Source organism: Vipera berus, assembly GCF_964194415.1.
Source record: "Vipera berus genome assembly, chromosome: 7".
NCBI lineage: Eukaryota > Metazoa > Chordata > Lepidosauria > Squamata > Viperidae > Vipera > Vipera berus.
The window spans coordinates 46,792,644-46,936,822 of NC_138209.1; the positions used below are offsets into that span (position 1 = coordinate 46,792,644).

At 40.3% G+C, this 144,179-nt stretch overlaps 2 protein-coding genes across 6 annotated transcripts; one reads left to right on the forward strand and one right to left on the reverse strand.

Annotated features, from left to right (window-relative positions):
• Positions 1-9,431: 9,431 nt before the first annotated feature.
• On the reverse strand, positions 9,432-75,181 carry TRAPPC11 (trafficking protein particle complex subunit 11). Of its 3 annotated transcripts, XM_081332314.1 has the most exons (30): positions 75,002-75,181; positions 73,818-74,048; positions 73,115-73,284; positions 72,794-72,864; positions 70,446-70,560; positions 62,459-62,558; positions 61,717-61,790; positions 60,927-61,023; positions 60,425-60,558; positions 59,521-59,668; positions 58,644-58,737; positions 56,979-57,058; positions 56,825-56,903; positions 56,689-56,743; positions 55,423-55,568; positions 53,417-53,478; positions 53,186-53,318; positions 51,481-51,611; positions 49,123-49,278; positions 38,334-38,521; positions 36,854-37,002; positions 31,115-31,236; positions 30,597-30,716; positions 30,014-30,079; positions 29,776-29,932; positions 27,977-28,088; positions 13,952-14,043; positions 12,689-12,822; positions 12,126-12,293; positions 9,432-10,740 (listed from the first exon to the last, which is right to left on the reverse strand). In XM_081332314.1, exons 2-30 carry the CDS (start codon positions 74,019-74,021, stop codon positions 10,696-10,698), a joined length of 3,402 nt encoding a protein of 1,133 aa, XP_081188440.1. In that variant the 5' UTR covers positions 74,022-74,048; positions 75,002-75,181; the 3' UTR covers positions 9,432-10,695. The 3 variants fall into 3 exon arrangements, 2 of the variants coding, with proteins under 2 accessions (XP_081188440.1, XP_081188441.1); XR_014027057.1 differs by lacking the exons at positions 9,432-10,740; positions 27,977-28,088 and having other exon boundaries at positions 12,214-12,293; XM_081332315.1 differs by lacking the exons at positions 9,432-10,740; positions 12,126-12,293; positions 12,689-12,822; positions 13,952-14,043 and having other exon boundaries at positions 27,982-28,077.
• A 488-nt stretch (positions 75,182-75,669) lies between these two features.
• RWDD4 (RWD domain containing 4) lies at positions 75,670-84,405 on the forward strand. 3 transcript variants are annotated; one of them, XR_014027102.1, is made up of 7 exons: positions 75,670-75,831; positions 76,996-77,076; positions 78,003-78,112; positions 78,195-78,339; positions 78,657-78,774; positions 79,235-79,422; positions 83,020-84,405. XR_014027102.1 is itself a non-coding variant. In XM_081332670.1 (7 exons), the coding sequence occupies exons 1-7, from the start codon at positions 75,808-75,810 to the stop codon at positions 83,050-83,052; spliced, it is 564 nt and encodes a 187-aa protein (XP_081188796.1). In that variant the 5' UTR covers positions 75,670-75,807; the 3' UTR covers positions 83,053-84,405. The 3 variants fall into 3 exon arrangements, 2 of the variants coding, with proteins under 2 accessions (XP_081188796.1, XP_081188797.1); XM_081332670.1 differs by having other exon boundaries at positions 79,235-79,292; positions 83,025-84,405; XM_081332671.1 differs by having other exon boundaries at positions 79,235-79,284.
• The last annotated feature ends 59,774 nt before the right edge of the window (positions 84,406-144,179 follow it).

The window sequence follows — 144,179 nt, forward strand, 5'->3', positions numbered from 1 at the left end:
TCTAAAGACTTCATAAAAACAAGGTATAAATATAATGTCCACTTCCTGTTAGAATATCGAACTAGGTTCTAGCAAAAAAAAAAAAATTAGACCACCCCCCCAATAAGTTAATTCTTAGAAGCCAGACTGGAAAAGGTCATTACTATCAGGTGCAACACTGCAGAACTCCAAATTAAAGCATTTCCGTCTCCTCCATCTGAGCATAACCAAACAAGTGGACTCCAGCATCTAATTGATTCTTTCTCTTAACTGAAAACTCTGATTCATCTGGTTTTGGAGTTTATTCAAAGTATTCCTGACAATGCCTCAATCAATCTCAAGCTTCAGACCTGACCCTTACACCAGGGCTTTTCAACCGGTGGTACGCATACCACTGGTGGTACGTGAGCACCTGGCTGGTGGTACACGGCGTGGCCTTCTTCCCCCCCACCTCCTCCCCCTCTGGCCCTCTGCTCCTTCCCAGCTCACTTGCTGCCAAAAAGCATGCTGCTTGGCAGCGACCTGCATGAACCCTACAGAGGGCGCACACAGGCACAGAGTGAGGCCCCGCTCTCCCCAGGGACTCGTGTAGCAACCGTATTGAATTCTGATCAGCGCTTCTTCAGGGCACACATGGCCGGGAAGGCGTGTGGGAGTCCCAGGTACCGGTAAGGCAATCGGCCTACTCCTCCCCCATCGCCTGCCAGCCCTAGGAGAGCCCTGCGCGAGCGCCTCGCCGGCCACCAAACCCTGCCTTTCAAGCAGGAGCAGCCTTCCTCTGTTTGCCCTTGGCCGCCTCTGCGGGTGCCGCTCTAGCACGGAGAGGGGGAGTCTGGTCCCTGTTCGGCCCGCCAGCCCCGGGAGAGCCCCATGCGAGTGCCTCACTGGCCTCCAAACCCTGCCTTTCGAAAAGGAGCGGCTTTCAAGTCCCGGGCTCAACAATCAACCAAGGGGGGGATCCGCACAGTAACCCGGCTACCTGGCCTGGGAGCCCGGGGCTTGACAGCCGCTCCTGCTCAAAAGCTCCGGGTGCTCCCAGCTGACTGGCAGCACCGAGAGAAGGTTGCAGACGCTCTTGGCTGTTCAACGGCGTTGGAGCCGCCCGCTGGGACTTCGAGCTGGCTGGCAGCATCGGATCTGGAGTTCCAGCCTCCCAGCTGATCAGCGGTGCTCTCCTCTGGTCGGTGGCTCATATCCGGAGTCTCAGCCTTCCAGCTGATCGGCAGAGCAATGAGCGGCTGGCAAGCCAGGTAGCTGGGTTGCTGCGCGGATTCCCCCACCACCCAGTTGATTGTTGAGCCTGGGGCTTGATAGCGGCCTTGCCCTGTTTGCCCTTGGCTGGCACCATGAGCAGCTACCGCTGCCCACCCCACTTTTTGCAAGCCCTGTTATGCCACCACCGCAGGCTTCTAGCAGCAGGAGGCTCCGGGATGAGCTTTGGTGCATCTTCCATCCCTCCAGTGTGAAGGTCGCCTTCCTGCCCCTCGATCCACAGCAGCATTGTTGGTGTGCATGGATCGACTGAGAGAAAGCGAGGTGTTTCTGTTGCTGGAATAAAGCTTATTAAATGAGCTGGCAACCTCCGAGTATTGTTGATAGATCTTCCCCACCTTTCCTCTGGTGCTTCATAAAGAGTTAAGTGGGCATCAGGTTTCTTGGTAAAAATGGATAAGGAAGGAAGGAAGGAAGGAAGGAAGGAAGGAAGGAAGGAAGGAAGGAAGGAAGGAAGGAAATGACGGGAGGGAGGGAGGGAAGAAGGAAAGGACAAAGAGGGAGGGAAGGAAGGAAGGAAAGGACAATGGGAGAGAGGGAGGGAGAGAAATAGAGTAAGGGAGAGAGAGAGAACTAGAGGGAGAGAGGGAGAGAGGGAGAGAGAAGGAGAAAGAAAGGGAGGGGGAGAAAAATAGAGGGAGAGAGGGAAAGGGAGAGAGATGGAGAGAGAAATATAGGGAGAGAAACAGAGAGGGAGGGAGAGAAAGAGTGAGAGAGAAGGAGAGAGAGAGGGAGGGAGAAAAATGGAGAGAGAAAGAGGGGGGAGAGAGGGAGATTAAATTAGTAACATGGTGGTTAAGTGAATCTGGTTTCCCCACTAACTTTGCTTGTCAGAAGGTTGCAAAAGGCAATCACATGACCCTGGAACAATGTGACTATCATAAATATGAATCGGTTGCCAAGCATCGGAATGTAAATCACATGACCCTGTGGATGCTGCAATGGTCATAAGTGTGAAAAATGGTCATAAGTCAATTTTTTTCAGTGCCGTTGTAACTTTGAACAGTCACTAAGCGAATTGTTGTAAGTCGAGGACTACCTGTACTTTATCATTTTTTTCCTTTCTTTTTTTTTGGTCAAGTTTTTGACACCTTGCTGGGCGACTGGTGGTACTCGGACATTGCCTTATCCTAAAAGTGGTACAATGGGTGAAAAGTTTGAAAAGCCCTACCTTACACAACACACCTAGCAATAATTTACAAGCTGCAGTCATATAATGTCATGCATATTGACTGCAGCAGAACTGATGAAAGTGTAACACAGTCATATATTTCACTTAATAAGCACATCACTTAGCAATGTGATTGCCAGTCCCAATTGCAGTTGTTAAGTGAGATCTATCTGTTTTGTGGAAGAACTGAAATAGGAATTCTTAACTTTGTTTCTTATTACCCATTAGCCAATAATAAAAACTCTTGTTTATTATTCTTGCCATCTTTAACTCTATTGTTTCCTTTATGACCTGGCTCTTTTTATGTTTCCTGTATGTGTTCTCAGTGTCCATGAGTACACTGAACATACCTCCTAGTTCAGTGATGGCGAACCTTTTAGAGACCGAGTGTTCAAACTGCAACCCAAAGCCCAATTATGTATCGTCAGGAGCCGGGTGGGTGTGGCCCATTGGGTGGGTGTGGCTGCGGTGGTAACGGCAGACTGGGTGGACTAAAAAGTTCAATCAATTCCAACTTTGTGAGATCTTTTTTTTCCCCGTGAGAAGTTGAAATTGATTGATTGAACCTTTTTTTTTTTTTGCACATGGCAATGGAGGCCTAAAGTGAAAAGGTTTTTTGTTTTTTTTTATTGAAAAGTTTTATCATACATTTTATCTTTGACAATCCCCCCTACCCCTCCCCTGTCCCTCCCTCCTTACCCCTCCCCCCTCCCCACCCCCCCCCCCGACTTCCCGGAGCTAAGTACAAGGTATAAAAAAACAAAGAAAGAATCATAAACAACCATATGCTAACAACCATAGACTAAAATTTATCACTCTCTAGCTCACATAGGATAACTACAAACACTATTAATATAGAATATATAAAAAAACAGAAAAAAAAAGAAAGGAAGACTTATTCAAATACTACATGAAACTTCTTAGTCCCATATTTGTTCTGGATATACTCAATCCATTCCTCTTAACAGTTTAATAGCCTCCTTAGACTTCACAACCTCTAAATTCAAAATCAAAGCCTTTTCTTTTTCCTTTATTTCATTCTCCAATTCTTCCCTCCTAGCTTCCACAGCACATCTATGTTTATTGTTCATATATATCAACACCCCTCTCAAATAGGCCTTGCTAGCATCCCAAACCATATCCATAGAGGTGCCCTTATTCATATAAATTTCAAAAAAAACACCTTCATCCGCTGTTTACATTCTTCCACATTTCTCTGGTTTCTAAACAAATTCTCATTTACGCGCCACGAGCGCCTATCTCTATTCTCCTTATAAATCTCTAGCCAAACTGGGCTATGATCAGAAATAGTTCTTGCACATATCTTCACCTTCTTAATCCTTAAAAAAAAAGTCATTAGTCAACAAAATAAAATCGATCCTGAAAAAAGATTGATGTCTGTCAGGAAAAAAAAAGTATAATCCTTTTCATACGAATGTCTTTCACACCAAATATCTCGCAGTTCCAAGTCATCCTTCATTTCAAAATAGGATTTAGACAGTCTAGCATGACTTGGGCCGCGCTTAAAAGCTCCAGCCTTGTCCATCTGTACATCCAAAACACCATTCCAATCCCCCATAAAAATAAAAATTTTATAATCCAACTAGGTAAACTTTGTATGAAATAAACTAAAAAAAGTCAACTTGTTGTTGATTAGGAGCATATAATCCAACTAAAAGCATCTTTTGCTTAAATAGGACTATCTGTTTTAGGCCGTGCTCCTCCCACTACTTGGCTGTAAATACATTTTAGAAATTCCATAGACTTCTGCTGATCTTATTCTTTTATTTTTATTTTTTTGATCGTTTTAAAGCAGCACGCATCTCCCTCTGCTCTCTAGAATCATCCAAAGAAGTTGTAGCTTGATCTCCTCCAGCACCATTCTCCTCTGTCTGTCCATCTTCAGCCTCTTGGTGTTCTCCTTCTCCAGATCCCTTTGCAGCTTCCAAAAGTGATAGTGGGGTTGCTTTTAAAACGTTATTGTAAAAATCACGCGCCTGCATCACAGTAGCCAAACGGTACCTTTTACCTTCATGCATCACCATCAGCCCAACTGGAATCTCCCATCTGAACCTTATATCTCGTTGCTTGAGCTCTTGCACTACAAATGTAAAATCCTTCCTTCTCCTTAAAATCTTTGGAGGAATTTCTTTTAGAACCAAAACTTCTTGATCAGCAATCACGACTTTAGTACCATAAGCAGCTTGAATAACTTCGTCTCTAATTTCCCTCTTTGCAAAATAAACCACCACATCTCTAGGTAGCTTTCTCTGTCTGGCAATCCATGAATTCACACGAAACACTTTATCCATGCCTCCCTTTATTTCAGATGCTGGCTGCCTCAATACTACTTCCAAAGCCTCAGAAATCAGCTGCTTTAGATCTTCCTTAATATTCTCTTTTAAACCTCTGATTCTAACAGCGTACTGCATCTGGTAATATTGAGCAAGACTCAATTCTTTGTCCATTTTGTCTCTTAAATCTTCATTTTCCAGTACTTTTGCTTCTAATATGGCATTTTTTTGAGTCAAGTCTTCCACTTTTTCATCCAAATCTTCCACATATTCAGCCACTCTATACACTGAAGACAAAATGTCTACCTTCATCACTCTAAGCTTCTCTTCCATCCTCTCTTCTATTCTCTCCTCCAATTTCTCCAACTTCTCCTCCATCTTTGCAAATTTATCACCCATTGCTTCCAGAATTACCTGGGCAAATTTTCCAAGAGCATCTTGTAAATCCTTCGGTGTCAATACATCAGGAAGAAGCAACGCTTGCAATGATGACTGCTGCACCGGAGAAGTTCCAGCACTCCAAAGAGCTTTTGGGAGAGATTTAGCCGCCATCTTTACTTTCACTTACTACGCACTTTCACTTTTAAATTTATAAAATCCATTAAGCTAGAAAGCAGCAATAAAAATCCTCTTCACCTTTTCCTCCTGTACCGCTCTGCCTGCTCCTTTTATTCCATGGTCTTTCCTTCTGGCAGGGGTGGTCGCAAACGCCTGGCTCCGCTCCAGAAATCACGGAGCAGAGACGCTGACCAGCTGGGAGCAGCCCAGGCTACGGGGGAGTTCGATCCTTCAGCCGCCCAAGCTTTAAGCTCAGGCGGCCCCGGAGAACTCAACCCCTACCTGGGGGCTCACCCCCTCCTCTTCTCCCGAGGGGGCTTCAAATCCACCCGAACAGCTGATCGGCGCTGTTTCGGGTGGAAATAACACAGCTGAGCCGCGGGCAGCCCGAAAGGGCTGTCTCCGGCGCCGCGCCGCCACCGGAAGTCCCTAAAGTGAAAAGGTTTTATAAAACCCAGCTGAAGGGCTAGGACTGGGGCGAGGGTGCGCTTGCCCACAGAGGGCTCTGCGTGCCACTGGTTCACCACCACGGTCCTAGTTAGTTAGATGCAGGCAAGTAGTAGTATGTTGAAAAGAGGAACTGAAAAAATGCTATATTGTCTGAGAAAAAAACCTGAAGACACTCAATGGAGTATCTTTCATTCTTATTTTTCTGCAGCAATCATTGTCTTGTATGTATTTTCAATTTTTACAGTCAACAATTCCAGAATTACATGGTCTTTTTCCTCTAATTTTGATGGCTCCAGTATTTGAGGTTACGGTAAGTGAAGTAGTGATTGTCTTCAAAACATAGGCCAGATAAAATTAATTTTAAAAAGGTGTTTCAGTGGTGGTCTTGTTTAGCTTGAGTAAGAAACTGAAGTTATTAAATAGAAATGTTACATTTTAGTTGGATATTGATGAAAATAAAGTTGTACCATTTTTTCCATCCAGCTTCAGGGACTCTTTAAATTTATCCTTGCCTTACCCCCCACTTCAAGAGCTCTTGCAGGTCTTGGTATCTTTCCCATCTGTTCCTAATTGGTTTAAGCTATTGAGGTCTCCAAATTGCAGCTATTATTCTTTGTTACATCAGCACCAGTTGGAATTAAACCTAAGCCCTTCGTTTTCAGCTTTTCTATTTGCATTTGAAAATATTATTTTGTCAAGATTTTATAGTTTTGCAAGGATCACAATATAATGCCAACATTTTTATATTTTTTTGCTGAAACTAGCCTAAATTAATTGAAGAAACTAGGTGGCAAGAACATTTGAATAAACACTGAAATGTAATTGTAATTTTTAAAGGTAAAAAAATCCAAAATTTGTTTTTTGCTGAGGACAGTATTTCTTACATCTGAGGACAAGCTGACATACTTTGAGGACAGATACTACTTAATTCCAAATCTTTTTCTTATTTTCTTATTCCAAATCTTACCACTTATTTATGTATTCTATTTATATGGCCACCCATCTCACAAGAGTGTGACTATCATCTTTACTCAGCAAGATTTACTGTTAAATTCTTTGGAAATAGAATTCAGTGATATTCATCATCATTTCATTTTGTTCTGTCAGGAAATTTCTCTTTATTTCTCCTTGATTAGTTCCACCCATTTCTTCCTGTTCTGCCTTTATTTTTCTTCATTTCTAAAATTTCCTTCATTTAGATCAGTGTTTCTTAAGTGTGATGTAAGAAACCTCTGGGGTTCCCCCAAGACTCACTCAAAATCCACAGAATCAAAATATTTGCCAGAATACTGAAGATATTTCCAAAAATGTAATACAATTTCACTCTTCTCATTATGTTTTATTTATTAAAAAATATCATTTTTATCAACAATACTTAGTATCTAATGGGTTTAGTATTAATTTTACATTATTCGATAAAACATTGAATAAATGTGATTTAATTTTTAATATGGTAAATATTTATAAATAAAACCTGTACAACAAAAACTCTCTTTAAGATCCTCCATAATTGTTAAAAAGTGGTAAGATGTTCTAAGACCAAAAAGTTTAAGAAACAGATTTAGATTATTCATATGAACATTAGATTGCTCAGTTGTACATTTACAAGGATAATTAGTTGACATCATGCTTGAGCCTTGACTGAAGCTGTTCGTTCCACTGTGAGTTTTTAATATACTGGGTGGCTCCCCAGAATGCTGAAACATTAGCATTATAACATCAGCCGAAATGATGTCACCCCCACATATATGTTACTCATCTGTTCCATACAAAGCAAAACTAAATACGGACAAAATCTTCCTATATAATTTCATTCTTACAATAGTTATTAAAATAAATGCAAATTTAAAATGAAGAGATTAAAAATACTTACTGTTTCTCTAATCTATGAGGCTTGTGCCAACCATATTCTTTCTGGGCAAAAAATTAAGATTTAATCCTTTGCAAACTGAGCGAAAAAAGTAAGAGTGGGTGAGCACAAAGCAATGAATGCTTACATGTCATCTATTTCTAGACATATTCTTAAAGGAATTGGGAACTGAAGAATACAATCAGGAATGAGAAATCTGTGGTTTTCTAATGCCAAACTACAATACCTATTGCTGTACAATTAATATTCCTAAGATATATATATAGGATGGAGTAGGCAGCCTTGTCATTGGTCACATATTTTCAATTTCAACTTGCATTAGACCAGCCAATATGACCAAGTGCAAGGACTATAAGTCAGATCATCTGGAGAGCACTAAATTGCCTATCTTACCTTAAGTTAAGTGGTGAGGAAGTTATGATTTGTCTGAATACTGTAAAATATTAAGAATCAGGTATGATATTGTAGTATAGAGGTCTAAAATAATCCTTTGCTGATCCCCATTACATTAAAAAAATAGATGTACTTTAGATGTAAACTAAGTATGCAGATAGTACAAAAATATTTTTCAGATCAATCTATTAAGAAAATAATTTTGAAATACTTAGCATAAACTAAAGATGCAAAGAAAATTTAAAAAGCATTTCAAAAGTATGTTACATTTAAAATAAAGTTTTTTTAAAAAAATGCAAAAGAGAGCTAGAGCTAGGTGCCCTAATTGCTTTTCTTATAGTCTTTCACTGAAGATAGACAGCTCCATTGTACCAGTTTCTCAGGTCTGGACACATCCTATAACATCCTGCCATCACTCTGAGAAAAAAAGTGACATAACACAAACAAAATGGAAAAACCAAGTGTATCTTAATTCACTTTCTTAATAGCCATTTTTAAAAAAACGTTGCATATATTTTTAAATTAAGTATCACAAGTTTGCTCATACTTAACAAATTTTGAAAATCACCATTATGCCTAATAAAATCTCATCAGCTGTTTGAAAATTAATGATATATTTTTAACTTCAAATACCATTGCTTATTGTTCATTTTCAGATTTCCTTTTTTTACCCTTCCTTTGTACTAATAAATTCTTCAATATTTTTGTTTTCTTCTTTAATATTAATCGGACAGTCCTAGTACAGAACAGATGTCTAGTACAGAACAGAACAAATATTAAGAACAGACCTTTTGACCTTACAAATTTTAAAAAATGACAAGAAAATGGAGGCAAAACATAGGCAAGGTAAGCTTGTATTTCAATAATGGATAATGCCCAAGGCTTGAACAAAAAGATGATTTTTCTCAGAGAGGATTAGAACAGTTCTCAAATGGACTTCTGGGTATTAAGGGCCTCAACAGTGGAGTGCTATTTTCTCTAAGAAGGCTTTTGATGCCCTTCTTTTGAACCTTTTAAAAGCAAATTGACTGATTACTGCTAGACAGAATTATGTTGTATTCATTTGGCTATTTAAATATTAATTTAGACATATTTAAAAATTAAAGATGGGCCATTTCCATCTTTTTGTCCACATGCTTTTTTAATGAAATCCACCAAGTTCCACAAAAAATCCAAGATGATTTTCAGCATAATGATTGCTTGCACATGAATTATATCATTGTTAGTATTGGTAGATATTTATTTACTTATGCAATTGTAGGGCATCATCCGGTGACCTCAGTTGTAACTGTTTAGCAGTAACTAAATTTTTAGGACCTTACTCTTAATATTTAGATGGCATTTTGGATATGAAAATGATTTCCATTTAATATCCTAGCAGTTCTTCATAGACCTGGAACTTACTGTATTTCTTATGTGCATATTACAAAAAAGGAAAGAGAACCAATATACCATAACTTTATTTAAGATGGCACAGAAAGTTCGTTATTCTGAACTGGGATGAAATATCCCAGTTCATACAACCATTTGCATATACTATATCACTCTAGAAAAGGAGAAATGGCATGAGACCAGAAGCTAAAGCTTAAATTAATTTATTAAACAATAGAAGAGCATTCACAAAACAGGTATTTACATGATTTAATATGAATATTAAGAACACCATGCTATATTCACATTGATAGGATGAATTCTTATCTGATATTTGCATGTTCAAAAAACTAATAAAGGAATGGGTCCTGATTAAGCAAAAGTTTTACAACTAAATGATTGGTGGATATTCCTGTAGCATACAAAGCTTTTTTCTAAAATGGCCTGCAATTCATATTTAGCAGCCCATGTTTCTGAAATATTCCATGGTAGACTTGCTGTAAATTATTTTTAAAAAATATTGACAACTTCAGCCTACTCCAAAAAATCTACAATGGCAATGGCTTGATGGGACATTTCCACAAGGATGATAGGCATTTCTTATATACAAGTCATTTATAATAATATTTAATGATAACATATATGTTTCTTCCTATGGTAAACTTTATTATATTTTTTCTAAAGGACCATAAGCTTCTCAGTATTTTACGGAGTAATTTCTTTAAACTAAATAATATCACTCCCTCCTAATTATGAAAGAGAAAATGTGTCTAAAGCAGTTTCACCCAGAGCCAACAACTATTAACTGGCCTCTCAAAAGTACAAAATGACAATGCAGATAATTTAACATAGCAACTCATCATATGAATAGCCAGAGCCTACTAAAAGGGAAGAATGTGTATAAATGCTATTATTTATTTCAAATATATGAATATATTTGATATTCATAATATATAAAATTGGATTCTGCAAGCATAAAATGTCAATGCTAAAGTATTTGTGATGGTAGTGAAATCAGTAACTACAACAAAACCGTCAGACTTGGTTTTTTTAAGCCAACTTCATATTTTTTTAGTTATTTCACCCATGTTATCAAAATATTCCATTCACTTCCATTCACTTAATTTCAGGAAAGTCAATGATAAAGAAAACCCTTATTTTTTATATATTTATATATTTAATTATTACAATCAAGTCCACAGGACACTTAGTTCATTCCACATTTTTTACCAATCTAAATATAAAGCAATTTTATTTGTAGCTTAAGACAAAAGTTTTGGGGAAAAAGCTACTATAAATTCTGTGCAAAACTGCTTCCTTTGTGCATGAATCTTCAACTATGCAGCAGCAATAGATGCATCGTCCAATTGACGGCCCTGTGGCTTTGGAGAAATAAAGAGAATTATTTCATATATATGTTTTCCAACAGTTACATAGCGCTCTATACACTTACACAATCTCTGTGATGTATTAATTTCATATTATTTTAGGATCAGTACTGAGATTCAGCAATGATCCATAATATTCTATTGAAGTACCTGTAACAGCAAGCCAGCCCTATTAAGATTGGTAACACTGAATAATTCTTAATTAGACTAAGATGACAAAGTAATTATGAAATTTAATAATAATTTAATAATTTAATTTGTAATAATTTAATTTTATAATTTGTAATTATCATCTATTGATAGAAATTATAGAAAATGGCAAGTTGTTATACTTTTATTCCACTTAATCTATGTCTACCATTTTGGGAAACAACTATTATAGCAGAAAACATTGCTATCTATTCAGAAAAATTACAATACTGTACAGTACAAGGAAGATTTTAAGCACCAAGTGTCTAGATTTTAAGCATTTGAATTTTTTTATAAACTTAGAAAAAACAACCTGTACAACCTAGAAGATATTGCAGTTTACAAATATACTCATTCCTTCTTTCTGAAAAAAGAAGGCTTATGTCCCTAGCTAGCAGCAAATGTAAATGACTAATTTAAGAGGCATTCTGACTGTCAGAATTCCTGAGAAATACCCATCCTTTCTAGTTGTACTGTGATCAAATAGCCTACAAAGCCCTGTCACTATAAAGGGTGGATTAAGTTGGGTTTTACAATGTAATTGTAATTCACAAAAAGCACTTCACATTTTTTTCCAATATTTCATTTACTCTGCCTGGACAGGTTTCTTCCTACTTATTTTGATAATCCCTGCTGTGCAAAGTGGGGAGGAGGGAGAGAAAAGAGTCCTTCACTAACTTCTTGGTAGCTAAATAAATGTATTATCACATGCACAGTTCTTAGTACCATTATTGCTGCAATGTGGCATTACATTATTTCCAATTCCTTATTATTTGCATATATGGCTATGGTCATAATCCAGTGAGACTTATTATAGATTGAAAATCTGCTTCAGCTAATCATTTTCAAAACAGAACATGGAATGACATTTTCCTCCAGTGTTTAGAACAGTGAATTTAGGCAAAAGCTTTAGTGAAAATTTTTATTTCACACAATAGCTAGCTTATCATAATGCTTTCCTAGAAGCCAAATTACATTAAAAATACACTTGAGGAAAGTGGCTGAGTTAATTGCTGGTTGACTTATAGAATCCATTCATCTATTTTATTATTTTCAGTAGATGTTGCTACTGAAATCCATTCTGGCATTCCACTGAAAATCATTTTAAAATAACTTATTGCCTTTAAGAGCAAACCACATGTTGAAAGAATGCTAAATACTGTAGCTTTGATACCACTCTTATATGTTACCTTGACAAAGATGTGTGTTGGTATAAATTTTCTAAGCAGTTGGTTAGTAAACTGTGGAAATCGTAGCAGACTGATGTTGAGAGATGGCAGCTGCTGATATCCAGCCATAAGAGGATAGAAGTTGTATAACATTTCTTGTTCAGTGCCAGGAAGGATTCTCAGTCTTATCTAAGAGTACATCCCACAGTCAGTTCCTTAATTACATGTAGACTAACTGATAAAAGTTTTCTAAGTTTGTGAAACTTTTTCCAGTTTAAAGTTTTCAACCTTTTTACCAATCTGCAGCATTCTTTGAAACGTCAAAGGCCCAAATCAGAAGCATGTTCAATATCATTTCATATACAGTACCTTGACTCAGAAATAGTACTGATTCAATGGAAGTCACTTTTACTGCATTCAAGTCACTTTTAAAACTTCACTTCCTAGCTTATATTTAACAGGGCAGGCAGAATGCAAGTTTCTTTTGTAACACAAGTTAGCTGCATAATTTCTCTTAAATGACTTACAGTTCATTAACAGAATTAAATGAAGATTCAAAAATATAGATGCATCATGATCCATACCTGCTTAAGACCAGAAAACATGAAGGCATCACTAGGTTCCACTGTTACTTCTACATCTTGAACTAAATTAGTTTTATTCTGCAGATGAAATTTTACAGGTAAGGATTCTCTGACTCGACCAAATGATGGCAAATCTTGGAAAGAAAGCACAACAATAATTTCCATGACTTTCAATACATGGGATTTCTGATTTCTGTTTTAGTTCCACTGAAATACTATTTAGGATTACATACTCATAGACTAAAAGATTACAAGTTTTAAACATCATTTTAGAAGAGAGACTGAGAAAAACATAATTCTTTTTTCATACACTCAGCACTGAAAAGTGCTGAGAGGAAAATTCCACTGTTAATCATGTGTCAATCATCATTATGAGAAAGTGATTAAAACAATGGTATTGAGCTAGCCAACGGAATGTTTTCTTTTTGTATACTGAAAAGGCAGTAACAAATCAATGGAAAACAGTTGCCTGCTGGACATATTCACAACCTGTCAGACCAAATACTTTAAGCCTTTCCCATATCACAGTAACAGTAGCAATACTGGTGGGATGGAGGGTTTGTTGTCACTGTGTGTTGGGGGGAGAGAGCACAGGGGGAGGCTCAGCTAATCTCAATGTACACATGTTGTACTTTGACAATAAAGATTTTTTTATTTTATTTTTTAAAAAATATGAGCATAATACCAAAATATGAACCTGTATATCAAAAAAGCTAACCAAAAAGAATAACCAAGCCAAACAAAGGCAACCTTATCTTTGACGATAAGAGCAAGGTAGCAGTAACAAGAGCTTTCTGTTTGTATGATTAAAACCAGCTGCAGATTTTCGGTCACATGTTACTTTTACTCTCTGAAGAACAGAAGCTAAAGTACAAAATTAAAAACTTATTCAATGGGTAATCTCGCTACAGTAATAGTACAGACTGTAAAAGGGATAGTTATTCAATGAATAAACTGCAAAGCAGTCTTTTTCTAATGATGGCCAGTAACTAATCTGGCTGGGAAGACTGTAGTTACTAGTTTGAGGAAGGCTAAGGTAAATATTGAGAATGTGCTACTTTCTGCTAATTGTTTCTCTTTTCTTATATTTTAAAAAAGGAGAGTTTGAGAATACAAAGCCTTCAACAAAAATTATATGATTACTCTGAGAAAATATTTGTTTCCAAGTTAAAACGTTTTCTTGATTTTCTCCCACTTTTCTCTAACTATAATAAACTTTTTGAAAATTCTGTAAGTCATGTATAAATAAGTCATTAATATTACCTGCATTAACATGGAGTGGGACACCTTCAGTGATCACATGCGGCAGCGTGATCAAAGTATTAACAATAGGTATGTTCTCCGCAGCTGAGCTCCTTTAAAAAATATTAAATTTATTTATTTTTAATTATGGTACTCACTACAAAAATATCAGCAAATAAACCATTTAAGATAGGAAAATTATAAGAAATCCAAATTTGAAATGGGAGGATGTAATACAAAAAGACACAACCAGTCAGACAACTGAATTCTATAAATTTATTTCTAGTAATCGGCAAAATAGCAAATTAATGAAATATGAATGTGCAAAGAATACTGGAACAAAAACAAATGTGGCTCTCTCATTGATCAGTTTCTCCAACAGGTGGTTTCTTGATAGGCTAAAAGCACTGTTTTTTGATCTGAACTTAGTAAAATGTACAGAAAAAGCATATAGTTAAATATGGGTGAAATACAGAACAGAAACTTTAAAGACAGATTTTGTTTTGTGAATAAAACTCTTAATAGAAAATTATCAGCATATTTTCTGGGATTCTGCAGGCCTACTTATCACCAGCCTTATGAGGTATTTTCACAGAATACGAATTAAGTCTGGTTCCAAATATTTCAGGCTGCAAAGTGTCAGGATCATGGTTCTCTAACCATTGCAGACTCCATAGAAAAAGTATCTGGGATACTGAAGAAAGCCAGGTCAATTCATATCAAAACAGAAAAATTCATGGTCACATGGCTCTGCAATCATGTGTTTGGCACAGAAAGATTCACAGGAGAACTAAAAAGTCAAAAAAAGCCAGAGAATCAGCCCAATCCATGCTATGCACCTCGGTGGCCTTCAGGCATCAATATACCAAGAGGCCATAAACAGCCAGATTAAAAAAAACTCCCTCCTCAAAATAGTTAAGTGTATTCCACAAGATGGAGGGGGCCATCCGGAGCTCAACCGGCAAGCGGTTCCATAGGTCTGGCGCGCCCACAGAGAACGCTCTCCCCCTGGGGGCCACCAATCGGCATTCTTTGATCGGAGGCACCCTGAGGAGGCCCTCTCTGTGGGAGCGCACTGGACGGAGGGAAGTTGACGCCAGCCGCAGGTGTTGCCGTAGGTAATCCGGACCCATGCCATGTAGGGCTTTGTAAGTCATCACTAACACCTTGAACCTCACCTGGAGAGCAACCGGTAGCCAATGCAGCTCACGGAGCAAAGGTGTAACATGGGAGTATCGGGAAAACCCCAAGACAACTCGCGCGGCTGCATTCTGCACCAGTTGAAGTCTCCGGGTGGACCTCAAGGGTAGCCCCATGTAGAGAGCATTACAGTAGTCTAGACGAGAAGTCACGAGCGCATGAGTGACTGTACGCAAGGCATCCCGGTCTAGATAGGGTCGCAACTGGCGCACCAGGCAAACCTGGGCAAAGGCCCCCCTAGTCACAGCTCCAATATGCTCTTCCAAAGAGAGCTGTGAATCTAGAAGGACCCCCAAGTTGCGAGCCCTATCTACGGGGGGTAATAGCTCGCCCCCCATGACCAGAGATGGAATAATCGGAATTTCCCGGGATGCCGGCACGAACAGCCACTCAGTCTTGTCAGGGTTGAGTCGAAGCCTGTTCCTCCCCATCCAGACCCGGACCGCCTCCAGGCAGCGGGACATCACGTCGAGGGCATCACTGGGGTGGTTTGGGGTCGAAATAAAAAGCTGGGTATCATCAGCATATTGATGATACCCAACTCCAAAACCACGAATGATCTCACCTAGCGGCTTCATGTAGATGTTGAACAGGAGAGGCGAGAGAACCGATCTCTGAGGAACTCCACAAATGAGAGGTCTCAAGGTCGATCTCTGCCCCCCTGCCAACACCGACTGCGAACGTCCCAGAAGGTAAGAGGAGAACCACTGGAGAACTGTGCCTCCCACTCCTAACCCCCTGAGACGTCGCAGCAGGATACCATGGTCGATGGTATCAAAAGCTGCTGAGAGGTCTAAAAGGACTAGGACAGAGGAGCAGCCCCTGTCCCGAGCCCGCCAGAGATCATTCACCAGCGCGACCAATGCCGTCTCCGTGCTGTACCCGGGCCTGAAACCCGATTGGTACGGGTCTAGATAATCAGCTTCATCCAAGAACAAAGGGAGCTGTTGCGCCACCATGCTCTCAACAACCTTTGCCAGAAAGCGAAGGTTGGAGACCGGACGAAAGTTGTTTAATATTGCTGGGTCCAAGGCAGACTTCTTGAGGAGGGGTCTTACCACCACCTCCTTCAAGGCGGCGGGAAAGCTACCCTCGCTCAAAGAAGCAGTAATCACTGCCTGGAGCCAGCCTCGTGTCCCATCCCGAGCCGCAGAAGTCAGCCAGGAGGGACACGGGTCCAACAAACACAAATGCATTGCTAGAGAATGTCCTTGTCTTTTGGAAGTACGTGGTACACTTTGAAAGTATACAGTGGGTGCTTTTGCAAAGTGACTGCTCAGAGGTTTGCTAATTCACAAAATGGGTATTATTTGGAGCATAACCAGGTGCAAAGAACCAATTTACTGCAACCACCTACCTGGTTTTATTTTCTAACAAAGCTTATAAATTTTAGTTAGAGCCCACAGGCATTATCTTTTTTTTTTTTTGCCACGCCTCCTGGAAGATGGCCGCTCGCAGCTGATCGCGGAGATCAAAGGATGCGAGTTTGGCATGGAGCCCTGCAGGGGGCTGCTGTTCCCTAGCCCGGATGGGCGACAGGACCCTCCGAGGCTTTGGTGGAGCCCGTAATGAGCGCCAGTAGTAACAACGGGGCGGTATTGGAAAGGGATGGCGAAGCGGCAAGGAGGCAAGGCTCCCGGACTCGAAGGGGCCAAGCGGAACGGCTCGATCAGGCTGACGGCCGAATTACAACGGCCGAAAGCAACCGGCGGCACCCTACGGCAACCTGTAAAGCGGCCGAGGATGGTCGGGCTGCAACGTGCAGTTTGCAGCCTTTTCTGGCTCGCTCAAACCAGCAAAGAGCACATACTAGCCGGCAGCTGCCGATGGGATCTTGCGGCGGTCCCCAAATCAGCTGTTAAGCGGCCAGCTTGGATGCGAGTAACCGGCGGCACCCCGCGGCAGCCTGTAAAGCGGCCGGTGATGGGCGGGCTGCAACGCGCAGTTTCCAGCCTTTTCTGGCTCGTTCAGACCGGCAGAGAGCATATACTAGCCGGCAGCTGCCGGTGGGATCTTGCGGCGGCCTCCAAATCAGCTGTTAAGCGGCCTGCTTGGATGCGCGGCATGCGGAAGCCTGCAACGGACATACAACGACCTGATCGATCTCCCTTCGATAGACAAACGGTCCGGCCCTGCAGCCACCTGCGGAGGAGCTGTAACGACCTGGGGCTGCCTACAAAGGTAGCCTGGACGGCGAGGCTCCAGAATTGGTGGCTGCTGCCCCCCATCTGCCCATCTATAAGATCTTCGCGCTCCCCACCCACGACAGAGGTCTGTGGGATGATGGCCACCGTCTGTAGGCTAGAGCGCCATTTAAAACCCTCCTATATCTGGTCTGGAGGGCGGAATTCACCAGGGACCACCTGAAGCTTTATTTGGAGGTGGGATGTGCCGAAAGGCCCCCGAGATAGCAGTTATCCTCTCGGGATCATAACTTTATGTCCAGATAATCCCTCCTTCATTTTTTCACCGGAGACTGACTACAGCCCCTCGGTCGCGATGACATCTTAGGCATGGAGATAGATGAACTACCACCGCTCATCACCGGAGCTACGAAGTTATCCACCAACAGACTATGCTAGCATTCACCGGACTCTCTCTCCTCCTGCGACCTACCCGGAGCTGGATGGTGACCCCCTGAGATCCTGATCACTGTGAGAGGGTGACCATGTTCTCAGGAGCCACTACTTCAGCTCTGTGGTCTTGATATGCAGTTGTTCCTACCAGCTCGTCCTTTACTCCTATTTCCACCTCTGATGGCTTACACCAGAAGTGAGCTACTTGCCCTGAGAGCTTCCCCACTCTCTCAGAGATGGCCATCAGACCTACGCCGCCGTTTCCTTAATGACGGGTCCTGGGACCCCGAGAGGTGGCATGGCGCCAAGAAGAGGCTCTTGGGTTTTCTTTTAAAAATTTTTGAAGGGTTAGGGAGGGGGGAGGGTCAGGCCCAGCAAATCGAGGGGAAGATCCCACCGGACCTGTCTCAGCCTAAGTTGGCCAATGGTCGCGGCAATATGAGGGCCATGGAGAGTCTTGTAAACCAGGGGGATGGGACAGGGATACCGATCCCCACAGTAATTGGGAATGGCAGCAGATGGAGGAGCAGAGGGTCATATCGTATTCTGAGATCACGCCCACGCTATCTTCTTGCTGTGGCGCGCTCTGACCCTCTGGCTCCCGCTTGCTGCCCTGGGGAAGAGGGAGGTCTGACTCCTGAGCTCAGGCTGATCTATTTTAATGCCAGGTCTGTTGTGAATAAAGCTCCCCTCATCCATGACTTGATCGAGGAGGAAGGCGCAGACCTGGCATGCATCACGGAAACCTGGCTGGGCCCAGAGGGAGGGGTCCCTCTGACTGATTTATCCCCCCCAGGTTTCCGTGTGCTACATCAACCTCGAGCTCAGGGTAGGGGAGGTGGCGTGGCGATCGTTATCAGAGAGACCCTCCATCCGCGGGAGGCCACTGCCCCTCAGATAGACGGATGTGAATCCCTCCTCTTAAGGTGGGGTCCTGGTGGTCAGTTGGGCCTACTTCTGGTATACCTCTCTCCAAGCTGCACAGCAACGGTTCTACCCAAGCTACCTGACGCCATCTCAGGATTGGCGGTCGAATTTCCAAAGCTTATGGTACTGGGAGATTTTAATCTACCTTCCCTGGGCAGTGCATCAGAAGTGGCCCGAGAGTTCATGGCCTCCATGACGGCCATGGACCTTACTCAAATTACTCAGGACCCAACTCACGAGGGAGGAAACATGCCGGATCTAATTTTTGTCTCTGGGCAGTGGCTAAATGGGCTGGGTGGGGTTACTCCAACATCACAACCCCTGTCATGGACAGACCACTACCTCCTGCGGTTGGGCCTCCGTCACGTCACCCCCCGATGTCAGGAAGCGGAACCGACCAGGTGGTTCCGCCCCAGGCGCCTGATGGACCCAGATAAATTCCAGATGGCGCTTGGACCGATTCCCACCTCCCTCTCCCACAACCCGGCCGAGTCCTTAGTTAATGCCTGGCAACAGGCTGCTTCGGAGGCGCTCGACCGCGTTGTCCCTTTGCGGCCTCTGACCCGGCGCAAGTCCCGACTCGCTCCTTGGTTCTCCAAGGACCTGCGGGAGATGAAGCGCCAGAGAAGGGGCCTAGAGAGCATTTGGAGAGCCAGTCGGTCCGAGTCTGACCGAACACAGTTAAGATCCTTTTCTAGATCCTATCTTGTGGCAATGAGGGTGGCAAAGCGCGCCTACTTCACCACCCTCATTGCGTCCGCAGATAATCGCCCGGCCGCCCTATTTAGAGTGGTCCGCTCCCTTTTAAGTCAAGAGACGGGAGAGGACCCCCTACATGGACGGGCTGAGGAATTTAGTAAATATCTGGTGGACAAAATTGCTCAGATTCGGGCTGGTCTGGACTCTGACTGGGCAGTATCTAACGAGAGGAAAACGATGAAGTTGGCCAAGTACATTTGGGAAGAGTTCGATCCTGTGACTCCGGATGAAGTGGACAAGATCATGGGGAAACTAAGTGCCGCCACATGTTTGTTGGACCCGTGTCCCTCCTGGCTAGTCTATGCTTCTCGGGAGGTTACACGAGGCTGGCTCCTAGCAGTTATCAATGCCTCACTGAGTGAAGGGTACTTCCCTGCTGCCTTGAAAGAGGCGGTGGTAAGGCCCCTCCTCAAGAAACCGGCACTGGACCCAGCTGTTTTAAACAACTTCCGTCCTGTCTCCAACCTTCGCTTCCTTGCGAAGGTCGTTGAGAGCGTGGTGGCACGACAGCTCCCTTTGAACCTGGAGGAAGCTGAATATCTAGATCCGTACCAATCGGGTTTCAGACCGGGGCACAGCACGGAGACGGCATTGGTCGCGCTGGTGAATGATCTCTGGCGGGCCCGAGATAGAGGTTATTCTTCTGTCCTGGTCCTATTAGATCTATCAGCGGCTTTTGATACCATCGACCATGGTATCTTACTGCGTCGTCTTGAGGGGCTGGGAGTGGGAGGCACCGTTCTGCGTTGGTTCTCCTCCTACCTCTCGGACCGTTCGCAGACGGTGTTGGCAGGAGGGCAGAGGTCAAGCCCTAGGCCTCTTAATTGTGGAGTGCCTCAGGGTTCGGTGCTCTCGCCCCTCCTGTTCAACATCTATATGAAGCCGCTGGGAGAGATCATCCGTAGCTTCGGGGTGAAATATCATCAATATGCTGATGATACCCAGCTATTCATCTCCACCCCGAACCAACCCAGTGATGCCCTCGATGTGATGTCCCGTTGTCTGGAAGCGGTACAGATTTGGATGGGAGAAAACAGGCTTCGACTCAACCCGGCCAAGACTGAGTGGCTGTACATACCGTCATCTCGTTTAGTCCAAGAGGTTCCATCTCTGACTATAGGAGGAGAGATGTTACCTCCCATTGATAAAGCACGCAATCTGGGCGTCCTCCTAGATTCACGACTCAGTTTTGAAGATCACATGGGAACCGTGGCTAGGGGGGCATTTGCCCAGATTCGTCTTATATACCAATTACGCCCCTTTTTGGACCGAGATGCCCTACGTACAGTCACCCACGCACTCGTTACCTCCCGTATTGATTACTGTAATGCTCTCTACATGGGGCTGCCCTTAAAGACCACCCGGAGGCTTCAGCTGGTGCAGAATGCAGCTGCGCGGGTTGTGATGGGAGCTTCCCGATACTCCCATATTACACCCCTCCTGCGGGAGCTGCATTGGCTACCAGTTGCCCTCCGGGTGAGATTTAAGGTGCTGGTACTTACCTTTAAAGCCCTACATGGCTTAGGTCCGGGATACTTGCAGGACCATCTGCTGCCGGGAACAAATTCCCATCGTCCAGTACGCTCACACAGAGAAGGCCTCCTCAGGGTACCGTCAGCTAGGCAATGTAGGCTGGCGACCCCCAGGGGGAGGGCCTTCTCTGTGGGAGCACCAACCCTATGGAATCAGCTCCCCCCTGAGCTTCGGATAGCCCAAAACCTCCAATCCTTTCGCCGCGGCCTCAAAACACACCTGTTCCACCAAGCTGACCTAGACTGACAGGCATCTTAATTAATTTATATTTAGTATTTTTAATTCATTTTTAAATTCTCTAATTTTTTATTGCACTGATGTTCTCAATTTCATTTATCTTGATTTATGCACTTATTATATGTTTTATTGTGAGCCGCCCTGAGTCCTTCAGGAGATAGGGCGGGATATAAATCCCATCAATAAATAAATAAATAAATAAATTATTAGAGATAAAAAACATGCTGATACTTTGCTTTGCAGCATTCCATTTTAAAAAGTTAAGTTAGATTGGGACCTTGGCAAGGGAGGTGGAAATTTCAGGCTAATTTAAAAGAAGAGACAAATACCCTGGTCTGCTTTGAATAACTGGAGACAGAGATATTTGCTACCTTGAACATGCTCATAAATTTTTTTGGTTAACAGTTTTAAAGGGAGTGGCAGCAGATACCTAACTTGAAATGCTTGTTACTTTTCTTAAACAATAACGAATCTTGGCTAAAAAAGGCCAGGTGTCCAGATGTTTTCTGTTTTGCCTAAATGGCATAGAGGAATGTTTAAATTGTAATGTTAATGCCTTTAAAAATAGAATGTTAATCGACTAGGCCAGGGATTGGCAACCTGAAACAGCAAAAGAGCCACGCAGAACCAGTTCCATCACACACACAAAAAACTGGGAGCTGCAAAATGCGCGCGCTCATGCATGCACGCACAGAACAAGGCAAAATGTGCACCAGCCCTGCCCCCGTCCACCTCTGGTATGGACGGCTCTGCCGTCCTGGCTTTTCCTCCCCTAGAAAAGACTGCTCTAGAGAGACTTTCGGGTGGCTCTTCAGCGGCAAGGACAGTCGGATTCGACAGCCAGCCCTTCGATCCCGTTGAAGCGGTGGAATAGCCGACGATCAGCTGTTCCGCCGCTCAAAAACCCCTCTCCTTGGGCGAAGAGGGGAGGGGGAGCTTCCAGGTAGGGGTAGAGCTCCCCTAATGGCCCAGAACATTTGTTCTGGGGCATGAAGGGTGAGAGCCCCCCCGAAGCCTGGGAATGCTCTGGAACGAAGGACTCTTCTGCTTAGGCAGAACAAGACGCTGAATCCACTCCTGCCGGATCTGATTGTCATCTTGAGTTACCGTAGCAGCAGAGCTTATGCAGGAGTAGTATAAATAGCAAGTACAAAGCTTTAACTCTGAAACTCAAACTCTCTTCCTACTTCGATTGTTTTAAAGAAGGGGAAGATGGCGCCTGACGGACTTTTTTTTCTAACAAGAAGTGAAAGTGTTTTTCTTTAAAGTAAAGTGACTGCTTGAACTGAGTGGGAATACGTAAAATGGACTATCAAACTTTAAAAGAGCTTGCTATAATTTGGAGGTGCTAAAAAGTTATTTTCAAGATCTGGTTATTTCACAGTTTAACTACAAAGTAATAAATGGACTAGAAAGTGAAAGTGTGTACTGAAAGTCATTAGTCGCAAAAATGGCTCCCAAACCGCATAGACCCGTTTTTAAAAGTGCGGAGGCATTGCTTGTTCAGCAGTCTGGAACGCAGCCTTTGAAGTTACCCCCCGAAGCTGCTGCATCTGTATTGACTTTAAAAGATTTACAATATGCTTTAAACGATGCCTTAAAAATCCAGTCTGAAAAAATATTTGAGAAGGTGGCAGAATTTATTGAAAAGGAATGCAAGAAAATAAGGGAGGATACTTTGATGGCACTTCAAGTGTTCTCAGGCTGTATTGAGAACCTGGATGAACATGTGGAAGAAGTGAAACAAAATAATCTGATGCTGGAAGCTAAAATAGGTGAAGTGGAGAATAAAATGGAAAAGCTTGAAGATGAAATGATGATAATGCAATATAGAGATATGGAATTCGCCTTGAGGATCAAAGGTTTGAAAGAGAACCCGCAGGAGAATCTGGAAGAGACGTTGGTGGATGCTTTGGCGCCTATTTTGGGGTTTCAACCTGAAGATTTTTTTGGGAAGATAGATAAAGTATTTCGTGTTAATTCTTGGATTGCTAAACAAAGGAAACTGCCAAGGGATGTGGTTGTGTATTTTACAAAGAGAAAATTAGAAATGAGATCATTCAAATCTCTTATAATAAAAGACTTAAAGTGGCTAATCAGGAGGTTTTGATTCTGAAAGAGATTCCTCCAAGAATTTTGAGAAAAAGGAAAGATTTTTTGTTTCTGGCAGATGAATTAAAGAAACAACAGCTTCGGTTCAGGTGGGAGATACCAGTGGGGATTGTGGTGAATCATTCTGGAGAAATATATTGCCTTAATACAGTAGGGAAGACACGTGATTTTTATTCTAATGTATTGAAAGCAGGCTCACCATCATCCTCAGAAGATAAAAAAGGAAAGGAAGAAGAGTGACAATTACAAGAAATAGTTTCAGAAGCTGTGCAATCCTTGGTTTTATTTAAAGATCTTAAGATTCAAAGAATGACATGGGCTGCATCTAGATTCAAGGAATAACAATAACAGTAGAGATTAAAGTCAAGTGTATGTAAGGAGGGCATTGATAGAAACAAGATTTAGTAATGGAATTTGTTAAAGATAGTAGGATAATCAAGAACTAATAATGGTGGATATTTGGGGATGGTATTTGCAGTAGATTTTAAAAATTAGTATGTATGTATTTAAATTGCTAGTCTAAATGTTGGAGATGTGGTTGTGATGATGCAATGTATTATTATGTATGGTTGAATTGTACAAGATTACAATTTTAAAAGTTAAAGTAATTTAGTGGAATATGTAAGATTTTTAAGAAAAAGATTTTTTTTCTCTTTTTTTTCTTTGTATAACTATTTTTGTAGGGTACTATTATAGATTGTATTGTTATAGAAATTAAATTTAATAATTATAGTAGAATTTTTGATACTGTTATATTGGAAGAAGGCTGATTTGTTTATTATAGAAGAATAGATTTTGAAAGTTTTCAATTAGGTAGAAAAGGAAGAATTTGGAATATGTGAAGAATATTTGTAATGGAGATATATTGTGATGTTTAAAGAGAGTTAAAGCGAGATTGGATTTAAAGTGTAATTATAGTTTGTTAGAATATTTTAGATTAAGATTGTGAAAATAATACCCTGTATTCAGCTTTGGGAAGTCGGGGGTGTGTGCGTGTGGGGGTGGTAGGGGTATTGGGTGGGTTAGGGTATGGGGTAGGGGGATGGGGGGATGGGGTTTATGCTTTCTTAAAAAATGTATTTTGAAACATTTTAATAAAAAGAAAAGACTGCTCTCCCCCCCCCCCCCGCCCTGCGCTCTCTCTCTCTGGGACTTTCTTATTTCCACCTTTTGTGAAGGTCCCAAAGAAGCGGAGGAGGAGGCCGACGGGGAGAAGAATCTTCCGAGGCTTTGCGAAAGAGGAAGGCGGTGGTGGAATTAAAATAAAATAGGCGGGGGGAGGTTGAGGAAACCCAGCAGAAGCCTACATCAGAGGACGAGCAAGTAAGGCAAGATTGGGGAGAGGAAGAAAGCTTTCAGGGTTTGCCTAGCAGGCAGCTACTCCCCGCTCTGAGGAAATCGCCACGGCAGGAGTGGAAACAAGCGGGGGAACGCCTCTCTCCCCAGTCTACCAAGCAAATAAAAGTTGAATGCAGCGGCTGGCAGGCAGGGACCGCGAGGAGCAGCCAGGATTGGAGGAGCAGAAGTCAACATTGCCAAAGAGGAGGAAGGGAAGGAAAAGTTGGGGTCTTTAAATAGTCACGCCCACTTTCACCCCTTTTTATCCTATTTTTTGCAACAACCGGTTGCAGATATCCACGTGTATGCTTGTCAGGTTTGAAAGCCTCCGTTTAAGTCTGTGCGTGTGCACAGACATAGGCTGACTCGTCTCCTGCCCTTGCTGCCTCTCGTCTCTCTGCCACTTAAAGCCATCCTGCACTTAAAGCCAGACACCCGCCTTCTTTCCCCTTTCCCCCCCCTCTCTCTCTCTCTCTGTGTGTGTGTGTGTATGTGAGAGAGAGAAAGAGAGAGACCAAGTCCGTTGATTTTCCACTGAGCTACCGCTGCATCTCCTGCCCTTGCTGCCTCTCCTGTGGAGGCGTGTTTGCGTCTCTCTGTGTCTCTCTCTGCCACTCGAAGCCATCCTGCAGCAGTTTCAATCGGCCCCAATTGCCAAGCGTCCCCATGGAAGTCAATGGAGGTCTACCGGCAAGCCACCACCACCTGCATCTCCGCACCACCTTCTTTCACTCTGAACCGCAGCCCGCAAGGATTCCTCTCCCTACAGCTGCTACACCGGTTCATCCCTCGCCCTGTTGGTGCTGCAAGCCACGAGGATGCCTCGCCCCGGCGGCGTCGTTGGCCTGCCTCCGCTGGCTCCTCTGTGCTCCGGCTGTGCTGACGATGTCAGAACCGCGCTAAGCCGCTCGTTGACTCTGGCAAGATCCGGGAGTTGGCCCGGCCTCGGCGATGGGCCACAGTCCGCATGGTCTGCTCATTGGGCTGCCCGGCTTCCTGGCAGCATATCCCGCAGGGGAGGTCTACTAGGGAGGCGGCGGTCCACCATTGTTTCCCTCCTCTTGCGTGTGTGTGTTTGTGTCAGATCCGGGGGAATGGCTGGAAGAGGCAGCCAGCATTCTGGCATTGTTTCCCCCCCTCATATTTTTTTTATTTATTTATTTTAATTCCATTTATATCCCGCCCTTCTCCGAAGACTCAGGGCGGCTTACAAGCTTAGCAGTAGCCTTCATTCTATGTATATGCCTGCTTATTAGGGCCTTCACACACACCCCAAGCGGCATTATTACAAAGTCAGCTTAATTGCCCCAAACAATCTGGGTCCTCATTTTACCTACCTCAGAAGGATGGAAGGCTGAGTCAACCTTGAGCCTGGTGGGATGCGAACCTGCACTAAATTGCAGGCAGCTGGTGTTACTTAAGGAGGCATTAGCCCACTGCTCCACCAAGGCTCTTATGTTTGTATGTGTGTGTCAGACTGCGCGGGAACAGCTGGAAGAGGCAACCGGCAATCCAGCGTTGTTTCCCCCTTGTACGTTTGTATGTGTGTGTCAGACCCGTGGGAATGGCTGGAAGAGGCAGTCCAGCGTTTCCCCCGCTCGTGCATGTGTGTATGTGTGTCAGACCTGCGGGAATGGCTAGAAGAGGCAATCGGCAATCCGGCGTTGTTTCCCCCCCTCCTTGTACGTTTGTATGTGTGTGTCAGACCCGCGGGAATGGCTGGAAGAGGCAGCCAGAATTCCGGCGTTGTTTCCCCCCCTCGTATGTTTGTATGTGTGTCAGTCCAGGGAACGGCTGGTAGGGAGGCGGCGTTCCGGTGTTCCCCCCCTCCTGTGTGTTGGGCCCATGGGCTCCACACACAGAGAAGCACAAACGCCGGACTGCCGGCTGCTTCTTCCAGCCCTTCCTGCGGGTCTGACACATACAAACGTACGAGGGGGGGGGAAACAATGGCGAACTGCCAACTGCCTCTTCCAGCCATTCCCGCGGGTCTGACACAAACACGCACGAGGGGGGAAACAATGCCAGACTGCCGGCTGCCTCTTCCAGCCGTTCCTGCGGGTCTGACACACACACACATATGCACGAGGGGGAGAAACAACACCAGGCTGCCTCTTCCAGACGTTCCCGGTGGTCTCACACACACACACACACACACACACATGCATGAGGGGGAGAAACACTGCCGGCTGCCTCTTCTAGAGGTTCACGCGGGTCAGACACACATACAAATGTACGAGGGGGGGAAACAATGCCAAACTGCCAGCTGCCTCTTCCAGACGTTCCCGCGGGTCTGACACAAACACACACATGAGGGGGGAAAACAACACTGGACTGCTGGCACCTCCACCAGCTGTTCCCGTAGGTCTCACACACACACACGCACGAGGGGGGAAACAATGCCGGACCGCCGCCTCCCTAGCAGACCTTTCCTGCAGGATGTGCTGCCAGGAAGCGAGGTGGCCCGATGAGCACAGAGGAGCCAGCGGAGGTGGGCCAGCGACGCCGCCGGGGTGAGGCCTCCCCGCGGCTCGCACCACCAACAGGGCGAGGCATGAACCGGCGTAGCAGCTGTGGGGAGAGGAATCCTCGCGGGCTGCGGTTCAGAGTGAAAAGGTGTTGCGGAGCTGCAGGAGGCGGTGGCTTGCCAGTAAAACCAACACACTGTCACTTGGAGGTGCCGCGGCTGGCCTTTTGAGGCACCGCAGACCTCCATTGACTTCCATGGGGACGCTTGGCAATTGGGGCCGATTGAAACTGCTGCAGGATGGCTTTGAGTGGCAGAAAGATACACAGAGAGATGAAAACGCGTCTCCAAGGGAGAGGCAGCAAGGGAAGGAGATGAGGCAGCGGTAGCTCAGTGGAAAATAAACAGACTTGGTCTCTCTCTCTCTCTCTCACACACACACACACACACAGAGAGAGAGAGAGAGAGAGAAAAGGGGGGAAAGAAGGAGGGGGTCTGGCAGCCTCCAAGACTCCATATGCTGCTCAGAAACACCACCCCCACCCCCACACACCCTATCTGACCGACCCACTCACCTTTCCAGCAGGCCTCCCATCTCTTCCTCCGCTGCCGCCACGTGCAGTCTGAAGAAGAGGTTTGTGGGCAGTCCCACAAACCAAAGAAAACCAATCAATTCAAACTTCACAAGTTTTTTTTCCCATGAGAAGTTTGAATTGATTGGTTGAACTTTTTTAGTCCCACTTTTTTTTTCTGGACTGCACATGGCGGCGGCGGAGGACTGGGAGCCGCAGGTGACGGCTGAAAGAGCCGCATGCAGCTCCGGAGCTGCGGGTTGCCGACCCATGGACTAGGTGAACAATACATCAGAATACTTGAAAGTAAATAAGTAGCAGCTACCTTTTCCAGGAGATTACATAACATCCAGTAGCAACTCCACCTTGACCAGTAGTAACTGGTGGACAACGAAGGCAAAAGCATTCACTAGCACTTTCACCTGTCTGTAAAACAACTAAAAGAAAAGTCAGGTTAAGTCTAAAAAGTTGAAAAAAATAAGAAATGTTGGGTAAATTTAAAAGCCTATTTCATGCATTTATTATATACAGTATTATGCACATACAAAGCAAACATAGCAAGAAGAATGAGAATAAAAACATGCAGACAGAAGTACAACTCCATTTTGGGTTTTTTTCTCTTGTGGGGAAAAAAGGAGGGAACTCTATATAGAAGGAATCAAATGATGCACTCATTTCATCACTTCACTTTACTAAGGCTTTCCAGTTTATCGAATTTAACCTAAGCTGTCTCTGATAGAGGAAGTGAGAAGAACATTATACCACATACATTCACTAATAAAGAGGTCAAGATATTTACGTAGCTGAGAAAGAGAAGAACTTCCAAGCAAGTATGTGGTAGAAGAGAATGTACTACTCTGCTCTTAAAAAAGGCAGTGTTAAAACTGCTTGATTGGCATGGCTGCTGTTGGGCAGAAACAGCTCCTCACTTCCCAAAAATATACTGGGGAAAAAGTCAACTAGTTCAGTTTATATTTTCCCGCCAAACAGGGATAAGAGTGGAAATCTGGACAAGGGGTTCTGCCAGGAAACCTAACCTACTTTGGACACAACTTGGCCTGGTCAAGGACATCTACAGCTAGCCAAGTTAGCTCACTTTGCCACACCCTAGCCCTCAGCATCAAAAGGAAAACTAAGCAAAAGTGTGTGAGGGTGCCTGGGAAAAGGAAGAAAGAAAAGCAGAAAGTGACGTCTGAGCAATTTAGTACCAACAGGCATTGCACAAGACTGACATCCAGCTGCTAGAGCCAAAAGTCGCAACTCTCCTTAAAATCCTGCCTGAAGCTTTGCTTTGACACCTAGCACCAGTTCAGCTTAGAGCTCATCCATGGAGCAAAAGACCCCATGGCATCCAAACTAATGTTGTATCAGACTGGGCAATTAACTTGAAGAGGGAAACAGGCACTAAGTCCTGCTTTAATCTATGAGAAAAAGGGCCAGAAAGGGGATGAATGAGCTGAAGTCAAAAATCTCGTTACTTGCTAAGTTGGGCAATGATAACAGGGTTAGCCAATTCAAACAAGCCACAAGTCTAAAAGAAAATCGGCAAAAGAGGACCCCTGGATAAATTTTGAAACTTTTGTAACAAACTATCATCCAGCCTACTGTCAAAAACACTCGTAATCAAAAGAACCACCCATAGCAAGATTAGTTAATTATTTGAACTAAGCATGTTTCTGGATATTTCTCAGGGATCAAGAAGGGTTAATTGTTAAAGAAGTAATTCACCTAAATTATGCTACCAAAGAAAAACTTTGTGTACACATAGAAAATATTGTGGACCTTCAAAGACTGCTGAACTCTAGCAATATCTAGAAGGTTAAATGTTCCGCAACCTTGGCTTTCACAACGTTACAGTAGCAATGATTTGGAAGTTTCAACTTTTTGTACTTAAATTCTGGGCCAGAATTTTTATCTTTGATGTACTTTATACCAGGTTGTAGAGAAAGATTCTTAGAATTCCAGCAAAAAACAAAACAGTGACTATAAGCTTAATCTCAGTTTAAAATGTACCTCATACAAGATTTATGTAACTTAAATAATGAAATTAATGTACTTTTTCAACAATCAGTAATTTTTGCCATCCCAGAAGCGGATTATCTAAAAATAAACAGTTTGTCTCACCATTTTCCACACAGGACTCTAGTTGGTCCACTGGAACCACTGAAGAAGCAAGCTGCAACTGGCTGGTTACAAGACTAAGAGCCCAGGGTGAAGCACTGAGGATATCTGTCATCAGTAAAAATGGTACGTCGATGAAGACTTTATCTAAGTGCTCAAACTGTAAGGAAGAGAAACAGTGTTATTCTACTGTTCATGTTGTTTATGAGGCTATGCTTTATTTCAGTATTTCTCTACATACCTTAGTTGAGACAAATTTAACAGCTACATCAAAAGGGAATACTGTCTCTATAGTAACTGTCTCATCCTGCATTAAAAAAAGAGACAATTATTTTCTTTTTCTGATTCTGACAGATTGTCACCTGATAGCAAATGTTTTTAAAATTTCTTTAATACTGCTATTACCCTCCCCGTAAAAAGACTGCAGAAATAGCAGTAATGTCCAGCATGCCCCTCCCCCAAAGAAAAGCACAATTAGCAGGTTTCAAAATGTTTACTTATGCTGAGCACCATCCCCCCAAAACATGTAAATATTATATTATAAATATATGTTTCCAATATCTTATTTATTTAATTAGAAACATTTATAAGCCCCCTCTTCCTAACACTTGGCTTCACAGAGAAATTTAATACAGAAGTGTATGTATATGTATATGTATGTGTATATATATCTATACACATACACACACACAAATAGGGAAATGAATATTCTGGTACCAATTCAATATTATTGAAACCTTAATTTTCAGCAATGTTTATATGATACCCAATCAAGTGCAAGCTGATGGTCTTGAAGCACACTTAGCTTAGATTTTCCAACATACCCTGTGACACCTGCAAAGAATTTCTTTTCTTTCAATGACTGCATTCACCAGGTAAGAAACATACACAAGAAACATCCTAGTACCAACTGTTCCACAATGAATATATATATTTTTTTCCAACTGTAAAACAAACAAACAGACTAGTTATAAAATAAAAAGCAGTTAATGTAGTTCTTCAGTAGTCATACTTTAAAATACTGCTCTATTTAAAAACGCACATAGATTTTAAAAAAATTCCTGGGTTCTGGGTACAAGTTAATCCAACCTTTTTTTCTAATTTGCTTCTAATGGTACTATGGGAAAGGGGCAGATTATGGTTTGTTATTTGAAGCTAACATTCTGAAATTGCTTTCTATTTTAATAGCTTGCTTATTCACAGGTCTTCATCCTAAGAACAATATACAGAATTAATCCTGTCATCTTAGAAGAATTATAAGACTAAACAGATTTTGTACCGGGGTTACTGTCTCCAAAATACTCAGTTTTACATATGTCATACTGATAACATAGCACACTACCTTTTCACCTGGCTGCAGGTCTCCCAGAGGGATATCAGGAAGCAAGGCAGGGTAGGAATCATCACACATTTCTGTTCCATTCAGAGTTACGTGTGTTTTTTGAGTCAAATTTGCATCTTGGCCTATGAGAAAAGAATGTGTATAAATATATGGGAAGAATATATGTATATCTTTATATGTATTTGTGTGTCTTTCTTGTAAATATTTATTTAGAGAAAGACCAATGCATTTATCAAGATAATGAAGATTTTGTTTAGTATGAATGTAATAAGTTTTAATATGAATTATGGCCAGTAAACAAATGAAATGCATGTGAGCTTTAAGAATTTCATACACATATTTATGTGCTTTAGCTTTAACCTATTTTAAATAACATTTTGCAAGATTTCAGACAATTGCCATTATGTTTACAGCAAGTTCTCTAATTTTCAACCCAGGATGGCCATTTCAAGGCAATTCTAGAAATATAAAAATTATCAATGAAGAAAATTATTTCAGTTATGAACTTTAGTTGTTCATGACTGTCACTTAGTGACATTGCATTCTGAAAATTCCTGACTTTGCTTTGCTAGTGAAGGAATAGGCAAGTCAAGATATAATGTAATCTACACTTAAATGTTGCAATGTCCTAAAGCCTGCCTCCCCCCAACTAATGTCCTAAGAAGTGGCAGATTATGTCAACTGGGGGTACTGATAGTAGCACAAAACATAAATAGTCTAGGTACAATAGTCTTTTATCTCTAAGCATTGCTTGGTAGTATAACCTCCAGTCCTGGAGTCCAAATCCTCCACTGTCTTTTGCTTCTTGTAGCATTTTCACTTTATTTCTAGCTTTTTTCCCCTTGCCAGATAAATATCAGTATTATTGTATTCAGTTCATAAAAAAAGGTTTTTCCCAGCCTTACAGGGATTGTTTGAAATAAAAAGAGTATTTTTGGTAAGATATTCATTTTCACTGTTGCTATTCTCCCCAACATTGAAAGTTGGAAATTTTTCCACTTTTCCAAATACAATATTGTTTTGGCAGTCTTACATAGTTATCTTCTTTTAGTGTTACACATCTTGCTGTTAGATAAATTCCCAAGTACTTGACTTTTTTAACTATTTGAAGATTTTTTTGTTAGCTGATTTGTTTTTCTGTTAAATTCTTTGTTAGCACTTTAGTCTTGTTTATTGGTCAACCCTGTCACTTCTCCAAATTTTTCTATTTTCTCTAAAAGTTTAGTGCTTGTTTCCAATGGATCTTCCAATATAAAAACCAAGTCATCTGCAAATGCTGGTAATTTGTATTTTTCATCTTTTATCTCCAGTCCTTTAATTTCTATATCTTGTCTAATGTTTCTATTCAGTACTTCCAGTGTTAGTATAAATAGTAATGGAGATAGTGGGCATCCCTGTCTTGTGCCCTTTTTAATATTGAGGTTTTCTGCAAGATCTCCATTTACAATTATTTTGGCAGTCTGTCTACAATAGATTGTTTTGATTACATTTATAAAGTTTTTTCCAAAGTCCATTTCTGCAAATTGCTGAAACATAAATTGTCAGTTTACGTTGTCAAACCCTTTCTGTGCATCAAGGAATATTAAAGCCATCTGTTTCCCTGAATGAATTTCATAATACTCTAACACATCAAGAATCATTGTTAGATTATTTTTTATCTGTCTTTTAGGTAAGAAACCATTTTGATCTGTATGTATAAATTTGATCAAAAATTTATTTAGTCTTTCTGCCATTATTGAAGCAAAGATTTTGTAGTCTACATTTAATAACGATATTGATCTATACTTTTTTATTTGTATCAAATCAGAGTCTTCTTTAGCTATTAAAGTAATATTGGCTTCAGTCCATGTATTTGGTATTTTAGCCTCCAGGAGAATTTCATTACACTGTTCTTTCAAAATCGGACTTAATACATCTTGTAGTGATTTATAAAACTCTGTAGGTAATCCATCTGGGCGCGGAGTCTTATTCCTTTTTTGCCTTTTTATAGCCTCTATAATCTCCATCATTGATATTTTCCCATTTAGTATGTTTCGGATGTTCTCTGGAATTTTTGGAAAGCCTGCTTTTTCTGAGTACTGCTGTATTTTTTCTTTTGGAATTTCCTCTGCCTTATAAAGTGTTTCATAGTAATCTTTAATAATTTTTTTGATTGTATCATTTTGAAACTGTAATTCACCTTTTGGACCTTGTAGCTTATCAATTTTTTCTCTCTTTTTTCAGTCTATATGCTAACCATTCCCCCGGCTTGTTGGCATTTTCAAAGAAATTCTGTTTAGCCCTTTTAATCTGTTGAGCCATTATTTCCATCTCAGCTAAATTTATGTTTTATTACCTCCATTTGTTTCTTAAGTATTTTTTATGTGGCTCTATTTGTAATTCCGATTCTAGCTTTCTGAGTTCTTCCTTCAACTTTAACTTAGTTGTTTCTTTTGTTTATTCTTTTTAGCGATATAAGTTATAGCCAACCCTATGAAATATGCTTTAGCCGTATCCCACACATTTTGAAGTGATGTTTCTTCTTTCTTGTTTATTTTAAAGAAAAAGTCCATTTCTTTTGTCACTAGTTGTAAGAATTCTTTTTCTTTCAATATAGATTTATTCAAGGACCATTTAATTTTTTCTTAGTTCCTTTCCAAGTCATCTTTATTGGGTTATGGTCTGCCCAAACATTAGTTTCTATCTCACCTTCTTGTATCATTGTTTTAAGTTCCAAATATGTCCATATCATATCAGCTCTAGACCATGATTTATGTCTATTTGAGTAAAATGTATATTGTAATTTCTTTGGATTTTTCTCTCTCCATATATCTTGTATACAGAGTTCTTCCATCATTTTTAAAAACGCTTTCCTCCTTTTCTCCCTTGTTTAGCGCTTTTGTAGTCCAAAGTTCCATCTGTTACTGCATTAAAATCTTCCATTATACAAAGATTATATAGTTTTTGATAAAATTGTTCTTGTCATTTGGTTCGTATATTGCTACATCAGTATCTGTTTTTGATCCATCATTATTTCCACCATTAATATTCTCCCCTCTTCATCCGCATAAATTTGTTTGAGATTCATCGTTTCTTTAATATATAGAGCTACTCTTTTCTTTTGAAGTGCTAATGCAAAATAAAGTTTACCAATTTTCGGTTGTTCTAACAATTTATAATGTTGTCTCTTAATGTGTTTCTTGAAGACAAATTATATCCATTTTTAATTTTTGTAGTTGTATAAAGATTCTTCTCCTTTTTGAAGGAGAATTTAGTCCATTTATATTCATTGACAAAATCCCACTGTCTTCCATCTCTTTCAGTTATATCTAGGTCTTAATCTTCTAGTCGATCTTATCTGTCTCTGATCTCTTGGTCTTGCTCCTTCTTCTGCATATGTATTCTTAATTTCTTCCTCCTCTTTCTGTTTGACTGCTCCTTCTACCCCCATTTCTTCTTGTTTCTTTGGTTCAGTCACCTCTTTCCAAAAGTGCTCTGTGGTTGTTGAAGAATTCCATTACTTTAAGTGGCGTGTCCAGTCTATAGCTTTTCGTATCCCAATAAATTAAAATTCCTTCTGGAATCAGCCATCTGAAATTCACTCCTTTTTCAATTAATTTCCTGGTTAGAAACTGATAATTCTCTTCAGGATTCTCTTATTCTCCTAGGAATTTGTTTCAGGACTACAATTTCTTTTTCTTTGTATTTCAAAGGTTCATCTCCCCTGGGGACTATTTCTTCTAGCATAGTTTGAGTTGACTTGACAGATCTGGTCTAATTCTCCTTCCATTTGCTGTTTCCCAGTTCCTAATGCGTCTGCCAATAATTCAGTTATTAAGCCTAGGAGATCCTCTTCCTTATTTTCCAATATATTTTGAAACCTTAAAAAGTATGAGCCTTTTCCCATCTCTATCCCCGTTATCGAGTTTTCTAGTTCTTCATTTATTTGGATCAGCTTCTGATTTTCATCTTGTACAACGTCTAGTTTCTGGTCAACCTCAGTTAATTTATCTTCTATTCTTGATTATCTGTGATCATCTGTTTAAAATTTTCAAATTGAGAATCCATATTGTTAATTTCTTTATTCATTTTATCAAAATCACTTTTCAACTCCTCATGGTTTTTCAATGTGACCGTCATGTGAGTGGTGACCTACAAATTGGTTGGCATAGCTTTCTGTGGTATGGAAAGAATAAAATACATAGATACTTTCAAAACCATTTTATAAGGAATGCACTCCTTTCAGAATGGGAAAAAATAAAAGAAAAAATTTATATTAAGATACCTGAATGTCTTTCAACAATGGAAGCTTTTGCTTATGCAAATTTAATTAACTATGATAAAGTTGTGACTTATAAAGTTATTTTGGACAATGAAGGCAAACTGAAGGACAGACAAGATTTACAAGAACAAGGTATTGATCTAGCATGATGGCCATATCTGCAAATTCAAACGAGATACGAAAAAGATGTTAAAACAATGGGATTTTATAAAGAACAGAAAGAATTTGATCAGATACTGCTAAAACAGATGAAAAGTTGATTAAGAAATTCTATAGATTTCTGTTAAACTTAAAGATGGAAGAAGAACAAGTAAAAGAAACAATGATAATATGGGCAAAGAATTTTGGATATAATATAGAATTAGAAGATTGGCAAAAGCTATGGGAAAGAAATATTAAATTAACTAAAGCAGTGTCGTATAAAGAAAACCTATATAAAATGTTTTACAGATGGCATATGACACCAATGAGATTAGCAAAAATGTTTAAAAATACTTCAAACAACTGTTGGAAATGCAAACAAAGACCTAGGCACTTATTATCATATCTGGTGGACATGACCCAAAGCAAAAAGATTTTGGGTTAAGATACATTTATGGTTGGAGAAAATGACTAAAAAACAAATAGACTTTAAACCAGAATTATTTTTGTTAGGAATAATAAGAGCTAATTATAAGAAAGATAGATAGATAGATAGATAGATAGATAGATAGATAGATAGATAGATAGATAGTGTAGATATCTAACACTACACATATTAATGGCAGAAGAATTGTATTTGCTCAACATTGGAAAAATGAAAACTTACCAACTGAAGAGGTATTAATTAAGAGAATTTTAGAGTGTGCAGAAATGGATAGATTGACTTTAAAGATTAAAGAGAAAGAAGACTCTGTTATTTTAGAACATGGGATAATTTCTATTAATGGCTAGAAAAACGAGTCAGAGAGAAAGGAATGTGATATGTAATTTTGAATATATATTAGTATTAACATATTATGATAATTAACTATATCTATTATTGCTAGTTAAATACATGCACCCAGACATTATGCTGTTTGCTAAATATTGAAAATGTTATTTGGAAAAACCCCAACCCCAACCCTAACCCTAACCCAAATCCCGACCCCACCTTATCCCCAACCCTATAAAGACTAATAAAATCTATAAAATGTAAATAAGCACTATGTTGAGGAAGATTCTGCTAAAGTAAAACTATACCAGCTTATATAAATGAATGTTACATTTCAAAGCCATCAAACATTTAAATTAGCATATCCAAATAATATAAACAGCAGCACTTCATGAAATCTAGCTAACTATTAAATGGCCTTTTCATTTATCTTGTACTATCTAATTGTTGAATTACTCACTTGCCCAATTAATAAAAGAAAAGGGAGTGGTTTAAACCTCTCCACAATGAGAAGTTCCTTGAGGATTGTGAGTGAGCCAGTAGTATCATGTTGCATAATAAATACCTGGTTTTAAGCCAGCTGTGAGCTTTACATCTTTGGCAACTGTCTTCTCATGCGACTCGATTGTCACACTCAAACAATACATTTCATTCATTAGGACAGGAGGTTCATGACTAAGCTGGACAGAAATGTTAGGCACTCTAGAAATGATCCTTGAATAAAAACAAGAAACAAGTCATCTGCTTGCTGTAACTTTATCTTCTTCCTTAGTTGAGCTGTTGTTCTACAAGCCTCTGCATGTGTAGTAATAGCAATTCTCTAGGCATGGCAAGTAAGATTAAACTACCTGTATTGCACATACTTTTCAAACTCTTCTTGTTTTTACTCTTTTCTCATATGTTCTTTACAATGTACAAGCAAGTGTAAATGGTACCCCTGTAGCTATTTTAAGGGCCACAAAATGCTTTGATTTAGGTAAAATCATCTCTTAACTATTAAAGTAAAAATGGTTGTAAAATCAGATCTGGTCATGTCATGACTCACTTAAGGACCACATCATTTAGCAACAGAAATTCTGGTCCCAATTGTGGTAAATTGAGGACAAGCTGTACTTAAAACTTTTCTAAATGCCTTTCATCATAAAGAAGCATTCCCAGAGCTTCTTGCAATACTGATAATAAATTATCTTGAACAACATCATTAGAATGTGAAAGCCCTACAGAACATATTTGCCACTGTTGTCACAGAACCTGGGAATCCTAACTTACAAAGTCATAATCCTCATAGACTAGCGGTTCCCAAAGTTTTCTATACCCTGCACCCTGAGAACACTTCTGATACATTCTCGCACCTCTTACAAAAGTTCGAAATAACGGCAACGAATTATGCATATACACTAAAATTTTGAAAACCCAAGTTTTCCCACCCACTGGAATATCGTCTCGCACCCCCACAGGGTGCAAGCACCTCTGATTGGGAACCCCTGTCTTATGACAGTGGAATATTTTCAGTCTCCAATATTGCCTAGCACCGTGGTGGCGAACCTATGGCACATGTGCCACAGGTGGCACGCAGAGCCCTCTCTCTGGGCACGCGTGCTGTCATCCCAGTCTTAGGCCTTTAGCTGGGTTTTATAAAACCTTTTTGCTTTAGGCCTCCGCTGCTGTATGCAAAAAAAAAGGTTCAATCAATCAATCAATTTCAACTTCTCGCGGGGAAAAAAAAGAACTCGCAAAGTTGGAATTGACTGATTGAACTTTTTAGTCCCACCCAGTCTGCTGTTACCACCACAGCCACGCCCACCCAATGGGCCACGCCCACCCAATGGGCCATGCCCACCCGGCACCCGACGATACATAAGTGGGTTTTGGGTTGCAGTTTGGGCACTTGGTCTCTAAAAGGTTTGCCATCACTAGCCGAGCAATTTCTGATGGAACTTTTTGTTGAAAGGTAGAACAGTGAAAGCAACTACTTGTTTTATTCTATTCTCAAATCTCAAACATTCATAAAATGATTTATCTCCATGGAATCCATTCATACTTACATAGTGCTTGCCTGAATTGTAAGGCTATCCCAGTGAACCTCATTATCTGGAAGTTTGGGTCGTCTTTTGAAGGAACGAGCTGCCAGCACTGCTTCTCGAGAAGCAGCAGCATCACCCCCTCCTCCATGCCAGTTCAAGACCACACACCTGCCATTTTCACTACCCAGAATTAAGTCCACTGAAGTAATCTGAAAAGAAAAAAGATTATGTTTGGATTTCTCATCTTTTGCTTCATTTAAAGTGTTATAATACAGAGTAAATTACTACTTTTAGTCTGAACTGTAAGCATTTATAGCCACCATAGTCCAGATAGCCGGGTGTGAGTCCCTCCTCCTGAGATGCGGTCCCAGAGCTCAGTTGGGCTTGCTGCTGGTGTATGTTTCACCTAGACACGTGGCAGCAGCCCTGCCTGAGCTTCTCGATATCCTCTCAGGGTTGGTGGTTGAGTTCCCCAAACTTATAGTTTTGGGTGACTTCAACCTACCATCCCTGGGGGGATCATCTGAGTTAGCTCGGGAGTTCATGGCTTCCATGACGGCCATGGACCTGAAGCAGGTTATTCTGGGCCCAACTCACGGGGGGGGGTCACACGCTCGATCTGGTTTTTCTATCCGGACGGTGGTTAGATGATCTTGGGGGGGGTTCCCCAATTAATTCACCCGTCATGGACCGATCATCATCTCCTGCGGATGGTCTTCCGTTTTGCCACTCCCTGTCGTGGGGTAGCTGAGCCAATAAGATGGTTCCGCCCTAGACGCCTTATGGACCCTGAGCGGTTCCAAACGGCGCTTGGGCCCCCACCTGCCTCCTTTGCTCACAGCTCGGTCGATGCCCTAGTGGAAGCCTGGGAAAGGGCAGCCACAGAGGCACTCGACCAAGTTGTACCCATGCGGCCCTTGACCCGACGCAGATCCCAACGGGCCCCATGGTTCTCCATGGAGCTCCGCGAGATGAAGCGTCGGAGACGGGGCCTAGAGAGCTGTTGGAGGTCCAGCCGATCCGAATCCGACCGGTTACGACTAAGGTCGTTTACGAGAACTTATCTTGCAGCATTGAGGGTGGCTAGGTCTAACCACTTTGCCACCCTCATTGCGTCCGCAGATAATCGCCCGGCCGCCCTGTTTAGGGTAACTCGCTCTCTCCTTAATCAGGAGGTGAGGGAGGAACCCTTGCAGGGTCGAGCCGAGGAGTTTAGTCGATTTCTGTCGGACAAAATCGCTCGGATCCGGACCGGTTTGGACTCCGACTGGGCAGAGTCTGACGAAGAGGATACGGGCGGTCTTGTCGATTTAATCTGGGAAGAGTTCGATCCTGTGACTCCTGAAGAAGTGGACAAGATCATGGGGAAGCTGAGCTCCACCACGTGTTTGTTGGACCCGTGCCCCTCCTGGCTGACTTATGCAGCCCGGGATGGGACACGAGGCTGGCTCCAGGCAGTGATTACTGCTTCTTTGAGTCAGGGTAGTTTTCCCGCCGCCTTGAAGGAGGCGGTGGTGAGACCCCTCCTCAAGAAGCCTGCCTTGGACCCAGCAATTTTAAACAACTATCATCCGGTCTCCAACCTTCGCTTTTTGGCGAAGGTTGTTGAGAGCGTGGTGGCGCATCAGCTCCCTTTGTTCTTGGATGAAGCTGACTACCTAGACCCGTACCAATCGGGTTTCAGGCCCGGGTACAGCACGGAGACGGCATTGGTCGCGCTGGTGAATGATCTCTGGCGGGCTCGGGACAGGGGTTGTTCCTCTGTCCTAGTCCTTTTAGACCTCTCAGCGGCTTTTGATACCATCGACCATGGTATCCTGCTGCGACGTCTCAGGGGGTTAGGAGTGGGAGGCACAGTTCTCCAGTGGTTCTCCTCTTACCTCCTGGGACGTTCGCAGTCGGTGTTAGCAGGGGGGCAGAGATCGACCCTGAGACCTCTCATTTGTGGAGTTCCTCAGGGATCGGTTCTCTCGCCTCTCCTGTTCAACATCTATATGAAGCCGCTAGGTGAGATCATTCGTGGTTTTGGAGTTGGGTATCACCAATATGCTGATGATACCCAGCTTTTTATTTCGACCCCAAACCACCCCAGTGATGCCCTCGACGTGATGTCCCGTTGCCTGGAGGCGGTCCGGGTCTGGATGGGGAGGAACAGGCTTCGACTCAACCCTGACAAGACTGAGTGGCTGTTCGTGCCGGCATCCCGGGAAATTCCGATTATTCCATCATTGGCCATGGGGGGGTGAGCTATTACCTCGTAGATAGGGCCCGCAACTTGGGGGTCCTTCTAGACTCACAGCTCTCTTTGGAAGAGCATATTGGAGCTGTGACTAGGGGGGCCTTTGCCCAGGTTCGCCTGGTGCGCCAGTTGCGGCCCTATCTAGACCGGGATGCCTTGCGCACAGTCACTCATGCGCTCGTGACCTCTCGTCTAGACTACTGTAATGCTCTCTACATGGGGCTGCCCTTGAGGTCCACCTGGAGACTCCAGCTGGTGCAGAATGCAGCCGCGCAAGTCGTCTTGGGAGTTTCCTGATACTCCCATGTTACACCTTTGCTCCGCGAGCTGCATTGGCTACCGGTTGCTCTCCGGGTGAGGTTCAAGGTGTTAGTTATGACTTACAAAGCCCTTCATGGCATGGGTCCGGATTACCTACGGCAACACCTGCGACCGGCGTCAACTTCCCTCCATCCAGTGCGCTCCCACAGAGAGGGCCTCCTCAGGGTGCCGCCGATCAAAGAATGCCGATTGGTGACCCCCAGGGGGAGAGCGTTCTCTGTGGGCGCGCCAGACCTCTGGAACCGCTTACCGGTTGAGCTCCGGACGGCCCCCGACCTTCGCTCCTTCCGGCGCGATCTTAAAACATTCTTTTTCGAACAAGCTGGCCTGGTCTGACGGGATGGGGTTGGGTTTTTAAAACTAGTTTTAACTTTAATATGTATTGATTTTATGGGCATGATGTTTAATGGTTTTTTAATTTTTGTATTCGATTTTTATTGTGTATTGCCCTGTTCACCGCCCTGAGTCCTTCGGGAGAAGGGCGGTATAGAAATCAAATTATTAAATTAAATTATTAAATTAAATTTATAAATGAGTCCTAGCCACTACTTATTTGTTTCTAGCGGAATCCTACAAAAATATATCAATTCTCTGAAATCTCTGAGCTCCGGTTGTCCTTTTACAAAGAAGCATTTGCCTATTTTATGCTCTTCTTAATATAATTTGTGCACTCTTAAAACATGTCACTATTTTTTTATGGCCATATCAGTCTCCCTTTAATTCTTTGTTAGCAATCCAAAAAATTTACACACACACACACACACACACACACACACATATTCAAAAGCCAATTCATTTCAGCTGCATTCCTCCTGTTTTAATTTAGATTTTAAAAATATTTTATTAGTTTAAAACAATAAGCTAAAAAAGAAACAAGAAAAAGCTTAATAACATACAAATGAATAAATCAGATTTAGAATTATCTAGAGGTGATAGCATTCTAATATATGATATTAATTTCATCATTATAACTTTTCCAAAGATTAAACTCCACAATCCCTTTTTTATTGCAACACTGTTGTGATTCAGGGTCAGCCTGTGGGTCCGGCAGCCGGGTCGGATGACTCGGATGACTCAGACGAGGGGGAGGAGGAGGGTGTTGAAGACGAACTTGCTGATGATGGCTTGGAGGCTTCGCAGAGCCCCCAGCCAGGCCCCTCTTCTCAGCTGCGCGAGCCCGACAGTGCGGATGATGATGACCCACAGCTGGCCCTGTTCAAGGACGCCCGACGCAGGAGGCAGTCAAGCAGGAGCAAGCAGAGAAAGGCTGTGGGACTCCTCGGAAGGAGGCACAGGGAGGCCACGCCCTGAACTCTAATAAAGGGAGTGTTTGGGGTAGGGCTGGTTGCTGAAAGCAACCGCTCCGTTTGAGGATCAAAGTTCCGGTATCTTGTTTCATGTTTTGTTGCTTGTTTGTATAATAAATCTTGGCAGACGTTTTCCAGCCTCAGACGCTCTCCAGCCTCTGCCGTTTGTACAGGGGTTGCCTTTCTGCAAGGCCGGTAGCAGGCTGGTACGGAACAGTTTGCTTTCAGCCTCCCACCCCTTACAACTATTATGGAGCAGCTTCGTGCCGAGAATGCTCAGCTCACTCAACAACTCACTTTGCTGGCAGCTCAGGTGGCTCAACTGCAAGCGCAGGTTCATGCTGCACCCCCACCCAGGAGAAAATGCCAGATAGCAATGCCGGACAAATTTACAGGTATTCCTGAACTGTTTCCTGCTTTCCTGGGACAATGCCAGCTCTTTATCAGCGTGAGAGCGGCTGATTTCCCCACTGACCGGGATAAGGTGGGGTTTGTGTTAAGCCTTCTTTCGGGGGATGCAGCTCGTTGGGGCACGCCTCTGCTGGCTCAACCTAGCCCATTGTTGGACAACTTTGTGGGGTTTTGTGACCATATGCGTCTAATGTACGAGGACCCAATTAAGACGCAGACTGCCACCCGACGCCTGAAAGCTCTGAGGCAGGGTCAACAGGCCTATATCAGCGACTTCCGGCTGCTTAGCCAGGATTCCGCCTGGAATGAGGCTGCGCTCGTGGATGCCTTCCAGGACGGATTGTCGGAGGAGATGTTGGATGAGCTGGCCCGTGTGGACATTCCCTCAGACCTGAATGGGCTGATCCATCTTTGCCTGCGGATCGATGCCCGGTTGCAGCAGCGAAAGAGTCGCCGTGCCACCCCACAGACCCCTGCCGCCCCTGTTGTGCGTGAGCCCCCAGTCCAAAGGGAGGAGCCAATGGAGCTGGGTGCCGCCAGGTCTCGTCTATCGGTGACGGAAATGAACAGACGACGATCGGGGGGGTTGTGTTTTTACTGTGGGGACCCTGGACATTTGGCTGCTTCTTGCCCAAAGAAGCGTCAGCGGGCATCAGTGACCAAGTCTGCCCCGAGACAGTCCCCTACTTTGCTGTCGGGAAACGCCCCGAGCCCGATCTAGACGGTGTGAGAGATCGGGCGTCCCACAACAACACCGAGCGACGCCGTTCCGATGGTGCCTGTGAACCTCCACGGCATTTGATTTTGGAGGCACGTCTGATCCTTCCTGGCAAGCCAGAGGGGATTCCAGTCCATGCCTTAATTGACTCTGGGGCTACCACAAACTTTATGGACTCAGCCTTTGTGGCCAAATGGGCTGTTCCCCAGTGTCCGGTGGATCCGCCCATGTTAGTGGAGACTATCGATGGTCGAGTGCTCCTGTCCGGGCCTATTACGGCCGCCACGCAACCAGTATGTATGGCCATCAGTTCCCATGTGGAGGCCATCCAGTTCTACATCACTTCGGATCTGCACTTCCCCGTGGTCTTGGGACTGGCGTGGCTCCGGGCGCATGACCCACAGATCTATTGGTCACAGAACTTGGTCACCTTCCCAAGCTTGCAGTGCGTGGACCACTCCCGCCATATCTGTGCCGGTCAGGTGGAGGGTTCCCCAGGGGTTTCCTTGCCTCCCGAACTGTCCGACTTTGCTGATGTGTTCAGCGAGTCAGAGGCGGATCAATTACCCCCGCACAGGCCCTATGACTGCTCCATTGACTTAGTCCCTGATGCGCCTCTCCCAGTGGGGCGTTTGTACTCCATGTCGGAGCCCGAGTTGGCTGCATTGCGGGACTTCCTGGAGAAGAATTTGGCTCGCGGTTTCATCCGGCCCTCGTCCTCGCCAGTGTCTGCACCCGTGCTCTTCGTCAAAAAGAAGTCGGGCGAATTACGGCTTTGCTGCGACTACCGGAAACTCAACGCCATCACGGTGCGCAACCGTTACCCGCTGCCCCTCATCCCCGAGCTCTTGGACCGACTCCGGGAGGCTAAGATCTTCACGAAACTGGACCTGCGTGGAGCTTATAACCTCGTCAGAGTTCGGTCGGGTGATGAGTGGAAGACGGCGTTTGGTACTCGCTATGGACATTTCGAGTACACGGTGATGCCGTTTGGCCTGACCAACGCCCCCGCTGTGTTTCAGCATTTTATGAACGACATCTTCCGGGATTTGTTGGACCAGTTTGTCGTGATCTACCTGGACGACATCCTGATCTACTCCCCGTCGCGTGAAGTGCATCATCAGCATCTCCGTCAGGTCTTGCAGCGACTCCGAGAACATTGGCTGTTTGCCAAGTTGGAGAAGTGCCAGTTCTACCAGGTGACCATCGATTTCCTGGGTCACCGCATTTCTCCTGAGGGCATCGCCATGGAGCCGAGTAAGGTGGAGTCGTTGCAGAGTTGGCAACCCCCGCGTCGCGTGAAGGATGTTCAGCGACTTCTTGGATTTGCCAACTACTACCGAACATTCATCCCTGGCTTTGCTGCCTTGACAGCCCCCCTCACCCGGCTCCTGCAGAAGAAGACTCGGTTCCAGTGGAACGCACCAGAACAACAGGCGTTCCAGGCTTTGAAGGACGCCTTTATGAAGGAGCCCATCTTGAAGCATCCTGACCCGCAACGGCCGTTTGTCGTGGAGGCGGACGCCTCCGACATTGCCATTGGGGCAGTGTTACTCCAGGCAACGACGCCCAGCGGTACCCTTTTCCCTTGCGTGTATCACTCTCGAAAATTGAACCCCTCGGAGCGCAACTATACCATCTGGGAGAAGGAGCTGCTGGCCATCAAAGCGGCGTTCGAGGCCTGGAGGCATCATCTGGAGGGAGCGCGGCATCAAATCGAGGTCCGGACGGACCATAAGAATCTGGAAAGCCTGCAGACCGCTCGGAATTTGAACCAACGCCAGATCCGGTGGTCTCTTTTCTTTGCGAGGTTTGACTTCCGGGTTCGGTACATACCAAGCGGGCACAATCAGAGAGCGGATGCTCTGTCCAGGAAGCCCGAATATACCCGAGTGGAAGACAAGCTTCTGCCCAGGACAGTGATCCCCGTCGAGTCTTTTGCTGCGGTGCGGGAGCCGGTTGATATACGGGCTCGGATCCGGGAGGCACAGCAGCAGGAGGCGTGGGTGGCTCAGCGGAAGGAGGAGGTGGGGCCAGATTCGCCTTGGACGGTCACGGATGGACTCTTGTATTATCGTGACCGGCTCTATGTTCCGGGAGGGCCACTCAGGGGACTCGTCCTCAGCCAGTGTCATGATAACCCGGCAGCGGGGCATTTTGGCCTGTTCAGGACTCTGAACCTGGTCTCCCGTACCTTCTGGTGGCCCCGAGTCCGACACGACGTCCAGTCTTATGTCACCTCCTGCATCCCATGCAGGCAGGCCAAGTCAGCGACAGGGGCCCCGCCTGGATTACTGCAGCCTTTGCCAACACCCAAGAGACCCTGGGGGGCTGTGTCCATGGACTTTCTGACGGATTTACCCCCATCCTCTGGTTTCACAAGTGTTTGTGGTGGTGGACATGCTGACCAAGATGGCGCACTTCATCCCCTGTCGCGGCTTACCGTCAGCTTGCGCCACTAGTCGTATGTTTATCCAACAGGTGTTTCGGCTGCACGGCCTCCCCGATAGAGTCGTCTCCGATAGGGGGGCCCAGTTTACAGCCCGCTTCTGGCAGGAGTTGATGCATGCGTTGGACATCAAGGTTTGCCTCTCGTCCGCGCATCATCCTCAGACTGACGGGGGAACCGAGAAGGTCATCGGTATCCTGGAACAGTATCTGCGCTGCTACGTCAACCTGCAGCAGAACAATTGGGTGGACTATCTGGCTATAGCTGAATTTGCCTTTAACAACTCGCAGCACACCTCCACACAGATGACACCGTTCTTGGCCAATGTGGGTTATCACCCCCGGTTTTTCCCCCTTTCTCCCGTGGACTCACCGGAGCCGGCAGCGAACGACTTCATGGCAGAGTTACAGGCGATCCATCGATTGGTGCGACGGCAGTTGGAGAAGGCCAAGGCCGATTACAAAAGGTTTGCTGATCGGTCAAGACGGGATACGCCTCCACTATCGGTGGGGGATCGGGTCTGGCTGTCCACCAGGAACTTACCGTCCACACGGCCGGCGAGGAAGTTAGACCACCGATATTTAGGACCGTTCCCAGTCGAGGCTGTCATCAATCCGGTCGCCTATCGCTTAACTCTGCCACGTTCCCTGCGCGTGCACCCCGTCTTCCATCGGTCTCTGTTGGTTCCCGAGCAACCGGCTTGTCCACTCCGCCAAGCGGAACCTCCCCCATCAGGACCTCGTGATGGAGGCAGCACCCCCGAGTACGAGGTCGCCAGCATCAGGGATTCCCGTTGGCTGAAAGGTCGTTTTCAGTACCTGATCGAGTGGAAAGGGTACGGGCCGGAGGACTTCACCTGGGAAGACGCGACTGCCGTTCATGCCCCTGCATTGGTGACTGCTTTTCACGAACAATTCCCATCCCGACCGCATCCGGATCGGCAGCCCCGGGGGAAGGGCCCTGCGGTGCGGGATAGTGTTGTGATTCAGGGTCAGCCTGTGGGTCCGGCAGCCGGGTCGGATGACTCGGATGACTCAGACGAGGGGGAGGAGGAGGGTGTTGAAGACGAACTTGCTGATGATGGCTTGGAGGCTTCGCAGAGCCCCCAGCCAGGCCCCTCTTCTCAGCTGCGCGAGCCCGACAGTGCGGATGATGATGACCCACAGCTGGCCCTGTTCAAGGACGCCCGACGCAGGAGGCAGTCAAGCAGGAGCAAGCAGAGAAAGGCTGTGGGACTCCTCGGAAGGAGGCACAGGGAGGCCACGCCCTGAACTCTAATAAAGGGAGTGTTTGGGGTAGGGCTGGTTGCTGAAAGCAACCGCTCCATTTGAGGATCAAAGTTCCGGTATCTTGTTTCATGTTTTGTTGCTTGTTTGTATAATAAATCTTGGCAGACGTTTTCCAGCCTCAGACGCTCTCCAGCCTCTGCCGTTTGTACAGGGGTTGCCTTTCTGCAAGGCCGGTAGCAGGCTGGTACAGAACAAACACCATAAAGTTGTCCTGAACTATATACTGGTGTGCTGGTCTTGGCTCCAGTTATCTTCTTTTTCACAAAAGGCACCGTACTATAGTAGCTGATTAGTGTTCACACATTCCTGAACTACAATAAAACAATATCATTAATATTTTATAAGTTTAATTACTTCGCTGCCCTCATCACGTCCGCAGATAATCGCCCGGCTGCTCTCTCCTTAATCAGGAGATGAGGGAGGAGCCCTTACAGGGGCGGGCCGAGGAGTTTAGTCATCATCTGGCGGACAAAATCACTCAGATCTGGGCCGGTTTGGACTCTGACTGGGCAGAGCCTGACGTGGAGGAATCGAGCGGTCTTGAGCATGTTATCTGGACTGAGTTTGATCCTGTGACCCCCGATGATGTGGACAGGATCATGAGGAGACTGAGCTCCACCACTTGTTTATTGGACCCGTGCCCCTCCTGGCTGGTTTATGCGGCCCGGGAGGAGACACGAGGCTGGTTCCAGGCAGTAATAACTGCTTCTTTGAGGACCAATCGGGCTTCAGGCCCGGGTACAGCACGGAGACAGCATTAGTTGCACTGGTGAATGATCTTTGGCAGGCTCGGGACAGGGGATGTTCCTCTGCCCTAGTCCTATTAGACCTCTCAGCGGCTTTTGATACCATCGACCATGGTATCCTACTGCGGCGTCTCAGGGGGCTGGGAGTGGGAGGCACTGTTTTACAGTGGTTCTCCTCCTATCTCCTGGGCCATTCGCAGTCGGTGTTGACGGGAGGGCAGAGGTCCGCCCCACGGTCTCTCATTTGTGGAGTCCCTCAGGGGTCAGTCCTCTCTCCCCTCTTGTTCAACATCTATATGAAGCTGCTGGGCAAGCTCGTGGTTTCGGGGTGGGGTATCATCAGTATGATGATGATACCCAACTTTCCACCCCGAACCAACCCAGTGATGCCCTCGATGTGATGTCCCGTTGCCTGGAGGCAGTCCGGGTTTGGATGGGGAGAAACAGGCTTCGTCTTAATCCTGCCAAGACTGAGTGGCTGTGCATACCAGCATCTCGGGTTAACCAGTTTCTTCCATCGTTAATGATGGGGGGTGAGGTGTTACCCCCCATTGATAGGACTCGCAACTTGGGCGTCCAGGTTCGCCTGGTGTGCCAGTTGTGGCCCTATCTGGACCGAGATGCCCTACGCAGTCACCCATGTGCTCGTGACCTCCCGGCTAGACTACTGCAACACTCTCTACATGGGGCTGCCCTTGAGGACCACTCGGAGGCTTCAGCTGGTGCAGAATGCAGCTGCGCGAATTGTGATGGGAGTCCCCCGATACTCCCGTGTAACACCTCTTCTCCACGAGCTGCATTGGCTTCCAGTTGCCCTCCGGGTGAGATTCAAGGTGCTGGTGATGACCTATAAAGCCCTAAATAAATGGCTTGGGTCCGGATTATCTGAGGGAACACCTGCTGCCGACATTAACTCCCCATCGTCCTGTGTGCTCCCACAGGGAGGGCCTTCTTAGGGTACCGCCGGTGAAGGATTGCCGGCGGGTGACTCCCAGAGAGTCCTTTCTCTGTGGGTGCGCCTGCCCTTTGGAACCAACTTCCTATGGAACTTAGGACTGCCCCCGACCTCCGTTCATTTCGCCAGGACCTAAAAACTTGGCTCTTTGAGCTGTCTGGCCTAGACTGAGGGGTTTTTAATTGGGTTTTAAAGTTTTAACTCTTGGGCTTAAATTTAATTAATTGTTTTAAATTTATTTTAACTTTTGTATTGTATGGTTTTAATTGCCCTGTAAAGCACCCTGAGTCCTATGGGAATAGGGTGGTATATAAGTGAAATAAATAAATAAATAAATAAATAAATAAATAAATAAAAAAACTCTGAAGAACATACCTCAATTTTTTTCCCCACGTCTTCTGTTTTTGCCACAAATTTGAAAGTGAACTTTTTTGTCTTACCAGGGATAAGACACAATGTTCCCTGTGTAGATGGTTCTAGGATGTCACATTTTGGATAGTTTTCTTCCACCACGCAATACTGATTGTATTCCTATGGTAAGAGAAAAATAGGCAGAAGTAGACACTGCAAAAAATAAGTAAGATTTATCTGAATTACTGTGATAATCCACTATGCTATTTAATACTAAGAAATATACCATGTAGTTTAGATCATAGTCATTCACACATTTATTTATATACCATTAATGTTATTAAAGAAATTTAAGTGCATGCCTTTTGAAGCAATTAAATGTAAGCATTTATAATATGTTTCAAGCTGTTCAATTTAGATTGGAAATTACATGCATGATTATTTAGGGAGAACTTCTCCCAAAGAACTCACAATGAGATTTATAAATAAAGAAGTGCTGCAGATGTGCATAGATTAGATTAGATTGGATTAGATTAGAATAGAATAGAGCTGGAAGGGACCTTGGAGGTCTTGTAGTCCAGCCTCCTGCTCAAACAGGAGAACCTATACCATTTCAGATAAGTGACTGTCGAGTCTCTTCTTAAAAGCCTCCAGTGATGGAGCACCCACAGTTTCTGGAGGCAAGCTGTTCCACTGGTTAACTGTCCTCACTGTTAGGAACTTTCTCCTTAATTCCAGGTTGCTTCTCTCTTTGATCAGTTTCCAATTACTGTTTCTTGTCCGCCCTCTGGTGCTTTGTATATGTATATACATATACATATAAATGTATACATGCAACACAATACATTTCAAATAGATTAAGCATTTTACTTTTGTCCAATCTACTTAGTTTCAAATATATTTGAGACAAACTATTCTCATCATGGCTCTGCTAGATGGCAACATATGGAGTTTTGGCATCATATATTTGAAATTAAGACTGTGTAGGACAGACTGAATAAAAGGTGCATTTTGTTCACTTTACCAATTTATATATATATATATATATCTGTTGGACTTTCAGATGAATATGTGGACTCTTTCTATATAGAAAGCAAAATATAGAGAAAGTTTGAAAACAAGCCAGAAAGCCTTGTGATTTATTTCAATAACATTTTTCAGTCAACAAATAAGAAAATAATGAAAGAATAAAGGAAGGAAGAAAGAAAAACTTTGAGGAGTATTACAATTTACATATATAAAGTGAAGGACTGCTCAAATTGTTTTGAAAGGAATTTATTGCCATAAGGAATTCCAGACTGATTCATCACGTTCAAAATATTCTTTCCATTTAATCATACCTTATCTGTGGCTGCCCTATTCCTTGAAATGACCCTCTCCCAATATATGCCAGGATCCAATTCTTCTCACCTTTAAGAACGCCATTAAGACCTGGCTGTTCCAACAGGTTTTAGGGAACAGTTGAGTGGGGGTCCCCTTCTGATTGTTTAGTTATGTGCTTGACTGCCATTTTAAATGTGATATTTATATATTCTATTTATTGTTATGTGAAGTTTTTCTTTTATTTATGTTTTTATGCTGAATGCCACCCCAAATCACACTGGTTAAGCTGGGTGGCCTTAGAATCAAATAAATAAATAAATGAGATTTTCAAGAAAGTCTGCTCTGCTTGATCTGAGAATTTTGAAGAATGCTGAGGAAATTTTTGATTTTAATTTTTTTTCTTTAAATTTTTTTATTGTCAAAATAGTTCCAATCTGTCAAACAGAAAAATAAATTATTGGAGATTTGTCTCAATTGAAACTGACCGGATTATGTAAACAGTAAACATACATAGTGATGGGACACCTATCTTCACAAAATTACTATTGGCTTAAAACCTGGCAATTGGAAAGAAAGGAGCCAGAACTTGCTCTTCACTTTTTACAGATGTCTAAACCAAATTTTAGATATGGATTTGTAATACCAAATATTAATGTCTCAATATTGAAAAGAAACAATATTTTCCTCAAAATAAGTTGATCCAATGGATACAATTTGTATTCAGTAAAATTCATGCTTTTATATCCTTTTATGATATTTTATCAGGTTTTATATTTTTGGGCGTGGACAATATAGCAAACTATTTACTTATTAAATTTAGAGAACTGCGCATCTAACAAAACAAGTGACTCTGGGCAGTGTATAACAAACTATATAAAGCCTCTGAGTTGCTCCTATTGTATAATGCAAAGGATCATTCCTATTAGACTTTATGGGCTAATATATCATAATTTGAATGAGTTTATTTTATAATACTAAAATAGCCAGTGTAATATGATAACTACCCCCATCCCATTAAGCACATATGAATCATAAAAGCAGTATTTTTAAAAAAATTACCTGATTACTGAAATTGACGCACAACTTAGAAAACTGGAGAGGATGCAGGCAGTCAGCTTTCAAATATACATCAAACTGAATTGGTACATCAACATGAAAACTTGGAGCAAGAAATTTAGCTTTACACTGCACTACATTTTGAAACAAAACAAAATCAGACGACACAGCATGTTACCAAAAACAATGGAATATTTTATATTTAACAATTTGGGCTAAATTTCTATCTTGTACAGGTAATTCTCGACTCACAACCACAATTGAGCCCCAAATTTCTTTTGCTCAGCAAGGCAGTTGTTAAATGATTTGCACCCCCTTTTCTGCCACAGTTGTTAAGTGAATTACTGCAGTTAAGTGAATCATGTAGTCATTAAGCAAATATGGCTTCCCCCATCAAGTTAGCTTGTTGGAAATCACCTGGGAAGGTTGCAAATGATGATCACATGACCCTGGGACAGTGTAATTGTCATAAATACACGCCAGTTGCCAATTGCCTGAATTTTGATCACGTGACCATGGGGATGCTGCAAAGGTTTTAAGTGTGAAAACTGGTCACAAGTCTGTTTTGTTGTAAGTCGAAGACTACCTTTATTGGATGCAGGTTGACAGAACTTTAAAATTCAGACATAAGCAGAAAGAGGTGCTTTTGAACGTAGCAGATCCTCTACTGAAAGTACTTTCTAGATATAAGCCATTTTTTCTCATACTAAGCACTGTTACTGCAACTACCTAGTTCCATTCCCTTATCTGTATTTTTGTATGCAGATGTGCACATGCACAACTAGTCCTGCTGTCCAGAATACAGATTGAAGAATAGTCTATTTCAAAGGTACAGATTTTAATTTGAACATGTAGTTGCGAAGTCGTGTCCAACCCATCGCGACCCCATGCACAACGTTCCTCCAGGCCTTCCTGTCCTCTACCATCTTCTGGAGTCCATTCAGGCTCACACCTACTGCTTCAGTGATTCCATCCAGCCACTTCATTCTCTGTCATCCCCTTCTTTTATTGCCCTCAACCTTTCCCAGCATTTGGCTCTTCTCCAGTGAGTCCTTCCTTCTCATTAGGTGGCCAAAGTATTTGAGTTTCAATTTGAACATATTGCTACATAAAAGGATCGCTAATGTGCAAGAAATTTACATACAATGGTAAGATTGCCCACATTGTAATTTAGCAGGAAATTAAAAGCAAATATGAAAATTTGGGTATTGTTTTGTTTCTAAATCAATGACCCATGTCAAAAGAATTGATATATACATATATATGCTTTGGAATAGAAGTATTTACAGGGCAGCCTAGGATGCAGTTTAAAAAACTATTAGAGGTGCCTGAGAGGGCCTTTGGCAGGTGACTGGCTACCAGAAATTATATTTTATTTGGATGATAAGTTCTGCATCACATTTCATGTTTTTATAATGTAAACTGCTTGGAATTGTTTTTGTTGTATATAAAAATACAGTAAATCAACAATAAGAAATATCTGGCTTTTAAAAAATGTTTACAGCATTCCTCAACAATATATTAATGCATTTCAGGTATTTTTTAAAAATTATACTACTCTTCGAGTTCTCATTTTGTATCTAATATGGACTTCATTTCATAAGCAAAGGGAATATAGAAGTATTTATGGACTACTGTTTTTCCTTCCACCCTTACCATTGGTTAATATAGGTGCTACTTTTTTGTTGTAAAAAGTTTTAATACATACCAAAAGGAACAAAATCTTGTACTTCTATTGTAAAAATGTTGTTGCCTCCCAGGGATACTCTATCGGCCCACAATTTCTGTGCAGTTTTTACAGAAGTAGCATCACAGTCAGATTCAGGATCTGGATTCTCATTCTAAGTTCAAAACAAGATTATTTAAACTGACCAAATCTACGCACAGAGTTAGTAAACTCTGCAGATTATTTCACAGAAATTTGTTTCTTTCTACTGACCATAAGAACTTTGATCAGATTCTTTTCTATTCGAGATTTCTGATCTTCTTTCAAAGTAGAAGCTTCAATAAAACACATATTAAAATGAATAAATAACATGTCCTCTAAATGTTTGGAAGAGGAATTATATCCAATATGTTATCTATATATTCTAAAACAGGGCTTTTCAACCAGTGGTACAGGTACCACCTGTGGTAAATTGGCACCTAGCAGGTGGTACGCGACCATCCTAGAAAAGTGGTAGCGGGGGAGGGGAATGAGCTGAACAGGTGGCAGCACCGCACAAGCCTGAGTGAGACACGGCTGGAGCTGCAGGGCTGTCAGGGCTCAGCAGAAGCGCCAGGATCAGCGCCAGGCTCCAGCTGGAATGTTGCAGCATCTCCAGTGTCTTGTGATTTACATTCAGATGCTTGGCAACTGATTCATATTTATGACGGTCACAGTGTCCCAGGGTCATGTGAAGTGACCCAAACCTGCTGCAACCACCCAGCAGATGGGGGGGGGGAAATAAAAACCAAACACCCCCCCACCCCACCCCCACTGCCAATCCTCAACAGAAATGCTCACAACAATGAAAACCTCGGACAGGAGGAAGAGTGCCACCGGGCGGGCAGGCAGGTGTCTTACTCGGCTGTGGCTTGGGGGGCACTTTTTTCAGTGCCATTGTAACTTCGAACAGTCACTAAGCGAACTGTTTTAAGTTGAGGACTACCTGTACATCACTTTTTTCCTTTTTTTTTTGGTCATCAAGTTTTTGACACCTTGCTAGGCGACTGGTGGTACCTGGATGTTGCCATATGCTAAAAGTGGTACAATGGGTGAAAAGGTTGAAAAGCCCTGTTCTAAAAAACTGAGCAACAATTAGGTGAAGAAATCACAACATCAGGTAAAAATACAAGCAGTAACCATATTTAGGTGAAGTCAGAAGCCATAATTAATCATTACATGAAAATGTTCTAATGTAATTTGAGCTCACATGGTTGCTGCTCTCTTCCTTGAAAACAGGCATGAAAAAAATCAAAAGCTTCCACTTTAAACTACAGCTGAATCTCATTCAAATCATAAACTCTATTTAAATTTTAGTATGGTTAACATAAAGCAAAATTCTATAATTTTTCAATCACCTTATTTCCACTAGCCCTAATTAAGAAGAATCTCAGTTTTTATGAATAATGATAATTAGTCTAAGAAGATTAATAGAATAACAGAGTTGGAATGGACCTTGGAGGTTTTCTAGTCCAACCCCCTGCTCAAGCAGGAAACTCTATACCATTTCAGACAAATCGTTGTCCAATCTCTTTTTAAAAACCTCCAGTGTTGGGGCACTCTCAACTTTTGGAGGCAAGTCGTTCCATTGATTGTTCTAGCTGTCAGGAAATTTCTGCTTAGTTGCTTCTTTCCTTGATTAGTTTCCATCTATTTCTTCTTGGTACTTTGGAGAATAAAACCTTCCAAATTCTCCCAATCATACAAGAGGGAGACATGGATCTTGGCAGTTTGTTATATTTATTTTCTGAGTATTAAACTATGATATAGTGTAACATCAAATCCCAACTCTTGTAAGAGATGTTACTTTAAACCTGCTATATTTATATCCATATCAGCATTCCATCAGAAGTAAACTGGACACCTGCCCTACATCTGAACCTGTTTAAGCATTTTAAGTTTACCATATTTTCTTCCAGGCTTCAAATCTCTGGACAGCATTCAAAGAATAAATGGTGTCCTTCATGAGAAAACATAAAAGCACAAAATGGTTTGATTTTTATTACAGAGGACAGCTTTATGCCTGAACAACAAAAATTCACAATAAATTTACTGGGAGTTCAACGAATAAAAACATAACAAGAAAGCATGCCTTATTGATCCTTCACATTTTTCTGGGCTCATCCATTCTTTACCATAAAATAATATCTTCTCACACACAATTCCAAATGCCTGTCAACTTGCCCACACTTGCTGTTAAAAACTCTCAGATTGAAACAGAATTAAAATGCCTTGCTTACCTCTGCCCAGAAGCTCTAATGAGTATGTAATATAATCTTTTATTTGGGCCATTAGATAGGAACATTTAAGAGCAGTGGACAGTATAGAAGTCAGGAGAGTCCACCATCCTTCACTACGATAATCACATAAAACATAGTCAAGGAGCCTAGAAGACAGAATATTTAACTAACTTAATATACGTAATACTTTCTATAAAGTGGAAAGTCAGTCTAAATTAGTAGTTAGGGCACCAGGCTAATAACCAGAAAACTATGATTTCTAGTTCCACTTTAGACACAAAAGCTGGGGACCTTGGCCAGTCATTGGTTCTCAGTCCATGATGTCACTTCACTATTTAGACTACTGCAACTTTAAAGCTGCTTCAGAATTGCAGTTAATTCAACATCTTGCATCAATCCCTGCATCAGTTACCAAGGAATTTCAGGATCAATTTCAAAGTGGTGGCTTTAAATTATAAAGCCCTATGGTTCAGGTTTGAGTATTCAGAAATCTCTTTCAACTAGAATTGGCCCAATCTGTGAGTTCATTCTTGGGATTGGGAATGTTTAAGGTTCCCATCCTATGTGACATTAAAAGATAATCCTTCACAATGGTGGACGCACCATTATGAACATTTTTGTGGCCTGAACTTATTTGCAATACAAAAGGCTCTTGTATTGGCAAACCTATGAATGCTAGCGGTTTTATTGTCAGGCTACCTTCAAGGCCTTTTTTTAATGGTTTGTTTTCTCTGAGCTAATTGTTTTTATTATATTTGATTTTATGGACTGTGGGAAGTGAGGGAATTTTTGAGGTTTATATTATTTTGTTGTAAATTATTTGGAATATTTCTATTCCAAATAGTTTTCAAGAAAACAATACAAAGTTCTCCCACAATCTGTGGCAGTGTGCATATTTGTGTATAAAAAAATAACTATATCTTCCTGATGACCTGATGGTGATCAGGGTTTGCTTAACATATACATTTAGGAAATACTTTTGAGTTGGCCAACAATCTGGTGCTGTTAGGATTAGGATAGGTATAGCCATGAATCCTGAAAAGGGAAAGCTGAAAAACAGTTATCATATAAGTGGTCCTACTTAAGAAAAAACAAATATTGAGGATCAAGGCTACATTATATATACCGGGAGTTTGTATTTTTTTAATAATTTGGATCACATATTTTCACCATATTGATGAGACAGAAAAGTCTAATTCTCATAGTTTCTAGATATATTAAGGTATTCAAAACTATGCCATAGGACATATATAAAGTCACACTTACTTCAAAGCTTTGGTGTAATCTTTAGCATAATAATATTCTTCACCCATCTGAACCACTGAAAAGAAAATTGAGATTATTTCCAATACTTTAACTCATTTAAACATCTTTTAAACATTTGTTTGAAAATGAAACTTACTCAAGTGACTTTTCATTCTCGGACACTTGTATCTCTTGAATTGCGTAACTGCGTTACTCAACAAGGTGATTATTAGCTCCTAATAAATAAAAAATTATAGCAGTTATATTTGGACATACAAAAACTAGAAACTATAAATGGAAATCAAACTTACAGAATGGAGAACTTTCTTCTCTTTCAGTTGCAGTGCCAAGATTCCCACTTTCTCCTTTTCTGGATCATTAAGATCAAAACCTGCGTAAGACAATGAAAAATCCATTTTAATGAGTTTTACTCCAAGAAGGGTACTTTATTATTACAACTGTAAGATTCGTGCTTAGTTCCAAGCTAGGAGTACATAGATTCCAAACACTTCCGTAACTTAGGAGAAAGAATGTGTGGAATTCTATTAGATTCTTAAGTTCTTTTGATAAGACTGGTCTAAAAGAATCCCTGAAGGAATTAAATGTATCTGGAGTACATTCAAAGAGTTCTGGCAAGAAAACAATATTTAAAAAACCCTCACCCTAAAACCTCTTAATTGTTTCTTAGCAACAGATAATTTTACTGAACCATTTCTAATAAGCAATGTTCATTTGATGCTGTTTTGCAGATTGCAAATAGTAATGCAGGTCTTGTGTCACATATTTGCCATATGGCATTTATCTCATTTTTTTAATCTTTACATTCTCTTATGAGTAAAATTTAAGACCAGACATTGAAACAGTATCTCTCCAAATATTTGCATATGCAATGAAGTATACACATAGTGTTTCCATGCACTCTCTGATTCATTTCAATATGCAGATCTATTTTCTTCACTAACATCAGTGTAAGGAATATTAATAATGCAAGGTGAGTAGGGTAATATATGAATGGAGCCAAAATTTTGCAATATCTCTTGGATTTTGGCAAAAAAATGTATTTTAGCTGTTATGCCTATTTTAGGGCCTACACCACATTTCCCAGATGTTGCCCATTTCAAAACTGTGCAAAACCATGATAGCAATTTTCAGGCATCTCAATCAGAGAGGGACCAGAAGCAGTCATCAATGGCTTCGGGGAAACTGTTTTTATAAAGTATCTACTGGAAAAAATCAGCTAAGTCAGAGATGCCCAACCTTTCTCGGTTGGCGGACCGGAGGGAAAGAGGGGAAACATTTTATGCACGCATGCAAAAACAGGGCCACAAGCATGGGTATGACACAAATGGAGCAGCGCTAGCACCCACATGACACTTGCTAACTCTGCCTTGTTTTGTTGCGTGGGCGCTAGCGCTACCTTGTTTTCACCGCATGGCACCATTTTCACCATGTGGGCAATAACGCCATCCCATTTTTACCGCGCAGCGCCTCACTTAGGCCACGCAGCCCCATTTTCACTGTGCAGTGCCCAATTTAGGTTGTGCAGTGTCCCGTTCAGGATGCACGGTGCCCCATTCACCATGCAGTTGCAGCGCTAGTGCAAGTGGATGTGAGTGTGCGCACACACTGGACAGCCTGTCCCGCAGCCCAGTGGCCACGGTCCAGTAGTGCCCATGGCTCACAGGTTGGGGATCCCTGAGCTAAGTCATATTCTGCTGTTGCAGTAAGTTGTTAAATATTTAGGAAATACATATTAGGGTATTCCTGATATATTTATCAAGCATGTTGGGTTTTATGCCTGCCCTACAAAACCAATTAATTCATTCAAAAGAACACAAACAAGTCCTGACCTGAACAAGGAAGCAGATTTCTGTTACCATTTCTGATCAGTTTATAAGAGCTACACATTTCTCTTCAGACTAAGATAAATGATTATTAAGTTATTTTTTAATTAAGAAATAAAAAAATATATTTACTTAGTATTCCCTGCCTCCATGGTCTTTGTCCATAGAAGTCAAGCATTCCAGTTGGTGTTTCTAATGGATCCGGATTAGGATATATCACAGAAGACTGTAAATTCAGCAATTTTTTTCTTTACACTTGATTTTTAATGTATGATCAAAGCAATAATGAAATCACAAATCAAGGAAGAACGTTTAAAATGAGATCATAGAAGAGCAACCCTGCACCAACACAATATCTCAGAGAGCAAAAATATCAATTGAATCTTAAGATAATAAACTAAATCCAAGTATATGCTTCAGATAACTAAATATCAATGATATTGATAATAAATATTTGAGCATAGGAGCCATAATTCAAGGAAAAAAGTATATGTTTTGTCCAGGAATCTGAACAGCTATACTAAACATCTTTTTCTTAGAAAACTTTCAGTGGAAATATGTATAATATTTCTGTATAATCATTCTATCATTTAATGTAGAATGGCCAATTAAAAATTACACACAGGTCTGTAGCTCAAATCTTTCATTTAGTAAAACAGTGGATTGGGACATTAAAAACATTAAATTTTGACTATCCAACATTTATTTGCATTTACTATAGGTTCCACATTCAAGATTTATATTGATCATGGAAAATGCGTACAACTCAGATAAGATAGATGATTCTTTAGCACACACACACATTAGTGTCAACTTGCGAAGGAGAATTATTTGATATACATCTATAAGGTATTCTTTATATGAAATTCATTCAGGTTACTTAATGTATGTCCAGCCTTATTTTAGGACCTTATATACTTGGTGTGATGTGCAGACTAAATTTAATACTTAAATAAATAAGCTTCATAGCCATAAACAAAAGTGAGCTGTAAAATAATCTATGACTCACCTCATGATTGCAGAGAACATTTGCCAATTGCTTCCGTTCTTGTGCATAATATGCTGCCTGCTGATAATAGAAACCTGGGTTTTGTGTTTGAATAGCTGTCAACCCTAGCTTAATAGCTTCATCAAATAGATCTCCAAAAGCCTGAAATCTGTTAAGAAACCACAAACACAAACTTTAAATATTTTACCAAAAGTTGAGCTGAAAATAAAAGTAGTGACAAGAGGAAATTCATGAACATGTAAGATCCTAAGAATCTAAATTTAAGGAAGCACCCCAAATTTTCTAGCTTTCATAATTATATGAAAAAACCCAAAACAATGTGTTATGTGTCACAAAATGTAAAAATAAGAAATAAATTGATTTACACATTTCTTTCTATTGCTTTCCTAGGCTCCTTTGCAGTGTTGCACTCAGAATACATCAGTTATTCATGATAATTTTAAAAAGGAAACTTATTAGTACTAATAAGTTTTTATGATGATTGCTAATTGCTCTAGAAATTAACAAGGTTCACTAGATGACTTTCTCAGCCAAGTCTGTTTTTTTATATTATGCACACACACACACATACGTTTGTGTGTGTATCCCACCTTATGTTTACAAATAACTCAAGGCGCTGAACATACCCAACACACCTTCCTCATCCTAGACCAAACTGGCTCTTATCTCACAGATTGTCACTGTGAGAATTAAATTATAGGAGAAACCTCCCCCCCCCCCGCATACTTTGAGTTCAAAGAAAAATTAGGATATAAAGTCAACAAATAAGACATTATTTCATTATTTCAAGCTGAGTAAGACAGCCTTCACATGATATTAATGTAGGCAAAAAAGAACATTTTCCAGCTTGAAATACCTAATTAATTAACCAACTATTATACTAAAAAATACTTTAAAAACATACTGTTTTGACATCCAGGCAGCATGCTCAAAAGCCAACTCTGCACTTCCTATTTTTTTCTTGCATAGATCTATATGTTTCCTAAACTGTTCAATTGCATCCAGTGGTGTATTATGCTGAAAACACAGGCGACAGATCTAAAAATATGAGAAATTAGAACACTTTATAAAGGTTAGAAACTCAAATTCAATATAATGAAATTGTATATTCGTGTACCAAAAAGCCATACAACTTTTATGCTTTTATATGAATCTTTCTATATCCAACCCTTAAATACCTTCATATTTACTGGCATGTGGTCAGCAATACACTGCTTACTACATATCAACCTTAAGGATAAAAATGTTCTTGTCATACATATGTCATACAAAATTTAATTAAAATAAATAAATAAATAAATATGTTTCTAGATATCATCAACCACAAAATTTTAATATATGTATACATTGGTATTATTCTACCTTTAAACTAAAAATTGTACAAGTAAAAATAATATAGTTGTTACCTTGTAATTTATAAATCCTGCCATAGTCTTGATTTCCAGCATGTTTGTTTCATGAGCTCTCAATTCATGTACAAGATTAAAGGCAGTTTTGTAGTTTCTAAACATAAAATATTCATTTGGAATATAAAATTCTGTTAAACCAGCGGTTCCCAACCTTTTCTATACCCCGTACCCCTAGAACGCTTTTGATATATTCTCGCACCCCTTACAAAAGTTCAAAATAACGGCAACAAATTATGCATATACACTATAATTTTGAAACTTCTAAAACCAAGTTTTCGCACCGCTTGGAATATCCTCTCACACCCCCAGTTGGGAACCCCTGAGTTAAACAATCCCAAAGTTTAAATGACAAACATGGTAACCTTAACCCTAACCCTTTCCTCAGTCAACAATTTTTCTAAGAAGCAGTTCCTCACATCTTTCAAGTACTCCCACCATTTAATTATTGCCATCAAATTGGTGTCAAGTCTTAAGTACATTTTCTCTAGGATGACTCCCACTGCCTTTTGATTTATTTAAGAAATTAACCCAGTGGGGTGGCTAAGAGTTATGCTCATCGTGTTGAAATGAATCAATATTTCTGATATTAGACCATAAGGCAGTTACTATATTTGAGTGAAGTTATTTGATGGGAAGAACATGCAGTATGTACTTAACCCTGGAAAACTGCAGCAGGTGATTTAACACCTGCCATACAAAATCTTTCTACTCTTCTACCACCCATTCCCTGCCTTTGATGAACAGAGACCTCCACTTACTACTTCAATATTTGAATAAAAATACTTACTTTAGAGCATTTAATGTGTCTTGCTTCAACTCACTGAAGAATGCTATTTTGAACTGGTGTCTAACAAACAAAAGCTGCAACATAACCAATTGACAACATTTTAAACTATGTTATTTTTAATTTATAAACTTTTTAATGTAGGCAACATTAAATGTGGATCAATATCTCTTCATTCTTAGCTAAACAGTAAGTCTGACACATTTTCAGTGGGTTTCAATTAATTTTGTTCACTAGCATAAGTTTTATTTTTGCTGCTAGATTGCACTTTGTAATTTGCTTTTATAGGGCTTCTAAAATTTGCGTTCTGATATTTTAGGATTATGTTTTATAATCTCTAGGCAATTTTAGTAAAACAGCAGGATATAAATAATTTTCCCAAACTGCTTTTCGTTTCTTTTTTCTTTTTCTGATACACAAATAGATATACATATGCAAACACACGTCATTCGTTCTTCCACTTTTCCATATGATGAAACATTAATTTTCTAATCAAAATAACAGTAATAGTATTACTTGTTAACAGGAATTATTAAATGACAGTACTGAAATATCACAAGAATGCCTCGGTGAATACACTTTATTTTAATGGTGGATTACCTACTGAAATCTCAATAAAGAAAAAATTATATAGGCAACTCTTATACTAACATTACCTTTAGTAACATTATATGTTTGTATTCTATATGTTCTTACTTCTAATGCTTCATCAATGCTAGTTTACTTTATCTAATCTTAATAATACCTGATGTGTTGTTTTGTTCAAATATTCTTTATGAGATTTTACTTTTCGTATTTCTGTATAGTAATAGGTCTGAGCATGTTCATAGAAAGCATTTTCTAACCTGTGAAAGAAAATCACAGTTTTTTTAGAAACAAAAACAGAGACATATTTCAGAATATGCATAACATTATAGTTAGGGAAAGTCCTATACAGACTGATAATGTTTCTAAGAAAGCATTAAAATTATATTTATAATTTGCATTAAAATCCTTCTAACTATTTAAACCCCTTCATGGATTACTGCCTTGTCGTGGCGAAGGGGCTTGCGTAATTCAATGAAGCTATGAGCTATGCCGTGCAGGGCCACCCAAGACGGACAGGTCATAGCCGAGAGTTCTGACAAAACGTGATCCACTGGAGAAGGAAATGGCAACCCACTCCAGTATCTTTGCCATGAAAACCCTATGGACAGTACCAAAAGGCAAAACGATATGACGCTGGAAGATGAGCCCCTCAGGTCGGAAGGCGTCCAATATGCTACTGGGGAAGAGCAGAGGGCTAGTACTAGTAGCGCCAGAAAGAATGAAGCGACTGGGCCAAAGCCGAAAGGACGCTCAGCTGTGGATGTGTCTGGTGGTGAAAGGAAAGTCCGATGCTGTAAAGATTTTTTCTCCATAGGAACCTGGAATGTAAGATCCATGAATCAAGGAAAACTGGACGTGGTCAAACAAGAGATGACAAGACTGAACATCGACATCTTAGGTATCAGCGAACTAAAATGGAGAGGAATGGGTGAATTTAATTCAGATGACCACCAGGTATACTACTGCGGGCAAGAATCCCTCAGAAGAAATGGAGTAGCCTTCATAGTCAATAAAAGAGTAGGAAAAGCAATACTGGGATACAATCCTCAAAATGACAGAATGATCTCAGTTCGAATCCAAGGCAAACCATTCAATATCACAGTAGTCCAAGTCTATGCCCCAACCACCAGTGCTGAAGAGGATGAAATTGACCGGTTCTATGAAGCCCTACAGCACCTTATAGAACTAACACCAAAAAATGATGTCCTTATCATCATGGGGGATTGGAATGCTAAAGTAGGAAGCCAAAAGATAACCGGAATAACAGGCAAGTTTGGCCTTGGAGTACAAAATGAAGCAGGGCACAGGCTGATAGAATTTTGTCAAGAGAATACGATGGTCATAGCAAACACTCTTTTCCAACAACCCAAGAGACGGCTCTACACATGGACATCACCAGACGGTCATCACAGAAATCAGATTGACTATATGCTCTGCAGCCAAAGATGGAGAAGCTCTATACAGTCAGTAAAAACAAGACCAGGAGCTGACTGTGGCTCAGACCATGAGCTTCTCCTTGCAAAGTTTAAGCTTAAACTGAAGAAAGTAGGGAAAAGCACTAGGCCACTCAGGTATGAATTAAATCATATCCCTGTTGAATATACAGTAGAGGTGACAAATAGATTTAAGGAATTAGATCTGATAGACAGAGTGCCTGAAGAACTATGGACAGAGGTTCGCGACATTGTACAACAGGTAGCAACCAAAACCATCCCAAAGAAAAAGAAATGCAAGAAAGCAAAATGGCTGTCTGAGGAAGCTTTGCAAATAGCTGAGGAAAGGAGGGAAGCGAAAGGCAAGGGAGAAAAAGAAAGATACACCCAATTGAATGCAGAATTCCAGAGAATAGCTAGAAGAGATAAGAATGCCTTCTTAAACAAACAGTGCAAAGAAATAGAAGAAAACAATAGAATAGGGAGGACCAGAGATCTTTTCAAGAAAATTGGAGAGATGAAGGGAACGTTTAATGCAAAAATGGGCATGATAAAGGACCAAAATGGCAGGGACCTAACAGAGGCAGAAGAGATTAAGAAGAGGTGGCAAAATTACACAGAAGAACTATACAAGAATGAGCTTAATGTCCCTGATAATCACAATGAGGTGGTCACTGACCTCGAGCCAGACATCCTAGAATGTGAAGTGAAGTGGGCCTTAGAAAAGCTGAGCAACAACAAAGCTAGTGGAGGTGACAGTATTCCAGCTGAGCTATTCAAAATCTTAAAAGACCATGCAGTAATAGTGCTACACTCAATTTGCCAGCAAATTTGGAAAACTCAACAGTGGCCACAGGATTGGAAAAGATCAGTTTACATTCCAATTCCAAAGAAAGGCAGTGCCAAAGAATGTTCAAACTATCGCACCATTGCACTCATTTCTCATGCTAGTAAAGTCATGCTTAAAATCCTACAAGGTAGACTTCAGCAGTATGTGGATCGAGAACTACCAGAAGTACAGGCAGGATTTCGAAGAGGCAGAGGAACTAGAGATCAAATTGCCAACATACGCTGGATCATGGAGAAAGCTAGGGAGTTCCAGAAAAACATCTACTTCTGCTTCATTGACTATGCTAAAGCCTTTGATTGTGTGGATCATAACAAACTGTGGCAAGTTCTTAAAGAGATGGGAGTACCAGACCATCTTATTTGTCTCTTGAGAAACCTATATGCGGGTCAAGAAGCAACAGTGAGAACTGGACATGGAACCACTGATTGGTTCAAAATTGGGAAAGGAGTCCGGCAAGGCTGTATACTGTCGCCCTGCCTATTTAACTTATATGCAGAGCACATCATGAGAAAGGCAGGGCTAGATGAATCAAAAGTTGGAATTAAGATTGCCGGAAGAAATATCAACAACCTAAGATACGCAGATGATACCACTCTAATGGCAGAAAGTGAAGAAGAACTAAAGAGCCTCTTGTTGCGGGTGAAGAAGGAGAGTGCAAAACTTGGGTTGAAACTTAACATTAAGAAAACCAAGATCATGGCATCTGGCCCTCTCAATTCCTGGCAAATAGATGGGGAAGAAATGGAGGTAGTGACAGATTTTATTTTCCTGGGCTCCAAGATCACTGCAGATGGGGACTGTAGCCAAGAAATTAAAAGACGCTTGCTCCTGGGGAGGAAAGCCATGACAAATCTAGACAGCACACTAAAAAGCAGAGACATCACCCTGTCAACAAAAGTGCGTATAGTCAAGGCTATGGTCTTCCCAGTTGCAATGTATGGCAGTGAAAGTTGGACCATAAGAAAGGCTGAGCGCCAAAGAATTGAGGCCTTTGAACTATGGTGCTGGAGAAGACTCCTGCGAGTCCCTTGGACTGCAAGGCGATCAAACCGGTCAGTCCTAGAGGAGATCAATCCTGACTGCTCTTTAGAAGGCCAGATCCTGAAGCTAAAACTCAAATACTTTGGCCACCTAATGAGAAGGAAGGACTCACTGGAGAAAAGCCTAATGCTGGGAAAGATCGAGGGCAATAGAAGAAGGGGACGACAGAGAATGAGGTGGCTGGATGGAGTCACTGAAGCAGTAGGCGTGAGCTTAAATGGACTCCAGAAGATGGTAGAGGACAGAAAGGCCTGGAGGAATGTTGTCCATAGGGTCGCGATGGGTCGGACACGACTTCGCAGCTAACAACAACAAAACTATTTAAAAGATTGTAAAAGAAAAATCTATATTAACCATCCTTACAGTTACTATTTATTTAATGGCAATAATTTCACCTGTCTTTCTCAACTATCACATGCCTTGTTTTGGGAGGATAACTTCTTCTTCCCACTACTTAATCATTCTCACAAATATTTATTTAAAACTTTGTTGAAAAGTTCTCAGAAATCCAAACAGGAAAAGATAAAGAATGGCAAATTACCACAACAAACTAGGATTATATGCATACTTAAGAATTTAGAAAATGCCTGTTTTAATCTGACATCCCAAAAGACAATAAAACGCATACCTAATGAACTTGTCTATGAAGGTTTTAATTGCTGAATCACTGAAAAACAGGTATTTGGATGGGGGGGGAGGGGCAGATTACTAAACAACCTTAAAAACACAACTTAGTGTATTTGCTAGTGCTGTAGAGCAGTCCAAGGAACTTTTAACAGGTAGGATTGTTAAATAATTTATATAAATAAGTTAAATAATATACAAAAAATATTTTCAAACACTTTATATTTCTGGGCTACCTTACAACTACCTACAGGTACCCCAGATCAAAATATTAGTGTCTGCCACCTCAGTTTTATTAAAATTAATACAATTAATTAAAAAATTAAAATTAAAAAATTAATGAATGGAAAGCTGACCTACTGTAAAGCAGTTGATAGCCTCCAACATCAGCTTGTTTTGTAAAAGTTTCTGGGCTACACTTTGTTCTTAAAAGGAATTTTGGGGAAAATGAAAACAATGCGATTGCTGTAGCTCAGTACTTTGCTAAGAAAAAGAAGATAAAAGGAAGCTGGATATAGCAGGGAAGATTCAGAAGAGTACTAGGGATGGCAGACATGGATAAAATGAAAATGACAGGTAATCCCCGAGTTACGAGCGTTCACTTAACGCTCGTTCAAAGTTATGTGATGAGCGCCTCCTAGTGCTTACGAGCAACTCCCGAAATTGCCAGTACTGCAGCAACACAGCAGTCGTTCGTCCTTATGAGTGACTGCAGTGGCTCTACAACATTCACCCTGTTTATTCCCTCACTCCCCACCCCCACCCGGGTCTCCCTGGAAACCAGGCCTTTCAATATTCACCCTGCAAAGATGGAGATCCTTCACTTTCTCGGCTGCTCCAGGCCTTCGGTGTGTTTGCAAAGAATAGAGGTCTAAGATTGACGCAAGATCAGTGGAGCGAGACCTCACACTACTGATCTCGCATGATCTCATGGTATTTTAGGCCTCTGTTCTTTGCAAGAGAACCAAATCGAAGTCGGGGACACTTCGACATGCCTCCGGAAGCTGGATCGGCCTCTGCCGCCCGGATCTATGGCTGCAGAGTGATTTCGTGCCCCTCCCTGTGGCCGATCCAGGCTCCGGGGGCCTGGAAAAGACGTCTGCTTCCTGGATCTATGGCCGCAAAGTGATTTTGCGGCCTCCCAGCAGCCCAATTCGGGCTCCGGAGGCCTTTTCCAAGCCTCTGGAGACCGGATCCACGGCCGTGGAGCGATTTCACGCCCCTCCAACAGCCGATCCAGGCTCCGGAGGACTGGAAAAGACCTCTGCTGCCCGGATCTATGGCCGCGGAGTGATTTTGCGCCTCCCCACCCCCGCAGCCTGATCCGGGCTCCGGAGGCTTGGAAAAGGCCTCCAGAACCTGGATCAGGGCACAGGGCCTACAAAATCACTCCGCGGCCATGGATCCAGTCTCTGGAGGCTTGGAAAGGGCTTCCAGAGCCTGGATCGCCCGCGGGGGGAGGGTGCAAAATCGCTTTGTGGCTATAGATCCGGGCGGCAGAGGTCTTCTCCAGGTGGCAGGAAGGGAGGGGGAAGCATGAGGTATCTTAGTGGTTCGGGGAGGCCTTGGGAGCCTGTTCCCTCACTAGGCCCTCCATGGCCTTCCCCACCCTGAAATACCTCATGTTTACATTTATGTGCATTTTAATGAGCAAGAGAGTGATCTCGCTAAAGGAACGAGATTCACTCTACGAGTTTTTGAGTTACAAGTGGAACGGGCAGGCTCCATTACACTCGTAATTCGAGGACTACCTGTATGTGGTTTCTGGTATGGTTTGTATCAATAATTTTGTAAATCTGCAAAACTTCCTTCAAGGTAGCCATTTTATTCATTTTTTTAATCCAGCCTTTATTACTTTATAAATTAGTCAAGGCAGCAAACACAGTAATATTCTCCTCCTCCTATTTTCCCCATAACAATTACTCCATGAGGTGCCCTGGGCAGAGAGAGAGCGACTGGCTCAAAGTCACGCAGCCAGATTTCATTCCTAAAGTGGGACTAAAACTCATCATTTCCTGGCTTCTAGGCAAGTAGCTAACCTACCAAACTGGCTCTCACTTAATGGAATTTCACAATCCAAAACCCAGGAACAATGTTTTTGTCAGACTACCACCAATATCCTCTCAATGTTTCATAAATACAATGTTTTTTTTTCTTTTTGTCCCCTTTGATATATCATTCTGGGCAACCTCTGTTCCCTCCATGTGGAGCACGAAATGCTTTTGGGAAGAACTTTTATTTATTTCAATATTAGGCTCTCACCACAAGATTTATGTACTTTTTGAACTTTGCAAAATATTTGGAGTTTTTTTAAAAAATTTCTTTTAATCTTGGATTGAAATATACCAAAACATTGAGAAAACATCCCTTTGACTACCTTCTGCTTCAATGTTCTTTGTTCTTAGATCAAATTTCAGACTAGAACAGGGGTGTCAAACTGCTGGCCCGTGGGCCGGACATGTCATCCAGAAGCCGCGCCCACCCCATTGCCAACAATGGCGAAAATGCTGATACATTCCGCGACGTCACGTGATGTCGTGAGTTTGACATGTCTGGACTAGAGAATGGCTGAACAATGGCTGAAACCTAAGAAATGATGCTTGAGTAGTATGCAGCTTCTAGCTGAAAGCTTGATGAGACAATAAAGATCTTGCAAAATATGCAGGGGAATGTAACTTTGTATAAAGATACACAAAAAGACTTGAATCCAGTTCCAAACCAAAGAGATACTCTCATTACTGAAGCATTAACTGAATTAAATCCATCTGTTTCTCTGAAGTTTAAGTCTGTGTATTCCTACAATATTAGGACTCTCATTGAATGGAGAAGAGACAAATTCCTTTTTCTTGCAAAGATTGAGGGAGACTGGATGGATTTATTACACCTAACTGGAAATCAATTCTATTTGGACTTTGATGGGAAGACAGACTTATTGTGGAGATGGAATCTATTATATTTAATTAGACAACAATTGGAAAGATATGGCAATAAGAAATAAACGTGGACATTTGATCCAGGGTGAATTATTTTTAACTTTTGGTATGATTTGGGATAGATAAGATGCCATGGTAAATTTTCTACGAGTGGATTATAATAATAATTTGTTAACAGAGTTTTGAAACTTTAATTTTGTTCTGCTTTAGTATCATTATTCTTCCTATTAACTATTTTGTCACTAATATAATATAAAGAAGACAGGTCAATAATTTGCGTATAGATTTAGTAGTTTAAAAATGTGGGATGGTGATATTTCGCAAGGGGTGGGAACCAATTTTGTAGTAATGTATTAATCAGTATTCAATTGGGGGATAATATATGTATATAGTATGTTGCTGTTTTGTGTGCCTTTTTCTTTTTTAATGTCATCTTGTGTTTTTTCCTTTTTATTTTTTGGAGTTGTGTATTTTAACCTTTACTTGAATAAAATAAAAATAGATAATAAATATTAATAAAAATCATAAATACTTCTAGCTGAAAATGTTTTGGATCCAAATATACTTTTGGCAAGGAATTCATCCTTTTTTTCCTTCAATCTCTGGGGGACTTAGGGGTTTAATGGTAATAACATAAATGTGTGCAAACTTGAAGATGGCTTTTTATAGGATTGAGAAAAAATAAAAATAACAGCAACCTAACGCATCTGCTTTAGTTTTTCCCTTAACAAAATTAAATCATCCAAAAAATGGGATGTGGACTTTTTTCCTACTTAATTTTGATGGAATAATCTTGGGGCTCTGAAATTGCTAGTCCCACTTTATGTCAAAAGATAAAATAATTGGGAAAAGTAGAAAGTGATTTTAAATTGTGAAAGGCATTGTTATACCAATTACTTTAAAGCAGTGTTTTTCAACCTTTTTTGGGCAAAGGCACACTTGTTTCATGAAAAAAATCACGAGGCACTCCACCATTAGAAAATGTTAAAAAATTTAACTCTGTGCCTATATTGACTATATATAAAGTAATTCTCTTGAATAGGAATCAAATAAACACAAAGAAAGTATTTTATAATTACTTTTCAATTTTTCCCACGGCACACCAGGCAACATCTCGCGGCACACTAGTGTGCCACGGAACAGTGGTTGAAAAACACTGCTTTAAAGTAAATCTCACCAGCATGCTTTTAAGGGTATCAACACAAGACTTCTGCCTCTAAAGAAGTAGTGTGGAAAAGCCTATATTTTGCATTATCTGCTTACCTTATAATGTAACCTACAAGATGATCAGTGTGTGGCAAAACAAACAGGGACTTTCCAGAGAGGTCACAAGCATTACATAAAGCTGCTGCCCTTTCTGAAGCAATAACATCTTCTCCTAGAGCAAATACACACAGGCACATTCAAAAATGATTTGAATAATCTTAATCCAAATATTTACAAACTTTAATAAGCTGTATCTAGGAAACAATGAAACAACTGAAAGAAGCCATGTAAACTAGAACATAGAATCACCGAGAATCAACATGATTAAACAGTATCATCAGTGGAATATATATGTGTTTTGTCTCAAACAATTGAATATGCCTCTAATTGGGCCAATTTAACTAATCTACAAACATATAAATGTTAATAAATAGGATGAAGGGTATCTGACTGCACAAGAGATGACCTTCAGCAGAGAACAGATATCTCTTAACAAATGTTCTCTATATCCCAGAGGGGCAAATTCTACTTAAAGCAAGCAGTCTTAGAGATACCTAAACCAGTGATGGCGAACCTTTTAGAGACCAAGTGCCCAAACTGCAACCCAAAACCTACTTATGTGTCGTCGGGTGCCGGGAGGGCATGGCCCATCGGGTAGGAATGGCCCATTAGATGGGTGTGGCCAATTGGGTGGGCGTCGCTGCAGTGGTAACAGTAGACTTGGTGGGACTAAAAAGTTCAATCATTCAATTCCAACTTTGCAAGATCTTTTTTTCCCCGCGAGAAGTTGAAATTGATTGAACCTTTTTTTTTTGCACATGGCGGCAGAGGCCTAAAGCGAAAAGATTTTATAAAACCCAGCTGAAGGCCTAGGACTGGGGCGACAGCGCACATGCCAACAGAGAGGGCTCTGCGTGCCACCTGTGGCATGCGTGCCATACGTTCGCCACCACAGACCTAAACTATACACCTTGAACTGCACCCAGAAAACAAAAACTGGTAATCAATGCAGCTCCCACAATACAGAAGTTATATGGGAATATCAAAACAATCCCATTCATATGCAGACCACTGCACGTTGCACTAGCTGTCATTTCTAGGTGGTCCTGTATAAAGGAAATTACAATAATCCAACCATGAGGAGTAAAGGTACAAGTAATTATTACTACTGTCTCTTACTCCAGGAATGATCATAATTGGAATACAAGGCCAAGCTGAGCAAAAGTCCTTCGAGCACAAATTGCACCTCTTCATCTGGCATAAATTGTTAGTCTGAAAGACCACCAAATTATGACCCATCTTATTTTGGGATATCACAAGCCTATTCACAAGTAAAGCTGGAACTGTCTTGTAATCAGTTGGCTTTTAGAATAATAGCCAGCTGTTTGATTTTTAATTTATTCCTCCCCTTTCAAACCCATAACCTCCAAGCACAATCAAGACTTCCACTTGTCTCCCATTCAGTCTGGAGTTGTATAGCCAAGTGCTATCAGTACTGATGATACCTTATCATCTGAGATACTCTGTAAGATGAGGGAGAGGGATCAGCCCTGTAGCAACCCAGACTGAATGCCAAAGGCTTGATCTCTCCTCACACTCTGACTGCAACCACCTTCCCTAGAAAGAACCAGAATCACTACTCCTTTGTATATAGCTGTAACTGTTTTTTTCACTGTGCAACAGCTGAAATAATTAACTGATCCATTTCATAGGAAAAGCTGATCCATTTTATAGGCTGATGGCTTTCAGGCTATAGCAAATAATTATGTCCAGACTGATCCAAATTTCTGGTTGTAATTTGTAAAACAACATTTGAGAGCAATTGGCTTAATGGACAGTTCTTTCAAGTTAATTTATATGAATTACGCATTTTCAAAAAGAGGAACAGAAAATCTTTTGTCTGTGAATTTCTAAAATGCAGTCTCTCGTTATCTTAACCAAAGCCTTTATTAAAAGATTTCCTAGATGCATCCATCTTTGATTGTTTTAAATATTTTTCCCCGAATAAGTATAATTGTACTGCAAAATTGTTAGTAACAAAGTGTAGTTGTATTATAAACAAAAAGTTCCTGTTTATTTTAATGCATTTAGTGCATTTAATGCATTCCCTTAACAGAACTGCTTCAATTGTCAAAAATGCAATAGGGCAAACTTTTACAAATCTGTTCCAAAGGATATCCAATCATCCAGGACAGTCCTTCTGAGTTTATTGAAAACCAGAGGGGAAATGTCCTGTTTTCATTGACAAAAATTCCATTGGTGGAAGATGAATACTGGATTCCAACCTAAACTATTTCCAACTGTTTTCACTGCTTATATTTCTGCTCACTAAACAAGAACAACATTCCACATTACTTTAGATTACCATGTTTCAATCACATAACCATAGTTAAACTGTATTTTACCTGGAGGTAAGGGGGTTTTCTTCTGAATTAAAACTACAGCAACTTTTGTGTTTCGGCCCTGCAAACTCTGCCTGAAAAATATAAGACATTAAACTAACTAAAGTTTATAAAGATTTCAGGCAATCAATTATTTAAGGCAGAAATACCATATGTATGGGACTTAACAAACTTAAATTTATTTGTTCTTTCAGATGAGCAATAGCAAATGCACATAGATAACAGCTTCTATTCCAAAACAAGAAGAAAAAATGTGAATTATATCTTCTTTCCCTCTTCAGTGTTAATCTAAAACAGTATTTTATAGAATAGATAAAATAATACCTGACAATTTCAACTTTAGTAGCACACTCTGATTGTTTTTCTTTCCACTGTGGCTCATCCCAATCTAGTTCATAAAATACCACAACAAGTGCAGGAACCAAATTCAGATGTTTGTTCATCCAACCTGTTTTCAGGATACCTTTTGGAATGTACCATTCATATGATAATCTCTGAAAAAGTTGAAAAATAGTATCATCATTACTGTAGACAGGTGAAGTTTTTTTGGTCCCCTCTAGTAAATGTTGACTCCTGGTGACTGCCTGGACTAATATTTATATTTTTCTTGGCAAAATTTCAGAAGTCACTGGGCACTGCCTTCTTCTTAGAGTTAAGATAAAATGACTGGTAGAAACTTATACAGCTGGCTTCATGCTTAAGGCAGAACAAGAACCTACAGTCTCCCAGTTTAGGGCTCTATATTTTTCTTCCCTGCTTATCTTTAAATCATAACATGCGTATGTTCTGCATGAGTTTTGCTAAACTTATTCTTAATGAAGCAGGTTTAAAATTATGTTGCATTATTTTTTTCAGCTTGATTTAATATAGCTGCATATCTCTATCTTTGCTTTTGAAAGAATTATTTTACCAATGTTAATTCCAAAAAGGAATACACAAGAGCAGAATTTAAACACTTGAATCTCAGTAAAATAAACTTACATTAAAATATGACTTTTAACTCTTACTGTAATATTTAGGGTAATACCTTTACTCTGCATTTGGGATACTCATGATCTCCGGGAAGTACTTTAAAAGAAATTGGTACTCTGTCTGCTCTCCTATTTGCACAAAAGGCATCCCAGACAGCTCGATGAACAGCATTATATATAACATCCAAACCAGTGAGTGTGACAAAGGCCATTGGTCGGCAACATAATTCCACTGGAAAATCCCACTGTGAAGGGCTCATATTGACGGTTCCAAATATAGTCTGAAACTTTAAGCAGAAAAATATTCAAAATAATTTTCCTATCAAATATTGTAATATGCAGAATATTTAAAGTTGTTATTCTAATCTTGTGACAAGCAGACATAAAATCAGGTGTTTCTGTACAGCAAGATATAAAGTTTATATACCTTGAATAATTCTAGATTCTATTAGACATTTCACTACAATATTGTGTGCCTTAAAATGGTTTTGCCTGTAGCTAAATTGAACCAGATAGAAAAAATTCAACTTGGGCCACAGCCTAGTTTATACTTCTTCCTGTTGTTACTTACCTGTGAACTTTAAAGGTATTCAAATAAATTTACCAATGAGTCCCACTTATTCACATCAAATATGGCTACATTTACAATCTCCATACTACTACATATATTGCTCATTTTTAAAGATTTTGGGAAACCATAAAATAAAACCAATAAACCTTCTAAGGCAGGAAAGGGCAGCCTATTTTCAGCTTTATCACCAAATCATTTTTCTATTCTTTTATTTGGTTTCATTTTACACTAATACATTGTTTTGCATTCATTTGTTGCATAGTAATGGCAGCCATGCAGACTGAAGACTATTCCACACAGGCTAAAACACACTGAGCTTCGGTTTCACGTCATATAAAATAAGAATATTCTTTTGTTTTTCTACTGCATGAAGGCCAACACTGTGATTTGCAACTTACGGTTGATGGTTTAGCATATTTTGTAATTCCAGAGAATAGTGGTTTATTTTATTCCTCAGGAGAAAATAATTTAGGGAATTAAATAAAGCTAACTTAAGTCTCATTTAAGTCTGAACGCATAGCGCCTTTATTAAAACCTTCAAGTCTCCATTTCACGTTCAACGTAAAAGCAGCACACCTACGAAACCGAAATACTTTCCCCAAAACAATGACAGAATGTCTTGTGTGCAGCCGCCGCCCCTTGTGCCTTTGCCTGAGAGGATCTGCTCACACTGCAAGCTCCGTTGAGACGCCGTTCTCAGTTGCCCTGCCTCGCACCAGCAATACGATCTCCCCGGGTATGGAAGGCGCACCCGGCCGTCAGCCTTCGGTGACACGATCCATACGACAATCGGGTGCAGAGGAAAGAAGGAAAACTTCGAACAGAAACGCGAGGCCTGCCCGAGGAAAACTCTAAGCAGGCGAATTAAGATTGATAGCCGTAACTGACCAATGAGCACTGCGGCTCCTGAGCGCCCGGCGCCAACTATTGGAACGTGCAAAGAAATGGGCAGAGCTAAAGTGCTGCGAGGCGGCAAATGAAAAGAAGAAGGAGCAAAGAGGCGGAACCGACCGAGCTTTGCTCTGACTCTAGGGCAGGGGTAGGCAACCTTGGCTCTTTTGTGACTCGTGGACTTCAACTCCCAGAATTCCTTAGCCAGCATGGCTAAGGCTCAGGAATCCTGGGAGTTGAAGTCCACGAGTCCCAAAAGAGCCAAGGTTGCCTACCCCTACTCTAGGGTAAAGAGCGTGCAAATCAGAGGGTACGATTAAAAGAATCGACCAATTGTCAGCTGGAGGAAGTGGAGCGAGGATGATCACGCTGTCCAATCACCGCTAAAGAGGTAGCGCTTGACTCCCCTTTCCGCCTTGTCCTTTTTTGGCGCCTGCGCACCGAGGACAATCTTCTGTATTGATCTGGCGTGCTCGATTCCCACTTGGATTGACGTGCAATATTTTTTTTTTCCAGGAGACCGTGAAAAGGGAGAGAGCGAAAGGAGCCGGGGAGGGGAGAGTCTTCTTTCCCGGTGTCGCGTCATGACGGCGAACGAGGACCAGGAGGTGAGGGATACGAAGGCGTAGTAGAATAGACTTGCAGAGTCCGGGAATGGAAGGAGTAAAGGCGCCCTGGGGTTACGTGCAAAACCTCCCCTGGAGGGGCGTGGCTAGGAAAGGACCGCCCTTCCCTGGATCTAATTCAGGGGTCGGCAACCTCGGCTCTTTTATGACTCGTGGACTTCAATTCCCAGAATTCCTGAGCCAGCTATGCTGGCTCAGGAATTCTGGGAGTTGAAGTCCACGAGTCATAAAAGAGCCGAGGTTGCCGACCCCTGATCTAATTGTAGGAGCTGCTGTGGGGGGGTGGGGAGAACATGCTGTGTAGCAGCAGATCAGAAGTATGCGGGGGGGGGGGGAAAGCTCCACCTGTTGAGTGTTTGCCTTATGTTGCAAATGTGCCCTAGTGCCGCGCGGGGAACTTTTAACGACAGGGTAACTGGAACGTTTTGACAGGGGTTATCAGCATCACCCGTTGCACGAAACCCTGGTTTAGCTTTCTTCAGTAGAATTTGGATTGGATGATTTAAACCAGTGTTTTTCGAACTTGGCAACTTTAACACGCTGGCTGGAGGATTAGGGGAGTTGAAGTCCACCATCTTAAAAGTTGCCAGGTTTGAAAAACCCTGGACTAAATAGACCCTTTCTGCTCCATGGTGGCTCGATAAAACCCAAATGATGCATTTGTGATGCAGCGTAAATATAGCTAAGATCATTTTTTTGGTAGAAATTAGAGTTTTCTACAGCTCTATACACTGTTTTTATACATGTATGTTCTTTTTTCAAGCACCACAAAAAGCAATTTCTGGTTCTTTTCAGTCTTTTTATAACCAATGCTATTGGTTATACTTTATGGCTGACAACATCTGCCACTGAAAACATGACATTGACTTATCACATACTTTTAGTTTTATATAAAACATATATAGAGCATGGTTAGCTTCCTAGGATTATAGAGTTCTTTTAAGATACTTTTAATATTTTTGAAAACTACTAAAATGTGACTTAAGGTTATGTTCAATCAGATATTGTTCATTTATTTTAAATATTTTACTAAGCATATATATCATTCCACTCAGGCCTGGCTGAGTGGTTTATAGATCTCCCAGTACAGTTTAATATTAAATTAAAACATAAAACTATAAAGTGTTTGCTTGTGCTTTCTTTCAGATGGAGTTAGAAGCATTACGTTCTATTTATGAAGGTGATGAATGTTTTAGGGAACTTAGTTCCATTTCATTTCAATATAGGGTGAGTTTTTAGAAATTGTATTAATTCAAATGAGCCTATATTAACCTCTCAGCTTTAGGTTCTGTATTTATCAAGGTAGTTCTCACTAAACAATGGTGATTGGGACCGGAATTTCCATTGCTAAGCAACATGGTCATAAAGCATGAAGTCTCATGAGCACAGCATTTAGCGATGAAAATTCCAGCACTTCTGACTGCCATTAAATGGATTCACCGATGTTAAGTGCAATGCCATGTGATTGCCATTTGCAACCTCCTGCCAGTTTCCCTATTGACTTTGCTTGTAGGAAGCTGGCAAAGAAGGTACAAATGGTGATTATGTGACTGCAGGATACTACAATATTATAATTATGAACTCAAGTTCCTGGATTGTTATCACATAACCTCAGGGATGCTGCTCAGGGCCATCAGAAACAAGAATCAATTGTAAATTCCATTTGTTGAGCGCCATTGTAAGTTTGAACAGTCTCTGAATGAGTGGTTGTTCAGCAAGGACAATAAGACAGTTTGTAGTTTAGCTATAACACTATATAAACAGCAACAGCTTAAGACTATATACCAAGTTTTACACTGAGATTTTCAGATTGGGTGTACTCATTTTCTTAATATATCTAAAGATAAAACTGATTCATAATTTATGAAAAGGGGTATAGTCTATGGTAGAAAGGTCCTGCTGATCATTGATATAATCATAATTTATTAAATTTATATACTGCCATGTTTCCCGTGGTGTAACTGTTTTATGGATTTTGGTGAAGTTATATTAGTATTTTTAATGTTCACATGTTGGACATAACACTTTTTGAAAATTTCTTCTAAAAATTGACATTGAATGTAAAAATGAAATATCTGTATTTCAGTATTTTTGTTGATTAAATCTTGAATTGACTGGATTCCCATGTAGACATGATTTATATATGTTTTTAGATAGGTGAAAGTGGAGATCCCAAAGCGTTCCTTATAGAAATATCATGGCCAGAAACATACCCACAAACTGCTCCAGTCATATCAATGGATGCATTCTTCAACAATGCCATGTAAGTTGTCCAGTTCTTAAGACTTTCAAAAAGTGGTCTTTCTAGAATTAACCTTTTATCTCTTCTTTGTCATCTGACCTAGATCCTCGACTGTAAAACAAAGTATATTGGATAAATTAATGGAAGAAGTTGAAGTTAACCTGGGAACCTCAATGACATATACAATATTTGAATATGCCAAAGATAATAAAGAACTGTTCATGGAAAATCAACCAGTTAATACTGTGGTAAGTTTATATTCCCAAATGTTGACCTATCTCAACATATGAAAATGTTTTCCTATGCAATCTATCAGTTTTTTTATATTGAATTGCCACTATAAGATTGAATTCAATTCCTAGCAATGTTTGACATTCCTATATTAATCTAGTATTCCAGGAGCAGTGGTTAAAATTACTTATTATATCCTACAATTTTTTTTGTATTGACAACAGAAAAGTTTAAGCAGATATAATGGCTTTTCATCCCATTTAATGCAAGTATCAAGTATAGAATTAATAAACTACAGAGAATTCTTAATAAATAATACATTTCATTTCTTTAGACAGTATTAAATAACTGCATCTCAACTGGACATTCTGATGCAGCACCACCAACTAAGAAAAAGGAGAAAAAGGAACAATTGTCCAAAACGCAAAAGCGGAAGCTAGCTGACAAAACGGGTTTGTATAATTTACTCCTAATACATTTTAATTTTCTTTTAATTAAAAAAAGTATAGTGTAGAATATATCTTTTCTATATAGAATAGAGCAAATACAGGCTTTTTTCCGCATTATGGCTTATGCTGAATTTTTGTGTGCAATAGGTATGTCTTAAGTAATTTTTGTTTCCTAGCAGAATAGTAATTGTGTTCTTTTGTGGAATCTACGTTGTTGAACCAGAACTCTCAGCAACGCCAGTAGTCAGGGATATTGACAGTTAAAATTCAGAAACATCTGGAGGGCCATAAGTTCCCTTCCTCATCTCTGCCATGCATTGCCCAGTAATTCGTAGCAATTTGCAATAAGCCAGAATTTGCTATTTTAAGCTTTACCACAAACTATGATGTAAATTAATACATTAATTTCAGAATAGATGCTTGAATTTGAATTGCAAAAATTCAAAATTTTTATTTTGATTAGATCACAAAGGAGAACTTCCTCGAGGATGGAATTGGGTTGATGTAATCAAGGTAAGAGTGTTGAAAATTGAAAATATTAAAACAGTAACTTGGGGAGATTTTAGCAGTATCTAATTTTTTCTTTTTTCTTTTTTAAACCATTTTGGATATGAATGATAACGGGATTTACCTCGTGTTTTTATAAAGCATGTAAGTATTTGGACCATTTTGAACCATATTTTTAGTTCTAAGCAATGATACTTGTATGTCTTTTTTTGCCTTGATCAGTGTTTCAGAGATTTTGTACTCCATCCTAAACAAAAAATGTATATATTTAATTAAGCACTAACAATCTGTATCATTCTGTAGAAGAGTAGTGCATTTGTTTTTAGCTAAATTTACAGTAGGCAAATCTCATATATTATGCAATAATGAAATTAAAATATAATAATAGTTTTATGATTTTTACAAATGGATTGTTAAAACCAGATAATTGTAGTATAAGGGCAGTTGAAGCCAAAATAAGCATCCACTATTTGGAAACTAACCAAAGAGAAAAGCAACCTAGAACAGTGATGGCGAACCTTTTAGAGACCGGGTGCCCAAACTGCAACCCAAAACCCATTTATTCATTGCCGTGTGGGCGTGGCCAACTGGGTGGGAATGGCCACCTCGATGATGCTCGTGGGGAGGGACACCTGTTGGGGCTGGGCAGGGTTGGGGGAGATCCAGGGGGTCTCTGGTGGGTGAGGTGGTGGGCCGGAGGCTCGTCCTGCAGGGTGAGGCGAGGTGAAGTAGGGTGGGTGTGCCAATTGCCGCGGGGCAAGGCAGGCCGGAGCAACTGCTGCCTGACACCATCGGCCCACACACATAGAAGCCAGCGAGTGCATGGGGGCTGACGGTGTCCATCAGCAACCACAGTCTACTGGCTGTCCTGCATCATGGCGCACGTGGGACGATGTGGGGCAGCAACGGCAAAGGGTGGGTGCATGCCAGATCCCACCTCCCGCTGCTGCCGGCCCCACTAGTGCGAGGATGGGTGGCACAGCTTTGCTTCCCGATCTGCATGTGCCCACCCTTTGCCGCTGCTGCCCCACATTGTCCCATGTGTGCCTCTGGACGTGCGTGCAGGACGATGTGGAGTGGCAGCGGGGAGGAGTGGGCGTATGCCACAGCTCACCTTCCCTTGCTGCTGCCTCCACCAGTGCAAGGATGGGTGGCACAGCTTTGCTTCCAGATCTGCTGCCAGCTGGGCTTGGCGATGCAGGGATCACAGCCACCGCCTCCTACTTCCCTGTGTGGTTGGCCAGTCAAGGAGCTCAGAGCAGCAGCAGCTGCTGCCCCTGTCAGAGCCACCATGTAGACAGAGCCCACACCAGGTGAGGTCTCCTTTCTGGCTGTCCCGGGGCCATCTTTGCCCACGCTGATGGGGCTGCACTGCAGAAGGGAGATGGCTCTGATTCCCACCTTCTGGCCGCCCCCTCAGCCCCCTGCCCGATGCCCCTTCTATCCAATCCTACGTGACCGCAGTGTGGATGAGAGGCTCGGCCAGCGGGGGGGCGGCTTTCCTCCACGGAGGTGTCCTGGCCTTCCCGCCCTCCCCAGCCAGACCACCTCGCTTTCTCCCAGCTGGGACCGGATGACCCCCACCCTCCTGCACCTACCCCAGCCGACCCCCTGAGCAGCCCAGCCCAACCAAGACGGAGGGAAGGCGAGGCAGAGGACTGGTTGTTAAATGATTTGAAACCCACCACTGGTCTCTTCCAAAGGCCACTCACTCTCCCGCCAAAACTGCGCCTTTTATAGGTTCCCTCACCCCACCTAGCTCTCGCAGCTGTTCCCGAACTCCGCATGCATGGAGAGGGGGAGGGGAGGAGCCTGGCCCTGCGTCCCTCTGTGGCAATGGCACGCGTGCTTACAGGGACGGCTCTGTGCTGCCTGTGACACGTGTGCCATAGGTTCGCCCCCACCAACCTAGAACTAAGGAGAAATTTCCTGACAGTTAGAACAATTAATCAGTGGAACAATCTGCCTCCAGAAGCTGTGAATGCTCCAGCACAGGAGGTTTTCAATAAGAGACTGGACAGCCATTTGTCTGAAATGGTATAGGGTTTCCTGCCTGAGCAGGGGGTTGGACTAGATGACCTCCAAGGTCCCAACAACATCATCATCATCATCATCATCATCATCATCATCATTATTATTACTATTTCCTTTCATGTTTATATTAGTTAGTGGTTCAAAAATTGAGAGCAAAACCAAAGATTTTCAGCAAATTCCCCAACTCCCTAAAATCACAAAAAGGGGCCCAACGTTTTCAGGCGCTGTCCCTCAGAAGTCATGTATCTTTCCTATTTTAAAGGCTAATTTTAAAAAGAAAAAAGGGGTTGGTCCCAAGTATCCATGTTGCCTTTGGAATACATTGAAAAGAGTATCCAGAAGAGCATCTAAGCATTTTTAAAAAATATGTTTGCATGCATTAAGATTGTTCAGCAACCGCTGTTTCAACTACCTTTCAAAGTTACAACAGTGCTGAATGAGGGATCTTAACAACGGTTCCTCATAATTGCGACTATTGCAAGCTCCCTGTGATCACGTGATTGCAATTTGGGCATTTGGCAACTAATTTGCAAGTAAAATAGTCACAACATCCCATGGTTATGTGATTGCCATTTGTGAACCTCATAGGGTTTCTTGCCTGAGCAGGGGGTTGGACTAGATGACCTCCAAGTTCCCTTCCAACTTTACTATTATGGTTATGATTATGATTATGATTATGAAAAAGCCAACGGGGAAACAGATATTGCAAATGGTGATCACATGACTGTGGGACACTGTAACCATGCAGGATTTGCCTAATGACATCTACTGGAACTGGTACAACTGCCATTTAGGTCAGAGCAGTCACATGACATTATGCCATATAACCTCATTGCTTAGCAATAGAATTGTCGCTCCCAATTACCATTTTTAAGTGAGGACTATCTGTTACTAATCCAACATACATATTCTAATTTATCACATGTCTCCTAGTCTCTTCAAGTATTTCAACTGAAGCCATATCATCTATAGCCAGTTATGCCCATTTGGGCAGAAAACCTATATTTACAGCCCATCAAGGGTTTTTCTGATAAGCTTATTCTTTGCATTTTAGAAGTGTTTACAAAAAAAATATGTTTTTTATGAGTGTGTGGTGTTTAGCTCAAATAGAAGAAATAAGAAGTTTAATAATTATATAAAAACTGGTAATACCATTTTCATCCAAAAAGACCCATGTTGTTCCTTAGATATATCACAATGTATTACTCCAATTCAGTTGCTGATTCAGGATATAAAGATGTTCACTAGGAATAGCTGACATGGTTGACACTGTAACTTGCATATTACAATTTTGCGATTTTATACTATGTAGAACACAACTGTGTAGAGTAAAGCTATGATGAAAATAGCAACAATTGTGAGTTCTCAGTATAATTGCATCTAAGAAATACAGAATAAGAAATAAAAAGAAATACAGAAGTACAGCTCCAACCATATGATGCTTTTTTCAATATTTGTCTAATATATCCTATTATTTTGGCTCTTTTCTATTCATTTTACAGATAGTTAAATACATTAGAAGTCAAAGTAACAATAAATCTTTTTTTAACTTCAAGTATGAAGACCAGCCTGTAAAGAAAAATTATATTGTACAAACTTCAATGGTTTATAATAAAATTGTCACATTGAGTTTAATTGCTGTTTATTGTCACATTGTTTATGGATAGGATCAAGAAAAATGATAAAATTATTTTTGTCTTTTTACAGCTGAGCAAAACGGGCTCCAAGGATGATGAATAGGAGGACTTTGATATAGGAAAATCTTAGCTGAAACCACATTGTAATAACATTGATTCCCCCCCCCCACAAGTTTTATAAATAACAGTTCCACACATGTTTAAATGTGTTAAAGTGTACCCATCAAGAGCAACATTTTTCTGACTTTTATGATTTTCTTCTTATCACATGTTTTCCTTTAGAGGAAATATGTCAAAGGCAGTGTCAATGTACTTTGTCATGACACTGTAACAATATGTAATTTTCACGTATATTGTTATTCACTGTACTAAATCATAAAAATCTGTGGTGGTAAATGAAATCAACATAGCTAATTTTAGAAGACTTGCTCTAAAAATTCCAGACTTCGTAATTTCTATATTTGGATTGGAATCCCATGGTTGATTCTTATGTTTACTTCAGTATCATTTCCAATACTATTCATAGCATTCAGCCTTTATTAGAAGGCTGAAAAATGTTATTGTAGCTGATGTTATGAAAAATATGCACCAGCTTAAATTACATTAAAAAAATGTATTACCCAATTCAAGTGACCCCTTAGCATCCCTTTTGTGCACAGCATATTCATTTTATACTTCAGTGTGAAATGTAAAACAAAACAAGGCCATTACAGTTACAAAAAATAATGTAGCAACAGTGATTTCTATTTTCATGACAATTTTGCTACTACTACATTGCATATTACTACAGTGCACACTGGTGCATTCATTCCATGGCAATTAGCCCATACAAAAGAATGACTATCCCCATTATTTAATTAAAAACGATATATCCAGTGTTGTCTAGATAATACCAGACAGTAAAAAAGAGAAAGAATATTATTCCTTTGGCATAACTGCTAATATATGAAGAAAACAGACATTTACAAAAGTGGAGCCTACAGATAGAAAAGAAATGATGTAAGACTGAACTTATAAGACAGAAAACTCATCCATTTTTCTGGCTGTTGCTGAACTTCCACAACCACTTTCCCTTATACCTGGTCATGCTGTTCTTGGCTGCTGGGAGTTAGCAACATCTTAAGGTCTTACCTTCTCACCATGAAATTAAAAACAATTGAACTTAGTTCTGCCTAGAATTACATGATATGAAGAATTTATATTTGTTTTTGCAAAAAAATAATGGGATACTGGCTTCAGGTGCTGCCCCACTTTATTTCAATTTTTTACTTGGAATAATAAATACTGTCATTAGTTTCAACCAAATTAATAGATAAGATGATACTTAGAGGGATCAGATATCTTGTATTTGAGGCTTGTCTGTTATTAGATCAACAGTGATAAAGAATAAGATGCCTTAATACCATTTTAAAAAAATTGTTGGGAGGGATTAAATAAATTTCTATTTTTCTTTGTGTTTTTGTTTATGTTGAGGCTCTTTCTACTGACATTGTGCATATGGTAGTTAAAAATGGAGTCTAAATGGAGTGTTCAGTCTTTGTTCAAATAAATGGAATTGAAATATGTAAATTTGATTTGGCAGAATTATGTATCTAAGCCATGTTAAATATTGATACCAAATAAAATATGGTAACTACTTTTAAAACATATCAATATCAAAAAGGTTATTGATATACTAATAAGTGAACACATCTAAAAAGTCTGACTGAATAAAAGAAGTAAAATTGAAAGGTTTGTTGGTGAAGGAAGAACAGAGGGAAAGGTGTAAGAATTCACACAAAGCAGTAAAACTACTATAGATACCAAAAAAGTAAATTCAAGCATCTTTTAAAACTAAAGGTTTTTAAGAGAAAAAGGAAGTACTTAAATGCTCCAGACACTGGATGTTAGAAAATAGTAAGGGAAAATAGAGAAACGGCGAAAACATGCCCCAGTATGAAATACAGCAAGCGAGGGAACACAGTGCAAGGATGACTTGATGTCAAGAGTGCCCTAAGTTAGCAAGAGAAAGGTAGATGTGTGCAAAGAAATGCAAACATACCACCACTATTGGTAGGAACACAGATGCTGTGCTAACATATCAGGCCTATGAAAGATTAAGCTTTATGTATTGTTTAAATACTAACTATTTATGACATAACTGATTTTTTTTTGGGGGGGGAAAGCTAATGTATCCAGGGTTCCACAAAAGTTTAGTGGGGAAACTAGTTATCTCTAATTTCGTATATGCCATATTTGGCAAAGAAGAGCTACACAAATGTTGGCAGATTAGTTGTACAAAAATGTGATTTGTATGAAATGAATTCATCCTAGAAAAACATAACATATTTGCACCTCTGATGAATCAGTATATTTTTCTGAAGAAAGAAGGAAATTTTTCTCATCTGAAACTCCACAACTGCCAAGCTTCAGAAAATACTGTCCTTGTATTCAATCAGTCTCTGACAAAAGAACTTGTTGCTTGTTTCTATGGAACAGAAATCTAGTTACCTTGACAATTTATTTGAATAGACGAGTTATGGGTAGGTGGGGGGAAGAATTGGAATACCCTGTCTCTTTCTCTGCTGCTGTTTAACGTGCAAACCAGATCTAGGTGCACAAGAGAATATTTAAAAGGTAGGTTATCTGGGTACTTATACTGTAAACTGTTTTAAGCTGTCAATTATGATCAGTACAGTTTAAAACCTGTAAAAGAAAAATGATTATCTTTCAGACTTTAAGCAATTAAAAGCAAGTGATTAAATTATTAATTAGTAAAAGATTTCTCTGAGCACAATCTCTTTAAGTACCTAGAGCCATTTTGATTCTCTAAATGGATAAGTGTATTATTGAATCTAATAAATAATTTTTCTACAGCAACCATTTTACTTAAACAGCCACCTAACAAATTTCAGACTAGAGATTTATTTTTCTTTTCTCACCAAGTTTTATGCTAATATTTGTAATTGAAGTTTTAAAGGGAGATTACAACATGGTGCTCACTCTAGTCATTAGTGCAGAAAATCTGATATGCTAAACCCATGATCCTGAGTTCCTGAATAATGTTCACATACTAGATTTGACTTGCGATTCCACTTCTAGTTTCTTTCATATTTGGGCTTGGGCTAATGTCAATAGATGTTCAAAAACACTGAAACTTGAATTGCAACTCAAACAAGTTATGCCATTGAACGTTGCTATGAGTCTATGCTGCCTGGTAAACCCATTTCCATAAACCAAGAGCAGAAGGATAAATAGAAGAGGGCATATTTCCAAGACTGCTGCTTTGTGAGTATTTTATAAAAATTATATTCTGAAGAAATTTAGGGAAAATAAGGTATAGAAATCTGCAGATAAGAAATGTAATTGTAAGACAGTAAAGGTAATCCTTGTGATAGCCAGCTCCTATAAATGATCTTCTTGGAAGGAAACATTTAGATGTGTTTATATTATAGGTAACTGATTCTAAAGTCTGGAAAAAGAAAAATTACCTGGAAAAGCCAAAGAAACAATAAAATATAACCTTAAATTAGCTCATTTAGCCATGTTGTCAACTTACAGAAAACAAAATTTGCTTCAGAAGTCTTTACATTCAGTAAGTACATTTAAAGATGAAAAAATATTTTTAACTTTTTTCTATTTGTTAGTTTATGTTCCATATAATTATTTCAAACAGGTAGAAGTAACAGTGAAACAAATGTAATAATGATTTCAGATATATGTAATGTGGTTTAGTAGGACATTGATACTAAAGGGTGTCTCTAGAACTTCACATAAAATTACAACAATTACTATTATTTTTCTTCATAGTTTTTAATACAAATGCTAAGGTATACATAGTTTTGAAACACAAATGTAGAATATGACAATAGCAAAGAGCAAGGAAAAATGTACCGCTAAGGAACATATTTTACAAACACAAAAGAAAAAATAATAATAAAAAGTGAGCACATGCATACAGCCAACATTAAGCATTTCCATACACCAAAAAATGCTTTATTCAATTCTGGCTGAATGTTGACAAAATATTCTCAAATAAACCTAATAGATTTCTCCTCTCCCTCTGCATAGTTGGTCTGCAAATAATCATAAAATTTCACATCTGTACTTACAATGTATATATATTACTATTTTACATCACTTTTTTTAAAAAAAACCTCAAATATAGAAGTATTGTGTATCAATCAAACTGACTCCATATCTGTTTAGCTGTAAAAGTTCTAATTTTTGTCTTTTTTGTTTTTTTGTTCTTGTAGTTAAAATATCTTACTTTTGAGATAAATAATTTTAAAAAACATATTTTAAAAATAACAGTGCTAGTAATTATACTAACTATAGAAATGGACAGATGACACAGAAATACTTGCCTAGATTACAGCAATAAACATTTTTTCCATATTCAAATAAATAAATTATTGCAGTATTGGAGCCCATTAAGCTGTTATGATCTTTTCTACAGGATGATAATGAAATTTGTTGCTTTACCTTCAGTTCATAAGCAACCAATACACAATGTAACAAATGTATGTATATTTCAATAATAATGTATGCTTTCCTTCAATGAAAGTTGTGCTATGTTTAGTGAGGTCTACCCCATAGCAACAGCACTTCACAATGCTTTATAGCCTTCTCTAAGCATCTAACTGAGTCAGCATATTGCCCCCAACAATCTGGCTCCTCATTTTACCAACCTCAGAAGGATGGAAGGCTGAGTCATCCTTGAGCTGGTGAGAATTGAAGTGCTGAACTGCTGGCAGTCAGCAGAATTAGCCTGTACTGCATGTACAACCTAAAAATCAAATTGAACATGAATTGAAATCAGAAATAGATATCTAGTGTTTTTCTGAACTGGAAAAGAATTTGAGTCATTATCTGGCAGTTTTTGCTGAATCTCAGCCAGAAGAGGAACTGGATGAGAGGAGGTTAGGTTATAACAAGGAGTAAAATCTGGTACAGGAAATCCCCAAGTTACGAGCGTTCACTTAACGCTCGTTCAAAGTTATGTGATGAGCGCTCCCTAGTGCTTACAAGCAAGCCCCAAAATTACGAATATTGCAGCACCATGGCAGTCGTTCTCCCTTACGAGCGACCACAGTGGCTCTGCAACATTCACCCTGGTTATTAACTCCCCAACCCAACCCTGTGTCTCCCTAGGCACCATGCCTTTAATACTCACCCTGCGAAGATCGAGATCCTTCACTTTCTTGGCTGCTCCAGGCCTTTGGTGTGTTCGCAGAGAATGAAGGCCTAAAGTAACGCAAGATCACGCAAGATCAGTGGGGTGAGATCTCACACTACTGATCTCGCGTGATCTCATGGTACTTTAGGCCTCTGTTCTCTGCAAAAGAGAACAGAACCGAAGCTGGGGGACACTTCCAGGTGCCTCTGGAGGCTGGATCAGGGCTCTGGAGGCATTTTCCAGGCTGCTGTGGCCAGGATCTGAGGCTGGGAGATGCTTCCACGCCCTCCGTGGCCTGATCCGGGCTCCAGAGGCCTTCTGCCACCCAGATCTAAGGCCAGGGAACACTTCAATGCACCCCCATGGCTCTATCCGGGCTCCAGAGGCATTTTCCAGGCCCAATTGGGCCATAGGGGGGCTGCAGAAGCATTCCCCGGCCTCAAATCCAGTCTGCAACAGCCTGGAAAATGCCTTCGGAGCACAGATCCGGGCACAGTGGGGCGTGGGAGTGTCCCCCAGCCTCAGATCTGGGCAGCAGCAGGAACTGTGGCAGAGAGGAGACAGATCTTTTCCAGGTGAGTCCGGTGTGGCAGGAAGGGAGGGGGGAGCATGTGGTATCTTAGTAGGTCGGGGAGGACTTGGGGGTCTGTTCCATCATTAGACCCTCCATGGCCTTCCCCACCCTGAGATACCTCATGTTCATTTAATGAACCGCGTCTGTTTTAAAGAGAAAGGGACTGATCACACTCGAGGTACGAGATTCACTCTATGAGTTTTCGAGTTACCAGTGGAATGGGCAGGCTTCATTACACTTGTAACTCGAGGACTACCTGTATCTGACAATTCAAAAAGAGCAAAATTCTCCAGGCAAGCAGCAGTGAGCAGCCCCTCCCCTGCATAAACTGGCTGTGATGTCAACAAAGAGCCAATCACTTGCAGATATAGCCAGACATCTCTACTGCCAAGATCTTAATATGTCCAGGAGGCCTCTATAATGCAAACAGGCACATGTATTTATCCATAATTGGTACTGTGCTAATGCTGTAATATGATGTACTGATCAATGCTGCTTACCCTGTTGCTCACAAGGTGAGTTCTACACTTCATCCGAATTATCTGAATGAGCTATTGGATCGAGGAGAACCAGAATAAGGACATATAAACCAATATTTAGAAGAATGTATAGATCTTGCACAATAACAAGTAAAGTCTGTAAAGTTTCCATATCAAGATATCAGAGTGTACTATATTGACCATGGCAAAAGCTAGATTTCAGAGTGGGGTATCAGTATCTTCAAAACTTGGCAGGCAATAATTTCCTGGGTCTCTAATGAAAGTTAGGTGAAATATGATACCTACAATATACAAGAGTTGAGATACATTAGATACATAAGTTGAGATACAACATCTCAGCCTGGCTTTAAACTTCAATATATGGTTTAAACGTCTGCCTATTTTATTAACTCTCCCCCATGTACTATCTTCTCTGAGAGGAATTCTGAAGATCTTCAAAACCTGAATTCTTTTGAAACATTAATGATTAGTCCTTCTCAAAATGGACCAGCACAATTGTTAATGGTTTTTATTTGGCAATTTGGTATTCTACAAATTCTTGCTGTTTCAGTATCAGTTCGATTTCAAAAACTCCTAATGCACTAAAATTCTTATTTTTCCAAATATATTCATTTTGTACACATATTTCCCTCATACTGTATATAATTTTCTCAACCTTTGGAAACTATACAGTATGTGGACTCCAGTTAACAGAATTTTCCAACCAGGGAATTGAAGTCCACATATCTTAAAGTTGATAAGGCTGAGAAGCACTGCTTTAGAATAATACCTGTACTCCTGTAGTCAATGGGGAGGTGTCCTAGAGGCTATTTTGGATTTCTGCTTGCAGGTTAGAAAGCTTCCTGTGGATATGATGTTTGCCTTCCCTCTTTGCCACTGAAATTGCAAATAGTAGAAACAAATAAGGGACAGTCTATGTATAGTTGGTCCTTGATTTATGAGAACAATTGGGAGCAGAATTTCCATTGCTAAGCAAGGTGGTTGTTAAGTAAATCATACCCAATTTTATGACTTTTTTCCACGATTGTTAAATGAATAACTTCAGTTGTTAAGTGAATCACATGATCATTAAGTGAATCTGGCTTCTTCCATTGACTTTGCTTGTCAGAAGCCGCTTGGGTAGGTCACAAATAGCGATTACATGACCCTGGAATGCTGTAACCACCATAAATACAACCGGTTGCAAGTGCATGAATTTGGATCAAGTGACTGTGGGTATACTGCAAAGTTCATGAGTGTGAAGACTGAGTATAAGTCATTTTTTTCAGTGCCATTGTAACTTTGAACAGTAGATAAACTAATGGTTGTAAGTCAATGACTATCTGTATGTTACAGTAAAACCCACAGGTTTGGGAAAACTGTCAGCAAGGTTCATTGCGCACTTATTGACATAAATATGAGGGCAGGAGAAAGCAGTACAGGCTTTTCCCCCTCTCTTTTATTCTCATTAGTGGGAACCTAGCATGGCTTTGAGATGTTTTGAAAGCTCCAAGATCAAAGTTCCTTACCCATTATAGAATTGAGATATAAAATGACATGCATATGCAGTTAGGTTTCCAGATCATTCAAAATCTGAGGTAATCGAATTATATCAATTTACAATATCTCAATGATTTAATTAATGAGGAAAATTGGCAGTATTCATATATAACAAAGGAGCTGCATAATAAAAGTATAATGTATTATAAGAATACTAATATCTGCACCATCAGCCCCATCAAGCACTAGTTATATAGCTGATTACCTTTCAGCCTTGTCAACAGCCAGCTGAGATTTATTTATTTATTATTTATTAATTTAATTTGTATACCGCCCTTCTCCCGAAGGACTCAGGGCAGTGAATAGGGCAATACATATTAAAAAACAAGATACAAAAATTAAAAGTGATTAAACAACAATGCCCATGAATAAATTAGTACACATTAAAAAAGTTAAAACAGATTTATAAAACCCAACCCCATCCCATCAGGCCAGGCCAGCTTGTTCAAAAAGGTAGGTTTTGAGATCGCGCCGGAAGGAGCGGAGGTCAGGCGCCATTCGGAGCTCGACCGGAAGATGGTTCCATAAATCCGGCGCGCCCACAGAGAACGCCCTCCCCCTGGGGGCCACCAGTCGACATTCTTTGACCGGTGGCACCCTGAGGAGGCCCTCTCTGTGGGAGCGTACTGGGCAGAGGGAAGTTGATCTCTAATCCTTTGCAGTTACCTTCAGATAATGATTGTTTTCATCTCCACAAGTACTTATCTAATGTGCACATTTGGGAACTGAGCAAAAAATAATTCTACACTGAGCATATTTGTCTTTCTTTTTAGCCCTCCAGCAATTTGAATCTCCAAAAATGCACTAGTGATATGCTCCACAAAATGTTTTTATCACCACATATTTCAAAGTCACAGAAACATGTATACAAAGATATGTGCTCAAAATGGACTGGGGTAAGTTACCATCTGACTTTTTTATTAAAGAAGTAGGGGATGACACATCATTTTAATGAACAGTTTAAGAATAGTCCAAGGCAGATGCATAAAAGTGATGATGAAAATAGTTAAATAAGAAATATTAATACACTTCTTTTAAAAATAGAAACAATTATTCATGCTATATGGAACATAGCAGTAAAATATTGTGTATCTGCTGATTTTATTATGGGGGGGGTTGGAGATTTATTTGCAAAATCCTTAACAGTTGAACTCAATTACTTCCTCAAGAATGTATTTGAAAGTATGGATATTGGGCTTTCTTTGTTGGAGGGGGAAAAATCTGAGAGCTCGATGACTCATGAATTATGATCGTGTGATCATTTGGTATCGCTTTGTAATGGAATTGTAGTGTATATAATGAGATTTATGGGTATTTCTCTAAATCAGAGATCTCCAACCTTTCCAGGCTTGTGGCCTAGAGGGGAGAGCAGCTTCCAAATTACTGCATGCGTGCACATGCATGCACACAAACAGGGCCATACCCCCTGGTGCAGTACTAGCGGCTGCATTCACATATGTGGCATGCGCTGGTGCAGTGTGCATGCGCGAATGGCCACACACCCGTGGCAGCTAGTGCCTGTTTGTGCATGCACAAATGGGCCGCGCACACACCCTGTGCTAGCAGTCCATTTGCACATGTGCAAATGGGCCGCACATACACATACCCCCTCGCTATTGTCCCCATTCATACCCACGTGCATGAGCAAATGGGGCCGTGAATGCTAGCTCGAGTGGGGGGGAATGCACGCCCATGCATGCACGCCCTGGCCAGCCATATCTGGGACCCGCTGGCCAAGAGCCTGCAGCCTGGTACCGGACCGCAGCCCATAGGTTGGGGTCCCCTGCTCTAATAAGCAGGCATATACATAGAATGAAGGCTACTGCTAAGCTTGTAAGCCGCCCTGAGTCTTCGGAGAAGGGCGGGATATAAATGGAATTAAAATAAAATAAATAAATAAATGTCAAAGATGTTAATGAGATATTGAATTATATACCAACATTTTGGCATCTGACTGTTATGAGGAATGATGGCTGTATGGAAGGTGTCTAAAAGAATTATACTGAGAAACTAGAAAAGTTATATTACAGATGTTCAGGAAAGGCTTTTGAAAATGTGTTATTTATTCATCTTGGAAAGGGCAGTGTCTTTTACTAGTCAAAGGATGAAACAATACAGTATATGTTACTGGTTATCAGACACCGGCAACTTTTGATCACCAATTCTTGGGCATTACATATGATGGATGGGATTGATGTGAATTGTGTTTCAAAACATCTGGCATGGATCACCTGTACCCTTGGGTTAAGTTATGATCACTGTTAGTAGAAAGGAAGGAAGTAGTATGACCTATGCCTCCAATATGTCCTTTTGCTGTAATAAGGCTTTCAAAAACAAATGCTGGAGAAACCTACATTCTAAAAAAATGAAAACAAATTAATCTTTTAATGAAGAATAACGATAACCCCTTTTCAGTACTCACAGAGTTGTCACTATGTCCTAGTTATTAGTTGGTAATACAACTAAGTAAAATAGTATTTTAAAGAAAATAGTAAACAGTTTAATAATGTCCTTTTAAAAATATTAAAGTTATTAAATTACCTCTAGAAACAAAAATGTCACTGGAATATTCCATATGTAAACATAACTGAAGAAACAGACATGAAAGTGAAGAAGCACTTAAAGGTAGGTGATTATTTTTTTCCCTTTAAATATCTGGAAAAACCTGGAAAGCAGTATTTTCCTAATGTCTGTCTTGATTCCTTCCAGCATCAAATGTATTTTCGTTTTGCTAAAAGACTGAATCGCCCCTTAAGCAGTAAAAGACACCTTTACAATACAGAGACATTCATCATGAAGGTAAGAGAAACCATTCCATAAATGGTTTGGTGGAGCAGTGGGCTAATGCCTCCTTAAGTAACACCAGCTGCCTGCAATTAGTGCAGGTTCAAGTCCCACCAGGCTCAAGGTTGACTCATCTTTCCATCCTTCCGAGGTAGGTAAAATGAGGACCCAGATTGTTGGGGGCAATAAGCTGACTTTGTAAAATGCCGCTTGAGGGGGGCGAAAGTCCTAATAAGCAGGCATATACATAGAATGAAGGCTATTGCTAAGCACATTGATTTTTGCTTCTTAGATTGTAAGCCGCCCTGAGTCTTCGGAGAAGGGCGGGATATAAATGGGATTTTTTTTTAAAAAAAAATACAGTTTTGGGAAATGTTGTGCCACTAAATAACAGACAGGTAACTTGATAAACATATCACTTAACTGTATATTCTCCCACAATTCAATCAGCATATTTTTAAATAATTTGTTGGAATGGAAGATTAAAGATTTTATAAATTTGTTGACCAGGTTGTTAATGGAATCTATTTCTGTTGAACTGATATTTTTCAAAATATTTAATCACAAACTCCAACTTGGTTTCAAAGGAGTGGACTTAATTCTTTTGTTATAAGAGTACATTTATATATTACTAAAACTTTGATTGTGTTTATCTGTTTCTCTGTACCCCCAAATGGTGTATTATACCACAATAACTTTTGAATCAAAGAACCTAAAATCTGCTAAATTAAAGAATTTGTAAAAATAAATAAATGTGGAATTGAAATTTCCAATTTTATTCACAAAGCCGTGGCCATCACAGTTTCCCCATAGTCACTTAATGTTGATTTCCAATGGTCCTTGTCAGCTTCTCAGAAAGAAAGATGGGGAAGCTGGCAGGAAGTCAGAAGTCATTCCCACTTCCATTGCTTTTTTGTTTACACATTATTGTTCTATTGATTTCTTTAGTTAAGATAATATTGACGTTCAATTTGATTTGCTACAATTATTTTTCTATTTATGATATATATTCTTAGATCATCACAGAACGGTCTGACATTAGAAAATGGCCAACCTAAAATTTAATATTCATCCTGGTGACATCAGACTGTACTACCTTTCTCTCAAAGGATGACACAACAGGTCACAGGGTTGTCTAGTCCAGGGGTCCCCAACCTCCGGTCTGTGTACTGGCACCGGTCTGCAGCATGCCAGCAACTGGGCCGCGCAAACAAGTGAAGCATCATTCACAGGATGCAGGCAGCACGCAAAAGCATACCCCCCTCTGGTCCATGGGAAAACCTCTCTCCACAGAACCAGTGGAGCTGGGGGCTGCTGGTCTAATCACTTGAAAAATTGATGGAATTTCTCTTGCTAGATACCTATTTTGTTATCTGAAACACTTGGAAAAATAAAGTAAAACTAAAGTAGGATTTAAAAGCATACGAAATTGCTTTGTGTAAAAAGTCAAAAATAGTAACAGCCTTGAATAAATTTTCATTTAAGAATAATTTTCATTCATATTTATATTAATTGCAAATACAGGTGCTATATATTACTAATGTTTTACTAATTAATTATTAAGGGTGGAAAGACTAAATATGAATGTTTAAAATGTTGGCATTTCTCTTTAAGATTGCATATAGACACATACACACTGTATATACCCCATTTAGAACAATTTCACATAAAATCAAATGGATAGCATATGGAGACCCATCATATCACCAAATATATAGCCATAATCTGCATCTTGATCTTTCATTTAGTATCCTTGCATTGATGCCATCTCAGATAATCCTCTAAAAACAATAGCATAATGGGTGTCAGCAAAATTTAACACTGTCTTATCCTTTCTAAGCCTTTAATGTGCTACATCTAATGAAGGAAAGAGATACTTGGGGTACTATGCTCATTACAAAAATGTATGCTTATTAGTAGATACTGTACTTATAATTTATGTACCTAATTACAAAACTCTTCTTTCTCTTTAGCAGGAAGGAGACAGTACAGGTCAGGTCAATGTTTGTTCAGAGGAGCCTCTGGTTAGAGACAAAGTCTCTGAACTGACTGAAAATTCCAAATACAATACAAAACCACCAAAATCAATGCATATGTACAGAGAACTCCCCCATAGACAAACACATGGCGACTTTCTTCATTTGGAAGAAAAAGACAAAATCCAGGAAAAGAAATTGAATAGAATAATATATTTATCCAGAAGCACACTTTCAGAGTCTCTGCAGTTCTCAGACATAAATGGATCAGAAGAAAATGAAGAAAAAAATGCTGTTCACAAGGGTTACCCTTTTTTAAGTACATCTCATCTGAAAACCCAGACAGAAGAAATTAAACCTCGCAGCATTTTCCTAATGGAAACCCAGGATGCCACAAAAGATGTAAGATGTCAGAAGAGCCCAGCAGACACCCAAACAAGCAGGGATGTAGTGAGAGGACGAATCCATTTGCCCTGTTTAACCAAAAAGAAAAAATTTATTATCTATATCTGCGGAGGTTATCAAGGTACTTCTAGATGACTTGGTAATTTAATTTTTTAGAGAAGGCCAGAATCTAATCTAAACACGCGAGAACATTCCTTGAGGTTTAAATAGTTTTTTAAATTAAAAAATTAAAAAATTTAAATTATTATTCAAACAATTTAAATTTAAATTGTTTGAATAATAATTTAACAAACAATTAAGAAGCTAAGTAGTGGCATTCTTGTAGCATCTGAAATATGAATATATAATTCTATATTTTTGTTCATTTGGTACATTTTTTTATAAATGTAAAGCTTCATAGTCGGACAGCACATACTACAAGAACACTAAGCTAAACATGTTTGGATGTAGTTAGTAGCTGGATAGTGTGTGTGTGTGTGTGTGTGTGTGTGTGTGTGTGTGTATTCAAATAAACTAAAGTAATTAAAAGAGGTTCCCTTCCTAATTCAATGGACATTCTTTTTTATACGGGTATCCTTGTTAAGTGACCATTCAAAGTTACAATGGCACTGAAAAAAGTGACTTATGACTGTTTTTCACACTTAATGACCATTGCAGCATACCTGTGGTCACATGATCAAAATTCAGATGCTTGACAACTGGCATGCATTTATCACTGGGTCATGCGATCATCTTTTGTAAACTTCTGACTAGCAAAGTCATTGAGGAGGCCAGGATTAACCTAACTGTGGCAAGAAAGGTCTTAAAATGGAACAAAATTCACTTAAAAATTGTGTTGCTTAGCAATGGAATTTTGGGGGTCAGTTATGGTCATAAGTCAAGGACTACTTGTATTACAGTTAGATTGGAGATACTGAATATAAATCACATACTGCAACTCTGCCAATTCTTTTTTAAACTTTTAGATGTTGCATAGGTTTGCCTTAAAATCAAGATAACACTGTTTAGCAATTTTGCTTTGTTATTTTAATTAGATTCAGAAGTAGAACGAAATGCATTAATGGAAAAATCCTTCCCATGGCTATACAACTACTGTAAAAAGAGAGGTTACGACTTCCATATATTTGATCTAAGGTGGGGAGTAAAAGATGGTATTACTAATGATCATCATATGGCTTCTCTACATACAAGGACATTAAGGAAATGCCAGCAACTGGGATTCAAAACCTTTATCGTAAGTTGAATAGAATTCGCAATACGATACTCATCTGATGTTTTTAATATGCAGTCTTATATGTTTTAGTGAAGTTCGTTTGCTCTGATTAGTGCTGAGTTCACTCATCATGCTAAAAAATGACCATAGTTTGTTAAATAAGCAACAGCTGGTGAATTTACACTTCAAAACTGGTCCCTAATATTTAGTTTGGATTTAGTGTGATCTGTGAATCCAATACATAACTGTATTTTGTAAGCCAGTGGTTTTCAACCATGGAGGGCCTGAAGTCGTCACAGGGGCCCCGTGAAGGCTTGAAGAAATGTCATGATTTAAATCTTGAGTATAGTCTTGGTAGTCTGTGGCTATGGTCTGTGGCCACAAAATGTATTTAAATAAGATAAGATAAGCTTTATTGTTATGTGTGCACACTGGCACACATTAAAAATGAAATTCTGTTGCCTGCTCTGAAAGAAAGTATATATCAACTCATACATATACATAACACACACACACACACACACACACACACGTGTTTCCCCGAAAGTAAGACCCGGTCTTATATTATTTTTGCCTCCAAAAGAGACATTAGGTCTTATTTTCGGGTGGTGTCTTATATTTTTGTGACACCTGCCTTGCCTTGTGGCAGCGGCACCAACAGCCCCATTCAGCAGGAGCTTGCGTGGCTGCTGGCCCACTTCTGTGGCCTTCACAGCAGGAGGCCGTGTGGTACATCATACCACTGCTGCCACAAAGAGGCGTGGCAGGTGAGGGGGTGGAGCTGCCCCACGTGCCCCGCACCTGCCTCCTTCAGGGCCCCCCCATCCAGGGCATTCCTTGCTCCCTTTCACTACTCTCCAAAGCTGAACTGCCATGCTACCGTACGGAGGATGGGTGGGGTAGGCCTGGTCCCCCTCTGCTGTTTCGGAGCCAGGGGGGAATGACAACAAAAGGCTCCGCTGCTGCTGTGCGCCACTGGAAGGGTTTTCTTCATGCTTCACCCCACAGATCACCTTCCCGGTGGCAGCTACCGCCTCCTTCTCTGCCAATTCTCCCGTGGGTTGCGCTGTGACCAGGGGGCACAAGCCTTCCCTGCCGCCTCCTTCCTCCGGCCCTCTGTCACCACTGGAGAGAACGAAGAACTAGGAACTGGAGCGGCTCTGCACAGCGATGCAGAGCAGAGCACTTGCTTGCCGCCCTGCATCGCCCTGCGTCTCCCTTCTCCATTCTCAAAATGACAGCCCTGTTTCCTGCCGCTTCTCCTCCCAAAAGCAAAAAAATTCAGCACTAACCTGCTTTCCAGCTCTAGAGCTGCAGGGAAATTGAGTTCGTGGGACTGAAAAAACTCAGACCTTCCAACTTCTCATGAAAAAAAAGATCTCACAAGATTAGTGTTGAAATTTTTTCGGGGAAACATAGTATATACAGTATATATATCGGTATACACCCATATGAAGCCACCTCCCAGAAGATAGGGGGTCTGTTGTGAAGAAAAGGTTGAGAACCACTGTTGTAGGCCACTATTTATGGCTAATCAAGAAGAGAACAACTTAAAACTATGGAGAATTTTCCCAACAATTAGAACAATTAATTAATTAACAATTAACAATCAGTGAAATGCCTGGCCTCTGGAAGTTGTGTGTGCTTCAATACTGGAAATTTTTAAGAAGAGATAGCACAACAATTTGTCTGAAATGGTACAGGGGTTCCTGCTTGAGCAGGAAGTTGGACTAGAAGACCTCCAAGATGCCTTTCAATTCTGTTAATCTAGCCATATGACTTGTTTCCAATATTACATAGTTCCATATTCCATAGTTGAAACCAGCCACATACGAATCCAAAAAAAGAAACGTCTTGCCCTTATGAATTTATTTCTATTACAAATCTACTAGGTGGGGAAAAAAAGATTTCACCTATGTACCAAAATTAATTGAATCATCTTTGTGACATTTGCTTCATTGGATTACTTAATTTCTAATTGGCACAATATATTAAATATATTGGAATGCCATCAATCATTTTAAAATTATTTTCCATGCTGCATTTCAGGTTTTTGTTGGCCAGAAGTATGATGATCTCTCTCTTCCAGAAATAATAGGCAAGGAAGTGTTTGAGTTAATTAAAGCCACAGTGATACATAGGAAACTGAATATCAAAACATCAAAGTACATGCCACCTGCTGATTTGAAAGATGAAATCAAAGTAGAGAGAAATGAAAATCAAGGTGAAATTGTTCAGGATTTCCAGGATCCTGATGCAATGGAAGAGTTTGAAGCTGAGATAAGCAGCCAGAAAGAACATGAAGTGGTTAATTCAAATGAATTGGATTTGCTTAATACTTCTCTACTCACCCAAAAGACTGTAGCTGAATATGAGAAAGAACTTCAGCTTTTGAATCAATGGTACAAGCTGGATGAAAACTGCATCCCTGCAGTTTACAAGCTTCAACCTATTTGGTAGGTTGGGTTTTGGTTTTTCAATTGGCTGATGTCATTGGTTACTGTAATACATTATTTTTGCAGGAACCTCAAAGAAAGGAGTATGATACTTCATAGACTGGTTTGATACCACTGACTATGGTATCTTGTGGACTGCCTACAAGATTTATTTTATGATGACGTCCAGTCAGCAATCCAAGGGGAACAAAATTTCAGTCCAGTAACCGCATGAGATAGTGCAAGGCATGAAACTATTCCCTATAGTAAGGCTGTGTGTTACTTTGAAAAAATGTTTCATGTATGTGTTTCAGGTTGCTCTGCTTAGAACTCGACTTACTGAAGCAAGCTGCATCAAGGCAAGAACATCAAGTGCATATGACAGTGAGGCAGCTAGCTGAAGCAAAGCAGCTCACCCTGTCATTTCAATTGCATAACATGCTAAACCATAAGTTATCATTTAGAAACGTATTAAATACCTGCAATATACTAAACCAAAGTTAAGCTCACCATATTTACAGTCTTTCTTAATGCAATTTATGAACTCTTAGCTGTCTAATTTGGCTTTATTAACACTAAACTTGCTACATTTCTTATGCCTTCATGAATAATCTTACTTGATTCAGAGCATCTGGAATATTTGCATGACACTGGTAAATTAAATTTGCATTGACTATTTGTTTCTAGAAGATTAAAGTTAAACCTAGGAGAACTTGGTGCAGATTCAAATAAGAGTTCCCCTATCTTTCTACAAATGATATCTATTCTATTTCTGATAAAAGTAAATGAGTGACTTCCCGACTTCTGGTTTGCCACGCGGCCACCATGGTTACCTGGAAGATGAGCTCCGTCTTCCTCGTCTAGTTTTGCATCGCTGGGGGACCCTGAAAAGGGTTGAAAGTCACCCTGTAGGGGTGACCAGCAAGGAGGGACCCTTGTTGGATCGTGGGACAGCGGTAGCTCTCTCGCTAGAGCCAGCACAACCCTCCAAACCAGCAAATGAAAGACCGGCCATAATAATATGGCTCATCACTAGGCTGCAGACAGCCGAAGTCACACTCCATCAGACAACTTTAAAGCAGCACGGAAGAGACTGGGTGAGATCTACCTCTTTTAAATCTTAATTATCTTTTATACCTGCATAAGCTGCTTAAGTATTTTCCCCCCTGTGGAGAGGGAAGGGGGATTTCAAGCCCTCCCTCCAGAAAAAATGGTGACCAACTACCTAAGGGAGTTTTAAAACATTGAAAAAAATTAAATTGGATCCCAATCAGAATTTTACTTCCTAAAATTTGTGGACTAAAAGACTTTCTATTTTCTATTCTCTATTTTTATTTTCACTGAAGATCTGGGTTTTTCTTTATAAAACAGAAGCAAAACTGAAAAGATTAAAATAACTTGGAACCTAAAGGAAAGCTTCCAATGGTAGGGGCAACATCTTGTGGCCAAATTTGATATTTCAATCTGTTATTGTCTAAAAGAGACTTGGCTGACAGCCCAGAAAATAGATAAGACACCTGCAACCTTGAAACATTAGAAGCTCAGCTGTGCTCCTAAACCAGTGGGGGGGAAAAACCCTTTCTTTTTGAAATCCCTGATTGTAAAGCTTCTAGCCTAGCACACTATCATGGAAGAAAATCAGGAACAGACTGTTTTGATGGAGGAGGATCAGGAGGAAATCCTTTACATGTTGAAAGAAATTCTCCAAACTCTCATTATAGCTGGTGAAAAAATAAGAGGCTACAGAAAAAAACAAGAAGGCAGCCTGGACTTGCAAACGCAAACTGTAACCACAACTAAAGAATTACTTATACAGAACACAACAGAAAAAGTGGAACAATTAAACACCATGACAGAAGACTTAATTGCTCAACAAACACAGATAATGGAAAATCCAGAAAAGAAACAGATAATATAGGAAAAAGAAAAGATTTTCTATATAAATCAGAAGGAACCTGAGGACCAAAGAACAGATGAAAAAGAAGAAAAGAAAACAGTTCAACACAACCATGTTGAGATGGAAAAACAAAGAGACGACCTCCTAGAACAGCTAGCCCTCTCAAAGAAATGGCGACTGGATGGCATCTTCAACGTCAAATAAAAAATATAACAATACAAGGACTTCTGTTTGACGACTCAAAAGCGCAGACATGGAAGGTGATTTGGCAAAGAAAGCTAGAATAAGACTGAAGAACTATGGGATTTCAGTCTATTTATGAGAATTAAAATGGAGTAGACTTAAATAGATAAGATGTGTACTTTGAATATGAACTGAGATAAAGAAAATTTTAGACATTTAAAATTGTAAATATTGATAAATTTGAATGTTGATTTGATCATAATGGTCATGCAAAGCTGATTAAGATATATATATGAGCTAAAGAAGATTGAAGAATGTAATAAATGTTTTTTATGTAGCATTAAGAATAAAATTATTAGCTTAAATACAAGATAATAGATACAAAGAGGAGGAAAGAGGAAGTATTAAACATTGAAATAAAAGAAATTTTGGTTACTATTTTAAGATATTTGGAAATTATTAGAAAATAAGAATATTATATTGTACTATTAATTTGTTGGTGTAAATGGCAACATAAATACATAAGACGTGTATCCTGAACACCAGAGTTCATGAGGAATTGTGATAAAGGGAATTGGGGTCATTTATAATTTGGAAATGAAAAATATTAAACGTTAAATCTAAATATTGATTGAAAATTAAAATTGGGAAAAAGTCATCAGGTTATTGATCATCTAAAAGATTGAGTATTAACATAAATAAGACATATATAAACTAAAAACTATTGATAAAATGTAAGAAAGTTGCTTTTATGTGATTATTAGAATAAAAATTGTGTTAATTCAAATATGAGACAGTGTATATTGAAAAGAGAGGAAATATTTACTATATTAGAGATTTGTACCAATTATATTTATATGTAATTTAATTATTGTAACTCAGTCGCCACATTGCTTTTCAGTTATATTAGAAAACCAATAAATTTTTTTAAAAAAAGAAATTAGTGACTTCCCAGTATCCAGATATATCTGGAGACTACTTTTCTGCCTAATTTAGTCAAATTTTCAGCTCTGTAGAACAGAGACAGCTTTGATCATTTTGCTGCATGACCAATACTAAATATTGGATAGGGGTAGAGGATTTGTTTTCTACTTTTTTACTGGGTTTTTGAGCTTTTCTATACCAATAACCATGATATCTCTATGGATGATTTACTGACGGATTAGGTCTTGGGGGCATTATTTTCTAGTGTGTGATTCTCCCTGTCACCAGAAGATGGTGGTCAGGGATTATTATTTCAGAGTTAGGCCACCCAGTTATGGTGTCAAACAGGGTTCTCTTTTGTGCTCTGTGTGGTCTGACATTACATTAAACTGCAGGAAAAAGTCAAGCACAGTTTTTCAGTGAGATTTTCAATATACTGATGATACCCAGTTCAAATGATTATCACCATTTAACCCCAAGAAAGCAAGTGTGCTTTTAAACTTTGGGTTAAGTTCAGTAATGTGCTGTGCGGAAAGCATGTTAAAATTAAATACTGACAAGACAGTAGATGCAGGTTTTTTTTCCCAGTAGGAAATTTGACTCATAGATTGTAGTTTAGCCTGTTCTGGGTGGATTTGCATTCCCTTGAAAGAACAAGTCTGCAGTTTGGGAGTGCTCCTTGATGAACTTCAGGTATCATCAACTTCCTAGTTAGCAGCTTGGATAGAAAATACAAATTTTATACATTTATGGGTGTGACACATTTGTAGCCATTTCTATGTTGGTCAGTTTTTGCAATACAGTAATTACCCACAACTTGTTTTTATTTTATGTGATGATAACTGAAAAAGGTCTGAAAGTTGTGACTGATGTACAATGCAACAGGTAGGCTAGTAACTGAAGTCCACATTAAAAGATCTGTACTACTGTTTTCCAGATACAATGTAATATGTTACTGTAAAGTTTTAACACTCCAAGTACCATAGAGCCTAACTGTTTGAACAATATTCTCTCCTATTATGAAACTAACAAGACATTAAGATTTGTAGAGACTCTTCTAAAGTTTCTTATGGTTCAGAGGCCCATCTAGTGGACTTTCTTCTGGATCACTCCATCTTTGGAACGTGCTTCCTAGAAGATGTATTTGGCTCCCCTTTTCTGCCTTTAGAGACTCTTAATCCAAGCCTTTGAAAGCTAATGGTTGCATCATTATGATATTTCAAAATGAACTTGCTTTTATTTATTTTTTTATTTATACTAGCTTCTTTTTGTTTATTTCCCACTTTGGGTGTTCAAGGTGAAAGGAAGCAAGCAAGCAAGCAAGCATGTATTGCTTTGGGAGGCAATCCCAGATCTAGACTAACACAATTTCTCTATATGAACCCATATTTCTTTTGTCCATAATACAATATAAAGGAAAATCTCCAGCAGTTGCTTTAACTTATCACCAGAGTGAGTGGATATTATATTAAGATGAGAAGAGTGTCTTATTAATTTGAAAGTGGTTCTCATACTTGGTACACTTTATGTTGTCTGCCCAGCACAGTGTACAGAGATATCTTCAGTAAAGATCCAAGTCGCAGACAGCAAGCTAAAAGCAAATGGCTGGAGTCTTTCCAGAAACTGCATAAGATACTTCAGGAATATGCTACAATTGCTCTTGGTCAAGAAGATGCAGCCACACTGCTCAGAACAAGTGAGGAGGCTATCCAAAATGCAATCAGTGTGGTATTTTGTTACATTTGTTCAAGGAGAGATTTATTATATTAATTGATTTCTCTATGTTTTCCAAGCTCTGCAGCAGGAAGTGGATCAAGGGTTCCGAGTCCAAGGAACACGTGAGGATTACTGTCATTGCTTCAAAAGAAATATAACTGACCTACAAGGCAATCTGTCAGATCCTCAGGCATCTAAATATATTGACATCCACCCACTAAAACTAGAAGTGAACAAAACTATTAATGAAGAACATCAAAACTTTGTGAAAAGCATTCATTCTAGGGTAGGATTATCAAATGGTCATACAGTAGGTTGTCATGTTCTATACAAGTAAGGGTAAATGTAAAAGTACCCTACTTTACAGAGGGAACTGTAAAGAACTGAGAGTTGTAATGCATCTTATTATAGCATAGTAATGCTTATCGAGATCTGTGGCTAGGGCTAGGCAATGCAGCTGTTTGAGAAAAATGTATTGGTTATGCTGAAAATCTTGATTTCCTAATCAGCTACAGACCATAATGTTAATGGAAATTTGAAAAGTTTATCACTTTATTTGTTTACCATTTGTTCACCATTATATACTATATCTGCTTTTCAGTCAAACAGTATAAGAAGCTTTGGAACTTTTATTCTATTAATCTATTTGAAAGCGCTTTCCTTGATATAGAAGTTAATAAATTTGCCTTTACAGCTTCGTCATACAAATATTTACAAAAAGAATGTTAGCTGGGGAAAAGGTGGCATCAATCCCAACAGGAACAGGTCCCATGCCTACTATCTGGAATGCCTTTGCAATGACTTTCAGAAAATTGTTATTAATCATTTCAACAGGTTAGCTTCATATCTGCTTTTGAAAAGAACTGTAGACACTGAATGCATAACTTATTCATAAAACTAGGGTTCCGTCAACTGGCTTTCTATACTTAATCCTAGAAATAGGACAGACTACATTGTTGTTACAGTCTATGCTCAGATTCACTTCTTAAGACAAATTACAAATTAAATTTCTTTGCCTATATTTATAGATCACTTCTAATTAATTGGAAATCATGACCAACTAATTTCTGTGAGTCTGTTCTAAGTTTGTATGTTTGGATTCAACCTATAAGACATGAAAAGATAAATGGTGATGCACTGAAAGTAATAGTAATATTCAATAAAGTGTGATGCTAAAAAAGTAATATTTTTGAAAAAAATTTGATATTGTTAATTGAATATTTTGTGCATATAAGTGTCTCTTTATTTATATTAAACCATTCTTCATCTTTGTGAAAATGGTAATTTCAAATAAATACTGCACAAGGGAAACAAACCTTATATCCAGTACTGAATCAGACTAATCCAAAATAATCTAGGATATATCTGAATTCAAATGGAATTCGGAACCCTCAAAGCAAAGCAAAGCAAAGCTTCAATATGCCTTTGTGAGTATAATTTCATGCTTTCATGGACACTATATAACATCCAAATTATTTTTCTCTATTTTAATTTGACCAGAATCATCAGTTCAGAAGGCACTCCAGAAAGACTGTATGCTATAAGAAAGCAAGAATTTAACATTCTTAATGATGAAGAGATTCTGGAACACATTCAGCATTATCAGGCCTTGTAAGTTTTGTAAGGTTCTATTGCTTAACTTACCAGAAATACTTTTCATCAAAAGGAATATACTGAAAGTGGAATGAGTTGTAAGAGTTCACTAATATTAATTTAAAAAAATTAAAACTAATATATGTGGTACTATAATATGTAAAGACATCATTATTAGCTTCTTGTACTGTAGATCAGGGCTTTTCAACCAGTGATACACATACCATCAGTGGTACGCAGGTGGTACGTGACCCCTAGCCAAGTGTAGCAGGGGAGGGAACCAGCTAAAGCAGCGCCGCACAGACCTGGAGATCAGCTGGAGCTGCAAGCGCACATGGCGACATGGTAATTGGAGCTTCTGGAGCACCCGGAAGAGAGAAGGAGGAGGATGGCTGAGAAAAGAGAAGTCAGGTTTTGGTGGGAGAGGGAGAGAAAGAGCGAGAAGAGGCTTTTCTTACCAAAGCAGTGAGGAGAGACAGAGCGAGCAGCCTGTTTTCGGAGGAAGGGTGAGTGAGCGAGTGGCCTGTTTAGTGAGTGGTGTGTTTTCGGGTGAAGGGCGCATGAGTGAGCAGCCTGTTTAGCGAGCGGCATGTTTTTGGGCGAAGGGCAGGACTGGCCTGTTTAGCAAGCGGCATGTTTTTGAGCAAAGGGTGAGTGAGTGAGTGGCCGGTTTAGCAAGCGGTCTGTTTTTGGGTGAAGGGCGAGTGAGTGAGTGGCCTGTTTAGCAAGCGGTGTGTTTTTATGCAAAGGGCGAGTGAGCAAGCGGCATGTTTTCAGGTAAAAGGCGAGTGGCCTGTTTAGCAAATGGTGTGTTTTCAGGCAAAGGGTGAGCAAGCAAGCTGGGCAGGAGCCCCAGGATCAGTATGCAATTCTGCAGGGCTATGGGGGCTCGGCAGAAGCCCCAGGATTGGCGGTTTCAGCTACAGCTGATCGGCACTTCTGCTGAGCCCCCCAGAAGCACCGATCAGCTAGAGCCCAGCACTGATCCTGGCGCTTCTGCTGAGCCTTGAAGAAGCGCCTATCAGCTGGAGCCCAGCACTGATCCTGGTGCTTCTGCTGAGCGCCGAAGAAGCGTTGATCAGCTGGAGCCCAGCACTGATCCTGGCGCTTCTGCTGAGCCCTGACAACTGTGCAGAAGCACGGATCAGCTGTCAGGGCTCAGCAGAAGCGCCAGGGTCAGAGAAGGAAGGAAGGAAGGAAGGAAGGAAGGAAGGAAGGAAGGAAGGAAGGAAGGAAGGAAGGAAGGAAGGAAGGAAGGAGGGAAAGGAGGGGAGGAAGGAAGGAAGGAAGGAGATGGGAATGAGAAGGAGGGAGGCAGGGTGGGAGGGAGAAAGGAAGGAAGGAAGGAACCCCCGCCCCCATGGTAACCACAATGCTAATGCAGCCCTCAATGAAATTGAGTTTGACACCCCTGATATAAAAGGTTGTTAAGTAAATCTGGTTTCCCCATTGACTTTGCTTGTCAAAAGGTTGCAAGAGGGATCACATGACCCTGAGACACTGCAGCAATCAAAAATATGAATCAGTTGCCAAGCATCCAAATATAAATCACCTGACCCATGGGGATGCTGAAATGGTCATAAATGTGAAAAATGGTCATAAGTCACTTTTTCAGTGCCTTTGTAACTTTGAACAGTCACTAAATAAACTGTTGTAAATTGGGGACTACTTGTAGGACTTTATGGTGTACAATGTAACAGAATCACTTTTTCCTTTTTTTTTTGGTCAAGTTTTTGACACCTTGCTAGGTGACTGGTGGTACTCGGATATGCTATAGCCTAAAAATGGTACAATGGGTGAAAAGGTTGAAAAGCCCTGCTGTAGATGATTGAAGCATGCTGAATTCAACCCTTCATTTGAACAGTGTTCAGGCCACTTCCCAAGAAAAAAAATACTATATTACATACTTTTAATGTTATATCACCATACAAAAATGAAACAACATTATTGTAGTCTGGGGAAATTTTTTGGAAGGAGCTGTAAAATCAGACAGGTAAAAAGTGTGTTGTGTTAATTGCCTATTCTTTTCAATTTATTCTACTATTAGATTGGCAGTCTATTCTTTTCCTGGTAGCATGCACTAAATTGACTTTAGAGAGAGCAGGGCAAATATTTATTTGAGTGTTTACCCTAATTTGCAAATACTGTAACCCTTCCACCTGAATTGCTAAGCATTTCATTGCTTCAGCACAGACATGGAGCTGCATGAATGGGATTGAAAACTACAGTTTCCACTCACACAAGAAGTGCTAGTCAGCATGCAGCCCAGGTCACAACAGCTTTGTCGGAAATCATGTTTAAGTGGACTCTGCTTTATTCAGTCATGTTTTCTAGGTTCACATAACACAAAACACAATGAACACAGATTGTAGTATCAAATGTGGTCAATTCATTTATGGTTCACTTATTTTGTGGAAACACCGCCTACTTGTTGAAAAACCTTGAGGATTTTAAGCTAAAAGGAGGAAAAGGAACAGAGACTTAAGTACTTGTTACATTATACCATATTCTTAACCAGTCCCATATCACTCATTCTAACATAGATATTGCCTCCAGTTTTTTTTTCATTTCACCCTTATCGCGTCCGCAGATAATCGCCCGGCCGCCCTGTTTAGGGTGACTCGCTCCCTCCTGAATCAGGAGGTGAGGGAGGATCCCTTGCAGGGTCGTGCCGAGGAGTTTAACCAGCATCTGTCGGACAAAATCGCTCGGATTCGGATCGGTCTGGACTCTGACTGGGCAGAGTCTGTCGAGCAGGACACGGGTGGTCTTGTCGATATCACCTGGGAGGAGTTTGATTCTGTGACTCCGGAGGAAGTGGACAGGATCATGGGGAGGCTGAGCACCACCACATGTTTATTGGACCCGTGCCCTTCCTGGCTAGTCTATGCAGCCCGGGAGAGGACACGCAGCTGGTTCCAGGCAGTTATATCGGCTTCTTTGAGTGAGGGTAGCTTCCCCGCCGTCTTGAAAGAGGCGGTGGTGAGGCCTCTCCTCAAGAAGCCTGCCTTGGACCCAGCTGTATTGAACAACTTTCGTCCTGTCTCCAACCTTCGCTTTCTTGCGAAGGTTGTTGAGAGTGTGGTGGCACATCAGCTCCCTCTGGTCCTGGATGAAGCGGATTATCTAGACCCGTACCAATCGGGTTTCAGGCCCGGGTACAGCACGGAGACGGCATTGGTCGCGCTGGTGAATGATCTCTGGAGGGCCCGGGACAGGGGGCATTCCTCTGTTCTGGTCCTATTAGACCTCTCAGCGGCTTTCGATACCATCGACCATGGTATCTTGCTGCGGCGTCTTAGGGGATTGGGAGTGGGAGGCACGGTTTTACAGTGGTTTCTCCTCCTATCTCCAGGGACGCTCGCAGTCGGTGTTGGCAGGAGGGCAGAGGTCGACCGCGAGGTCTCTCATTTGTGGAGTTCCTCAGGGGTCGGTCCTCTCGCCTCTCCTGTTCAACATCTATATGAAACCGCTGGGTGAGATCATTCGTGGTTTTGGAGTTGGGTATCATCAGTATGCTGATGATACCCAGCTTTTCTTTTCGACCCCAAACCACCCCAGTGATGCCCTCACCGTGATGTCCCGTTGCCTGGAGGCGGTTCGGGTCTGGATGGGGAGGAACAGACTTCAACTCAACCCCGACAAGACCGAGTGGCTTTGCATACCTTCATCCCGGGTTTATTCGGACATTCCATCTCTTTCTATGGGGGGCGAATTATTACCCCCCGTAGATAGGGCTCGCAACTTGGGAGTCCTCCTGGATTCACGGCTCACTCTGGAAGATCACATAGGAGCTGTGACTAGGGGGGCTTTCGCCCAGGTTCGCCTGGTGCGCCAGTTGCGGCCCTATCTAAGCCGGGATGATCTATGCACAGTCACTCACGCGCTCGTGACCTCTCGACTAGACTACTGCAACGCTCTCTACATGGGGCTGCCCTTGAGGACCACCCGGAAGCTCCAACTGGCACAGAATGCAGCCGCGAGAGTTGGGTTGGGAGTTTCCCGATACTCCCATGTTACACCTCTGCTCCGTGAGCTGCATTGGTTGCCAGTTGTCTTCCGGGTGAGATTCAAGGTACTAGTCATGGTGTTTAAAGCCCTACATGGCAGGGGTCCGGAGTACCTCAGGGAACACCTGCTGCCGGCGTCAACTTCCCTCCGCCCTGTGCGTTCCCACAGAGAGGGCCTCCTCAGGGTGCCACCGGTCAGAGAATGTAGATTGGTGGCCCCCAGGGGGAGGTCTTTCTCTGTGGGCGCCCCGGAGCTATGGAACCAGTTACCGGTTGAGCTCCGGACGGCGCCCGATCTTCGCTCCTTTCGCCGCGATCTGAAAACATACCTGTTCGAACAAGCCGGCCTGGCCTGAGGGGGGATTGGTGGGGTTTTTACTATCATTTTATTGGGGTTTTATTAATGTATTTATTGTTTTTTATGGGCATGTATTTAATTACTTTTTAATTTTTGTAGCTTTGTGTTTTATTCTTGCCCTGTACACCGCCCTGAGTCCTTCGGGAGAAGGGCGGTATACAAATATTAATAAATTAAATTAAATTAAATTAATTATATAGACTTAAAAAACACTAAACAAATAACAAATTTGCTTACCCTACAGTATTTCTAAGTGGAGCTTGTGCCAGGTGTGCAGAGATTTCGTGACTTGTTTCCAACACTAGCAGTCCACCAAAGGTTTATTGGTGCTTTGCAATATTTAGATTTGGTTTAGTATGAACCTATATTAGCCCAAAATTACAGTTTCTTCTCCAAACTGCATGTTACTTTCCATTCCATTTCGCTGGTCCCACTTTGGGACTGCAGTGGGAAGTAGTAGTTTTCTCCAAGCATTTTTTTAAAAAAATATTTTATTGATTTTTTAACATAATCACCTTAATATTTGGTAAACAGTATGTTGTCTGGGTATATATTTAAAAAGTCAATAACAATTAGTTTCTATAATTCTATAATCCACATAGGAGCTTTGCTTGATTTTCTCTTCTTCCAACAATATTCTCTTTTGACAATCTGGAATTGATACAATTTTTATTATTTTGATAAATAACAATTAAATATAGACATTTTTCTAATATTTCTGCAAATAATAACCACATCAATATAAAGCTTCTTTTCTAATTGATCATTTTGTTTGCCTCATCATAGATCCTGTTTACAAAATTCTTATTTAAATTTGTTTTCCTCACTGTTCAAAACATTCTTACAGGTTAAAACTTTCTCAAAGTTCATTACACTTAAGTATTTAAGTCTTTTTCCTCATACAGGCCATCCCAACACTTTTACATTTCTCATATCTTAGAGAGAGAGAGAGAGAGAAGAAAAAGAAATAAGATAGTATACTACTTAAAATACATGTGTCTCTTAGGCTAATGTACATTTATATCCAGAATTTTTCTCTTCTTTTTAACCATATTCAAACTATGTTTAATCTTTAAATATTCCATTTAATAAATAGAATTATCTAATCTTTTAGATCTATTCAAAACATTTTTATCCATTGAAGTTTTCTCAAGATCAATTACACCTAAATATCTAAAACATTTCCTTTATATAAACCATCCCAACATTTTTATATATATCATGTCAAAAAACAAAACAAAAAAGAAAGAAAGAAAGAAATACTATGTTACTTGAGGGGGGGCTCATCCCTCTTAAACTAAAATTCATTTATATCCAAAATATTTCTATTTCTTTAACTATATTCAAACATGTTTAATTTTTAAATATTCCCTCTGATAAATCCCATCATCTAATTTCTTAATTCTCACTTTAGCCTTTTTTTTTGCCAAACATCTTTCCTGATCAATCTGCTCCGCTGAATCAAAGAGTCTTCCCATAGTCTTGAAAATGTTGTTGTAGGTACACAAGGCAAATCAAGTAAGATGTTTTCATGGGAAGCTTTCTCCAAGCATTTTTAGCACTTCCTAGGGCTTCTTACCTACAGCTTCTCCTAAGAAAGGAGGTTCCTGCAGGTTACCAGCTTTGCAACTGCTATAAAATACATTTGTAGCTATTATGTCGCCATTAACACTTTCCTGTTTAAGTGCAAAGCAAGATATTAGTACTCCTATAAACAGTCTAAAAGCATACTTCTGAATGTTACTGAGACAGAGGATTCCAAATTTAGTTCAAGAAAAAAGTCTTCTGTTGACTTTTAGAAAGTGTATAGTGTTCTGGGCCCAGTGCTCTTCAACATCTTCATCAATGATTTTGATGAGGAGATGGTTGGGGAACTCATCAAATTTGCAGATGACACTAAGCTGGCAGGAATAGCCAACACTCCAGAAGACAGGCTTAAGATACAGAAGGACCTTGACAGACTTGAACATTGGGCACTATCTAACAAAATGAAATTCAATACTGAAAAAAGTAAGGTTCTAAATTTAGGCAGGAAAAAACAAATGCACAGGTATAGTATAGGTCAGGGGTCTTCAAACTCGGCCCTTTTATGACTCATGGACTTCAACACCCAGAATTCCTCAGCCAGGCACGGTTGCTGGAATTGGGTATGTCTAGTTTAATGAAGAGAAGGATGAGGGGTGGCAGGATAGCAGTGTTCCAATATCTCAGGGGCTGCCACAAAGAAGAGGGAGTCAAGCTGTTCTCCAAAGCACCTGAAGGCAGGACAAGAAGCAATAGATGGAAACGAACCAAAGAGAGAAGCAACCTAGAATTAAGGAGAAATTTTCTGACAGTTAGAACAATTAATCAGTGGAACAACCTGCCTCCAGAAGCTGTGAACACTGGAAGTTTTTAAGAAGAGACTGGACAGCCATTTGTCTGAAATGGTATAGGGTTTCCTGCCCGAGCAGGGGGTTGGACTGGTTGTAGTTGTAGTTGTAGTCTGGGAAAAACTGTTTTGCTTAAATTGATTAAAAATTGCAACTTTCACCTATGCGATGACATTACAAAAATATGCTTTTCTTCTTCAAATAGGATTAGACATATAAAAGGAAGAGAAATCTTAAGCAAGCTGAAGAACCAGGTTACATCTTTAAACAAAAAAGTAACTGTTGTTTGTGGTGTGGCAGGATCAGGAAAAAGTGGGATCATTGCAGAAGTAGCTTCTTTGAGTTCAAACTGGATTTCTGGGTAAGAATCATTATTTGCACTCCTTTCTGGCAGGAATATTAAGAATTGTAAGTCCTTGGAAATATAGATAGCTTGAAAATTGGTGTTCAAAAAGTCAACATAGAATTTGAACAAATTGTTAACAGATCTTACTTATTGCTACTTGGCATGAATTAGCTTGATTTGGATCCCAAAGTCCTCTGAATTATGTAAAATAACTTTATATTGAAAATGCATATTAAGTTTGTAATAATTTGCATATTTTATACTCAATTCAGTTCAATAACCACAAATTTATTTTAAAAATATCTGAACTTCAAAAATCCAGATGACTTTTAGATTTCAGTCAAGAGTTGGAGCATTTTTTAAATTTCACACCCCATATATAGTACAACTATTTTATTTATTATTGTCAGGACCCACCCCAAACCACGTCTTAGGAAGACAAAACTCTTGGAGTCAGGGTTTTAGTCCAAAAGAAATCTTTACTATGACATGCTCGGTTGTAGGAAATGAGACAGGGCTTAATATTTCCACGATGTAAACCCTTATAAAGAATTCCCGGTTTAACCCCCCTTAATCCCCATTTGGTCAGTCCCCCCCCATCCTTCCTCTCGTATCATCCATCTCGTGGGAAAGAGGAAGTTAGGACCCTTTTGTTTATTGCTGTCTACCGTGACAAAACCCAGATGCTAGCCCCCCCTTTTGTTTCCCCAGTTCAAAAGGCTTCTCCTTTCCTTTGAAATGCCTATTGCCGGTTCAATACACATCTATCCTCTTCTCTTCGGGAGATGACAGAATCCATGGGATAATGTTTGAAACATTCCATTTATGAATATGATATAAATGGATTCTGACAGTCCGCTCTCCTTAGAAGAAAGATGTGTCCATCTGTAGGGGGAGAAAAGAAAAGAGAAGAAAAAATAACATGTGTAAATGTTAACTCGGTTTGTTTGGATATTCTGTATGAAATCTCTTAAGCAGCTTTGGTGCTTTAACGTGGTGTTTGCTGACCCATTCATTTTCTGAGGAGGGGAGGTGTTTCCAAGCCACTAGATATTGAGTTGTTCCATGATGTCTCCTGGAATCCAGAATTTCCTTCACCTCGAAATGTTGTTCTCCTTCCACCATGATGGGAGGTGGTGGTGGTGGAATTTTTGTTCGTAGGGGAGATTGTTGTTCTCTCTTTATTAGACTGCAGTGAAAGATTGGGTGTATTCGTCTAAGATTTTTAGGTAGTTCTAATTCAACTGTTACTGGGTTTATGATTCTTTTAATTGGAAAAGGTCCAATGTATTTTGGTCCTAGTTTTTTACAGGGTTGGAGAGACTTAAGGTATTTTGTAGACAGATATACCATCTCTCCCACCTTGAACGGTGTGGGATCAGATCTTTTCTTGTCTGCCTGTGTCTTGTGTGCTAATCTAGCCTCTGTTAATGCTTTTCTGACAATAGGCCAGGTGTATTGTAACTGAGCAATCCATTCCTTTAGTTCTGGAATTACCGGTTCTTTTGGAGTTAGATCAGGTATGGGGTTGAAGCTCTGGCCTGTGGCTACTTGAAAAGGAGTGTAACCTGTGCTGGAGTGAATTGCGTTGTTATATGCCACTTCTGCGAAAGGCAGCAGGTCTGTCCAATTGTTCTGCTGAAAATGTACATAACATCTTAAATATTGTTCAAGTACAGAGTTAGCCCTTTCAGATTGACCATTACCCTGAGGGTGATGACTAGATGTCAGTCCTTGGGTGGTTCCTAACAGAGATAAAAATTCCTTCCAGAATGCTGAGGTAAATTGCACCCCTCTGTCAGATATGATGCGTAGTGGTGCTCCATGCAATCTGTAAATATGTTGTACAAAAAGTTTTGCTAATGTTTTTGCAGTAGGAATTTTTGGGCAAGGTATGAAATGGACTTGCTTAGAGAACAGATCAGTAACAGTCCAGATAACGGTGTTTCCGTTGCTTTCTGGTAGTTCCACAATAAAATCCATGGCTATTTCTTTCCATGGGGCTGAGGGATTCGCCACTGGTTGTAACAGTCCTGGCGATTTCCCTTGTAACCTCTTGGCCATTGCGCAAATTTGACAGCTACCCACATAGCTTTCTATGTCCTTTTTCATAGATGGCCACCAAAATTGCCTTTTAGTTAAGTGTAAGGTTTTTACAAAGCCAAAGTGTCCTGCTGATTTTGTATCATGGCACAGTTGCATGAAATTGATTCTCTGTGTGGCAGGTATATATAGCTTCTCCCCCACCCACGGCAGTCCATCTTTAATTGTGCACACATGTTTGTTTTTCTGGAACCATTCATCACTTTCCAAAGATTTCCTGAATTCTATTCCAGTTTGGCTATCTACCTTCGGTTTCATTTTTTCTTGTGCCCTGGTGGTGACTGGTGCTGCCAGTTGTTGTTCCGGTACAAGTGGTTTAAAGTCAGTAACTCTTGTGCTGTTATATTGGGGCATGCGGGATAATGCATCTGCCAGGAAGTTCTTTCCCCCCGGTAAGTGTTTGAGAGTGAAATTGAATCGGTGAAAGTGTTGGGACCAGCGGGCTTGCTTAGGAGTGAGCTTCCTGGGCGTTTTTAGTGCTTCTAAATTTTTGTGGTCAGTCCAGACTTGAAAAGGTATTTTATTTCCTTCCAAAAATTGACGCCAAGTTAATAATGACCACCTTAATGAGAATGCTTCCTTCTCCCATATTGGCCATCGTTGTTCAGTTTCTGTAAGTTTCCTGGATGTATATGCGCAAGGTTGCAACGCCCCCTCATCATTTTCTTGTAGTAATACGGCTCCGACTGCTACGTCGCTCGCATCTGCCTGTATTACAAAAGGTTTGTTGGGATCTGGGTGTTTAAGTACAGGTTCCGCAGAAAAGAGTCTCTTTAGCCTCTCAAATGCTGCTTGACATTCCATTGACCATTTCAGAGGCTGGCTGGGTTTCACGGGTGACCCCCCCTTCGTTTTCAACAAATTTGTGAGGGGCATGGCTATTTGGCCAAATGCAGGGATGAATTGGCGGTAGAAATTTGCAAACCCCAGGAAACTTTGCAATTGCTTCCGTGTGCGGGGGGGTGCCCACTCTAGTACTGCCCTGACCTTCTCTGGGTCCATTTCGATGCCCTCTGGGGATATGCGATATCCCAGGTAGTCGATTTTTTCCTTATGAAATTCACACTTCGATAATTTAGCATATAAATGGGCAGCTCGCAATTTCTTCAGGACTGCTCTGACTAGTTTGATATGTTCCTCTTTGGTTTCTGTGAAGATAAGGATGTCATCGAGGTAAACCAGGACCCCCTTATATAGGTGCTCTCTCAGTACGTCATTAATTAATTGCATAAAGACTGCGGGGGCCCCTTGCAGTCCAAATGGCAATACTTTGAATTGATAGCACCCCATTGGGCAGTTGAATGCAGTCTTCCATTCATCTCCTTCCTTAATCCTAATACGGTAGTATGCTTCCCTCAGGTCTAGTTTGGTAAAGATCTTTCCTTTCGATAGGTGGGATAGCATATCCTTCATTAGGGGAAGGGGGTACAGATTACATTCACTAATTGTATTTAGGTTCCGGTAATCTACAACCAAACGAAAGGAACCATCCTTCTTCTCCCTGAACAGAACCGGGGCGGCTACTTTGGGTTTGGCGGGCTCAATAAATCCTCTTTCTAAGTTTTTCTTTATGAATCTTTCCATTTCTGCCATTTCCCTTGGGCTCATGGCATACATCCTGGGTTTTGGGAGTTTTGCCCCAGGTTTGAATTCTATGGTGCAGTCTGTGGGGCGGTGGGGGGGGAGCTCATCTGCTCTTTCCTCACTGAAAACCTCAGCCAGGTCCCTGTATTCCTCCGGTATCTCTGTTAGCCCCTTCTCTTCCCCCACTGCTGCTTTTTCCTCCCTCTGGGTTGGGGGGGTGTTTGGGGGTTTTACGTTTTCCTGTTCCCCTTTTGGGAAGTTGAGTTCTGCAGTCCTCCAGTTTATCCCGGGGTTCCATTTCTTCAGCCATTCCAGTCCTAAAATCATTGGGCATGCCATGCCTGGGGCCACTATAAATGTTATGTCTTCCTCATGGGACCCCAGGGACATGTGGAGTGGTAGAGTGGCTAGGGTAGCTGGTCCCCCCCCTGCTATAGACCCGTCTAATTGACTGAAGGAGATTGGTTGTTTTAGCCTCCTCACTGGGATGCTCAGTTCCTCCACCAGCGTTGGGCTGATGAGGCAGCGGATGCAGCCAGAGTCTATCAAAGCTTTTATTTCATTTGCTTTTGGTGCAGAGGAAGCTAATATAGTTACTGTCTTAAGTATGGGTGGAAGAGGTCCACTTACCAAAGGTTCTCCCTCTGAGCTGTCTTCCGAGGTGTCCACCGCCCCTGCAGTGTAGGCCGGAGTCCAATCCCAGGTTTTGGCAGAAATTGTGGACTCTACAGCCTCTGTCCCCTTCATGGAAGATTCTTTTGGGTTGCCTTGAGACTTCCCCAGCTTTTTGGAAGATGGTGCCTCTGTTTTGCGTGGAGGGGCTTTCGAACGACATTTTGCAGCACGGTGGCCCTCTCTCCCGCAATTGAAACATCCCTTTGATTTTTTAGCCGTGGCCGGTGGGTTTTCCCCCTCACGTGTTTGCTCGAGTGGCGGGCGGCCCCATGGTTTTCCTCTGCGTTGTCTTTTCAATAGGTCTATTTCCACTTCCTCTGCCAGGACATACCAGTCATCGAGATGGTAGGGGTCTCCCCGAGGCAGGCAAGCGTCATACAGGTTGTAGTTTAGACCGTCTTTGAAATGGCTGAGGAGGATGTCTTCTGGCCAGTTCAGCTTGCTGGCGATGGCTCGGAATTCTTGGGTATATTCGGCCACTGTTCTCCTGCCCTGCCTCACCGTCTTGATTCTCTCCCGGGCCTTCCGGTCAGCCAAAGGGTCCTCAAATCGTCGTCTCAAGGATGACATGAATCGGTTGAAGTCGTTGAGTTCTGGGGCGTTGGAGTCATGCAGGTTCACCACCCAGTCTGCGGCCGTCCCGTCCAGGGCAGATTGCACAATTCGGATGCGTGTTTTGTCACTGGGGATGTCCCGTCCGTACTCTTCCATGTAGCTGAGGACTTGGGTTAGGAAAAATCCCAGTCGTGATGGCTCCCCCTTGAATTTTGCTTCCAGGGGTGGGAATCTTTGGCTGGAGCGTTGTCTGCGCCGCGGAGTGTATCGCTCCTCATCTCGATCCCCATCTGTGGGTCTGGGGGGGGGTACCGCTGAGTCAGCGGCTCCTGTTCCATTGGACAGCCCTGGGGTTTCAGGTGTTGGGTCCCTTCCATTACCCCTCCAGTTGCGACCCCAGGTGTTGTGGTTTCCAGCTCTCTCCTCCCTTAGTGAGCTCAGGGTTGTTTTCATCAAGTCAATAGCTTTTTCCAGAATCCGCTCTTCCTCACTGGCGTGCAGGGAGTTCTCCATCTCTTGTTTCCATTCCGGTTGGTGGTCGCTGCGTCTCAGGGTCACTTCTCTCGAAGCCTTTTTCCACTCACTTTTCCTTCCAACGCCCATCGACCACCGGGGTTTTTGTTCGTGCTGCTCCGTATCCTCCCAGGAGGAATATGATGCCTCAGCTTCCCAATGTTTCTGGGAGTTCGGCTGAGGGGAAGGCTCCTTCTCCGTGGGGCTTTCTTCCCTTCTTGCTTCATCGTCAGACATCATATTTATTTGCAAAATCCCCCGGTAAGGTTCTTCTTCCCGGGTTGATTTTCGTTGCAAGCCCTGTCTAATGTCAGGACCCACCCCAAACCACGTCTTAGGAAGACAAAACTCTTGGAGTCAGGGTTTTAGTCCAAAAGAAATCTTTACTATGACATGCTCGGTTGTAGGAAATGAGACAGGGCTTAATATTTCCACGATGTAAACCCTTATAAAGAATTCCCGGTTTAACCCCCCTTAATCCCCATTTGGTCAGTCCCCCCCCATCCTTCCTCTCGTATCATCCATCTCGTGGGAAAGAGGAAGTTAGGACCCTTTTGTTTATTGCTGTCTACCGTGACAAAACCCAGATGCTAGCCCCCCCCTTTTGTTTCCCCAGTTCAAAAGGCTTCTCCTTTCCTTTGAAATGCCTATTGCCGGTTCAATACACATCTATCCTCTTCTCTTCGGGAGATGACAGAATCCATGGGATAATGTTTGAAACATTCCATTTATGAATATGATATAAATGGATTCTGACAATTATGTTGGGATAGGCCACCATCAGCATAGGATCTTGAAAAAACTCTACTAAACAAATAATAAAATATAGTTCTTAAAATGTACCAGAGATCATAATGTAGCACAAAACATAATTTCTAGTAGATTCTGAAATAAAAGATAATTCAAGCAATAAAAGCTGAGATCTTTTTGGTCCTTTTTAATGCAAGTGGTTTTTAATTTTTATTTTTTTAAAAAATCTGAGTGAATTCACTCAAACTGAAAAAAAGAGCTCCCCTTGGAAAAATAGTTTGGAGCAAGAACAACACTATTTTGCCCAGAATTCCCCTATTTCACCTTCTTTTGTGGAACAGGGGCCCTATTACAGATAGGCAGTCTTTCAAGTATCTGACCCAAATCAAAAAGGCTTTAAAGGTTCAAACGAGCAATTTAAAGAGCCTTTTTGAACGAGAGGCTTTATTTATTTTTTTCCTTTTTGACCCAGGAATCTCAGAGTTGTACTTCGATTTATTGGTATAACTGGAGAAAGCAGAAATGTCCGACGGCTGCTTCTGAGTCTTTGCTACCAAATAGCTGACATTTATCATGTTTCTGTTACTTTATCTGAGGTATTGTTTATTTCCTCCTTGTTTTGATCAAGCACCAATGTATTTTTATTATGCCTCTAAGCTTTTTCATATAAAGCAGTAGCAGGTCACAAACGTTGCCCAATCTTGGGACTGAGGTGGGATTGGGGCTCCCTGTGAGTTCTAGGGCAGATTTTAGGGCACACCATACCTTAAGTAGAACAAAAACCAGAAAACACAACGAGATAACAAATAAGCACATAGCTCTACAGTTCCTAGAAGTAAAGCTCAGCTTAAGAGCATTTTTGTTAATAAAATATCTTTGCATGATATTTTCCATGAGTGCAAAATATTTTGAAAATAATGCCACCTGATATGATTTAATAATAAAGGGAGAGAGCACAAATAATATCTTTTTGGCTGAATTTATTTATTTATTTATTTTGCTGCCCATCTTATATCGAAACAACCCTGGGCTGTTCACAGCATTAAAACATTAAAATTCTAAAAAATATTTTGAAACAATAACAATAGAAATCATACTCACAATAAAATTATAGTTAAAAGATGAAGGGAGAAGGAACTTGGTGCAAGGTTAGGGTGAGGTGGGATTATGGTATGGTCAGAGTGGATAGTGCTCTTTATCTGGTCAACACAAGAAAGCAAGGAGAAATGTGCATCATTGAGCACAATCTAAAAATGGTCTTGCAGAGAAACTGCACTGTATAAACACATAAGCAATTTTTCTGCAAAAACATTTTTGAAATTGTGATGCATCTCTTTAAAAATGTTTTCCTTTGCTAACATTTAAAATTGTTGTGCGGTTATTCAGAATTTTAATTGCACTTCCTTCCCATCCTAAATTCTCTTAGAACTATTTGGCCTCTGAAATAAAAAGAGTACTTTTGGTAAGATATTCATTTACACTGTTGCTATTCTCCCCAACATTGATAGTTGAAGGTTTTTCCACTTTTCCAAATCCAATATTATTTGTTTTAGCAGTCTTATGTAGTTATCTTCTTTTACTGTTACACATCTTGCTGTTAGATAAATTCCCAAGTACTTAACTTTTTTAACTATTTGAAGATTTGTTTTTTTTTGTTAGTTGGTTCTTTGTTTTTCTGTTAAGTTCTTTGTCAGCACTTTAGTCTTTTCTCTGTTTATTGTCAGGGCCTGCCAATTCTCCAAATTTTTCTATTTTCTCAAGAAGTTTAGTGCTTGTTTCCAATGGATCTTCCAGTATAAAAACCAAGTCATCTGCAAATGCTTGTAATTTGTACTTTTCATCTTTTATTTCTAGTCCTTTAATTTCTGTATCTTGTCTAATGTTTCTATTCAATACTTCCAGTGTTAACATAAATAGTAATTGAGATAATGGACATCCCTGTCTTGTGCCCTTTTTAATATTGAAGTTTTCGGTATAGTCTCCATTTACAATTACTTTGGCAGTCTCTTTACAATAAATTGTTTGGATTAGATTTATAAAGTTTTTTCCAAAATCCATTTCTGCAAGCTGGTGAAACATAAATTGCCAGTTTATGTTGTCAAATGCTTTTTCTGCATCAAGGAATATTAAAGCCATCCGTTTCCCTGAATGAATTTCATAATACTCTAACACATCAAGAATCATTGTTAGATTATTTTTTATCTGTCTTTTAGGTAAGAAACCATTTTGATCTGTATGTATAAATTTGATCAAAAATTTATTTAGTCTTTCTGCCATTATTGAAGCAAAGACTTTGTAGTCTACATTTAATAACGATATTGGTCTATACTTTTTTATTTGTATCAAATCAGAGTCTTCTTTAGGTATTAAAGTAATATTGGCTGCAGTCCATGTATTTGGTATTTGTTTCCAGGAGAATTTCATTACATAGTTTTTTCAAAATTGGACTTAATACATCTTGTAGTGAGGTATAAAATTCTGCAGGTAATCCATCTGGGCCTGGAGTCTTATCCTTTTTTGCCTTTTTATAGCCTCTATAATCTCCATCATTGATATTTTCCCATTTAGTATGTTTCGGATGTTCTCCGGAATTTTTGGAAAGTCTGCTTTTTCTAAGTATTGCTGTATTTTTTCTTTTGGAATTTCCTCTGCCTTATAAAGTGTCTCATAGTAATCTTTAATAATTTTTTTGATTGTATCATTTTGAAACTGTAATTTACCTTTTGGATCTTGCAGCTTATTTATAAAATTTTTCTCTTTTTCTTTTTTCAGTCTATATGCTAACCATCTCCCTGGCTTGTTGGCATTTTCAAAAAAATTCTCTTTGGTCCTTTTAATCTGTTGAGCCATTATTTCCATCTCAGCTAAATTTAATTTAAGTTTTATTATCTCCATTTGTTTCTTAAGTATTTTCTTTTGTGGCTCTATTTGTAATTCTGATTCTAGCTTTCTGAGTTCTTCCTTCAACTTTTAACTTAGTTGTTTCTTTTGTTTATTCTTTTTAGCGATATAAATTATAGCCAACCCTCTGAAATATGCTTTAGCCATATCCACACATTTTGAAGAGATGTTTCTTCTTTCTTGTTTATTTTGAAGAAAAAGTCCATTTCTTTTGTCATTAGTTGTAAGAATTATTTTTATTTCAATATAGATGCATTCAAGGACCATCTTAATTTTTTCTTAGTTCCTTTCCAAGTCATCTTTATTTGGTTATGGTCTGCCCAAACATTAGTTTCTATCTCACCTTCTTGTATCATCGTTTTAAGTTCCAAATATGTCCATATCATATCAGCTCTAGACCATGATTTATGTCTATTTGAGTAAAATGTATATTGTAATTTCTTTGGATTTTTCTCTCTCCATATATCTTGTATACAGAGTTCTTCCATCATTTTTAAAAATGCTTTCCTCCTTTTCTCCCTTGTTTAGCGCTTTTGTAGTCCAAAGTTCCATCTGTTTTGCATTAAAATCTTCCATTATACAAAGATTTTAATAGTTTAAATCTAGTATTTTTATATAGTTTTTGATAAAATTGTTCTTGTTTGTCATTTGGTGCGCATATTGCTACCATCAGTATCTGGTTTCGATCCATCATTATTTCCACCATTAATATTCTCCCCTCTTCACCAACATAAATTTGTTTGAGATTCATCTTTTCTTTAATATATAGAGCTACTCTTTTCTTTTGAAGTGCTCATGCAAAGTAAAGTTTACCAATTTTCGGTTGTTCTAACAATTTATAATGTCTCTTAATGTGTGTTTCTTGAAGACAAATTATATCCATTTTTAATTTTTGTAGTTGTGTAAAGATTTTTCTCCTTTTTGAAGGAGAATTTAATCCATTAATATTTATTGACAAAATCCCACTCTCCTCCATCTCTTTCAGTTATATCTAGGTCTTAATCTTCTAGTGGATCTTATTTGTCTCTGATCTCTTGGTCTTGCTCCTTCTTCTGCATATGTATTTTTAATTTCTTCCTCCTCTCTTTGGCTGCTCCTTCTACTGCCATTTCTTCTTGTTTTTTTGGTTCAGGGTCACCTCTTTCCAAAAATGCTCTGTGGTTATCGAAAAATTCCATTGCTTTAAGTCGTGTGTCCAGTCTATATCTTTTCGTATCCCAATAAATTAAGATCCCTTCTGGAATCAGCCATCTGAAATTCACTCCTTTTTCAATTAATTTCCTAGTTAGGAACTGATATTCTCTATGAGACTCTCTTATTCTCCTACGAATTTGTCTGAGGACTACAATTTCTTTTCCTTTGTTTCAATGGTTCATCTCTTACTTTTCTCAAAATTTCGTCTCTTGTAGATCTTTTAAGAAATCTAACATACACTTCCCTGGGTACTTTATTTCTTCTAGCATAGTTTGAATTGACTCATGGATCTGGTCTAGTTCTCCTTCCATTTGCAATTTCCCAGTTCCTAATGTGTCTGCCAGTAGTTCGGTTATCAAGCCTAGGAGATCCTCTTCCTTATCTTCTACTATATTTTGAAATTTTAAAAAGTATGAGGCCTTTTCCATTTCTATGACGGCTATCAAATCTTCTAATTCTCCACTTATTTGCATCAATTTCTGGTTTTCATTTTTTAAAACTTCTAATTTCTGGTCAACCTCAGTTGATTTATCTTCTGTTTTTTGAATTCTTTGTTGCTTGTCTGTGATCATCTGTTTAAAATTTTCAATTTGCGAATTATATATTGTTAATTTTTTGTTTCATTTTATCAAAATCACTTTTCAACTCCTCATGGTTTTTCAATGTGACTGCCATCTGAGTAGCAATTGCTTCTTGAATTGCTTGCAGAGTTGTTTGTGTATCTTTCTGGAAGGTATCCGTCTTCTCTTGCTGAAGCATTGTAGCAATTGATCTCTGATGGACTGGACTTGCAGAAGCCAAAGAGGGAGCAGAAGATCCTTTTTTCCAACTTTAGATAGGTTTGGGGCACTCATCTTTATCTTTAAATCATATGTTGTAATCCACCAAGTAAATCAAATTTTATAATCCAATAATCTCCTAATAATTAGGAGAGGTAAACCATAAAAATAGTAAATGGTAAAAAAAAATCAGCAGGGCAAGGAGGAAGAATAGAACAAAAAAGGAGCAGAAAAAGAAAAAAGAGAAAAAAATGCCAAAATTTATAATCCACAGAATTCTGTTCAAAGGGGTTTCTTGGTATTCACTCCTTCAGTGACAGCTTATAACAATTCCAGATCAAGCTGTATTTGTAATCCAGAGGAGTCCGATGACACCAAACACAGTTTTTATTTATAATTATAATCCATCCTGTGAGACAGGGCAAACCAAAAAGAGTCTTTCTTTCCCAGCCAGCATCTTCAAGACTCAAAATTCCAAGGACACTAAGATGAGGAATGTCTGGGCATACAGCCAAGTTTTGCTCCAATCAGGGGAAATTGCGTATAATTCTCAGTTGCGCCACTAGATGTCATTAGGTGTCCATTCCCACCATATTTTAAGAAAGTTTAAAAAGTAAAAGTTCTGATGACTTTCAAACAAAAAAAATTGACGAAGATGATCTATAGAACCAAAAGCTTACCAAATTATCCTTCTTTTAAGCCTCAGACAGCTTCACTTTGATATGGCAAGTCAATTTTAGTTTGCCAGAAGCTTAAACTGCTGCTTATAGTTCAGGAGGGAGGGGTAAGAAAGGAGACTGACCCCGCCCCACTCCCTGGAGCTAAGGGCTTTGTTCTGAGAAGCTGTTAAGATGTTAAAATGCTGTTTCACAGAACTGGCATTTTCACTTGCAGAGAGATAAGGGAAGTATTCTCACCCAGATCATCTGTTTGCTTTCGCTTTGAAGTTCTTTGTCTCTGATGATCAGCTGCTAATGGCAGACTGCATGGGTGTGGTCAGCCTTTCTTCCTGCCAGTCCTGAGGGCTCCTTTGGATCTAGCGGGCCAGCTACCACTGACCTGTGATCTGCAAAGTTTCACCCTTTGGCCAGTCACCTCTACGGGGCAACTTTCAGTCCTGTTGACTCCCCAGCTGGTAGAAATCGGACTTGGGGAAGAGGACATCATTCCCTAGAGCCCATCTTGCAGCGACTTCAGCGGAAACTCCTGTAAGGCTGGGAAAAGCCTTCTTTGATGAATTGAATATAATAATACTGAAATTTATCTGGCAAGGGAAAAAAGCGAGAATTAAAGTGAAAATGGTAGAAGAAGCTAAAGACAGTGGAGGATTTGGACTCCCAGACTGGAGGTTATACTACCAAGCAACTATTTTAACATGGCTTAAAGAATGGATAATGCCTAGAGATAAAAGACTGTTGTACCTAGAAGGGCATGACCTACAAATTGGTTGGCATGCTTTTCTGTGGTACAGAAAGAATAAAATACATAGATACTTTCAAAACCATTTTATAAGGAATGCACTTCTTTTAGAATGCATTCTAGAAAAAATAAAAGAAATTTTTTTTATTAAGATACCTGAATGGCTTTCAACAATGGAAGCTTTTGCTTACCCAAATTTAATTAACTATGATAAAGTTGTGACTTACAAAGATATTTTGGATATTGAAGGAAAATTGAAAGTCAGACTTACAAGAACAAGGTATTGACTTAGCATGGTGGCCATATTTGCAAATTCAAACGAGATATGAAAAAGACAGATTTCTGTTAAACTTAAAGATGGAGGAAGAACAAGTAAAAGAAACAATGATAATATGGGCAAAGAATTTTGGATATAATATAGAATTAGAAGAGTGGCAAAAATTATGGGAAAGAAATATTAAATTAACTAAAGCAGTGCCATATAAAGAAATCTTATACAAAATGTTTTACAGATGGCATATGACACCAGTGAGACTAGCGAAAATGTTTTAAAATACTTCAAACAGTTGTTGGAAATGAAAACAAAGGCCAGGTACTTATTACCACATCTGGTGGACATGCCCTAAAGCAAACTAGAATTGTTTTTGTTAGGAATAATAGGAGCCAAGTGTGAGAAAGATTGTAGATATTTAATACTACATATATTAACAGCAGCAAGAATTGTATTTGCCTAATATTTGAAAAATGAAAACTTACCAACTGAAGTACTAATTAAGAAAATTCTAGAGTGCACAAAAATGGATAGATTGACTTTAGAGATTAAAGAGAAAAAAGACTCTGTATTTTAGAACATGGGATAACTTTTACCAATGGCTAGAAAAATGAATCAGAGAGAAAGAAATGTGATACGTAATTTTGAATATATATTGGTAAGAAGAAGGCTACTGAGTGATTAATCAACACTGTTTATAATTAATTGTATCTATTACTGTTAGTTAAATACATGTACCCAGACAATATGCTGTTTGCTAAATATCCCCAACCCCAACTCTAACCCAAGCCCCAATCCTAATCCTGACCCCATTTTATCCCTAACCCTATAAAAACTAATAAAATTTATTTAAAAAGAACTATTTGGCCTCTAATTAGTCTGTTATTCATAATTATACACTCTAATAAAACTTCAGGTTTTCTTATGATTGTGTAAGTACTCTCTGAGTTGAGACTGACTCCTGATGATTACAAGGGAACATCTATGAAGCTTTTTTGGCAACAATAGGAAAACGGTATTTCCATCAACTTCTTCTAGTTGTTTTATTTTAAAATTTTCCACCACCCTCTGCAGCCATAGTGTTTTCTTTTACACACACAAACAAACACACACACACACACACGGACACACAGAAATATAATTTTTTAATTTTCTAATCATAAGTACTTAATAAGCAACATGTTGTCTGGGTCTATTAGTAATTCAGTGGTACATATTATTTTTCTCAGTCTAGTCCAATACTACACCATCCAGTGCTTCCTTGGTCCTCTCTTCTTCTTCTAGTATGCATTTTTCCATACTGGGCAAATACATAATATTGATAGTATCAATTTATAATATATTTTCTAGCCAAAATATATCTCAATTGCATTTGCTCTTAAAATCCATTTATTCAAACAATATCCTGTTTTTTCCACTTTTTAAAAATTTTAATTTCCCATCAATGTTCAAAATATCTATATTGCTTATAATTTTCTCATAATAAATTATATTTGGGTAACCAAAAGCTTCCCTTATTCAAACCCTTTTAGAATTTTCATATTTCCCATCTCATAACAAAGTATAATATTCTAGTTACAAATCCTATCCTTCTAATTATAATAATACTTTTATTTCTAACAATTATCTATTTTCTTAGCCATATTCAAACATCTGTTTAGTAGTATAATATCCCATCTAATAAGTCAGAACCTCAATTTTCTTCAGTCTTACTCTAGCTTTCCTCCTTTGACAAATAACTTTCCAGGTTAGTACATTTAAATCATCAAGTAGTTCTTCCTCTGTTTTTGTATATATTATTTGGAGTGTTTTTGGAGGAACACTCAACCCATTTGTATTCATTAAACAGCCTTCTCCTTTCCTGTTTGTCAATATTCAGCATTTCTCCTATCAGCTTTTATCATCCATTCAATCAGCTCTTCTTCCTTATCTTCAAATGTGTTCTGGGATCTTGACAAGTACGATGCCTTTTCTATTTCCGGTGTTATCATTGCATCTTCTAATTTTTTCATTTGTCTGTATCTGTTAATTCCTTTCTTTAGATCCTCCATCTTTGGATCCGTTTCTTCTAATTTTCCTTCTGTTTTCTGGGTTATTCCTTCTTTGCAGTCATTCTCTGGATTTGTAAGTTTAGGTTAGAAAATTGTTCATCTCATTTGTGTTATTTTTAGTCTCATCCTGAAATAAAACAATTGTCTCTTGGATTGATTTCAACATAGAAAGAATTTATTTCTGAGATTCATTTACATTTTCTTGTTGATATATTAAGCGGGAAGCTTTGGAGACCGGTGTGGAAAATGATTTTTTACCATTTAAGACTGAGCATGGAACACTGATTTTGTTTTTGTATGTAGTCTTTATAGGGTCCCCAACCCAGATAAGCAGCCCAAGAGTTTTTGTTTTGCCCTTTTCCTAGTTGCAGTCTGCAAAAGTGAAAGTGTCCAGCAACAACAGAGTCTTATCTGAATCTGGGCTTCAAGCCAAGTTTCCCTTAAGCATAATTTTATTTATTTATTTATTTAATTGATTTTATATACCACCCTATTCCCGAAGGACTCAGGGCGGTTTACAGGGTGAATTAAAACAATACAAATAAATACAATTAAAATAGAATTAAATTAAAACTAGCTCACAATTAAAACAAATTAAAATTTAAAATTTAAAGTTAAATTAAAACCCCCTCAGTCCAGGCCAGAAAGATCAAATAACCAAGTTTTCAGGTCCCGGTGAAACGAGCGAAGGTCCAGGGCAGTCCGAAGTGCCAGAATTCTCCACTAGATGCTGTTGACAAGTCTTCCAGGTTTCCTAATCCAATTTTATTTTGCAAACTTTCCAATATTTTTTCTAAAAAAAAATCTCAAAGGTACTTTTAGTCCCCAAATTTCAAATCTATAGATCTGTATTAGTTCTAAATTGATCTTGTAGTTTCCTGTTTTTCCCCAAAGCAATTAATTTGCCACTTTTCCTGAGGGAGCAGGGCAATAACTTCCCTTTCCTCTCTCATCAGGGAGGATTCTTTGCTTTGGGCATTTTTTCCAGGAAAGTAGTGTTAGGGCCATAAAAAGAGGATAAAATCTCACCCAGTTCCATCCACATTGCTCAGAAATTGCTACTTAGTGCTTGTGCTTGTCAGCAGCTTCTGACTGGCCACACAAATGTAGCCAGCCTTTCCCTCGCCGGTTTGGAGGGCTTCCTCAGATCCAGCGGAAGGGCTGCTGCCCCTTCCGCGATTGACAAGGATCTCTTCCTTTTTCGTCGCCTCTTCAGGGTGACTTTCACCCTTTTTAGGGTCCCAGCAGGGCAAAATCAAATGTGGAAGACGGAGCCGTCTTCCTGCATCCATTATGCCGTGACGTCAAACCAGAAGTCAACCATAGGGTTTTCTTATGGTTCTTATGGTCTCCCATCCACATCTTTGACCCTGCTGTTTATTTAGACAAAATTGTAGTGTTTTCCTAAAAGGCCTAATATAGCTAATTCTCAAAACGTATAGTATTATCAACATTCTTAAGACAATCTCATCTCCTAAAACTTTCATTTTCTTTGAAAATGTTTCACATCTCATCCAAGAAGAATTGAACAAGCTTCTTGAATGAGAAATGAAACGTTTCCAAAGTCTTTGTGGCCTCACCTACAGCATATAACTCATTATATAATTATATTTCTTTTTCAAAAAAGGATTTTGAAGGACTGGTAGAAGAATTTTCCTCTCTGCTGGAATTTGCTACACAAGACAAGCCACTCTTAATCTGCCTTGATGGTATAGATGAATTATCAGAGGAATGTGGTGCTGACCTTTCTTGGATACCACCTGAATTACCAAAGAATGTGCATTTTATTGTTTCTACTTGCTCGGAATCAGATGTTTCATGCATAAGAAAACTGGAGGTAAATGAAGTTCCTGAATGAATTGTTTTTCATTCCATATCTTCTCATATAGTTGCAATTCCTAGAAAGCTTAATAATGCCAGGCACCTTTAAGCAAAAGCAACTGGTAACAGAATTTTGATTCATTATAACAGGGGTCCCCAAGCCCTGACCTACTGTTATAAGAAATCAAAATTATTATGTTGCCAGTTGCTTTTGCTTCAAAGGTGCCCACTACTAGGCCGTGGCCAGTGGTGGGATTCAGCCAGTTTGCACCACTTTGGCAGAACCGGTAGCTAATTTTTTGTTGCCCAGGCCCAGAATGGACTTCTGGAGGCAGCATCCACACAGAGAACTGGTTGTTCACATATTTGAATCCCACCACTGGCTGTGGCCTATTTGTAACCAGGCTATGTGAGCAGTGGGCTGGCGCACATGCATGTGGGCTGGCCCACCGCTTGCGCAAGTCAAGCTGGTTTTCCTTTCTCCCCTCCAGCCAGACTGCCAAACCATAAAGTTTGGAGACTACTAAACATGCACAATTTCAGCTGAGTTTTGAGTTTATATTGTAAATCTAAAAATCAGACCTGTGATTACTGGATTAAGTGACAGCAAAATCGCACTGTAATGTAAAATTTCCTTTGTTCTAATATTTGATTAGATTGTCTTGCATTTGATTAGCAAAAGTGATCCTGTTGCTTTTGTGATTGGTAATAATAGTGCAAAAACTGAGATATGTTTATTTTCTTTAGAAAATAACTTTGAAAGAACATTTTTTTCAAATACCTCCTTTAACATTTGAAGAAATCAATGAAATTATCATCTTTTGGCTCAGAAGGGATCATCGAACACTCACCCAATATCAGTTCAAGCACTTAATGGAAGCATGCATAGTCTGTCCGTTGCCACTTTACCTACACTGTGCTTATAAGGAATCCTGTTTATGGACATCTTTCAGCCCAGATGCGGAGGTGTGTCTCCCTCAAAGTATACCTGACATGTATTCTTGGAGGTTGAGCAGAATGGAAAGATCTCATGGTGAACAAATTACACAAAGGATTGCAGCTTATGTGACACTTTCAAGAAATGGCATCACTCAGGAAGAATTGCTCAACCTCATGTCAATGGATTGTGTGGTTATTCAAGAAATAAATAAATTCCAAAAAAGCTCAGTGTCACAATTTCCACTAGTGTTATGGTTGAAATTTTTAGATGATCTTGGAGATGATTTGAGAGAGCAAAGAACTGATAATACATATGTTTTTACTTGGACTCATACTTCTTTAAAGCATGTGTGCATTCAGAGATACCTGAAATCACAAGATTCCCAAATATCACTACATGCTATCTTTGCTGACTATTACCTAGGTAGAAGCTCACAGGAGTTGAGGAAGTGCAATGAACCATCAATATTTCAGCCTCTGGCCTGGACTCTGAAAAAAGAATCCAAGACCAGCTACACCTTCAATGTCCGTAAAATCTTTGGGGCTCCATATCACCTCATCAGATCAAAAAATATTGCCGTTCTAATCAAAGAATGTCTCTTTAATTATGAGTTTCTTTTGTACAAATCCTGGGCCTCATCAATTGTCAGTATTGAAGAAGATCTAGGAGCAGCGATTAATGCTGACAGGTCAGTTCACAATAGTAAAATAAAATTCTGCATTAACCTAATATAATGAAGTAGCCCAATGCTCCCCACGTACTACGTCATTGTGATGCTGGCTAGGATTTATAATCCCATTAGAACCAGGGGGTTCCAGAGGGTATCAACTAGGGAAAGTCTGGAATAGTCTACATTGAAATATGTTTTAGAGATTCAAAATAACATTCAGATAAAGCCTGGCTGGAGAACTTGTAGACGTTATTTATTTTACCAGATCTGTATGCCATCTTCTCAAAGAACTCTAATTGGTAGTTTCTGAACTCCCCTGTTGTGATTCCTCGCCAGCCCGTGGATCCGGCAGCTGAGTCTGAAGACTCAGAGGAGGAGGAGGGGCATGGAGTGTCATCGGTGTCAGGGGGAGGCTCTGAGGAGCTACAAGATTTACAATCTGACAAGGAGCCTGGCCCCTCTACTCACGCTCAGGCTGAGACACAGCTGTGCTGGGAGGCTGAGGGGGATAGTGACGACTCACAGCTGGGTGACATTCAGGATGCTCCAGAGGCCTTGAAAAGGCCTCTGCCGCATGGATCTAAGACTGCAAAGCAATTTTACACACCCCCACGGCTGATCTGTGTGGCAGAGGCCTTTTCCAAGCTTCTGGAGCCTGGATCGGGCCACTGGTGCACCGCAAGATTGCCCCGCAGCCATGGATGCAAGCTCCAGAGGCAAAGGAGCAGGCATTATGAAAGCCACGCCTTGGATGCATAATAAAAGGGGAGATGTGGGAGGTGGTGGTTGCCAAAGGCAACCGTTCAGGTTAAGAATTAAGTGGGATGAACTGTGTTTGTTTTTCAAGTCTGTGAGTAATAAAAGGGGTTTGGGTTTGTCCTGCAGTTTCTGCCTGCTTGATTTGAAGAGGGGTCTTCTCCTTGTAAACTTAACAAGGAGCTCAAGTAGGCTGGGACAGAACATCCCCTGAGCCTTGATCAATGTGCCTATTGGCTAATAATGAAGGAAAAAAATAGTTCAACAACTCACTAAATATGTCATGTTTCATACCCTTAATAAGAGTATTTCAACACTCTAATTATTGTCACTCAAATATTTTGTGTTTATATTCTACTCATCATTTTGTGATGCAGTGAATAAGCTTCTGTATAAAAACCACTTAAGACATTTGCAAAGAAATCAAAACTATGTATGCTGACCATTTTTTCTCTGCTCCCTCCCTCCCCCGCAACAGGACTATACCTGACTTAACCTTATTAAGTGAAACTCTAAAATTGTCCAAGACGGTTTTAATAAAAGATCCGTGCCAGATGGCTTCACAGCTTATAGGCCGTCTTCATCAGATTGTTGCAGCTGATATACCAGTAGCACCAGGTAGAGCAAATTATAAACCTCTGATTCTGATTCTACATTTCTTTACTGTTTTAGTTTTTAATCTGTATGTGTCTCTATTGGGATATAAACAGCAAAGACAGAATTAAACTATACTATTAATACATACCTGGAGAATTAATCCCATAAAACAAGCTGCAGGCAAACATTCAAACAAGAGTGCACAAGGGAAATTTAATAGGGTGATTCATCAAATAAGAAGATCCAAACAACCTAGATTTACATTAGAAAACATTTATAGTTTAAATAGATAAGAAACAACAGGATAGGTAGAGTGGAGCCATCTAGGAATTTGAAAAGAACTGTTTATTCATTTCCAATGGATAGCAAGGATTAAAAGCAACTCAGTTCTTTAGCTTTAGTTTAAAAGAACTCCTGATTTATTGTTTTGGATGATTGAAATGTTTATTGGATTACCAAAGCTGATCTCTTCTATGGAAGGCCCATTTCTCTTTAGCATAGTGAGCTCTGATGATAGCTATTCCTTTGGAGAAAAAATACCAGGTAGTTCATTTGAATTTATTGGGAAATTAGCCACACTATTTCATTATTTTTTTGAGAAATGTTTTTAACAATGTCTAAGCCAATCTTATATTAAATGGGAGAACCTTACCTCTAATTGCTACAAGATTCAATATGGAGGTTTTTAATTCTAGAAGATAAACTATAATAATTACACTTTGAAAGTTATATCTCTACAAGAAGTACATAGGTTCTATACCTGAAAAAGTTAATTTTTAAGAATTGGAAACAGTAATGCACCATGTAATATTTCTTGTGTAAGATGTACGTATATCAAAGTATTATTAATACACATTTTTCCATGTTGATTCAGGTGATCCAAAAAAATATCTTTACCTGCCAGTTCTTTTATCCCAGTGTCAGAAATCATCTATTCCTGTTCTTATACCTTCAACATCTTGCCTTATAGCTCCTGGTGGACTGCTCTGTGATCTTTTGAAAGGTGACATCTTATCTTTTCAGAAATGATTTAATCCCTAATTTATGAAGAATTTTACATAGGCTGATTTCCATTAAGATTTGGTCAATACTATGTAAATGTTATGTGACTTGTAATTTGGTACAGACAAATCAACTTTGCTATTATCTAGATGTGCTGAACAATCTGCCAATTTAATGAGATGGTTATAATCATGAATTTGTTTTCTTTTAAACCTTAAGTTGCTGATGCTGGAAGCAAATAGTTGGATGAGAAACAAAATAACTAACCACCTTTTATTTACAAACGTAATCAGTGTTATCACAAAAAGTATGTAACTGAGAGGAAGATATATCTTTAATTCATTTTTGGAGTGTATTATTTCGTAGCACTGATGCTATTCAATCTACCTCTGACATGTGCTATTGATTTCATGCTTTTACAATGCTTGATAATACCATGTTTCACAATACGGCACTCTCTGATAACACCAGGTGGTACTGCATAATAACAGCTCACAGATTAAAATTGTATGTATGATAACCAGGCACAAGGAAACAACTCTCACTATTGTTTGTAAGGATAGGAATTAATTATTGCATTGCATTAAACAATGCAATATAATCAGTAATACGGTTTCAACTGTGAAAAATTCTTTCCTCTAGTTGTAAAGGAGGCACCAATATTGTATTTTTACAAGACAATTCTCAGAGTTGTTTAAGGATTTACTGTGGATTTTCTAATTACTTCTTTCCACTAATTGATTTTAATCAGTTTTATTGGGGTTTGAGCAGAGCAGTTCTAAATATAAATAATTGGCTGCAATCTTTGATGCTCTAATCCCATGGTGCATGTGGGCACGGGCGCCGTCGCTCCAGACGGAGGCAGGGCCAGGCTGCTCCCCTCTGCCTCTCCACGTGCACCTGCACTCTCACTCTCTTTCTCTTTGCACTAAGAGTCAGGGAGCAGCTGCAAGAGGTGGGTGGATCCGGGCTGGAGGCAGCTGGCAGCGCGAATCCAGGTATGCCTGCAGAGCGATTTTGCGGGGGGGCCCCACAGCCGATCCGGGTGGCAGAGCCTTTTCCAAGGTTTGGAGCTTGCGTCCATGGCTGCGGGGCAGTCTTGCGGTGCACCAGTGGCCCAATCCGGACTCCGGACGCTTGGAAAAGGCCTCTGCCACACAGATCAGCCATGGGTGTGTGTGAAATTGCTTTGCAGTCTTAGATCTATGCGGCAGAGGCCTTTTCAAGGCCTCTGGAGCCCAGATCGGGCTGCTGGCATGCCGCAAAATTGCCCCGCGGCCATGGATGTAAGCTCCAGAGGCTTGGAAAAGGCCTTTTTCAAGTGGTGTCAGGGCAATCTGTGCAGGAGTGGGGGGGAAACGACAGCGGCAGCAGGGCGATCCACCCGGGAAACGTACCCCACTTGTTTCACAGCCGCTTTCAGCTGAGCCTCATTGCAGCAGCATTGGGCACAATACACGAGGCGGCAAACAGGTGTGTCATGCCAAAACCGGCCATTTGCCGCCTCCTTCACAATCCCACTGCCATGAGGCTGTGGAACAAGTCGGGCGGTGGTAAGAAACCGGTATACCACTTCCTTAACTCCACCTGGCTTGTTCTGTGGCCTCATGGCAGCCGCATTGGGTGCGATGTGTGAGGCAGCAAACAGCCACATTGCACTGAAACCGAGGGGCCAGCAAGCTGTGGCTGCTGTTGGACACAGTTTGCCCCCAGGTGCTCGCTGTGTGCGGGGGGGTGATGGTGTCAAGCAGCAATCGCCCCAGCCCCTGCCTCGCCTTGCCCTGCGGTAATGGCACCCCTGCCCTGCCCCCCTGCCTCACCTCACCTCACCCTGCAGGACGAGCCTCCTGCCCACCGTCCCACCCGCCAGAGACTCCCTGGATCTCCCCCAACCCTGCCTGACTCCCACAGGCGTCCCTCCCCATGAGCAAGATCGAGGTGGCCACACCCACACAGTCTGCCGTGACCACCACAGCCACACCCACCCAATGGGCCTCACCCCCAGGCACCTGATGATACATAAGTGGGTTTGGGTTGCAGTTTGGGCACTCTAAAAGGTTCGCCATCACTGCTAATCCATCTGGCCATCAAAACAGAAACAAGAATTGAAAGATGTCTACAGTATTGTTTGCTCCTGATACTTGCAATATTTTTTTGTTCAGATCTTTGTGTATCTTCATTGTCTTTCAGGACAAGGAAAGGAAATTGTGTAGATCAACCATGTCAAATTTCTCTTTAACTTAGTGATTTGGAGAGAGGCTAAGACATTTCTTTTTATCAGGGGAGAGGGTGGCGGGGGGGGGGGTGAGAATCTCCAAACCAGAATTTATAATTTCAGGAAGTTCTAATCTTGGAGGCTGGAGAAAGTTTTATCCCTACAATCACAGCCTTCTTTCCTATATTGGGCAACACTTTGGGTGAGATTGATGTAGGAGATGGTGAGTTGATTACCCAGGGGCTTTATACACTTTGTTGAAGAATGATATATTTAATGGATGCTAATACCTGATGTTATCATGGCCAACTGAAATGTTTAGTGTACCAGTATCCTTCAGAAAATAACATTCTGTAGGTCAGGTACATGGATTTATTCATTGATCTAAAAATATTTCTAATTTTCTGCAGTATTAAATATTTCCGTTTTTGATACTCTAATGCAGGGCTTTTCAACCAGTGGTACGGGTACCACCTGTGATACATTGGCACCTGGCAGGTGGTACGCGACCATCATAGAAAAGTGGTAGCAGGGGAGGGGAATGAGCTGAACTGCACAAACCTGAGGGGAATGGCAGCACCGCACAAGGCTGAGCGAGAGACGGCTGGAACTGCAGGGCTGTCAGGGCTCAGCGGAAGCGCCAGGATTAGCGCCAGGCTTCAGCTGGAGCTTGGCGCTGCTCCTGGCGCTTCTGAGCCCAGAGGAAGCACCGATCAGCTGGAATGTTGCAGCATCTCCAGGGTCTTGTGATTTACATTCAGATGCTTGGCAACTGATTCATATTTATGATGGTCACAGTGTCCCAGGGTCATGTGAAGTGACCAAAACCTGCTGCAACCACCCAGCAGATGGGAGAAAATAAAAACCAAACACCCTCCCCACCCCACTCCCGCTGCCAATCCTCAACAGAAATGCTCACAACAATGAAAACCTCGGACAGGAGGAAGAGTGCCACCGGGCGGGCAGGCAGGTGTCTTACTCGGCTGTGGCTTGGGCTGTGGCTTTTTTCAGTGCCACTGTAACTTCGAACAATTGCTAAGCGAACTGTTGTAAGTTGAGGACTACCTGTACTTCACTTTTTTCTTTTCTTTTTTTGGTCAAGTTTTTGACACCTTGCTAGGCGACTGATGGTACTCGGATGTTGCCATATCCTAAAAGTGGTATAGTGGGTGAAAAGGTTGAAAAGCCCTGCTCTAATGTTTGATAGTAATGAGCAGAAACATCTATAGAATATCTGAAGAAACAGGCTAGTAGGCCTTCACAAGAAAAGTATTAATTTTCAATTTTTCATTGTGTTCAAATTTACTATCATGCCAGGAAAAGTAAAAGTAGTCTTAATGATCAAAATTTGATTTTGTTAGCATCACTGCTCAGAGGAGCCAAAAGTTGTAATTTGGTTGAGAGTTATGCAAATAAAATAATATGAAAAAGCTCCTTTCATGTCAAGTTATTAAGATATCTATCTTAAGATAGAATAGAAATTATTGATTAAATATATGGCATGCATAACTCTCAAAATATTCATCACACGAGCTGTAACAATAATGTGGCTAAAAAGCTATTAATTTATCTTCAAAGAAAGGTCAATAGGCTTATTTTTTTGAAATTAATCTTCTACCTGTGAAAAAATTCTTAAATTGTGCTGTCATGAATCTGTAGGTCATTTGGACAGAATTACAGCAGTAGGAGAAACCCAGAAACCGCTCATAGCTGCAACAGTTTCCAGAGATGGTATTTTGAAAATGTGGGATTTGACTCTTGGCAAAGCGGTCTTCACTCTACATGAAATTGGGGAAAATATTAATGCTATCACAGTTTGTTTGGACAATAGACTGGTGGCTGTGTCTGACAAGAACACCATTAAAATTTGGGATCTTTCCATGAAAAAAGTGGTATATACTTCTGGTGAGTTTTTGGATACACCAATACTAACATCTTCAATGAATGGACAACTTCTGCTGGCCTTTTTTAGCGGGAACCACAAAATTCAGGTGAGTTAGTGGTTTAGTAACTCAAAAGTCTATATGCTCTGGTTGAACCTAGCTGGAAATATTTTTTCCCCTTTGCTCAATTGATATGCATAATTGTAAAGAGACCACAAAAAAACATGTTTTTGTTAGCATTGCTTCTCAGAGGGAGGAGCCGAAATTTATAATTTAGTTAAGAGAGTTGTGCAAACCCATTAAATATGGAAAAGCTCCTCCCATGTCAAGATACTTTGGTAGTTTCCCAGGAACATTGGGGGAACAATGCAGTAGGCAGAAACCTTATGTTATATAAAGAAAATAAAACCCACTAATTTCAATTGTAATTAAGTATTCCTTTTTTGTGGATGTAGATAATCAGTTTTCATAAATGGTTTGTTATAGATTCTGGAAGCAATATGTTAAAAAATGCTTTTTATACAGCTGGCCCTGCTTATTTGCAAGTGTTCCATTCCAATCAAGCTACTGGGTTGAGACTACAGTATTTTTTGTTGTTGTTCAGTTGGCTCTGATTCTTGGAGACTGTCTGGACAAGTCCTTGCAGTTTGCTTTTTTCAAAAGTAGTTTTCCATTGCCTCTGTCTTAGAGCTGAGAGAAAGTCATCCAGCTGGCTTTGTGCCCAAGGTAGGACTAGAATTCAGGTCTCCCAGATTCTAGCTTAATGCCTATCCCACCACACCAAAATGGTTCTCACAGTACAGGAAATGCAATGCAAAATATATCTTACATATGTATAAAAGTCTACAGATGTATAAAATGCATTAAAAAACCATCTACAAATACATGATACCTTTACCCCTGGTTAGAAGAGCTGGTCTACATTTTCCAACTGCAGTTAATGAGACCCCAGATAACAAGGGCTTCCTGCATAACTGTTTCTTTTTTATTTTTCCTGTTATATTCTACAATGCAGGTTTTAAAAAGAAGAGGGAAAATATACATCGGCTTTTAAATTGATATGAAATGGCTGACAGCTAGTTGACTCTATTTACTTTCATCCCCAAATGTTTCAGGTTTTTGATCTTGCTAATTCATGCCAATTGCTCCACGAAGTCTACCTTTCTTCTGAAGAAGCACCTATGCACAAGACTCATTCTCTACTAGTATCAAAGAACTCAGTAAAAGATTATGTTCTATGTGCCTATAGGTTAGTATTACTTAACTTCATGCCAATAAATTATTAAAATTCTCTACATAAAAATAAGCTATTGGTTCAGGAATTCTTGATTTGCAAAATATAGTAGATTCCATACAGTTATGGCAAATTTAGCTTGAGAATTGTTCAGGTGCTACTTTTTCTCTACTTATTCCTGCAATAATAAAGGTGGTATACAAACAAGTAAATATCAGAACTGAATGCTGAATCCTGAGTTACAGTATATAGAATAGTCTCCTCTGTCAAGAATTTCAGTTAAATAATAAAGGATTGTAATTTAGGGAGGCACAATTGTATAGCCTCATCAGAAATGATATAGTATGTATTAGAACTAGAACTTGAAACTGGGAATAATTCAAGTCATATAAACTTTCCGGACAATCAAAGAAATATAGTTATAAAGAAGAGATACATGAGGTGGCAAATACTTTTGGGGGGCATATAAGTGTGTTGCTTGGTTTTATGACTTGTGAGATTTCAAGTAGGGAGGCATATGGGATGAAGGAATTGCTGAAAAGGGCCAAAGTGGCCTGGCTCATTGGTTTAGATCAGGGGTAGGCAACCTTGGCTCTTTTATGACACATGGACTTCAACTCCCAGAATTCCTGAGCCAGCATGGCTGGCTCAGGAATTCTGGGAGTTGAAGTCCATGAGTCATAAAAGAGCCACGGTTGCCTACCCCTGGTCTTTTCTTATTGATGGCTCTGAAAATAAAGACTAAAAATACAGTACTCAAACTTGCATTCTTAGTGAGCCACATGTGAATCTGTGATTAAAAAGGTTTTTTTAAGCATTGATTTTGCAATACAATGGTTTCCATCTGTATTTTTGCCTCTTTTTTTGCAGAAGTGCAAGCGAAGCAATGGTTTTCAGTGGCAAAAGGGGAGAAATAGTTGCTAAACTGAAAACCCAGGAACGAATGGCTGCAGCTGAGGGGGTGGCTATTACTAAAGATTATTTTCTTGTGATCTTCAGGTAGTACCACCAAATTATTCTTTTATTCTCTCCTAACTGGCTCACTTTGTCACTTTCACACATCCCTCAGTCAGGAGGAAACCATATCAGCTTCAAATCTGCCGTTCTCAGTATGATCTTGATCCAGACTCTGTTACTTGTTTCAAGGCACTGAAGCCCCCTAAACTCCCTCCTAGGTGACAAGCCTAACAAAATTTAAACATCTTGTGGCCACCATTGAACACTGTCAGAATAGTAAAAATACTCATTATTGCTTCAATTAAGACAATATAAGACTATCTCACTCACGGGCTAGGAACAAGATAAAAACAAATTAAGGGGATGTGGCAGAAAAAGGATATGACAGGACAGGTTAGCACCATGGTTAGATGCTAGTGAGGAACTTTTCTTTTGTTTCTTGAGAACTGGTAGTATAATCTGTGTATAATGTTATTTGTTCTATATAATTATATATCTACTAAGAAATATATTAGAGTTCAAACTCCTTTTTCTTAGGCAGTGAGAAAACACTCTTAAGAGGAACATAAATACGGTACCTAAAAGAAATGTTCTGAACTCAAGAGATTATTTTACTTTGGTTTGCTCAATATTCAAATGTATTTTCTTCATTAAGTTTAAAAACTCTTATCTATTTTAAATACCAGTAGTTGATTTTAAGTTAGACCTGAGAATCATTATGAATACAAAAATCTTTACAAATCTTACAATTTTTTATTATTTCAAAATGCTATTTACAAATACTAAAAATCTGAATTTATCTAGGTATCTAGTAAGCTCACAAGGAAATTTAACAACATGAAGATTTGTTACGTGGTTTATAAGCTATTTTATTTTTCATGTGGAATGGGTTGGTTCTATTTGATATACAGGACATTTGAAGCCAATAGCTATTTGCCTAAATACAAACTTGGAATAGATTCACACGTTGAACTAAGCAATAATATGATTTGTTTGGTTTTGACATATGTTTTGTGCATATAGCCAATTATGGTTTATTTAATAAAACAGGACTAAACAAACTATGCCCAATCATGATTTGTAGATTCAGCCATTACATCATGCCAGAACCATGCCAGATTCAGATTTTACTTGATGGAATTAGTTTTAAACACATTTGTATACTTTTCACAATAAAGCTAGATACTCATAATTTTTAATTGTTTACGTATAGTATTATTTTATTCTATAACTCTTTTTAGACACACTCAGGAGTATCTATTAGTACATCTCATCTAAGACTAATTATCTTGTTATAGGTGCCCTTTCATGCGAAAGCAAGAAACTGTTCTTATAGAGCTCTACAATGTCCATACTTTTGCTTATGCTCATAGTCTGAAGGGATGCTGCAATGATTATATTCACACTTTTGCTGTAAATCATTTGGGATCTCACCTTGTTGCATTCAGTCCTATTCCAAATACTGGCACTACTGAGATTGTATCATGGAACTTGGAGTCTGAAGACCACAAACACTTGGCTAAATTTCCTTCAGTTCCTGTTGGTGGTAAGCATTTTTTCCTATGAATTTCAAACATTTTTTATAGAAAAAGTGCATAACAATAACCCAGAAGAGGCTTTCCCCATTCAGTAAGTAAACAATATCAAAATATAGGTATGCCTGCTCCTTCCCATTCAATCCTGCATTAGTTTTCAGAAATTGACTAGCATGGGTGGAGAGGTTGTCATGATCTACCTAAAATCTACAAATCAGTAGGCCAGGCTAAAGCCATTATGAACATAAGGAATAAAACACCTGTAATGCTCACAGCTGACAAAACCTCACTTTTCAGAATTTAAATCTTAATAGAACAGAACCTCAAGAAAACCAGAACTGGCTTTGTCCAAAGACTGCTAGTGCTAATTTTAAACCCAAGCCTAGCACTCCTTCAAAAAATACTAACATATTGACTAAAAGAGCTACTGCTCTTTGAAAAGAGCATTAACCCTACATGTTTAAGGAGGGAGTGCTCAGTACTTGAAGGGTAGACAGCACATCCATAGGAGCCTCAAGAAGCCAAAAGAAGCTGGTCTGACCAAAAGTCCCAACTGCTATCATTAAATATTCAATGAACCACTGCAAATGGTCCATATGACAAGACTTCTTTCAACAGAAGATGGAAATCCCTACTAAAATAGTTATAAGCAAATCTAGGTTGCTTCACCAATGGCCTAAGGATAATGCAATGGTATTCATGAGGAAAAGTTCTTTAAAATGGTTATCAGGACATCTTTATTCTAAAGTTTCTACAATGTTAAGATTAGCCCTACAGTCTATCTCATCAGATGCCATTTTTAATGGACAGTATCTTAAAGGTCATTAAAGGTAAAAGGTAAAGGTTCCCCTGCAACATGCGTGCTAGTCGTTTCCAACTCTAGGGGCCAGTGCTCATCTCCGTTTCAAAGCCGAAGAGCCAGCGTTTGTTCACGGACGTCTCTGTGGTCATGTGGCCAGCATGACTAGACGCCAAAGGTGCACGGAACACTGTTACCTTCCCACCGTAGTGGTCCCTATTTTTCTACTTGCATTTTTACATGCTTTCAAACTGCTAGGTTGGCAGAAGCTGGGACGAGTAACAGGCGCTCACTCTGTTACACGGCACTCGGGATTTGACCAGCCAAACTGCCGACTATCTGATCGACAAGCTCAGCATCCTAACCCACTGAGCCATTGCGTCCCTCTTAAAGGTCGTTAGGAGAGTTTAAAAAGTGAAAATATCATTAAAATGTAGCAAAAGAATAGTCAATGGGAACATGGGCAGCAGTGCTTTATACAAAGTCATTTATAATTTAGACTAGATACATTTAACTAGAATCAATGGTAGAAGAATTTTCCTTGTCTTCATTACTGTCCTCTCGACCTTTTCAATTTTGTCCACCATGGTCCACCATGCAGTTACCAATGTTACTGAAAAATCTAGCAATAGATTACAAATAATCTAGTTAGTTGCATAGCTAGAGAATTTATTAATTACCCATGTGATAGATGAAATTTGCCATTTTCTTTATTTGTGTTGTTTTATACATTTCACTTCTTTTTTATTATACTACTATCTTTTTCTTTCAAATATATCTTCTTTTTATGGCCTTGTATTTTTAAAAACTTCAACAGAATTCTAAAGAGTGTCTGTGTGCCTACATTGCACATACAAGAATAGCTAACAATCTAAATTTTGCTCGATCATTGCCACACTATGAATTAAAATATATATACAGTTTTGGATCATTTTCCTCAATAAATAAATGAAAAAAATATTTAGTTTAGGACTTATGCAGAGAACATATCACATTTTAGATCATATTTATATAGAAATACTGAAAAATAAAAGGGCTCACAAATTTTACACCTCATGGTATGTGCAAATCCTCAAAGGCTGTTCTTCAGGACAATAAAATGTCCCGAATTTCTAAAGATAAAGAAGGAAAAATTGCATATAGGTAATGAGAAGGAAATTTGATCAATATTTGGTGGCATGGCAATGAAAATATGTAGCAGGAATACTTCCATTAGCCAAAGCACTGCTCCTCCAGACCTTTCCAGATATCGTCAAGTTTATGGTTTGGGATAAAGTTATTCTAAATGCCAACTGTTTTTTTAATGGTATTTTCATGAATGTGTTCCCTAGGCCAATAGCAGCTCTAATTGATATTTTTAAATGATCACATGAGCATTAATGAATGTTGAGATTTACTGAACAATGGCCAAAATGATCTTTTCTAATTATCATAATTCATGTATCTGTAGGTATATGCTCTGACCTTCGATATTGTTTAGCATTCTGTGATGGAGATAATTACCTTCGATCCTGGAATTTAGCTTCCAAGATCAATGACCAGTCTTTGACTGTCACTGCAAGCAACGCAAAGAAAACAAATGGTATTCAGGATATCGTGACAATGAAAAACTATCCCAGGTAATGACAATAGGCAGAAATAAATTAATTATACCACTTTGAGAGCTGGAATATATTTTTCATCAATTGTAAAGGCAGGACAGAAGATTGAAGCAGCCTGTTTCCAACATAACATTTCTATTTTCCTTGCATTTATAACGAAAAGAAGCTTGTAGAAAAACCAGAGGCTACAAAAGTTTCTATAGGACTGAGAAGAAATTAGAAGTTGGACCTTCATAACAGAAGTGTCTCTATTTATACCCATTGCCACATTTTCATTTAGTTACTTATTTATAAAATTCATAGGCCACCCATCTTACTTCAAGGTAACCCTTATTACTGGCGGACTAAGTAGTTTTATATTTAATTATGGTAATTTTATTTTATGGTGTGATAAACAAGCCTGGAATAACAGCTGAAGACTCTTATGGGAACCTGTAAAATA

Coding starts and splice junctions, on each gene's coding strand:
- TRAPPC11 (XM_081332314.1), bottom strand. CDS start 74,021: ATGAGCCCTTCACAGTGGGATTTTCCAGTGGAATTATGTTGCCGACCA. Junction 61,024..61,716: donor GACACATTAAATGCTCTAAA/GTAAGTATTTTT, acceptor TTTTATGTTTAG/AAACTACAAAACTGCCTTTA. Junction 49,279..51,480: donor GCGTCAATTTCAGTAATCAG/GTAATTTTTTTA, acceptor CTCTTACCATAG/GAATACAATCAGTATTGCGT.
- RWDD4 (XM_081332670.1), top strand. CDS start 75,808: ATGACGGCGAACGAGGACCAGGAG. Junction 75,832..76,995: donor CGGCGAACGAGGACCAGGAG/GTGAGGGATACG, acceptor GCTTTCTTTCAG/ATGGAGTTAGAAGCATTACG. Junction 77,077..78,002: donor CCATTTCATTTCAATATAGG/GTGAGTTTTTAG, acceptor ATATGTTTTTAG/ATAGGTGAAAGTGGAGATCC.